Raw genomic sequence first — 144,179 nt, 5'->3', positions numbered from 1 at the left:
CATGTAAAAGTATGAAATTAGGACACTCCCTAACACCATACATAAAAATAAACTCAGAATGGATAAAAGACCTAAATGTAAGGCCAGACACTATAAAACTCTTAGAGGAAAACAAAGGCAGAACACTATGACATATATCACAGCAAGATCCTTTTTGACCCACCTCCTAGAGAAATGGAAATAAAAATAAACAAATGGGACCTAATGAAACTTAAAAACTTGCACAGCAAAGGAAATCATAAACAAGAAGAAAAGACAACCCTCAGAATGGGAGAAAATATTTGCAAGGAAAGCAACTGACAAAGGATTTATCTCCAAAATATACAAGCAGCTCAGGCAGCTCAATATCGAAAAAACAAACAACCCAGTCCAAAAATGGGCAGAAGACCTAAATAGACATTTCTGCAAAGAAGATATACAGATTGCCAACAAACACATGAAAGGATGCTCAACATCACTAATCATTAGAGAAATACAAATCAAAACTACAATGAGGTGTCACCTCCCTCTGGTCAGAATGGCCATCATTAGAAAATCTATGAACAACAAATGCTAGAAAGGTTGTGGAGAAAAGGGAACCCTCTTGCACTGTTGGTGGGAATGTAAATTGATACAGCCACTATGGAGGACAGTATGGAGGCTTCTTAAAAAACTAAAAATAGAATTACCACCTGATCCAGCAATCCCACTACTGGGCATATACCCAGAGAAAACCATAATTCAAAAAGACACATGCACCCCAATGTTCATTGCAGCACTATTTACAATAGCCAAGTCATGGAAATAGCCTAAATGACCATCAACAGATGAATGGATAAAGATGATGTGGTACATATATACAATGGAATATTACTCGGACATAAAAAGTAACGAAATTGGGTCATTTGTAGAGATGTGGATGGAACTAGAGACTGTCATACAGAGTGAAGTAAGTCAGAAAGAGAAAAACAAATATCATATATTAATGCATATATGTGGAATCTAGAAAAAAATGGTACAGATGAACTAGTTTGCAAGGCAGAAATAGAGACACAGATGTAGAGAACAAACGTATGGACACCAAGGGGGGAAAGTGGGTGTGGGGGAGGTGGTGGTGGTGGGTTGAATTGGGAGATTGGGATTGACATATATAAACTAATATGCATAAAACAGATAACTAATTAGAACCTGCTGTATCAAATAAATTAATAAATAAAATTAAATTTTAAAAAAAGCATAAAAGCTCTAAGAAAGCAGATTTTTTAAAATTTTTATTGGAGTATAGTTGATTTACAATGTTCTGTTAGTTTCAGGAGTACAGCAAAGTAAATCAATTATACATATACATATATCCACTCTTTTTTAGATTCTTTTCCCATATAGGCTATTACAGCATATTGAGTAGAGTTCCCTGTGCCATACAGTAGTAAGTTTTTATTAGTAATCTATTTTATATATAGTAGTGTGCATATGTCAATCCCAGTCTCCCAGTTTATCCCCCCGCAACTTACCCCCTGGTAACCATAAATTTGTTTTCTATATCTGTAACTTTGTTTTGTAGATAAGGTCATTTGGACCCTTTTTTTCGATTCCACACATAAATGATATCATATAGATTTTGTTTTATTCACTATTATATCTCTCGATGCATGTCTTGCTATATTTGTTTTTTAAAATATTGTGATTTAATTTAAATTTTTACCAGTTTACTAAAAGCTGGGTGGTTTTCTAGTTACCAGTGTATAGCAATAACGAGATGGTGAAGGTCCCTACTCTAATTAACTCTCAAAATCTTTATCAGTAAAAAGCAGACTATAACAGTGCCTACTTCGTATGGTTACTGAGAGGATTTAATAAATAATACAAGTAAAATATGTAGTAAAATTCCTGTCATATAATAGATGCTTATGAATTTTAGCAATTATTTATTAAAATATAATGCTCCTATTGTGGATACTTCTTGCATTGTACATTGTATAGTTTGAAAAACTACTAAAATAAAGTTTTTTATGTTTAAAGTAAAATGCTCCAACACACAGTGCTAATTTCACTTGCAAACTATATTGCTATTACTGGTATTTACTGCACTTAACCTTTACCTTTCCAAAAGCAACGTTAAGTGTTATTTGCATAAGTTAAAGTCATTACATTTGAATGTGTCCCTGACTATATATATATATGTATTTTTTTAACATCTTTATTGGAGTATAATTGCTTTACAATGGTGTGTTAGTTTCTGCTTTATAACAAAGTGAATCAGCTATACATATACATATATCCTCATATCTCCTCCCTCTTGCATCTCTCTCCCTCCTGACTATATTTTTTAAAATCACTTTTCTATAAATTACATTAGAATAACATTATTGAGGAAAAAGTCGTTTTGAAAGGCTACTGCAATGTTTTTTTCACAAGATAAACTGTTCTTGATTTTTACGTTAGAGATGAATCTTGAGTCAAAGTAAATTCCTCTCACTTATTGGGGTTTTTTTACTTCATCTCCAACTACTGTGGCTAGCTGTCTACTTTGATGAAAGAAGCATGTTGAGTCTCAAGAAACTAATTCTTAAAGAGAATGGGAAAATAAATGTTTAATACATTTATTAATAATTTTTTTCCATTTTCCAAAATTAGTCTCATGATACTTTTTTTTTTTTTTTTTTTTTTTTTTTTGCGGTACGCGGGCCTCTCACTGTTGTGGCCTCTCCCGTTGTGGAGCACAGGCTCCGGACGCGCAGGCTCAGCGGCCATGGCTCACGGGCCCAGCCGCTCCACGGCATGTGGGATCTTCCCGGACCGGGGCACGAACCCGTGTCCCCTGCATCAGCAGGCGGACTCTCAACCACTACACCACCAGGAAAGCCCCTCATGATACTTTATGAAAAATAAAATATAATCTCCTTCCTGTTTTTTTCAAGAATTTCAAGAAAAAACTTTACCACACACTTATTTTGAACTTCAGTTTTCACTTTATGGTTATATCTTTTTACATAAACTTGGTACAAAGTTCTACAAAACGGAACATTCCTAATGCACTTTGAGACAATAAGTTGACCAACACCCTTCTATGCATGGTTTTTGACACTATTTATTACAGTACCAAAAGAAACACTAAACACATTACCACACATTTTAACATTAAAATACAGCTCTCATCTAAATATTGTTTTTTTCTTGATAAGTTTTCTTTTAATTTTTATTGGAATATAGTTGACTTTCAATGTTGTGTTAGTTTCATGCTCACAGCAAAGTGAATCTGTTATACATATACATATATCTACTCTTTTTTAGATTCTTTTCCCATATAGGTAAATATTCTTGCAGAAAACTACAGCTAGAGTCTTTGCAGCTCAGAATCAGATAGTGCTTGGGCTACCTGTTCCTCAAGCTTTGGGTAACTACTATATACAACATAGAAAGTGGGGCACTCGCTGGAGCTGGATTTCCTTCAGGTCTACAATGAGTTTGCCAAACTTAAGGTTAAGAGCACAGTCCTTCACAAGACTGCCCTCAATTCAGATACCAACCACAAGTTCAAGAGTCCCCTGAGCCACCCTCACATCTGATCAGTTGGCTGCAAATTTGGGGGTACCCATGAGCAACCTCAGGTTCAATAATTTACTAGAATGACTCATAGAACTTATAAAGCACTTATGATTAGAATTTTATTATAGCAAAAAGATTAAAATGAGAAGAAAGGGAGAGATACAAAGGTGAGGTCTGATAGAATTCCAAAGGCAAAACTTCTGTTGTCATCAGAGACAGAGTAAATCTCCTGGCATCAACATGCGACAATACTCAAAGAGTACTGCAAACCAGGAAAGCTCACTCAAGCTTAGAGTCCAGAGATTTTAATGGTGTTTTATGATGTAAGCATGATTGATTGAATCATTTCCTACATGACTCAATCCCCAGTTTTCCTACCCTCCCTGGATGTCAAACTGAAATTATTTGGCTCGAAGCCCCAAACTCCGAATCACCCGGGTGGTATTCCTGGCATGCCTAGTCCTGATCCTGAGTCATCTTGGTTGCTTAAACTATCTGGGGGACAACCTTCACTCACCTCATTAGCATAAACTACCAGATGTAGTCCAGGAGTCCATTATGAACACCAAGATAGTCATCACTAGGGAAATTCTAAGAGTTTAGAGGTTACATCCCAGGAACCAGAAACAAAGGCCAGCCAAATTCTTTATTATACATACAAGGTCTCTCCTTTGAACAACATCTAATTATAAATTCCAAACCATGACACTATTAAAAATATAAAAATGATCAAAATCACAGTAGCAAATTAATTTCTGTACTAGAAACCAGAGCTCTCTGCCCATGCTTACTCTACCCAAGCAGTTACAAGTAAAGACCTTGTGCAAGTGAGAACTACATGGCTGCTATGAGACCAGGAGGGACTAAGGGAACCAAGAAAGCACATCAAGGTAAAATTAAATCAAAGGTCAAAAATTTGACCAATTGCCAGCAATAAGAAAGAGTCAGTAAATTCACAGATCAGCATAAATTAGATTAAGCCTCTCTTGGTAGTCCAACAATCTTTTTCAATGTATCCTAAATGTGACCCAGGGTTAAATACTGGGTTGGCCAAAAAGTTCGTCTGTATGATGTTACAAAAACCCAAACAAACTTTTGGGCCAACCCAATAATAAAACTGTGTTTTGGGCTTCCCTGGTGGCACAGTGGTTGAGAGTCTGCCTGCCGACGCAGGGGACACGGGTTCGTGCCCCGGTCCGGGAAGATCCCACATGCCGCGGAGTAGCTGGGCCCATGAGCCAGGGCCACTGAGGCTGTGCGTCCGGAGCCTGTGCTCCACAACAGGAGAGGCCACAGCAGTGAGAGGCCCGTGTACCGCAAAAATAAATAAATAAATAAAATGTGTTTTACATGTATCCAGTTTGGGATAACACATTATCAGGCAAAGGTTTTGGAAGTTTACTTTGAGCGATGCTATACAAAGTGGAGTAATTGTTCTTATTCTGGAGTCCTATACACTATTGTCCTTGCTACACCTGGGAACAATGATCTCTTAGTCAGTTATAATTCAACTCCATTACCAAAGAAAGGAAACGTATTGATTTGAGATGAGAATTTCTCCATCTGCCTTTGGAAAGATATGTTCCCCCACTGCTCCAGACCAGGGTTGGTAGCACATTCTTAGCTCTAGAGAGTATAAAGTTCTCACAAAATCCTTTGTATTACCTGAAACTGGCCTAGATATAACTGATATTCAAAAACTATTAGTATGTGTGCAATATGGAGAATGAAAGCTAAGGAACCTAAATGATATAAAAAAATAAAAGGGTACAATATCCCTAGCCAACTTTTTTTTAAATAGAGAAAACTACTTATGAGGAAAAAAAAATTTTTTAACATCATCGCAGTATTCTGGCATTGGTGGGAAGGGTGTGGTGGAAGAAGAATATATACCAGAACATCTTGTGGATTTTTATCAGTTATTCTTCCTCTCCACTGAGGACAAAATAAGAAGCTATGAGCCTAAGTTGCTGCAAGAGAGATTTAGCTGGGATGTAAACAAGAAATTCTTGACAAGAGAAGCACTGCTAAATATGCAAAAAAATTATAGAGGAAGGTTCAGTTCCCTGTATATGAGATAAAATTTCACATCTGAGATCATGAAAATGTAATCCTCTTGTGTATCAATGCAAACTGGAAAGAAAATTTCATTTCAATGGTCTTATAACTGAACAATTCTATTATTCCATGCTGAAGCAATGATGTAATGATTTGTTTTCATGAATGTCTAGAAAAATTTTGTTTTTAAAAATCATTTATTCATAATATTAATAACTAATGTAACTGCAGTGCTTTATAATTTGTAGTTTTTATAAATGCTTAAATCTGCATTACTATTTGATCAATCAAGGTAAAAGAAAAGTTTTAATAAATAAGCCAGATAGTACCCATTCAAAATATCCTTGTCCTTAATATAATAATAATTATTCCTTGGAGGGAATGGCAAAGATGGTGAAGTAGGAAGACCCTGAGCTCACCTTCTCCCACAGGCGTATCAAATTTACAACTATTTACAAAGCAACTATCAATGAAAATGACCTGAACACTAGCAGGAGAGATTTACCACAAGTAAAGATATAAACAAGAAATCAAAACAAATGGGTAGGAGGAGCAGAGATGTGGTACAGTCAAGACCCAAACCTCCAGGTAGGCAACCCACAAATGAGAGGATAATCATAATTACAGAGGTCTTCTCCAAGGAGCAAGGGGTCTGAGCCTCATATCAAGCTACCCAGTGCAGGGGTCCTGCACGAGGAAGATGAGGCTCCAGAACATCTGGCTTTGAAGGCCAGTGGGGTTTGCATATGGGAGAGCAAGAGGACTGCAGGAAACAGAGATGCTGCTCTTAAAGGGTGCACACAAAATCTCACTCTCTGAGTACCAGCACAGAGGCAGTAATTTGAAAGAAGCCTGGCTCAGACATTTACTGATCTTGAAGAGCCTCCCAGAGAGGCAGAAGGCAAGTGAGATGTCCCCTGGGGACATAAATTTTGGCACTAGCCATTTGTGAAAGCTCATTCAACCACCAGGAAACTGGTGCTAGCTAGCACCATTTTGGAGTCCTCCCTCTAGCTTATTAGTGGGGCTTATCTGGTTATCTGTGGTCCCAGGACCCCATAAGCTAAGCAGCCAGAAGTGCAAGGGCCCAGCTCACCCACTACCAGGCTGGCACCAGCCCCTGATCCAAAGGCCCCCAAAGCCAGAGACTCAGCCCCATTGACCAGTGGATCAGCATCAGCCTTAAGCACCCTGGGAACCACAAGCAACTGTCTCAGGATATGGCCCCACACACCAGCAGTCAGTCTCCTACATAAGGCCACTTTTCCAAGATCAGGAAATGTGACCAACCTACCTAATATATAGAAACAAACACGGAGAATTAAGCAAAATGAGAAAGAGAAATATGTTCCAAACAAGGGAAAAAAAAAACTCAGAAAAAAATCTAGACAAAGTCACGATAAGCAATCTACCTGATAAAGAGTTCAAGATAATGATCATAAAGATGGTCACTGATCTCAGGAGAAGAATGAACACAGTGAGAAGTTTAAAAAATAGTTAGAAAATATAAAAAATAACCAAACAGAGCTGAACAACACAATAACTGAAATTTTAAAAATACACTAGAAAGAATAAAAAGATTAGATGATACAGAGGAATGGATCAATGAACTGTAAGACAAAATCATAGAAATCACTCATGCTGAATAGAAAAAAGAAAAAAAATTGTAAAAAATGATAGTTTAAGACCTCTGGACAACATCAAGAATACTAATATATAGAGGTCCCAGGAAAATAAGAGAGAGATAAAAGGGCAGAGAAATTATTTGAAGAACCAATAGTGGAAAACTTCCCAAACCTGGGAAAGGAAACAAATATTCAGAGAATCCCAAACAAGATGAACCCAAAGAGGTCCATGCCAAGACACATTATAGTTAAAACTGCAAAGATTAAAGATAGAGACTCTTAAGAGCAGCAAGAGAAAAGCAACAAGTTACATATAAGGCAACTCCCATAAGACCATGAGTTGACTTTTCAACAGAAACTATAGTCCAGAGGAAGTGGTACAATATATTCAAAATAATGAAAGGAAAAAAACTACAACCAAGAATGCTCTACCTGACAAGGATATCACTCAGATTTGAAAGAGAGATTAAGAGTTTACAGACAAGCAAAAGTTAAAAGAAGTCAACATCACTAAACAAACCCTAAAAGAAATCTTAAAGTGACTTCTCAAAGCCTAAAAGAAAACATAACAAGTAGAAATATGAAAATTGCAAAATGAAAACTCGCAATGGTAAAGGCAAATATACAGTAAAGGTAGTAGTGTAACCACCTATAAAGCCAGTAGGAAGATTAAAAGACAAAATAGTAAAATCGATATCCACAATAAGTAGTTAAGGGATACACAAAACAGAAAGATGTAAAACGTGATGTCAAAAACATTACATGTGGCTGGGGAAGTAAAAATACAAGATGTTAGAATGGGTTTGAACTTAAGAGATCATGGGCTTCCCTGGTGGTGCAGGGGTTGAGAGTCTGCCTGCCGATGCAGGGGACACGGGTTCGTGCCCCAGTCTGGGAAGATCCCACATGCCGCGGAGCGGCTAGGCGCGTGAGCCATGGCCGCTGAGCCTGCGCGTCCAGAGCCTGTGCTCCGCAACGGGAGAGGCCACAACAGTGAGAGGCCCGCGTACCACAAAAAAAAAAAAAAGAGATCATCAACTTAAAATAATCATGTATACACACAGGGTGTTATATATAAACCTCATAGTAACCACAACCAAAAATCTAAAATAGACACGCTCACACAAAAGAGAAAGAAATCCAAACATAACAGTAAAGATAGTCATCAAATTACAAGGGAAGAAAACAAAAGAAGAAATAAAAGAGAACTACAAAAACAACCAGAAAACAATTAGCAAAATGGCAATAAGTACAAGCCTATCAACATATACTTGAAATGTAAATGACGTGTAAAGGACACAGATGGCTAAATGAATTCAAAACTGGACCCGTATATATCCTGCCTATAGGAGACTCAATTCACATCTAAAGACACACACAAGCAAAAGTGAGGGGATGGAAAAAGATATTGCATATGAATTGAAATGAAAAGAAAGGTGGGTTAGCAATACTTATGTCAGACAAAATATACTTTAAAACAAAGACTGTAACAAGAAACAAAGAAGAATTTTACATAATGTTCAACAGATCATTCGAACAAGAGGATATATCAATTGTAAATATAAATGCACCCAACATAGGAGCACTAAACTAAATACATAAATCAAATATTAACAAATATAAAGAGATAAATTGACAGTAACACAATAATAACAGGGAAATTTAATACCTCACAAACATCAATGGACAGATTATCCAGGCAGAGAATCAATAAGAAACACTAGCCTTAAATGAAACATTATACCAGATGGACTTAACAGAAATATATAGAATATTTCATCCAAAAGCAGCAAAATACACATTCTTTTCAAGTGCACATGGAACATCCTCCAAGACAGATCATATGCTAGGGCACACAACAAGTCTTAATAAATTTAAGACTGAAATCATGCTGAGCATCTTTTCCGACAACAGCTATATGAGAATAGAAATCAACTACAAGAAAAACAACTGCAAAACACACACACGGAAGTTAAACAATATGCTACTAAACAACCAAAGGGTTACTGAAGAAATCAAAGAAGAAATAAGAAAATATACCAGGAGACAAATGAAAACAGAAACACAAAGATCCAAAATTTATGGGATGAAATCAGTTCTAGGAGGGATGTTTACAGCAATGCAATCTTCCCTAAAGAAAAAAAAAAAAAAAAAATCTCAAATAAACATCCTAACCAAACTCCCAAAGGAACTAGAAAAGAAAAAACAAAACCTAAAGCTAGTAGGAGAAAAGAAATCATAAAGATCAGAGCAGAAATAAATGAAATAGAGACTAAAAACAACAGAAAAGATCAATGAAACTAAGAGCTGATTCTTTGATAATATAAACAAAATTGGTAAACCTGTAGCCAGTCTCACAAGGAAAAAAGAGGGAGAGCCCAAATAAATGAAATCAGAAATGAAAGGGAAATCATAATTGACATCATAGAAATACAAAGGATCATAAGAGATCACTATGAACAATTATACAACAATAAAATGGAAAACCTAGAAGAAATGGGCAAATTCCTAAATGTACAATCCCCTAAGACTGTATCAGAAAGAAACAGAATATAAAACAGACTACCAGTAATGAGATTGAATCAATAATTTTAAAAAACTCCCAACAAGCAAAAGTCCAGACAAGACGGCTTCTTGTGTGAATTCTACCTATCATTTAAAGAAGAATTAACACCTATCTTCCTCAAACTATTCCAAAAAATTGAAACAGAAGAAATGCTTCCAAACTCATCTACAAGGCAGCACCACCGTGTTATCAAAGCCAGACAAAGGCCACACACACACACACACACACACACACACACACACACACACACACACGAACTACAGGCCAATATCATGGATGAACACAGATGCAAAAAATTTCAACAATATGTTAGCAAACCAAATTCAGCAATACAGTAAAACAATCACACACCATGATCAAGTGGGATTTATCACAGGGACGCAAAGATGCTTCAGTACCCACAAGTCAATACCCACAGTGTAACAAACCACATTAACAAACTGAATAAAAATCATATAATAATCTCAATAGATGCAGAAAAAACTTTTGACAATATTTAACATCAATTTATGATAAAAACTCTTATGAAAGTGGGTATAGAGGGAACATACCTCAACATAATAAAGACCATAGATGACAAACCTACAGCCAACATCATACTCAATGGTGAAAAGCTGAAAACATTTCCGCTAAGATCAGGAACAAGACAAAGATGCTCACTTTGCCATTTTTATTCAACATAGTATTGGAAGTCCTAACCACAGTGATTATACAAGAAAAAAAATTAAAGAAATCCAAATTGTAAAGGAAGGAGTAAAAGTGACACTGTTTTCAGATTACAAGACACTATGTATACAAAATCCTAAAGATGCTATGAAAAAACTACTAGGACTAATAAATGAATTCAGTAAAGTTGCAAGATACAAAATTAATATACAGATATCTGTTGTATTTATATATACTAACAACAAACCATCAGTAAGAGAAATTAAGAAAACAAACCCATTTACAATTGCATCAAAAAGAATAAAATAGCTAGGAATAAATTTAACCAAGGAGGTAGACATCTGTACTCAGAAAACTCTAAGACACTGATGAAAGAAACTGAAGATGACATGACACAAACAAATGGAAAGATATGCCATGCTTACAGATTGGATGAATTAATATTATTAAAATGACCACACTACCCAAGGCAATCTATAGATTCAATGCAATCTCTATCAAAACACAATTGGAATTTTCCCAAAACTAGAAAAAATTATTCTAAAATTTGTATGGAAACATAAAGGGCCCCAAATAGCCAAAGCAATCTTGAGAAGGAAGAACAAAGCTGAAGTTATTATGCGTCCTGATTCCAAACTATAGTACAAAGTTACAGTCATCAAAACAGTATGGTACTGGCACAAAAAGAGACACATATATCAACGGAACAGAACAGAGAGCCCATACCTATACGGTCAACTAACCTATAACAAAGGATACAAGAATATACAATGGGGAAAAGATAGCTTCTTCAATAAATGGCCTTGGGAAAATTGGACAGCTATGTGTAAAAGGATCAAACTGGACTACTTTTTGACAATATATACAAAAAGAAACTTAAAATGGATTAAAGACTGAAATGTAAGTCTTAAAGCCATAAAACTCATGGAAAAAATATAGGCAGTACACTCTTTGACAACAATCTTATTAGCAAAATGTTTTTGGATCTGTCTCCTCAGGCAAGGGAAACATGAGCAAAAATAAACAAATAGGAGTACATCAAACTAAAAGGCTTTTGCACAGTTAAGGAAATGATCATGAAACAAAAAAGCAGGCTACTGATAGAAGATATCTGCAAACTATATATCCAATAAGGGGTTAATATCCAAAATATGCAAAAGAACTCATACAACATTTTAAAAAATCCCAATTAAAAAATTGGCAGAAGCCCTGCATAGATATTTTTGCAAAGAAGATCTACAGATGGCCAACAGATACATGAAAAGATGTTCAACATCACTAATCATCAGGGAAATGCAAATCAAAACCACAATGAGATCTCACCTCACACCTGTCGGATGGCTATTATCAAAAAGGTAACATTTAACAAGTGTTGGTGAGAATGTGGAGAAAAGGGTGCACTATTTATGGGATTGTAAATTGGTGCAGCCACTATGGGAAACAGAATGGAGATTCCTCAAAAATTTAAAAATGGAACTACAATATGATCCAGCAATTCCACTTCTGAATATGTTTCAAAACAAAAAAACCCATTAATTTGAAAAGATGTATGCACCCGTATGTTCACTGCAGCATTATTTATAGTAGCCAAGATATGGAAGCAATCTATGTATCCACTGATAAATGAATGGATAAAGAAGATGTGGTGTGTGTATATACATATACACACACACACAATGGAATGTACTCAGCCATAAAAAAGAATGAAATCTTGCCTTTTGCGACAGCATGGATAGGCCTAGAGAGTATTATGCTAAGTGAAATAAGTCAGACAGAGAAAGATAAATACTGTATCATTTCACTCACATGTGAAATCTAAAAATGAAACAAATGAATAAACACAACAAAACAGAAACAGACTCATAGAAACAGAGAACAAACTGGTCGTTGCCAGAGGGGTGGGGGTGAGGGTATGAGTGAAAGGTGAAGGGGATTAAGAGATATAAACCTCCAGTTATAAAATAAGTCATGGAGATGTAATGTACAACATAGGTAATATAGTCAATAATAATGTAATAACTTTGTATGGTGACTGATGGTAACCTGATTTATCATTGTGATCATTTTTTTTAAATTGAAGTATAGCTGACTTACAACGCTGTGCCAATCTCTGCTGTAGAGCAAAGTGACTCAGTTTTGCACATATAGACACTCTTTTTTTAAAGTTTTATTTATTTATTTTTGGCTGTGTTGGGTTTTTGTTGCTGTGCACAGGTTTTCTCTAGTTGTGGAGAGCGGGGGCTACTCTTCGTTGTGGTGCACAGGCTTCTCATTGCAGTGGCTTCTCTTGTTGCAGAGCACAGGATCTGGACACTCGGGCTTTAGTAGTTGTGGCACGCAGGCTCAGTAGTTCTGGCTCATGGGCTCTAGAGCAGTGGTCCCCAACCTTTTGGGCACCAGGGACCGGTTTCACAGAAGACAATTTTTCCACGGATGGGGGGTGGGGGGGATAGTTCCAGTGGTAATGCGAGCGACGGTTCAGGCAGTAATGTGAGCGATGGGGAGCGGCAGATGAAGCTTTGCTCGCTTTCCCGCCACTCACGGTTCCTAACAGGCTGAGGACCAGTACCTGTTAGGGGGTTGGGGACCCCTGCTCTAGAGCACAGGCTCAGTAGTTGTGCGTGGGCTTAGTTGCTCCATGGCATGTAGGATCTTCCCGGACCAGGGATCAAACTGGTGACCCCTGCATTGGCAGGCAGATTCTTAACCACTGTGCCACCAGGGAAGTCCCTACACTCTTTTTTTAATATCCTTTTCCATTATGGTTTATCCCAGGAGATTGGATATAGTTCCCTGTGCTGTGATCATTTTGTATGTATGAATATACTGAATCACTATGTTGTACACCAAAAACTAATATTATAAGTAAATTATACTTCAGTTAAAAACAAAATAAAAACTAAACCAAAAAATTATATCATAGAAACTTCTCTGTAACTAGTGAAAGTACTTAAAATGTTAAGCCCATAAATTAATATCTTGGATGTCCTCTGTATTAGTCTGCTCAGGCTGCTATAACAAAATATCATAGACTATGTGGTTTAAACATCAGACATATGCTTTTTACAGTTCTGGAGCCTGGTAAGTCAAGGTCAAGGTACCAGCCAATTTGGTTCCTGGTATGAATTCTCTTCCTGGCTTACAGAAGTCCACCTTCTCCCTGTGTCTTGGCAGAGAGAGTTATCTCTCTCATCATCTTCTTATAAGGTCTCTAATCCCATCATGAGGGACCCACCCTCATGACCTCATCTAACCCTAATTACCTCCCAAAGGCCCTATCTCCAACTATAGTCACATTGCAGCTTAGAGCTTAGACATATGAATTTGGGTGGGGGAGGGACACAATTTAGGCCATAGCCTTCCAAAGTATTTATATGTGGTCTGTGTACAACTTTCATTACTTTTTGGTCTTCTAACACAAAAACTCTTTACTCTTATTTTTTCTGTCTCTATTTAAAGACAACAAAATAATATTTTTAATTGTTTTATTTTTAAGTATAACTCCTTAAGCTTTTTTTAAATGATGTTATTTTTTAGAAAATTTTGATTTACAGCAAAATTGAGCAGAAGATACAGGGATTTCTGGCTTTCCCATATACCCCCACCTGCCCTCTTTTTTTTTGGCTGCTCCGTGTGGCTTGCAGGATCTTAGTTCCCTAACCAGGAATCAAACCCAGGCCCCCGCAGTGGAAGCACAGAGCGCTAATCACTGGACCACCAGGGAATTCCCACCCTTACCCCTCTTATATACAGTCTTTCCCATTATCGACATCTCCCACTATGGTGGTATACTTGTTACAACTGATGAACCTACAATGACATATCATAATCACCCCATGTCCATAACTTACATTACAATTTACTCTTGGTGTTCTACATTCTATGGGTTTAAACAAATATATGGCATGTATCCATCATAATAGTATTATACAGAGTAGTTTCAGGGCTCTGAAAGTCCTCTGCCCTCTGTCTATTCATTCCTGTCTCTCCCCCAGCACAGTGAATGCCAGGTAACTCCTAGCAACCACTGATTTTTTTCTCCTATCTCTGTAGTTTTGTTTATTCCACATGGTTTTGTCATATAGTTGAAATTATACAATATGTAGCCTTTCCGATTGGCTTCTTTCACTTAGAAATATGCAGTTAAGGTTTTTCTATGTCTTTTCATGGCTTGATAGCTCATTTCTTTCTAGAGTTGAATAATATTCCCTTGCCTAAATATACCACAGTTTATTTATCTGTTCACCTACTGAAGGACATCTTGGTTACTTCCAAGTTTTGGAAATTACAGATAAAGCTGCTATAAACATCCATTTGCAGGTTTCTGTATGGATATAAGTTTTCAGCTCCTCTGGGTAAACACCAAGGAGCACAATTGCTGATTCATATGGTAAGTGTATGTTTAGTTTTTTAAGAAACCTACCAAATTTTCTTCCAAAGTGTCTGTACCATTTTGCATTCCCACCAGCAGTGAATGAAAATTTTTGATGCTCCACACTTTCACTAGCATTTGGTGTTGTCAGTGGTCTAGATTTTAGCCATTATCATAGGTATGTAGTGATGTTTCATTGTCTTACTTTGCATTTCCTCATGACATATGATGTAGAGCATCTCTATATGATTATTTGCCATTTGTATATATTCTTTGGTGAGGTGCCTGTTAAGGTCTTTGGTCCATTTCTTCATCTAGTTGTTTGTTTTCTTACTGTTGAGTTTTAAGAGTTCTTAGTGTACTTTGAATAACAGTCCTTTATCAGATCTGTCTTTTGCAAATATTTTCTCTCAGGCTGTGACTTGTCTTCTCATTCTCTTGACAGTATCTTTCACAGAACAGACACTTTTTTATTTTAATGATGTCCAGTTATCAATTCTTTCTTTCATGGATCATGCCTTTGGTGTTGTATGTAAAAAGTCATTACCAAATCCAAAGTTACCTAAATATTTTCCTACAGTATCTTCTAGGATTTTTATAGTTTTGCATTTTACATTTAGGTCTGTGATCCATTTTGAGTTGATTTTTGTGAAGGGTGTAAAGTCTGTATCTAGATTCATCTTTTTGCATGTAGATATTCATCTTAAGCTTTGATATACATTTTACTGAGAACAGTGGGTATTAATAATAATAGCTAACATTTGTTGGTGCTTGCTAATGCTATAGGCATGGTCAGGGTTCTAAGAGCTTTCATGTATTAAACTCATTTAATAGTTGTGACAACCTCTATGAGATAGGTAATATTATTTACATTTTACAGAAGAGAATACTGATTTTCAGGAAACTAAATAGCTTGCTCAAGGACACAGAAGCAGGCAATTGAAGGAACCAGGTTCTAAAGCCAGGCAGCCTGGTTCCAGAGCACACCTTCCTACTCATATACCCATAGCCACACATATCTAAGTTATTACAATATTAGATAATAAATACCTTGCTTTAAGATTATAGATCTAAATTATAATTAGAAAAGGTAAAGACAAGTAAGTACTCTTGTCCAGAGGAAAAGACAATGTTCTTAAGATAGAGAATGTTTCATAACTATGTGTATTACATTTACTGAAATATTTGGATTTTTACTTCTTTGAATCAATGTGTATTACATATGTCTTAAACTGAATCTGAAGAAGTATATTCCTTAGATATCAAATGATAGGCATCTACTCATGTAAATTTACTCTTGCAGGTAAAATAGTGTAATAACAAACATATGTGTTACACAGGCCACACCAGATGTTATAAACCTATGCTCATATAGTTCGTACACAGAGACCATGATAATGCAGTGTTAGCAATCTTCATCTATATACTCTCTGGAGCAGCAATTTTCATTGTTGTAGCAAAACGCCCAATCTATCACTAAGATCTGTCACATTTTCTTTTATGACATTTCTTGAATTTACAGCTAATAATTTCTACCAATTTTCTGTCATTTGAGTCACTGCCACCTGATCTTCATGCTCTGCCCTAAAAGCAGCCCCCAACATTATCATTTAATTTCTTCTTCAGCCGAAAGCTATTTACTATAATGTCCTACAATCTGTCCCAATGTCCCAACACAAGACTTTATTTATAGGTATAAAACAACTTTTTCAACCTCATATTTCCCCATCATAAATGTTGCTGTTTGAATTGCACTAACAAAACAATCCAAAAACTGTTTCTAATTGCACTGATTCCAGACTGCAGAGTTATCTGGGCTGCTCTTGGCAGTAGTGGTGACACCAGATGCTAAAGGGCTAGTATTCAGCAGCTGGACATTTGATGCTATAAGGAAAGTGTGCTGTGTATCAGACTCAGACTTTGATTATCCTGCCATGTGCCACAACACCCAAAAAGGGGAAAAAAATAAACAAAACTCAATAATCATCTTGGAATCAACCATAGTCTGAATGTATACACTTTAAATAAAATTAAATGTAGATTCACAAATAGAAAAGACTGTTCTCAAGACTTTTTTTTCAAGTAGTATACATATAAAGCAGAAATTTATAAAACTAAAATTTAGGTAGGTTGAAGCATAAGAAATTGCTTTTTTAGTAAGTCAAAAATGGCCAAAAATTGGCAATTTTATATGATTTTGCTTATCAGGTTGTAAAATATAATAACACTAATTTTTATTGAGAATAATAAGGAACATCGTTATGCAAACAGATGACAAAAATAGCAAGACAGCACTTAATGTCTCACCATCTATCTCATTTGTCTGAATAAAATGTCACGCATTACCTTAATTTTCATCCACTGCTTACATCTCACGCTCTCCAGAAGACTGTCACACAGCAGATTAAAAAGTGGCTATATAAATCACAACTTCTGCTACCTAATACCATGGTTTCCAAACACTATGCTGACAAATGATGAGAGTATTAATGAACTCTTCAGTTCAATAATCCAATATTCCACCAGTAGTTAGCAAAAGTAGTGTGAAATAAAACACACTCTGAAATAAATGCCAATGTTAAAAATACTGTTTCAAAGTCTATAAACTTATTACATGCTATTACAAAGTGCCAACAGTTTTCTGTTCCCGGTACTTTCGTTTTACTTTAAATCAATTGGAATTACTACATTAAATCTATGTCTTTGAAAGCTCAGCATGCGAAAAAGAAGGCAGATTAAACACTGTATGGTCAGCAACCTCGTATAGTGTAATTATTTTTTTCTTATCATTCTAAGCTCTTTACTCAAACCCACATGTATTTAAGGAACACACTATTTTCAAAGCACTGCATGCGTGCTGTGAAGAAAACAAAAATTAAAAAACTTCTTCCCTCAAAGAGTTTACATTCTAATTTTACAGACAAGATATGGACACTTATGTGGTGTTTTTAAATATATTTACTTTCAAAGACATGTTAAGATAGCAAAATAAAAGAGGTGTCACAAGGTAGTACATGATTGTCAGATGTATGTAGTATAAATGGTAATTAATGTTAGAAATCAAAAGAGGGAAATATCTTTTCAGACACAGTCCAGAAAAGATTTGCAGCTGAAGTGGGATTTGTGCTTCCTTTAAAGAATCACTGGTGTTGAGAAGAGGGAAAGGGGAGAGAGATGACTTTCATTCTGGATGCCTTGGGCTTGGGCTGGGTGGTATCAGAAATCAAAGTACACAGAAGTAACCATTCCAAACTAGTTTCTAACAACACATCACCACTACTTTTAAGTTCACTAATGCTTCTTGTCACATTTTAGTTGCTTAGAAACCATATTACTCATTTTTGCCATTAACGTGCTTATCAACTTATTTATCACAAATTCTTTAACATCTTCTCAAAATTCCAATTGGTAGCATTTGAGGTTCGCCAGAAAAAAAATACACTCCAGTAAATTGATAGCAGCTGCGTGGCATGGCTCGAAAACTAATATTTGTGGGCAAGAAAGCTCTGTGTTATTCAATCCAATATTTCAAAATGGAGTATGTGAGAAGACTCTCTAAATTTGGAATACCTTACATTTCCAGTTCTACCAAAAATTATTATATAAACATGTTCTAAGTTTTACCTATTCTGAATTCATAAAGAACTATAAGGAAAACAAAACTGAATGAAAAGAAACTAAGACACTCTCCCCATTTTTTGTATATTCACTTGCTGCCTCCAACCACAGCTAGTGACCCTACATTAAGGGATAAATTCTGCCAGAATATAGGAGGAATTTAAACTGACTTCCTTCTTGGACTTTGGAATGATACTTAATGCTTAACTGCCTTCCACTCATAATGATTTTAGGTCAATTTATCAGAAATCAATATACCTGAAATTCAATTTTCCAAGGGAACAATATGCCAAGTGATCAATTTCCCTCCTTTGCCAAAATTACAGTAAACTTCCTTTTCTTCACCAAGTAAAGTTTTGTGGCATTCATACTGATGCACAGCCTTTACACAGATTTTTAATTTATGAGAAGATGATAACATCTAAGAATTGTTTAACTGACCTTTGCCCTGGTTTTCTGCTGCTGTTGTTATTGCTCCTGAAGCTTAAAAAGCTGGATACAAAGACGAAGCATGGAGCAACCTTCAAGATGGTGGAGGAGTAAGATGTGGAGATCACCTTCCTCCCCACAAATAATCAAATATACATCTACATGTGGAACAACTCCTACAGAACACCTACTGAACGCTGGCATAAGACCTCAGACATCCCAAAAGGCAAGAAACTCCCCACCCACCCAGCCGTGTGGCTGACAGGGTCTTGGTGCTCCAACCGGGTGTCAGGCCTGAGGCTCTGAGGTGGGAGAGCCGAGTTCAGGACATTGGTCCACCAGAGACCTCCCGGCCCCCGTAATATCAATCAGTGACAGCACTCCCAGAGATCTCCATCTCAACGCTAAGACCCAGCTCCAATGAACAACCAGCAAGCTCCAGTGCTGGACACCCCATGCCAAACAACAGGCAAGACAGGAACACAAGCCCACCCATTAGCAGAGAGGCTGACTGAAATCATACTAAGTTCCCAGACACCCCAAAACACACAACCAGACACAGTCCTGCCAACCAGAAAGAAAATATGCAGCCTCATCCACCAGAACACAGGCACCACTCCCTGCCACCAGAAAGCCTACACAACCCACTGAACCAACATTACCCACTGGGGGCAGACACCAAAAACAACGGGAACCACAAACCTGCAGCCTGCAAAAAGGAGACACCACACACAATAAGTTAAGCAAAACGAGAAGACAGAGAAATATGCAGCAGATGAAGGAGCAAGGTAAAAACCCACCAGACCAAACAAATGAAGAGGAAATAGGCAGTCTACCTGAAAAAGAATTCAGAGGAATGATAGTAAAGATGATCCAAAATCTTGGAAGTAGAATGGAGAAAATACAAGAAACGTTTAACAAGGGCCTAGAAGAACTAAAGAGCAAACAAACAATGATGAACAACACAATAAACGAAATAAAAACTTCTCTAGAAAGAATCAATAGCAGCATAACTGAGACAGAAGAACAGATAAGTGACCCGGAAGATAAAATAGTGGAAACAACTACCGCAGAGAACAATAAAGAAAAAAGAATGAAAAGAATTGAGGACAGTCTCAGACCTCTGGGAAAACGTTAAATGCACCAACATTTGCATTATAGGGGTCCCAGAAGAAGAAGAGAAAAAAAAAAGGGTTTGAGAAAACATTTGAAGAAATTATAGCTGAAAACTTCCCTAATATGGGAAAGGAAATAGTCAATCAAGTCCAGGAAGCCCAGAGTCCCATACAAGATAAACAGAAGGAGAAACATGCCAAGACACATATTAATCAAACTATCAAAAATTACATACAAAGACAAAATACGAAAAGCAGAAGGGGAAAAGCAACACATAACATACAAGGGAATCCCATAAGGTTAACAGCTGATCTTTCAGCAGAAACTCTGCAAGCCAGAGTGTGTGGCAGGACATATTGAAAGGGCTGAAAGGGAAAAAATCTACAACCAAGATTACTCTAACCAGCAAGGATCTCATTCAGATTCGACGGAAATTAAAACCTTTACAGACAAGCAAAAGCTGAGAGAGTTCAGCACCACCAAGCCAGCTTTACAACAAATGCTAAAGGAACTTCTGTAAGCAGGAAACACAAGAGAAGGAAAAGACCTACAAAAATAATCCAAAACAATTAAGGAACTGGTAATAGGAACATACATATCTATAATTACCTTAAATGTAAATGGATTAAATGCTCCAACCAAAAGACATAGACTGGCTGAATGGATACAAAAACAAGACCCGTAAATATGCTATCTACAAGAGACCCACTTCAGACCTAGGGACACATACAGACTGAAAGTGAGGGGATGGAAAAAGATATTCCATGCAAATGGAAATCAAAAGAAAGCTGGAGTAGCAATTCTCCATCAGACAAAATAGACTTTAAAGACTATTACAACAGACAAAGAAGGACACTACATAATTGTCAAGGGATCAATCCAAGAAGAAGATATAACAATTGTAAATATTTATGCACCCAAAATAGGAGCATCTCAGTACATAAGGCAAATGCTAACAGCCGTAAAAGGGGAAATCGACAGCAACACAATCATAGCAGGGGACTTTAACACTTCACTCTCAGCAATGGACAGATCATCCAAAATGAAAATAAATAAGGAAACACTAGCTTAAATGACACATTAAACAAGATGGACTTAATCAATATTTATAGGATATTCCATCCAAAAACAGCAGAATACACTTTCGTCTCAAGAGCTCATAGAACATTTTCCAGGATAGATCATATCTTGGGTCACAAATCAAGCCTTGGTAAATTTAAGAAAATTGAAATCATATCAAGTATCTCTTCCGAACACAACGCCGTAAGACTAGATATCAATTACAGGGAAAAATAAACTGTAAAAAACACAAACACATGGAGGCTAAACAATACACTACTAAATAACCAAGAGATCACGGAAGAAATCAAAGAGGAAATCAAAAAATACCTAGAAACAAATGACAATGAAAACACGATGACCAAAACCTACTGGATGCCTCAAAAGCCGTTCTAAGAGGGAATTTTATAGCAATATGATCCTACCTCAAGAAACAAGAAAAACCTCAAACAACCTAACCTTACACCTAAAGCATTAGAGAAAGAAAAACCAAAAAAACCGAAAGTTAGCAGAAGGACTGAAGTCATAAAGATCAGATCAGAAATAAATGAAAAAGAAATGAAGGAAATGATAGCAAAGATCAATAAAACTAAAAGCTGGTTCTTTGAGAAGAAAAACAAAATTGATAAACCATTAGCAAGACTCATCAGGAAAAAAAGGAAGAAGACTCAAATCAATACTAGAAATGAAAAAGGAGAAGTAACAACTGACACTGCAGAAATACAAAGGATCATGAGAGATTACTACAAGCAACTCTATGCCAATAAAATGGACAACCTGGAAGAAATGGACAAATTCTTAGAAAAGCACAACCTTCCCAGACTGAACCAAGAAGAAACAGAAAATATAAACAGACCAGTCACAAGCACTGAAATTGAAACTGTGATTTTAAATCGTCGGACAAACAGAAGCCCAGGACCAGATGGCTTCACTTGTGAATTCTATTAAACATTTAGAGAAGAGCTAACACCTATCCTTATCAAACTCTTCCAAAATATAGCAGCGGGAGGAACACTCCCAAACTCACTCTACGAGGCCACCATCACCTGACACCAAAACCAGACAAAGATGTCACAAAAAAAAGAAAACTACAGGCCAATATTACTGATAAACATAGATGCAAAAATCCTCAACAAAATACTAGCAAACAGAATCCAATAGCACATTAAAAGAATCACACACCATGATCAGGCGAGTTTTATCCCAGGAATGCAAGGATTCTTCAAATATATGCAAATCAATCATTGTCATTAACCATATTAACAAATTTAAGGATAAAAACCATATGATCATCTCAATAGATGCAGAATAAAGCTTTGAACAAAATTCAACACCCATTTATTATAAATACCCTCCAGAAAGCAGGCATAGAGGGAACTTACCTTAACATAATAAAGGCCATATATGACAAACCCACAGCAAACATCATTCTCAATGGTGAAAAACTGAAAGCATTTCCTCTAAGATCAGGAACAAGACATGGATGTCCATCTCGCCACTATTATTCAACATAATTTTGCAAGTCATAGCCATGGCAATCAGAGAAGAAAAAGAAATAAAAGGAATCCAAATTGGAAAAGAAGAAGTAAAACTGTCACTGTTTGCAGATGACATGATACCATACACAGATAATCCTAAAGATGCCACCAGAGGACTACTAGAGCTAATCAATGAATTTGGTAATGTAGCAGGATACAAAATTAATACACAGAAATCGCTTATATTCCTCTACACTAACAACAAAAGATCAGAAAGAGAAATTAAGGAAACATTGCCATTTACCACTGCAACAAAAAGAATAAAATACCTAGGAATAAACCTACCTAAGGAGACAAAACACCTGTATGCAGGAAACTATAAGACACTGATGAAAGAAATTAAAGATGACACAAACAGATGGAGAGATACACCATGTTCTTGGATTGGAAGAATCAACATTGGGAAAATGACTATACTACCCAAAGCAATCTACAGATTCAGTGTAATCCCTATCAAACTACCAATGGCATTTTTCACAGAACTAGAACAAAAAATTTCACAATTTGTATGGAAACACCAAAGACTCCGAATAGCCAAAGCAATCTTGAGAAAGAAAAATGGAGCTGGAGGGATCAGGCTCCCTGACTTCAGACTACACTACAAAGCTGCACTAATCAAGACAGTATGGTACTGGCACAAAAACAGAAATATAGATCAATGGAACAGGATAAAAAGCCCAGAGATAAACCCACACACATATGGTCACCTTATCTTTAATAAAGGAGGCAAGAATATTTAATGGAGAAGACAGCCTCTTCACTAACTGTCGCTGGGAAAACTGGACAGCTACATGTAAAACAATGAAATTAGAACACTCCCTAAGACCATACACAAAAATAAGCTCAAAATGGATTAAAGACCTAAATGTAAGGCCAGACACTACAAAACTCTTAGAGGAAAACACTCTATGACATAAATCACAGCAAGGTCCTTTTTGATTCACCTCCTAGAGAAATGGAAATAAAAACAAAAATAAACCACTGGGACCTAATGAAACTTAAAAGCTTTTGCACAGCAAAAGAAACCAAAAACAAGAGGAAAAGACAACCCTCAGAATGGGAGAAAATATTTGCAAATGAAGCAACTGACAAAGGATTAATCTCCAAAATATACAAACAGCTCATGCAGCTCAATATCAAAATAACAAACAACCCAATCCAAAAATGGGCAGAGCCCTAAATAGACATTTCTCCAAAGAAGATATACAGATTGCCAACAAACACATGGAAGGATGCTCAACATCACTAATCATTAGAGAAATGCAAATCAAACCTACAATGAGGTATCACCTCACACCAATCAGAATGGCCATCATCAAAATGTCTACAAACAATAAATGCTGGAAAGGGTGTGGAGAAAAGGGAACCCTCTTGCACTGCTGGTGGGAATGTAAATTGACACAGCCAATATGGAGAACAGTATGGAGGTTCCTTAAAAAACTAAAAACAGAACTACCATATGACCCAGCAGTCCCACTACTGGGCATACACCCTGAGAAAAACGTAATTCAAAAAGAGTCATGTACCACAATGTTCACTGCAGCTCTATTTACAATAGCCAGGACATGGAAGCAACCTAAGTGTCCATCGACAGATGAACAGATAAAGAAGATATGGCACATATATACAATGGAATATTACTCAGCCATAAAAAGAAACGAAATTGAGTTCTTTGTAGTGAGGTGCATGGACCTAGAGTCTGTCGTACAGAGTGAAGTAAGTCAGAAAGAGAAAAACAAATAACGTATGCTAACACATGTACATGGAATCTAAAAAAAAAAAAATGGTTCTGAAGAACCTAGCAGCAGGAAAGAAATAAAGACACAGATGTAGAGAATGGACTTGAGGACACGGGGAGGGGGAAGGGTAAGCTGGGACAAAGTGAGAGAGTAGCATGGACATATATACACTACCAAATGTAAAATAGCTAGCTAGTGGGAAGCAGTCGCATAGCACAGGGAGATCAGCTCGGTTCTTTGTGACCACCTAGAAGGGTGGGATAGGGAGGATGGGAGGGAGACACAAGAGGGAGAGGATATGGGGATATATGTATTCATATAGCTGATTCACTCTGTTATACAGCAGAAAGTAACACACCATTATAAAGCAATTATAGTCCAATAAAGATGTTAAAAAAAAAAGAAGCAGCACTTTGTTGGGATGGAAGAAAACATAGTGAGCACAAAGAGCAGCCTGGGATACTGTACTATCTCATAAAAAAAGGCAGTGAAGTGGAAAAGTAGGAGCCAGGAGTTAGAAGGATGGGACAGTGGAAGGAGAAGATACAGGGACCAAGAAAAAAACTTGGAGGGGGAACAGAAAGAAGAGACATCAACAGCGGAAATGGGATTTTAAGGGACAAGGAGAGGAGAGCAGTAGAGAGGAGAAAGGGGAATAAAGAAACTTAGGAGCAAGGAGGGGAAACAGTGAGAGAACAAGAGAAGTTGACAGGCAGAGAGAAGAGATGACATGGTTAAGTAGTGGAGAGGGAGTAGACTGAAAGGCAGAGAGAACACAGACAAAGGCAAAAGTGAAAATTTTGTGTCCAAGTTGCCCAAAACACCTTAATAATCCATCATATAAGTTACTGCAGATATTGTGTATATTTAGAAGAAAAAGGGTTTTTGTAAGTTAACATTGGTAAATTCCTCGTGTTTGTCATTCAGCAAAACATAGTAATTGATCATTGGGCAAAAATGCTGGATTTTATGAAAACATCCCTGGGAATTTACTTCAGAAACGAATACATTTCATTACAAACTTTGAATATCATGTGCTTTGAATGCCAGTGTGAGCTTCCATTCATCACCACAGAGCTTGTGTTATCTCCTCTTAGTTTTATCCCACCATGGCCCATCTATTTCGTAAGACATGGCCACAGCAATAATACTGGATATTAAAAAGACCATTATAGATCTTAGCTGGCTACTACAGGAATCCTCCCAGTCCTTACTCTATCTTCTTTACAGTGCTGTCAAATTTCTACTTTAAAAGTGTTAACATCTAAGAGTTTTCAAAGCAATATGTAAGTTAGGTGATCAGGACATTGTCTTTTTTTTTTTTTTTTTTTTAATTCTGATGAGGAACTTGATGTTCAAAGAAGATCACTGAGTTGTTCAAGGTCATAAGGTAAGACTTCCAAAATCTGGAACCTTAAGCCAAGTCTTCCTGTGGAAAAGCTAACACTTTTTTTCATAACATCCCAATGCACTGTCCCCAAATACTTTTAGAATCAACAACTCCTATAACAGATCTTTAAAAATAATATCATTTTTAAGTGGGAAAATACAATAGCTAGAATGTATGTCATTATTTGAATCAATAAGATTGTTTCAGAAGGTACTCCTCTCACATTCTCTTCCTCAACACAGATGTCTTTAAGTCACTCTTATAAATCTAGTAACTAGGTTTTCAACTCAGAATACTCAAGTGCATGGTACTGAAATACGAAAAAAAATTGAAATAAAGAATTGATTCAGTTACACTTTCCTTCAAAAGCAGAACTCTTTTATGGTGTGAATTAGGTAACCATCATGTTATAAGAAATGGATAAGCTAAAAGTTACCATTAGGATAATGGTTTAAAGAAACACACTGGGGATTCCCTGGTGGTGCAGTGGTTGAGAGTCTGCCTGCCGATGCAGGGGACACAGGTTCGTGCCCCGGTCCGGGAAGATCCCACATGCCGCGGGGCGGCTGGGCCCGTGAACCATGGCCGCTGAGCCTGCGCATCCGGAGCCTGTGCTCCACAACGGGAGAGGCCATAACAGTGAGAGGCCCGCGTACCGCAAAAAAAAAAAAAAAAATACATTGACTTGGGTGGGCATAGGTGCCCTATTACTAAATTCTGATATCCTTTGGCTTATTTAGAACAAAGCTTTATCTTTACAGACATCCAAAATCAGTCCTGATTCCGCTAAAAACTGCAATGTCTAAGATTCTACCCTCCTTGTTAGCTAATAAGTTAGCCTGTCACAGTTTCATGAATGCTAGTAGAACAAATCAGATTCCCAGATGAGACAGAAAGGACAGTTTTTTACTCACAATGATAGCAGTAGCTGCAGTATCAGCATTTTTGTGCTGGTTCCCCAAGTCCAATTACTACAGGGTGACATGAAGAGGTTCAGATGACATAAGCACACACTACGGGTTGCTTTACAAGAAAGGAAACCCAAGAGAACCAGAATCTTTTATGATGGGCAGTAATTATGCTTGCCCTGGGCTCCAGAAAGAGACATTTTTATTGTACTAAATATTAAGCATGGCTGCACTTTGCCCTGAGAGACACTAGCTCTATCTTCCAAGGTATTAGACACACATCCTTGAAACAAAAGTCCAGAACAAAGAGCAATCAGAGTCTCACTGGCAAAATGTGCAGAAACACTAGAGACCCATGAGAATTCTCTCTCAACAGGATGGTCCACATCTGCTTCAAGCTGTCTGTTATATTATTCTGAAACTTGTTTTATGAGTTGAGATATTTAATTAATAATCTAGCTATGTTCCTTAATTGCAAATCATTTTACGTGGAATGTAGTTTCTGTTATTGCCTCCATATGATTTCACTGGAGAGAAAAGTCAAACTGCCATAATAATTATTAATTGAATCTACCTGCTATAACTATTCCCCCTTGCAACCAGAAACTCTCCTAAAAGTTCAAACCTAACTCAGGCTCTAGGGCCAAATCTGTCCCATTTCAGATCTCAAGCGTTTCTGCATCAATTCAACCTTGCTTGTTCCCTGGGATACCTGCCTTGAAAACTGCACCAGCGGATCTGTTCTCTTAAGCTGAGATCTTGTTTTGGTCCTCCAGATCCTTGAAGAACCTAAATCCCGGACCAGTTTCAAGCCAGCATCTGGCCCATGCCCCAGCTGTGAGACCCTTGTCACTGACTAGTTGCTAACATTGTCATCACGTTTCTCCTGCTGCCATCCACTCTGGTCCTGTGCCCCACCCTTTTATTTGGGTACTAACTAAATTCTTTCGCATGAATTTATTGCTATCAATTATCTATCTTAACAACCACCTTACTATTATCACCTACCTCCTTTTCATTTATTCAACAAATACTTCCTGAAGACTATCAAGTTTGTGGATCTGGTCCAGGTTGTGAGTTTGCAATGGAATCTCCACCCCAAATACTATATATGGTTTTGATTACCTGACTAGTACTGTCTGTTGGCTACTCCTAGGAAGATTTCTCAAACTTTTGCTCTAAACAATGTGTAAGTTCCAGGCTCCAAAAATCCATTCTGAGAACCATCTTTGTATGTGCAAGACCTTGCCTTAAATTCCTTGTATCTGCCATAATTTTCTGTTTGAAAGATTTTGTTCTTAAGTTTTTAATAGTACTATATGTTACTCTCAGTCAGTATAATTATTTTCTCATAAAATACTAAATTGGAGAGATATTGTGATATCATCTGCCATAGTCTGTTCAGTTCACACTTATTTTAAGGTGTTGTCACCTATACGACCTAGTATTTTCACCTGTACAATCCAATATTTTCTTTCAGATGTTAAAGTCTTTGAGTATTTTGAAGTTTGTTAATGATAGATTAAGCTAACATTGAGGCATCATTCATTCTTGGAAGGTTTCTACAAACGGAACTTTACATATTCCCAGCACCATGGTCTCCTCTTGTCTGCAAAACAGTACTATACAGTTATCTAATTTAAGAGCTTTTATTGAAAGGTCTTTGAAATAGCTTCCCTTATCAGGTTATATATGTACATATTTAAATATGTATCTCTGCGTGTGTGTTCCCTCTGATGTGGGTTATGGTTCGCTGCTAAAGAAGAGCTTGCTAATTTCTAATCATCTTTAAAGCAAAAATAAATGTTATACTTTAAAATAATCACAGTTTGTAGAAATTTTGAGCCTCAAATAGAACAAAATGCTAATGGACTATAAACACACTAATTTATAATAAATAGCATAATATGCACTAATACAGTCAATATATACCTAACATGCTATGGATAACATATACTCTCATATAATAGGGTACCTGACCCACAAAGGTTAATGATTATGAAGCTAAAATCCTCAGCACATGAACCACAAATCAAAACAATTCAGTTTGGGCTTCCCTGGTGGCGCAGTAGTTGACTCCGCCTGCCAATGCAGAGGACACGGGTTCGAGCCCTGGTCCAGGAAGATCCCACATGCTGTGAAGCAACTAAGCCCGTGAGCCACAACTACTGAGAGTGTGCCCTAGAGCCCACGAGCCACAACTACTGAGCCCACATGTCACAACTACTGAAGCCCGCAGGCCTAGAGCCCATGCTCCGCAACAAAAAAGTCACTGCAATTAGAAGCCCGTGCACCGCAATGACGAGTAGCCCCTGCTTGCCACAACTAGAGAAAGCCTGCGTGCAGCAACGATGACCCAACACAGCCAAAAAAATAAATAAAAATTTAAAAAAACATTCAGTTTACTGGACTTGGCAAGGGTCACAATAATCTCATGGTATCAATTCAATTCTGCCAGAAAAGCACAAAGCCAAATAATCAGGAAACAAGATCCTAATGTCAATTAGTCCTTTTTTCTGTCAAATGGAATCATCTCTCAATCTTAAATTCTGACCCGTTTAAAAGGTATTGTCCAGGGCTTCTCTGGTGGCGCAGTGGTTGAGAGTACGCCTGCCGATGCAGGGGACACGGGTTCGTGCCCCGGTCCGGGAAGGTCCCACATGCCGCGGAGCAGCTGGGCCCGAGAGGCCACAACAGTGAGAGGCCCGCATACCGCAAAAAAAAAAAAAAAAAAAAAAGTTATTATCCAAAGTTTATTTCTAAGAAGCTACAAACCCTTATGCTGGATGGTCATGCAAAGGAAACACTGTCTGTCCTGAATTATGCCGTTTCACATCCACAGGAAACCCTTTTCTGATTTTGTTACCCTTGGACTTTTCCGACAGAAGCAACAACAATTTATACATAAAAATGACTACTCATTCTTTCAATGATTTTTTTCCTCTTTCATGAATTTCAGTTTACTTACCTCAAATCTTTTGAGAAATATTGAAGTATGAATAGATGAAAAGATGAACACATGCTGAGAATAGGTAGATAATAGGATAGGTACATACACATATAATATACACATACGTATCAATACATACATACACAAGTGACCCAAAACTGTTTACTGAAAAATTTGTCCTTCCTCATTTATCTGTCAGGCTACTTCTATCATATATCAAGGATCCATACGTGTGGGGTTTTTTTTCTGCATTCTCTATGATGCTCTGTTGGTCTATGTATCTACCTCTGTCTTATTTACTGCAATTTATCATAAAAAATGACATCTTGTGGGAAAAGTACTTTCACCATTTACATCTTCATGTATGTCTTCACCATTCTTGGCCCTTTGTTGCTATGTGCATCTTAAAATCTATATTCCAAGTTCTACTGAAAACAAAACAGAACAAAACACCCTACTGAGATTTTCACCGGAATTATATTCAAGCTCCAAATTACCATTGTTTTAAAATCCATGTTCATGGTATACAGCTCTACACAGGTCTTTCTAACGTCTCTGTTATGTTTTATAGTTTCTACATTGTTGGCCCTGCATACCATTTTATAAATTTGTTTTTAGATATATGATAGTTTTTATGGTATTAGAATGACATATTTTTATTTTATTTTTTATTTCTTACTGGCATATAGAAATCAAATTGATTTTTTAATAATTTACTTTAAATCCAAAATTTTGTTAAACACATTGATTACAATAATTTGTTTGTGGAGCCTCTGATTTTCTATTTAAATAATCTTCACTACAAATAATGTCAGTTTTGTTTCTTCTTTTCTAATCTTTTTTTTTCTTTCTCTATTTAACTGGCTACCACTTCAAATACAATGTTGTCTAGATGTGGTAAGAGATGAACCAATCTTACAGAAAGAGCTCAACATTTTCAACATTAAGTATATTATTTATTGTAAATTCACTGTAGATACCAAATATCTGCTCTAGTTTGCTTACTTTTATCAAATACATTTTCTGCAACTATTGATAGGACTATAATCCAATAACATTGGGAATTTCATTAATTGATTGTCTAAAGTTAAACTAAGATAAAAATCCTGGAAGAAATCCAACTCTTATCATATATTACCCTTTTTTTTAAAGATTGAGATTCTTTTTGCTAATATTTTGTTTATAAGTTTTTCATCTATGTTCACAAATGAGACTGGCCTTTAATACTGTCCTTATCAGATTTGGGTATCAAGTTATACTAGTCTTGTTATACAAGTTAGGGAGTATTCCCAATTTTTTTTGTCATCTTAAATGACAGAAGTCACTAGTAAAACCAGTTAGGCCTAGAAACTCACAAGAAATGCCAATTTTGTGAGAAATTTTTGATCACTTATTCTATTTCTTTAATGGCTTAGACTGTCCAGGTTTCTCTTTCTTCCTGAATAATTTTTGATAAATTATATTTTTCTAAGGATTTTTTATTTCATATACATTTTCAAGTTTATTGATATGTTACCAATAATATCCAGTCATTTACCTTCTTGATTTCTTCAACACCTCTAATGTTGTACTTTTCTCACAACTGATGCTGACAATTTGTTTCTTGTCTTTTTCCTCTGCTTACTCACACCAGAGGTTTGTCCATTTTATTGGTCTTATAAAAAGACTTTTGATGTCACCATTCTCTCTGTGACTTCTGCCTTACGTTAACATATTCTCCTTTCCACTATTTGAGAACCTAGATCAGCTACATATAAAATTATCATTATATCTTTTTTTTAGTCTAAATCAGTTTAAGGCAGGTTTCTCTCACTTGCAACTGAATAGGTCTTGATCCAATTGTGCACATTTCTATAATGTGAATATGTGCACAACTGCACATAGTAAATATGTGCCATTCATAATGATAAATGTAAAAGCATTAAAATGCACTGACATAGTGCTTTACAGTTTACAAAAATGCTTTGACATACATTAAATTTCAAGCAATTCTTACAGAAACTTAATAAAGTAATTGTTATAACACATTTTACAATTATAATAATTGAGGTCTGAGCATTTTCCAAGGCCTCATTACTACTAAGTGACAATAGAAACTTGAATTCCTGGCTTTAAAAGGTATATTATTTCCAAAACAATAGAGGCCCTTATACTATTAAGCATATTTTCACTTTATATTTTATTGCTTTACTTGTATTTTTTTTCATAATATTAACTGTCTTCAATGAACTACTGTAAGCTTATTTTAGCAAAAATTCTTCAGCAACATAGGGCCCAGTACTTTCTAATTCTAACTGTTCAGATTGTTTCCATAAATTCTGTTCATGTAGTTTCCTTCCATGATGTGAAAACATTCATTTTATTGCAATCAAATTGTTATAATATTCCTTTAGGAACCTCCCAAATATTAGCTCCAAATCCTAATATTTCTTCAAGCAGTGGAACCCCTTAAGTATGACTAGATTTTAGTGTTTGGGGCAAACAGTTTCATATGTTTTCTATACAGCTGTCTTTAAAATATTTTTGAATACGTGGTTAATTTCTGAATGCACATTACCATTATTTCAAGTACCCTACCTTCCCTTGTCAATGCACATAAATGCATGTGTTGTCTGAGAAACGATCATCATCATCACCATCATTTATTCTAAAGAGAAAAACTGAGAACTTTTCGTTTTAGATGTGCACAATTTTCAAAGCCTTCAACATATGACAGATGTTGAATATGTCCCTGCAGAGTGAAGGTAGCTTAATAACACCAAGGATCTCATGAGAAGGTCAACTCTTGGTTCCACCCAGCAGGTTGTTATCACTTCCCTTTATGAAAGGACAGGTAATGTTACTTTCAAGTTTACCAACATATTATAAATGTTTTTCTCAATTACCCCCTTTGTTTGTTTCACTGGTTCTCTGCTTATCATTGCTAAACAAAATGCCTGGATTCGGGGCTTCCCTGGTGGCGCAGTGTTAAGAATCCACCTGCCAATGCTGGGGACACGGGTTTGACCCCTGGTCCAGGAAGATCCCACATGCCGTGGAGCAGCTAGGCCTGTGCACCACAACTACTGAGCCTGTGCTCTAGCGCCTGCAAGCCACAACTACTGAGCCCACACGCCACAACTACTGAAGCCCGCAAGCCTAGAGCCTGTGCTCTGCAACGTGAAGCCATTGCAATGAGAAGCCCGCGCACCGCAACAAAGAGTAGCCCCCACTCACCACAACTAGAGACTCGCCACAACTAGAGAAAGCCCATGTGCAGCAACGAAGACCCAAGGCAGGCAAAAATAAAATAAATAAAATAAAATTTTTTTTAATGCCTGGATTCCAGCAGAGGGGATCTTTGAGACCTACTTAACCATTGCCCCTGATGTTAAGGAAAGGACCCGCAAAGGGTGAACTGCTTGGCATCCACACAAGAGTCAAACTGTCGATTGGCATCATTCAAAGGTTTTAGGGATTAATTGGGCAGAGGATCAGAATGGGAGACTAATATTCTGGCTCTGCCTTCATCAGGTCTTCTCAGTCTGGCTTCATTATTCCAAAATAAAGTAGAAAAGCTGTTCTTATTAAAAATAAATGAAGTATATCATTGGAGTATTCTATATGGGTATAAAGAGATAGTGAAGTGCAACAAAGGAGGAGTATTAAGAGATCAGGCCTTCTGTGTCAGAAGAACATGTCTTGGAGCATCACTTGGTCGTAGTCTGCAAGGAAAACCAAGGAAACAACACTAGATGGGTCAATAAGAAGAGACGTTACAATAAAGAGAAAGTACAGCACTTCAGAAGAGTTATAGATTGGCTAGAAGCAACCCCACACCCCTGCTACCATTAATTCCCCTGCCCCCACCAAGAAATGCACCGCAAAATCTACACATGCACTTTCCAGGTTTATTTAACCAAGAATACTGAAATCTATGGACACACAATAAACACAACTTAGTACTGTTTGCCTTACCCTCTTCAAGTGCACTTCTACTAAAACTGAGAAAACAGACACATTTTTGGCTATGTTCCCTGTTTTTACACCACCTTCAAGAAGGAAACTATATTTATAGTCATTGTACTTCTGTTTAAAAGAATATTTTCAATATCAGGCTCTCCTGGATATGAACCAAATTCAGCATCAAGAAGGCCATATTGCCCTGGAATGGAGAAAGCAGAGGAATGCTTGATCATTATTTCTGCCTCCAACTCTCCAGGTACAGAGAAAGTACCTTTTTCTGATGTCCCATCAGTTGGCAGAAGGCAGTTTCAAAAGGGAGAGAAAAGCAAACAGTATCAAATGTATCAGAGAGGATGAATACTGAAAAGAGATCATTGAGTTTGCAGCAAAGAAAATACAGGTGATTTTACTGGTGCAATTTAATGGAGGGTGAGCACTGAGTATATCAAAGATGCAGCAGTAAAGGCCTGGACTAAAACTTCCGCTTCCAGTCTTGCCTAACTCCAATCCATTCATTATCCAACTATCACAAGAATGATCTTGCTAAGTCTGATCACTTTATTTTCCAACTAAAATCTTTCAATGGCTTCCTATTTACTAAATGGCATAGTGTACCTGTTTATAGTGTAGCTATTCATCCTTCACTCCAACTTACCTCTCAAGGATAAATTCCTATTTAAAACATTACTTGAACTAACAGATAGAATTGAAAATCCTCTTTTTTGTTCTCCACTATACCCAGGACACACTTCTCTTGCATCACTGACAACATTCAATCTCATTTATCTGTTTTCATGATTATCTTTCTAAACAGACTTTGAGCCTGTTGAGGGTAAACACAATGTCTAGCACATTGTAGATACTCAATACTTAATTGTTGAATGAATGAGAGAGAAACAGAGGGAGAGATAGAAAATAATGATGGGTGGATTAAATTTATAAAAAAGAATACCTTTGCCTTCAAAGGCAAACAGGAGGGAAAGAGAGGAAGACAGGTTATGAGGCAATCAGAAACAAACTAAAGCAATGATGTAATAGGAAACTGACTAAATGAAAAAAGAATCAAATATCAACTCCATGGAAAACTAAAATTTATACAGGAAAGGAATACTGTATAGAGAATACAATGAACTTAGAGCTGATCTGAGCAACTGTAGAGCTCTGCGCTTGTCTGCAGGGATACCTGGAGTCATAATACTGACCGTTGGCCTGAATGGGAATAAAATGTACTACCTAGGGATTTATAATGTGCAGTCTGAATTCCAAAATTTACCTAGAGGCACCCAATAACAAGTTGTCTACGTTATTTATTGAGAACGTAGAATGACGGTTTGCATCTGGTTTAACCAGTTATATAGCCTTATTTTAGCTATTGACCGAAAGTTTATAAAAGACTCCTCAGGAAACTTGTGCTTGGCTGCCCTGAGACAAAGGTATCTCACACATATCTTGGTGAGTCATAATCCAAAGACAAAGCACATGCTGCAAAACAGAAAGGACCATGGGGGCTGTGCCTAGAAATCTCATACCTCTCTGATGTTTACCTATGTTTTCATTCTCCTGCTATACTTATGCCTTCACCTTTATTGAAGTCACATATGAATATACCCTGTGGAGTCCTTTCAGCTCTCCAACGTTCTGTAATTGATGCAATGGTACATTGAATGGAGTATTTAAGTGACCCCTGACTCAATAATTTATATAACGGCTAAGACTTTGGGGAAAAGAAAAATGAGGAAAGAGAGCTGTGAAACTTTGACAAAGGCTGACTTCCGGGCCACTTCTGGTTTGAGATCATGCAAATGCTGTGACCACTGATGGAAGGAAAAGCATATCAGTAGAACTTGGGGGTTGTAGATACTAAACCAAGGGAAACAGTTACATGAATTAAGAAGGAAATTCAGGTAGACGGGAAGTCAGCCAAGAATTTTGTGATTTTTGGCTACTTTGAAAAAGTGAAGGAAGCAGAAACAACTAAGACTGCCAAATGCACCAAATTATTGCTTGTGACCTGAAAGAGAAGAGACAGCAAGCCAAAAGGGAATCATGTAAATATTTCTTTTGATTATAATGTGCCTCAGTCTAAATGAGAATCACTAAAAAAGACTATACGGGTTGCAAGGGGAGGAAATGAAAGACAAACAAATTACAGAAAGTTATTTGTGGAGTGATACAGACACTTCCTGGGAAGGTTATGCTAAAATGGATTTTACATATTCAGATCCAAGGAGCTATTTCCTTGTATTAGGTACTGCTGACTGGAAGAGTATGTTTGGTCTTATTCAGGATCCTGAAATAGTTGCAACTTTTACAGAAATGTGGCTGGAGGGTCAAACTCCAAATCTGTAGAGCTGGAAAAAATGTAAGGTACATGACATATACCAATAGAGGGGAAATTAGATACTAAATGAAATACTCTTAGATACCAAATGAAATAATTCTTCTGAAGCTTCTGAAATGTTGGAAATATCAGCAATTTTGGATTGGTTATATGATGATCCTAAAGTATCCCTTAATTTTATACCTTTGGCTCGAGCGGTGATTGATGTTGTGGACTTAAAAAATTATTCACAACCTAAAAGTTGAGAGTTATGTTTTATTTGGCGGGAATTTTTAGGACTTCAAGCTCAGAAGGCAGCATCTCAAGTAACCCTGAGAGAACTGCTCCGAGGAAGCAAGGAGGGGAGTCAGGATATATAGGAGTTTTGCAACAAAGGGCAGGTAGTAGGAACATCAAAAGATTACTGTTAATTAAAACCAGACATCCCAAGTTAAGGAATTTTTAGCACTTTTCTATGTATGGGAAGATGCAAGAGTCTAGGCTCACTGAAATCATTCCTTTGACATGCACCTCAGATACGGGGCCAGTATCCTGTGTTTTCACATCCTGAGTTTCCTCAGGGCTCACCATAGGAAGTGGCTGCAGTCTGATGGCTGCTAGATGGCGGGTATTCTTTCCTTCCTGAGTTTCCTGAGGCTCACTGGCTCACGTTGGAGGGCTGCAATCACTGATGGGTGCAGCATCCTTTGTTTACTGATATGACAGGAAATTTTCCATTTCTCAATGTCATGATTAAAGGGCTCCCAAATACTTAGGTTCCTTATGTTACTATAATAACAGATGAGTTGGATTATGTAAGAGAAGCTGCCATTGACCTCTTGGCTCATTTCTTATAAGTAGGATTGAACAATGGAAAGGATTAGGATTATTCAGAAGAAAGGAAAAATAATAAAATGGATGAAAAAAAGCTCAAGACATTTAAGCTGAGTAGAAGTGTTCACAGGGTATGGAAAAGGAGGAGACAGATGGAGTAACTATGAAAATTTTAATGGATCACTTATGAGATTATGTGATCTGGTTGCTTTACCAACTCCTCCATTTATCCCAGCCTTGATGAATTTTATAAATCTAATAATGACATAAAAAGAGGATCTACAGTTTCTTCCAAAGCAGTTCAGTTTAAAACAGTGAGAGTTTAGAAAGATTACTCTGAATGACAAGATGGCCAGAGACTGTTAGTACAATGTCCCAGCAAGGAAACAAAGGCCATTTTCGTTGGCATACAAGAAAACCATCCAGGGTGGTAAAGAAATTTTATTGAAATTTCTAGACACTGGTGTAAATTTATACAACCTGCTAATGAAAGGGTAAAGGGCAATATAATTAAGTTAGTGGGATAAGGTAAAATATTCAAAAATAAAAGTGTGGTTCATAGTAGGAATGTATGAATGAAAGGTATGAAGGGCTATTGCATCACCCCTACCAGAATGTATTTACCAGAAAGGATATAATGTATGAATGAGGAACTCTTGCCTTATCCAAGCCACTGGGAACAAGGATATCATAAAAATCTGCTCTTCATTATCTTTTAATTGGGTGTGTTAGATGGGGGACTTTGGAACTACCTAAACCCACTCAAGGGCTTAATATAAAACAAGAGAACACCTGGGAAGAGGTGGGGGAAAAGAAAGAAGCATCAAGAAATTTTATTATACATATGGTAGATGCAAGTGAATTAGTGTCTACACATTCCTTGTTTAATAGTCCAGTATAGCATGTGAGAAAAGCTGATGGATCCTGGAGGTTAACTCTAGACTCCAGACGACTTAATAAAGAGGAGCCTTCGATAGCATCAGCCATTCCTGATACGGTGTTAACAATTCAACATGTGCCACAAGCTAAGGGTAGTTGGTATTCTGTGATCAATCTGACTAATGCTTCCTTTTAGATTCCTATTTTGAAAGAAAGTCAAAATCAAATTTGTATTCATGTGAAACAGACTCCAATACACATTTACTGTGCACCTATGGGGATATTTAAATTATCCTGCTTGTTGCCACAACCTAGTGAGAAAAGATGTTGATTTAATTCAATCGAAAAGTACTCTTATTCATTAAGTCAATAATATAATGTTGATATCTAAATCTAAAAATCAAGCTAAGCATGAATTCCAAATGCTGGTTAATTATATAACCACCAGGGAGTAGCTAATTAACCCAGCTAAAATACAGGGTCCAGCATAAATGATAAAATTCTGAGTAATTATATGGGCCAGACCTACTAGCAGCATTCCTCAACCAATCACAATGAGTTATTGTCTCTCTAGCTCCAAAACTGAAACAAGAGCCATAAAGATTGCTTGGTTTCTGAAGAAATCACATATCACATCTATAAATTTTATTGGCTTCTATTCACACAATAATAACAGAAAAGGCTGAATTTGAATAATGCTTTAAACAGCGTCAGGCTCTCTCTTGAAGCTTCAAATGGCCATTGACCCACTCTAACTGGATGCTCAAATGACAGTAGAAATATAAGCAACTAGAAAACTCAAGCTGGCTAAAGCCTTTGGCAAAAACCCATGACTGTCACCCAGCAGTCATGGAATTTGGACTAGAATACTACCTAAGGCTGCCTCCTGAGTAGCATGGTTCACAGATTGTAGCTCAAGGGTAGAGAGCCAAAACTCAGTCTGGAAGTCAGCTGCATTACAACTAGCTGATCATTTCATTTTGACTGAAAAAAGACAAATACAATTCCACTCAATGGGCAGAATTAAAAGGGGTATTCCTTGGGGAGCTATACAATAAAAGTAACATAGTATAGGATTCATACTAAATTTTAGGCAAAACCCAATAGATTGGCAATTTAGTCCAGGAAGTAGGTTTTGGATGGCTAGAAGATAAGAGAAACCTCAGTGTGGGAGTCTTTGTTATGAAAAATTTTATGCACTTCTAAAGGAAACAGATGAAAGTAGGCTAAGTTGATTCCCTTTTTTTAAAAAAATCTCCTGAATTCAAAAGGGTACTGGAACTAACAAGTAGATACCCCATTTTCTCTTTGAAAGTAGTTTCTCAGGTACACAAAATCAGTTGTCGTGGAGACATTCAATCAGTGAACAAAAAATAGATGTATCCTACTATGAGCTTAGAAGCTCACAAAGTGATTAAAATTTTTTTCTGTTTTTTAATAGTAGCATTAGAAACTAAAAATGACTATGGGCTGCTGCCTATTGAGAGGATCCAGGCCAGCCCATAGCTGGCAAATGGATTACATTATTCATGACTCCAGGTATATACTGATGAGTTTTGACCAGGACAGATATTCATTCTAGATGTGGATATACATACCAGGTCATTGAAGCAAATGCCTCTAACACTGTTAGAGGTCTAGAGAAAAAATATGTGATTTCAGTTTGCCACCCCCACCCCACATATGTTACTAATGAAGGACACATTTACTGCCAGTGCAGTATAATAGTGGGCTAAGAGGCATAACTTACAATGAACTTATCATATAGTTTACCATGTACAAATTAGTGAACTGAATGGTAATCAGAAGGTACATTAAAATGTGTGCTCACTAGAGGGACAGCATCAGCAAAATGATAGAACAGAAAGCCGCAAGTCCTCCCTTTCCTCCATGGACACATTGATTCAACAATACGTGGACCAATTCCCTTTGTGAGAAATCCAGAGACCAGTTGAGAGAGTCCTACACCCGAGGCAAGCACAAACTCAATCACAATGAAGCCAGCAGAAAAATTTGCAGAATCCTCTTGCCATAATCCCCCTCACCTGGCATGGCACTACATGATCAGGAGGGAACCACTTAGCTCCCAGTTTCTCCCTGGAGAGAGAAGGACAGGATTGCACCATACATCCAACATTCTGACTTTTCTGGTAGCTGCCTAAGAGACTGGTTCTTGTCTTGCCTAAATGGGAGTGCTAACTGGAAAGGGCCTCAGGTTGGGAACCACTAGAATAAAGGTGATGGTTTGGACTAGTGCACATTTATTGGTCATAGGCCCTCCCACTGGCTCAGTGTAGAACAGTGCAGCAGGTGAAAATGCCCAAATCCCAACTTCTCCCTGGGAAGGGAAAGAGTTGGAGTATCCATCAAACATTTCAGCTATTCGGGGCACTGCTCAAAAGACTAATTTCTTTATCACCTCTCTTGGAACACTGATAGAACCTAGCATACTCTAGATGCCTGATGGCAACTGCGAACAAGTGAAAGGTTACAATTTGGACTACTATGCACTCACCACTAGAGCCCAGTCCCCAGTTCAGCAGGACATAATTGGGGAAACTCACAGCTCCCAACTTCTCTTTATGGAGAGAAAGAAAAGACTGAAACATACATCTAACATTCAGACTTTAGGGGGGGCGCTGCCCAAGGGAATGGTTTCAGTCTCACCTGTCACAAAGTACTGACAAGCCCCGGCATATTCTAGACACCTGGATGCTGGGGGAAAAAAAAAAAAGTTGAGCAATGTGCTGCTGCTCCAGCAGACAGACACCAGAGGTAGCAAGAGATTATGAACTCCTGAAAAAAGAAACTGTTAATTTCTCTGATTAGGCTAGAGGAGATACACATACAGAAAAGGTTTAAGAAGCCCCCAGAGTCTCTAGCTGGGTTTATTGGTAAATATCTTCCTCTGTATGATGTCAATCCATAAAGTTGGGAGAGTTGGCTTATATTTCAAATATATAGATGCCAATACAAAGTGTCAAGGAACACACAAAAAACAAGGAAACAAAGCCCAAAGAAACAAAAAATAAATCTCCAGATACCAATCCTAACAAACAGAAGTATAAGAATTACCTGAAAAAGAATTTAAAATAACCATTATAAAAATGTCAATGAGCTCAGGAAAATGATGTATAAACAAAATAGTATTTCATCAATGAGATAGAAAATATAAAAATAAAATAAAACCCAGAAATGTTGGAGCTGAAAAATACAATAACTGAACTGAAAAATTCACTAGAGGGATTCAACAGCAGACTTGATCAAGCAGAAGACTGAATGAAGTCAAAAACAGGTCATTTGAAATTATTCAGTCAGAGAAGCACCAATATGAAAGAATGAAAAAGAATGAAGAAAGCTTAAAGGTTTTATGGGATATCAATAAATGGATAAGTATACCCATTATGGAAGTTCCAGAGAGAGAAAAGGGACAGAAAGCTTATTTCAAGAAAAAATGGTTGAAAACTTCCCGTATTTGGGGAGGGAAATAGACATCTAGATTCAAGAAACCCAAAAGTTTCTAATTATGATAAATCTAAAGAAATCCACACCAAGACATGTTATAATCAAAGTATCAAAATTAAAAGACAAAGAGAATTCTGAAAGTAGCAAGAGAATAGCAACTTGTCACATACAAAGGAACCCCCATAAGACTATCTGAGGATTTCTCAGCAAAAACCTTGAACACTGGAAGGGAGTGGAATGGTATATTCCAAGGGCTGAAAGAAAAAACACTACCAACCAGGAATATTATATCTGGTAAAACTGGCTTACAAAAATGAGGGGGAAATAATAACTTTCACAGATAAACAAAAGCTGAGGGAGTATATCACTATTAGACCTGTCTGACAAGAAATGCTAAAGTGATCCCTCAAGTTGAAATGAAAGGACACTAAACACAACATGAAAGCATACAAAGGTAAAAATCTCATTGGCAAAGGTGAATATACAGACCAATACAGAATACTGTAATATAGTAATGGTAAGGCATAAATAACTGTTAATTCTGGTACAGAACTTAAATATCTATCAACAGATCAGTGGATGTGATAGTTAACTTTATGTGTCAACTTGACTAGACTAAGGGATACCCACATATCTGGTTAAATATTATATCTGGATGTGTCTCTAAGGGTTTTTCTGAAAGAGATTAGTATTTGAATTGGTGGACTAAGTAAAGCAGATTGCCCTTGCCACTGTGAATGGGCGTCATCCAATCCAATGAGACACTGCATAGACCAAAAAGGCAGAGGAAGGTCGGATTTCCTCTCTCTGTCTGACTGAGCTAAAACATCAGTCCTGTCCTGCCCTTAGACTGGGACTTACACCATTAGAGCTCCTGGTTCTCAGGACCTTCAAACTCAGACTGGAATTATACCACTGGCTTTTCTGGGTCTCCAGCTTGCACACAGCAGACTGTGGGACTTCTCAACCTCCATAAGAAGATAAATAAAATGTCATATATACATACAATGGAATGTAATTTGGCCATAAAAAAAAAACCCTATCACATGCAACAAAATGGATGAGCCTTGAGAACATTATACCAAGTCAAATAAGCCAGTCACATAAATAAATACTGCCTGATTCCATTTATGTGAGGTATATTAAATACTTAAACTCATAGAAACAGAAAGTAAATTGGTGGTTGCCAGGGGCTGAGAGAAGGGGAAAATGAGAACTTGTTCCTCAATGGGTATAAAGTTGCAGTTATGTAAGATGAAAACATTTTAGAGATCTGCTCTACAACACTGTTGTCATAGTTAAAAATACTGTACTGTATACTTAAAATTTTGTTAAGAGAACAGAGCTCCTGTTGTGTGTGTGTGTGTATGTGTGTTTACCACAATTCAGAAAAAAAGCATGTGCTTACAAGTACTTGCTTACTGATTTGGGGAGGGGTAAGACACTGAAGAAATGACTTACAAGATCAAATGAATGTTTGTTGATACACATGAAAGTAGAATCACTACTCAATAGATTGTTGAAATATTATCACTACTAATAGATAGGGAAGAAGAAATAGGGAAGGCATTAGAACTTAGTTAAACATCTTACTTATTTCTAAAAATTTTTCTTTTTCTTTGCTTGATCTTGTAGTGCCAAGACCTAAATTATGTTTCCAAGTTCCAAAGTAAGGATTACTTACTAAACATCACACAGTTACAGTATCTCTAAATATTACTGTTGGAATTCCTAAAGGAATGATGGAATAAGTTGTTTTTCTCCTCTCATGTCTAAGCTGGGATTAACAATTAATACCTCTTTCCTACCTAGTAGACAAGACAGTCCTGTAAGTTTTTACTTACCCAACACTACTCCACATGACTGGGAATGGATGAAGGGGAAAACACTGACCAGACTCATGCTGCTGGCCAGCTATAAGGAAGTCTTCTTGCTGAACCTGATAATACTACCCTAGGAAGAAGATCTGGTTAAAAATTAATGATAAATGGAAATAAGAGGAAATGATTATTGAAAGAAAGTTAGCCTATAAATGGATAATAGAAAAAAGAAAGGCTAAATTTATATTGGTAACTTGTGAGTGGGTAAAAATAAAAGAATATTAACTCTTAACTATATTTACAGATTTCCCTAAGAGTGAAGTGATTCTCCTGTAGATACCTCTTCCTCTGTTTCAAGCTAAAGCTCCCCTGCTTATGGCACCTTGTAGGTGAAGACTTGAAATTCCCATTTTTCAGAATACATCTAAAGAGAATAGACCCCTTTTTAAAGGTAACATGCTGGAAATTTTGCGTCCCAAATGTAATCACCCCAGATTCTCAAACGATATATAGTGACGTGCAGAATTTATTCCAGCAATGGGAGCAATAGGGACAGTAGCTAGATCCAGTCTTCAGAGACAATATTGATATCTTGAGAGTTACATCAGCAGTACTGTCTTCATGAGATCGGTTCGGTGGAATGTAAATCAAGCCCTTCTATAGATTCTGTGAGCTACAGAGTATTCTTTAATAAAATCTTTTTTGCTTAAATTTTTCAGAGTTGTTTTTATCACTTGAATTGAAAATTTTGAGTATTACTAAATTACATATTTAAAAGTAGGGGGCTGCTTAACAATGGGCCTAAAATGTGGAACTGGATAAATACTATATGCAGGGCAGCACTAGGCTGGCACCTTACCATCCAGTCAAGGATAATGGTGACTCTTACTGTGCAACCATGAAACATTTGACTATTTCCTGTACCTTAAGATGCAGGTCCCAATGATGCAATGAAAATAGGAAAAATAGTAAGAAAAATTGGGGATGTTAGGGCACATTTGTTACTTCATACATTTTTCAGCAAAGTCAGTATAGCACAAGAAAGCACCAGTCTGAGGGTCACTACTCTAGAAGTAGAAAGAGAAGGAAATAACCGATTTGCTCAGAGAGAAAATATCTGCCTTGGCCTACACATTGAATTGACTGAGAGACCCAAAATTTAGAGAATAGCAAGGTTAGATAATTGAAGCAGAGATAAGGAAGAGGACACATAGCAGAAGAAAAAACTTAGAGGACTCTTACACATTCTCCACTGGGCTAAGAAACCGTAAAGCCAAGATCAGGTTCAGAGCGTAGCCTCTCCAAGCAAGGAAAGTGACTAAATATCATAGCAAACTACTGTACATGCACCAATGCAGGCAAGATCTGGGCCATTTACTACTTAACATCCCATGAAAAATATCCAAAGTAATGATGGAATGTCTTAGCCCTAAAACACTTTCATTTTACTACTTGACTTCTTTAAGAATCAAACTTACTTGCTCTTTGCCCAGGGTTTTGAAAAGTCTAGTGTATTAAGAAAGTCGGATAACTACCAAAATTAAAGCTGAAGGAAGTGTACAGCACAGTCATTAGGAGCTCAGTCTAAGGGGCCAGACCCAGATTTAAAGGCATGTATGACCCTGGGACACTTATTTCTCTCTTCTCTCTAAACTTCAGTTTCCCAATCTTTACATTAGGGCCTGTTTCTTGGAGTTTATAAGAGAATTAAATAAAATGAAGCATATAAACTTCAAAGCATATTCCCAGGCACACAGCAAGCAACAGATCATTATTATTATGAATTCTATTATAAAACATTTATATGGAACATGGATCCCAAATGAAGATTAATAGATATAGTCAAAACTGTCCTTTGGAATTTTTAAAGAAATTTTCTTAATTAAAAGATTATATATGGTAATTCTTCTGAGCTATGGCTAATAAGAGAAGATTCACAGTAACACTCTGGTAAGTTAATATTAAAGTTTTCATTATATAAATAACATATGAACTTTAGATATATAAGAGCAACAAAGATAATCAGGGATATCAGGTAATAGGAAATACTTAGGGGAAAATATCCTACGGAAGATGGCAAAATAAAACTGGACTGAGAATCTCCTCTCAAAACTTAACAAAGTTCATTATTCATTTAAAAATGAGGGACTCAACAAAGGCACCAGCAACAATAAAACACCAAACAAGACAAAGTTCAGGACACAGACTTTGATTCTGATATAATTCAGTCTATTCTTAACCTTGTTCCCATCATGCCAGTCCAAAATTTTCACCAAGGAAAGAAAGAATGTAAATGAATAAAATCCTCAGAATCCTTATAAACACAATCTCCAGGCCCTTCCTAATCTCCACTGGGGGGAGGGGGGAGGAAGGCAGATTAGAGAGGAGGTTTCACTCTGGGAAAAAGTTGAGAAAAGCCATCAAATGCGGGTGTTCCTCTCTATCACCACCTGTTCTCAGCAGAGCAAGATAAACAATTAGAGATCCTCATTTTGATATCTCCATTTGATAGTCTCCAGAAAAGCAAATAAGGAGGAAATATGGCCATGACCACACTAGCACCAATAAATTGTGACTTAAAAAAACTGAATGGAATAAAGAAAACAAACTTGCTGAGGGAACCAAGAAGCTAAAAGATAAACAGTGAGTCAATGGAATTCTATAAAACAATGAAAACTCCAGCTACAACCAACGATATAAAGGAATCTCCTAAATGTAATACTGAGCTAAAGAAGAAAATTCATTTAGAACACAAACAATTTAATTCCATGTTTTTCAGGAATGCAGAAATAATTTATCATCTACAAACATTTAAACATTTTATTTTCAAGCATAAAAATGTATGTTTATTTGCTTATATTTGGATGTATGTTCATGGATTTTTTTTCCTCCAGTATAGTTCTACAGATTAGTTCCCCTTCAATTTTTTCATCTTTGATAATTTCCAATGAGAAACAAAAACTTCAAAACAACTGTGAAGCAAACTGAGTGCAGAATCCTAAAGGAACCTATTAAGTTGTTTTCATTCTTCTACTGCTGCCTCAGTCACACCAGATTTCATAGCAATATTTTTTTCAGGAATTTGCCTTCATCAAAATTTGCAAAAGCATTCAAATTACGTTTTATAGAAACATCTCCCTTCCTTATACATCATATCAACTGAATTTTTTAAATGTTTAATAAATAATGTAATCATAACTTCCACAACTGGCAAAAACATGTTTGGGAAGAAACACAACTTAGTCTTGACAAGCTCACAACCCAGTTAGTGAAAACAGAATACATGGGCCACGGGTGACCAGCCACAGGTGATAGGTATCAGTTGGTATGTTTTACAGATGGTATATGGAGTATCAGATGATTAGACAGGTTATTTGAGTGGAAGTCAGCTAAGTAAGTGACATAAAAGTAAAACTGAGACTACCTAATGTCAAAGAAAAGCAGAGGAAAATGACAGAAAGATAAATGCAATTACAGAAAAGATTATTGACTTGGGGGGGAGGAGGGATTAGCCTGAGGAACAGACAACGATGATTCAACAAAACTTATTTAGCCTTCCTGAAATACTGAACTCATATGGAGCAGGAATAGTATTTAAATATATAATAAAATTTTGTTTCATTAAGTAAAGGAAAACCTGAATCTGCTAATAGAAAGGCACAGCATATTACAGGAAAAATTAATACAGTATAAATTATTAATCTTTTTTCTTAAATCCTGAATTATACTGAATTTTCAAGATTAGAAATATTTCTTGAGACACTGAGGTAGGCAAAACAAAAATGAGTTACTTAAACGAGTAAAAAATTAAGCTGGCCCCAGAATACTCCAAACAATGTGCAATGCCAAAAAACAACAGAGCAACAATGTTTACAAGTTTCTGAGGTAAATAAAACATAAACCAAGAATTTTAGACCTCACTAAGTTGTTCTTCTAGAATACAGGCATTCCCAAACATGAAGGAATTCAGGAAATATAGCACTGAATGCATATGAACATACAACTGAAACTAAACCAATTGATCAAATTACATTTCAAAACTGTATAAATGACATAAAATTTGATAATATGATAACACAATGTCTCTAATAATCTTTAATTTAAAAGAAAATCTTTTAGGAACTAATAATTTCTGTGATGAAGAACAAGCTTAGCAATTCCTATAGCTTACCAATTTTATTTTCTTCTGCTAAATTCAGTAAAATTAAAATTAATGAATTTTATTGTTAAACAGCATGTATCCCATTATCTCATTTTTATAAAACTTTATTTGTCTAGCCTTCTTTCATTATAATGCACACAAATAAATATGAAATTATAATTAGTTAATGTTAACCATTATTTCTGAGTGGTGAAATTTGGGAAAATTTTCTCTAAGTTTGAACTTTTTGTAATGGATTTAATGCCTTTGTAATGTATTTTATAAAGACAGTTAACATCATTATTCTAAAAGAAAAGTTAGACTACACAGGAAATTATAAGTTCAATAAAGATAAAACTTGCCTAACTGTCTTTACCTTTGCTCTAGTAAAACCCTTCCTTTTCAGTATTACTCAGCTGATCAAAATCCTACACCTGACTACACAGCAAACACACCATTAATTTTTTTAAATAAGTTAATAAAAACGCAGAATGCTATGCTAACGGTCAACCCTGTAGAAGACCTTTAGAAAGAAATTTCCCTCATTAATCCCTTGTCAAGCAAAAGTACTAATTGACTTTAGAAGAAAATTTGGTGGAGGAAGAAAGGAAATGGTTTAAAAGGACTCAAAGCTTTGCTCTCTCACAAATCACATAAGTAATTATTATTCTGTATAACAGACTTAATAACTATAATGTGCTCTGTTTAGGACACTATTGTATTTCTCAGGTGGGTGCAGGTTTTTCTAGTATATTTGAGGTGGTAAGGCACACTGGGAGCCTTCCAGTTCCAAAGCATCATGTTAATGCAATATATTAACAATTGATCCTGTATTTGGAATGTTAAAAATGAAATTTATTCTTAAAAATTAAATGGTCCATTTTATAGGTGAAAAACAAAACCATTTTAAGTTAGAAAAAAACTTCAAAATGTCAACACTGTTAAAACAAAAGTTACAGTGGTTTCAAGTTTGAGAAAAGAAGAAAGCTTTTTTATGAAGGGCAAATATTTCTTGCCTTTGCCACATGAAGAAGGCTTTCTTTTTAATGATCTGTTTATTTCTGGTGTTGAGCTAAATTTAAACTGTTTTATTTGTGAATATAGTTGAAAAGTGGTAAATCCTTAAAATTAGTTACCTAGGGAAGTTAGGTGACCTCCAATAGAAAAAAAAAAAATCATTCCAAGGGAAAATACCTGTCCAAATCTCAGGTCTTTATAGGCACCTGTAAATCCAGTTAACACTCTAGTTAACATTCTAATTATGACTTTAAATCCAGTTAAATGTCTAAATCCATGGTAACATGTAATACTGTTTTTTAGAAGACCCACATAAAGTTATTTCAATGCATTGGAAAAAAAACTTCAATAATGTAGTTTAATAACTGCTTTCTTTAGTTTTCAATCCTTCTCTTTTTTAAAAATGAAATATGCAGCACAATATGTCCCTATATTCTTTTGTTTCGAATGGGACCATCTCTTTTCTGTTTTCATCAGCATATGAACCCGTTATTCCTCCTAAAGAGGTCAGATAAAACGGGAAGGGTAAAAAGCTGTTGCTGTTGTTGCTGTAAAGCATGTCAATACTGCTCTAATTCAAAGTTGCCAGGGCTGTGTATCAACAAGCAGCACCACTGAAATCCACTAGTTCGTATCCACAAACAACTGATAGTGATTAACCTAAATAAATTGGTGTTTTGAATTATCATATCTTATTATTGTATTAATGTTTGTTATCTATTTGAGTAAAATAAGTTTAAAAAACTACTTTGAGTTAGTCCTTTCTCATCAAAGAATCAGTTACAGGTTTCTCCAGCCATCCAAAAGTAGAGTGTTCCTATGAAAACTTTCATAAGCCAAAATAGCATAAAGGAAAGAGGCAATTGACTTAGGACACATCTGGCTAACAGATGCACAAAATAAATTAAGATAAAGCAAAGATGCTCACAGACATATGGCATCTTGATGCTGCGATGCTGAGTGTAGTTCCAGGGGAAGGAGCTTGGGGGCGCTACTCTTGCTGCTCCAGGTTCCCGTTGCCTCTGCAACAGCTCCACTGCAAAATAAGGGCTGTTTTCAACTTTTGCCTTTTTCTTGTAAAAGCAAAAATCCTCTCCAGATTTCTTTATGTTAGCAAAAACAGCTACTAACATAGGTCTTTCATAAAAACAAAGTGGTATAAAGCCAACTTTTGAAAAACGGGGAAATGTTTGTATTTGTATTGCTGAACATTTAGATTGTTTCCATTTTTACTAATGTAAGCAATGATTATTTCCTTAAAATAAATTCCTAAGATTTAAAATACTCATTATTAAGATATGCACATTTTTAAGATTTATGATATGTAGAACCAAAGTGTCCTCTACAGAGTTCTGATTTCACTGACCCTAGATAATGCTGGATAGTTTATCATTTTTCATCTTTTTGGCATTTATACTTAAACTTGCCTCTTCATTTGTGGTTTTAGTTCCCATGCTCTACTTTCTAGCAACAAGAACTAAAACAGATAGCTATCAGTAATTATGGAGTCAGTTTCTATGCCTTGCTGCATCAGATTGGTGTTATAAGTCAGAAAAAAGATTGAGAGCAGCAAAGCGACTGTTGGGAAGTGATTTAAGTAGATTCAGAATGTAAGAAATACAAGAATCAGCATGACTTAGATGTAGGCAAGTGTTTTAAGAAATTGGTAACGGGGAGATATCTTCTTGGTAGCTTCCATAGATTAGGGTAAGAAAGAAATATAATTGTTTCTCAGGTGTTTCTAAGTTTTAAATGATCATTATTTTCATTTTCAAGAGATTTTAGTAAATATTTATGTTGTTCTAAAATTGTTTTTAGAATGATTCAATGCTGTTTCTTTGAATCTTCCTCCAAGCCATGACTGAGCAACTGGGCATTTCGGCTTCGGGAATTGAGAACCTAAAAGGGAGGAAATATTTTCCCTTCTTCCCTTTCAGGTTCTGGTCTAATAATTAAGTTGATGTAAAACAGATTAACAGAAGAAAGTCAAACAAAAGGTTAATAACATCCCTCTGTATACATGGAAGAGACCCAGGAAAACTGAGTAACTCTCCTAAATGGCTGAAGTCATCACCTTAAATACCATCTTGGGTAAAGACACAAGAAGATGTTGGGGTTGGAGAGTCAGATATAGGAGGTTACCAGGAAAACCACAGTAAACAAGAAAAGGTTGTTATTCGAATTCAAGGTTTAAGTCAATTGATAACAGTTTATAGAGGTTTATATATTCTCCTCTTCCTGGTATAGAGAGGGAGACACTACAAATGGAGATTTCTCAGATTAATGTAAATATTTCTTAGAAAAGGGTAACTTCTACTCAGTTTTCAGAGCTTCTGTCATGTCTGCTGCTTTTTAAAAATAACTAGTTTAAAATAATCAATATGCCAAAAAGACATCTTTTGGGGTGGTATATTTTGCTCCCCTTTTATTTTTATTTGTTGTTTGTTCAAACCTGAGTTTCATATAAGAAAGAAAAGGATATGTAGCAGAGATCACAATCAGTGTTTTTCACAACAAATGTTGTATGGTGGATTTTAATTTGTCAATTTTTTTTTTTTTTTTTGGTCGCTCCTTGAGGCATGCGGGAATCTTAGTTCCCCCACCAGGGATCAAACCTGTGCCCCTGCAGTGGAAGTGCTGCGTCTTAACCACTGGACCATCAGGGAAGTCCCTACTCCCCTTTTAGAATGTTGTATCAATTGTTAATTTATAAGTCTAAAATACCATAATGTTAATTAGATACATTTTTAAACCATTTGTGACATTCTTTTCATTAGAGTCTTTAACAGGACTTTTTGTTATGTTAAGATCTTCCAGGGCTTCCCTGGTGGCCCAGTGGTTGAGAGTCTGCCTACCGATGCAGGGGACGCAGGTTCGTGCCCTGGTCCGGGAAGATCCCACATGCTGCGGAGCGGCTGGACCCGTGAGCCATGGCCGCTGAGCCTGCGCGTCCAGAGCCTGTGCTCCGCGACGGGAGAGGCCGCAACAGTGAGAGGCCCCCGTACCGCAAAAAAAAAAAAAAAAAAAAAAAAAAGATCTTCCAGAAAAACCCGAACGAACTTTTGGCCAACCCAATATATAATATTTCATTATATTAAATATTATTATAAAATAAAAAATATATTGGGAGTTTTGTCAAAATATGAACATCTTAGTCTATCATAAATGTTGGGGAAGGAAAAAAGTTTTCCTCTACCCTTCTATGTTCTGCTGGCTGATTTAAGAATTAAATTGACATGAAACATATTCACAGGAGAAAATCAAATTTAATTACACACATATGGGGACCCCCTAAGAAAAATGAGACCCTTGGACAAGCTAAGCAATTGAAGTGTATATGTCATCTAAGAGAAGAAGAGTGGAGTAGAGGTTTGGGATTTCAAAGGGGAAGATAGGGAAAAAAAATATTTGGAAAACAAATGCTTGCTATGCTATGCAGACAATAGGACACTGAGAGGACTTTGATCAAACAGGCCTTGCTAAATTTCCCTCAGTCTACCACACCTAGCTTATATTCTCTGTAGTTAGCTCTGATGATAGCTCTCTTCCTGGGATAGGCCCCCTATCTAAATTCTTTAAGGCAGTTAAGGGGAGGAGGTAAAAGCTTTTCCTTAGCCTTTTGTTCCTTAAAAACAACCAGGATAAAATAACCCTCATGCTAAAGCGAAACATTTTCAGGTGGCAAATTTTGCTCCCCTATATAAATAATGTTTTTGCCAATATATGTTCTATTTTTTTCTCTATATGGAATTACTGTACAGGTTTTTGCTTTTGTATTTTTAATCATGACACATTGTATATTAAATAACTCATCCTGATACCTAAAAAAAAGCTTATTCACATTATAGAGGTAAATGTTTCTATTGCGTTTAACTATGATTTACATATTTCGAAATAAATAAAAAGAAAGGAAAAAGAAGTTCCAGATGTGAGAAAAGTATAACATCAACTTTTTATATCAGGAATGAATTAAAAATATATCTTTAACTAACTTCCTGTGCTTCTTTAACTTTTGAATATTTATTCTACACTTATATAGTGTCAGACTTTGTACTAGGAACTGGAGTTACAGCAATAATAAAAACAGGTACACTGCCTTCCTGAACACAATTAGAAGAGGGAGAGAAACATTAATCAAATAAACAAATGAAAGGTAGAGTTATATTTTTGATTAGTGGTACAAGCTGTGATACACAATCTTATGAAGATTTATAATAATGATATTTGACCTGGAAATAAATTTTTTTATTTGATAAGAAACTGTTTTTTGTCTGAAGCTATAACCTAACCATGTTTTTAAACATATTTGTTTCCCATAGCAACCATCTTTGAAATGATGTGGGCCATGTTACATTTTAGAAACTTAACCTAAGTGCAAATGTAGCATGGAGAACTTGGAAGGAGAAACTGAATTACCATCCCCAAAGTTTAACCAAAAATATTCACATGTAAAGGTGAGCACGATCAAAAGAGAAAATTTTCCATTGAAATGATAATGCAATGAACTTTATAAAGCAAAAGCAACAGAATTCATATATATGAAAGAGAAGACACTCAAATGTTAAAAAAATAGACAAAGTAAGAAAATTTCATGCAATAAAAACTATTCTTTTTAAACTCTTTGGGGAATTTAAAATCTATCAAGTACTTACAAATTCACTAGTATAAACATAATGTAATTTTAAAACATGAAACTATCTTAAATTTCATGAACAGATTTTAAAACTTTATATCTCTTTGAGATTTGATTGTTAATTAGAGTTAAATGTAAGTGTCTAAAATGTAAATGATACTTTAAGTAACTTTAAAAGGAGACTAAAGAAAGAAAATTATAAGCATGTCCTTTTAAACCTTCTTTCCTCAAAGTCATTTGTAAACTGGCTAAAATGAATTAGATCTCCTTACCAACCAAAAACATAATTTCTTTTCTCTTACCCCTTCCTGCCTATACTAGAACGAAGAAAGCTAAGCTGCTGCAACAAGACCCAAAAATACGTAGACTAAGGAGCAAAGTTTCTTATTTCTCCTTCAAATACCATTCCAGGTTCACAGGCAGTTGCTCCACTCTCAGCAGTCATTCACAACCCAGGTTACAGGTCTTGTTTGTCTGGCATCCCCTAGGGTGTTGTCCTCATCTGCATTGTCAAAGCTGATGTAGGGGGAGTGGAAATAATTTTCCCTCTACCCTTCTAGGTTCTTGGATGAGATTCACTTGTAAAAAAGACAAATTTATAGGAGAAAAACAAACAGAAGTTTAATAACATGTATACTTCCTGTTTACATAGAAGATACCTCAGAAAACTGAGTAACTCTCCTAAATGGCCCAAGCCACCACCTTACATACCATCTCCAGCTAAAGATAAAAGATGTTGAGGGAGGGGGAGTCGGTTATGAGAGATTATCATGCAAAGCACAGTAAACAAGGGTATGGCTGTTATGCAGATTTAAGTCCATTTAAGTCCACTCCATTGATAAATTTCTAGACATTTAATCTTCCTCTTCTTCCTGGTACAGACAGGGAGACACCCTTACAAATGGAGATTTCCCTTATAAACATAATTTCTCTTGCAGAAGGGTAACTTCTACTGGTTTTTAGAGATTTTCGTGTGTCTGCAGTTTCTTAAAAACAACTGGCTCAAGACAAACCTTATGCCAAAGAGTCATATTTCAGGGTGGAAAATTCTGCTACCCTTTACTGGGTTTCAGGTACATCCTTATTTAGCTCACAAGAAGTCAAATGTGGTTGTGTACTTCCAATGTTCTAAGGCTTATACCCAGAAGTAATGCAGGTCACATCTGTTCCCATTCCATTGGCAAGAACACTGTCATATAAGGACATTATAAGAAGGCTGGGCTGGGAAGTGTAGCCTTCAGCTGGTGGGCACATGCCTTACTATAACTTTATTTCCTACCAAAGAAAGGGAAAGCAGATTTTGGTGCTGTCGGGAAGGGAGAAATTTTCCTTTCCCCTTCCCTTCTGGTTCTTTTGGCTGGTTGAGTAATTCCAATGACATAAACTAGATTAACAGGAGATAAACTAGATTAACAGGAGAAAACCAAATTTAATTTTGTATATACAGGAACACCACATACATGAGAGGATCAAGACCCCACACACATGAGAGGTTCAAAGACAGAAAGGTAAAATGTATATGCCATCATGAGCTAAGAAAGGAGATAAGGGCCTGGGGCTTCCAAGGAGAGGAGGGTCATTCACAAGATGGTAAGAAGAGTAGATGTTTGGTAATTAGATGTTTAATTAGATGTTTGCCCTGCCATATAGATGGGCCACTTAGATAAAATTTATCCATGGTAATAACTCTTTTCTGGGAAAAATCCCCAATTTAAATTCATCTAGGTAGTTAAGAGATAGGCAGTGGTTTCTCTTGAATCCACAGTGTCTCCATTGCCTTTAGCCCAAAATAATTCACATGCCAAAGTAGCACATAGAGGTCTGTTCTGAACCCCCACCCACAGTGCACATTTAGCAGTTTCACCCATAAAGCTGACGTGTATTGAATTTAATTATGCTTAAAATTTTCTAGGGACTTCCCTGGTGGTGCAGTGGTTAAGAATCGCCTGCCAATGCAGAGGACATGGGTTTGAGCCCTGGCCCCGGAAGACCCCACATGCTGCAGGGCAACTAAGCCCATGTGCCAAAACTACTGAGCCTGCGCTCTAGTGTCCGTGTGCCACAACTACTGAAGCCTGCGAGCCTAGAGCCTGTGCTCCACAACAAGAGAAGCCACCTCAATGAGAAGCCCGCGCATCACAACGGAGAGTAGTAGCCCCCGCTCGCAGCAACTAGAGAAAGATTGCAAGCAGCAACAAAGACCCAATGCAGCCAAAAATAATATTAAAAAATAAAAAATTTTATTTTTTTTAAAATTTCTATATCATCAGATTTTTTATTAAAAAAAAATTTGCCACTCACCATCTTGTTTTGTCACCTAAAAGATTCATTCTGTCTACAAATACTTACTGAGCAACTACTTCATATTGGTGCAGTACTAGAAGTGTAAGATACAAAGAAGTATACGTCAGAGTCCTAGACTTCCAGAAATCTGCCATCTAATTGAGATTGTTATATGTCAACTACTATGGCAGGTGATTTAAACAAGTTTGTCTTTTAATAGTAGTGAAAATTCTTAGAACAATTCTGTGCCTGCTTTATAAACATCAGAAAAACCTGGGGTTGTAAAAGTTAAGTAAAACAAATCTAAATGCCAGAATCCACAGACCTTTCTTTTCCAAAGCCAGTATTTGCTATACATATTGGAGCTGACCTAACACAATCAAATTGTCATATCAAACACACACAAACTAGAAATCTTCTGCAGTATCAATTTTTACTGAATTTCAAGAATCCAAGCAGTGAGAGGCTTATACATAGCAAATGAAAACAGACAGCTACAGGTTTACATCAAAATCTGCAGAGTCACCCACAAATCAGTAGGTTTGTTTACTATAAACAATCTTAGACAATTATATACATCCTAATAAAGCATTCTACAGATAAGGGCTTCCAGCTACAAATACCATGTGTTTGTTTGCCAGGAGGTGTCATTAGCATATTTATAAGGAGATTAGTCCAGATCACCTGCCTTCTTTCTTTCTAATAGTGACACAGACACACACCCTCAACCGAACCCAGCAAGAGAATGGATTATAGATTTGCTGTGTTAACCATTTCATTCCCATCAAGAATTCTAGTTTCTTCCCTCCAAATTTCCTGTGTCCCAATTTATATTCATGGTTAAATTAACTTAGCTGCAGAGCTATGAACTTCCACACAAATATGAATGTTTCCAAAAACTGTTTTACTAAATAAAAATTATAAGTTTGCACAAATAGATGGCACGGGTAATTTATAAGCTAATTATCCATCCCCACCAAATTAAAAAAAAATTTTTCTCAATAGAGAGATAGAGTGAAAGGAGGGAGAAAAAGTGGTAACATGATATTCTTCTCAGAGTAGATCCAGAAGCTTGAAAACAAAAGTCAAGCTCTCCCAAAATTCTACTGTAGCAATGAGTCTAAGCAAAGCTATTCACAATTGCAATCTGAAGAGACCCAGGATAGGAAGGTAAAGAAAAGACTACTGAGAAAATGACAATGGTAAAAGAGAAAGATATAGGAAATTTTAAATAACTTTTTTAAAGTACATCTAGATTCAATCAGATGGGGTCTCCAGACTCTCAAAGAAATCACTTTTCTTCATTGGCCATTATGGAGAGTTTAAGAAACTACAGAGAATTAAGATGTTCTGAACTCAGACTGCAGGAAGTCTACAGCTTCATTTCATCTAACTTTGAGAGTCACTGCTGCTATATTCCAGAAAATTAATTTTCCACCTAGTGGTTTTCTTTGGTTTTCCTATAATGGAACATTTAAAAATCTACAGATCTAAGAATTTAAAGAGCTGTAGGCAGTGTTCAGTCAACTAGCTATAACACAAGATACCCTAAAATTAAGGGCAGAGAAATTGCGATTACTGAAGCTGTGAGGATAAAGAACCCCTTTTTTTTTCTTTTTTCTTTTTTATTGAAGTATAATTGATTTACAATGTTGTGTTAGTTTCTGGTGTACAGCAACGTGATTCAGATATAAATATATACATATTCTTTTGCTTATTCTTTGCCATTATGGTTTATCACAGGATACTGAATATAGTTCCCTACGCTATATAATAGGACCTTGTTATTTATCTATTTTATATATAGTAGTTTGTATCTGCTCCTAATTTATCCTCCCCCCCTTTCTCCTTTGGTAACCATAAGTTTGTTTTCTGTATCTGCGAGACTGTTTCTGTTTTGTAAATAAGTTCATTTATATCACCTTTTCGATTCCACATATCAGAGATATCGTATGGTATTTGTCTTCGTTCTTCTAGCTTACTTAGTATGATAATCTCTAGGTCCATCCATGTTGCTGCAAATGGCATTACTTCATTCTTTTTTATGGTTGAGTAATATGTATATGGTGAGTGTGTGTATACACACACACACACACACACACACACACACATATATACACATATATATATACCACATCTTCTTTATCCATTCATCTGTCAATGGACGTTTAGGTTGCTTCCATGTCTTGGCTATTGTAAATAGTGCTGCTATGAACACTGGGGTACATGTATCTTTTCTACTTAGTTTTCTTTGGCTATATGCCCAGGAGTGGGATTGCTGGATCATATGGTAACTCTATTTTTAGTTTTTTGAGGAACCTCCATACTGTTTTCCATACTGGTTGCACCAATTTACATTACCACCAACAGTGCAGGAGTGTTCCCTTTTTCCAAACCCTCTCCAGCGCTCATTATGTGTAGACTTTTAAAAATGGCCATTCTGACAGATGTGAGGTGGTACCTTGTTGTAGTTTTGATTTTTATTCCTCTAATAATTAGTGGTATTGAGCATCATTTCATATGCTTATTGGCCATCTGTATGTCTGGAGAAATGTCTATTTAGGTCTTCTGCCCATTTTTTGATTGGGTTGTTTAGTTTTTGTGTTATTGAGTTGTACGTGCTGTTTGTATATTATGGAAATTAAGCTCTTGTCGGTCACATCATTTGCAAATATTTTCTTCCATTCCGTAGGTTGTCTTTTCATTTCTTTTTTATGGTGTGCTTTGCTGTGCAAAAGCTTTTAAGTTTGATTAGGTCCCATTTGTTTATTTTTGATTTTCTTTTGCCTTGGGAGATTGACTAAAAAAACATAGTTACAATTTATGTCAGAGAATGTTTTGCCTATGTTCTCTTCTAGGAGTTTTATGGTGTCATGTCTTATATTTAAGTCTTTGTGCAATTTTCAGTTTATTTTTGTGTATGGCATGACAGATTGTTCTAACTTCATTGATTTACATGCAGCTGTCCAGCTTTCCCAACACCACTTGCTATAAAGACTGTCATTTCTCCACTGTATATTCTTGCCTCTTTGTAGAAGATTAATTGACTGTAGGTGTGTGGGTTTATTTCTGAGCTCTCTATTCTGTTCCATTGATCCATATGCCTTTTTTGTGCCAATACCATGCTGTTTTGATTAGTGTAGCTTTGTGGTATTGTCTAAGTCTGGGAGGGTTATGCATCCAGCTTTGTTCTTTTTCCTCAGGATTGTTTTGGCAGTTCTGGGTCTTTTTTTGTTCCATATAAATTTTAGGGTTATTTGTTCTAGTTCTGTGAAAAATGTCATGGGTAATTTGATAGACATCACATTAAATCTATAGATTTCTTTGGGTAGTATGGCTATTTTAACCATATTAATTCTCCCAATCCAAGAGCATGGGATATCCTTCCATTTCTTTAAATCATCTTCAATTTGCTTTATCAATGTTTTATAGTTTTCAATGTATAAGTCTGTCACCTCCTTGGTCAGGTTTATTCCTAAGCATTTTTTTTAATGTGATTTTAAGAGGGATTGTTTTTTTACTTTCCCTTTGTGATATTTAATTGTTAGTGTAAAGAAATGCAACAGATTTCTGTATATGTTAATCCTGTATCCTGCTACCTTACTGAATTCATGTATCAGTTCTAGTAGTTTTTTGTCAGGAGTCATTCTGGTTTTCTATATAAAGTATCATGTCATCTGCATATAATGACAATTTTACCTCTTCCCTTCTGATTTGGATACCTTTTATTTCCTTTTCTTGTCTGACTACTGTGGCTAGGATTTCCAATACTATGTTGAATAGAAGTGGTGAGACTGGGCATCCTTGTCTTGTTCCAGATTTAACAGGAAGACTCTCAGCTTTTCACCATTGACTATCATGTTGGCTGTGAGTCTGTCATAAGTAAATTGCTTTTATTATGTTGAGATATGTTCCTTCTATTCCCATTTTAAGAGTTTTTATCATGAATGGAGGTTGAATTTTGTTAAATGTTGTTCTGCATCTATTGAGATGATCATGTGGTTTTTGTCTTTTCTTTTTGGATGAGGTATATCACATTGATTGATTTGCATACGCTGAACCATCCTTATGACACTGGGATGAATCCAACTTGATCGTGGTGTATGATCTCTTTTATGTGTTCTTGGATTCAGTTTGCTAATATTTTGTTGAGAATCTTTTCATCTATATTCATGAAAGAAACTGGCCTGTAACTTTCCTTTTCTGGTAGTGTCTTTGTCTGGTTTTGATATCAGGGTGATAGTGGCTTCATAGAATGACTTTGGGAGTGTTCTCTCCTCTTCAATCTTTTGGAAGAATTTGAGAAGCATTGGTAAAAGTTCTTTGCATGTTTGGTAGAATTCCCCAGTGAAGCCACTCAGTCCTGGACTCTTGTTTGCATGGAGCTTTTTTTATTACAGATTCTATTTTACCTCTATTGACCAGTCTGCTCAAACTATCTATTTCTTCTGGATTCAGTTTTGGTGGGCTGTATGTTTCTAGAAACTTGTCCATTTCTTCTAGGTTATCCAATTTGTTGGCATATAATTATTCATAATATTTTTATGTCTTTTTCTTTGTTGCATTTTTTTTTGTATTTCTCTGGTATTAGTTATCATTTCTCCTATTTCATTTTTTATTTTGCTTATTTGGGTCCTCTCTCTTCTCTTCTTGGTGACCCTGGCCAGAGATTTGTCGATTTTGGTTACCCTTTAAAAGAACCAGCTCTTGGTTTTATTGGGTTTTTTTCTATTTTTTTAATCTCTTTTATTTATTAGCTCTCTGATCTTTATTACTTCCATCTTTCTGCTAACTTTTTTCTTAACTCTTTTAGATGATAGATTAGGTTGTTTGAGATTTTTCTGTTTTTTTGAGGAAGGTTTATATCACTATGAACTTCCCTCTACGGACTGTTTTTGCTGCATCCCAATATAGGAGCAGGAAATACATAAAACAAATACTAACAGACATAAAGGGAGAAACTGACAGAAATACAATAATAGTAGGAGAATTTAACACCCCACTGACATCAAGGGACAGACCTTCCAGACAGAAAATCAATAGGGCAACAGAGATCCTAAATGACACAATAGAACATTCAGGCTTAATTGGTATTTTTAGGACAATACATCAAAACAAACAGAATACACACTCTTTGCAAGTGCACATAGATCATTCTTTAGGATAGACCACGTACTAGTACACAAAACAAGCCTCAATACATTTAAGAGGATAGTCATTATTTCAGGCATCTTTTCTGACCACAAGGGCATGAAGCTAGAAATCATCGACAGGAAAAGAAATGAGATAAAAATGGATTGGCTCAAGATGGCAGACTAGAGGGACGGGCGATCACTCCCTCTTACGAAAGCACTAGAATCACAACTAACTGCTGAACAATCATTGACAGGAAAACACTGGAAATCACCAAAAAAGACACCCCACATCCAAAGACAAAGAAGAAGACACAATGAGACGGTCGGAGGGGCATAATCACAATAAAATGAAACCCCATAACTGCTGGGTACCGGGTGACGCACAAACTGGAGAACACTTGTACCACAGAAGTTCACCCACTGCAGTGAAGGTTCTGAGCCCCATGTCAGGCTTCCCAACCTGGGGGTCTGGCAACAGAAGGAGTAATTCCTAGAGAATCAGACTTTGAAGCCTACTGGGATTTGATTGCAGGACTTCGATATGACTGGGGAAAACAGACTCCACTCTTGGAGGGCACACACAAAGTAGCATCGGGACACAGGGCAAGGAGCAGTGACCCCACAGGAGACTGAACCAGACCTACCTGCTAGTGTCGGAGGGTCTCCTGCAGAGGTGGGGGGTGGCTGTGGCTCACTGTGAGGAAAAGGACACTGGCAGCAGAAGTTCTGGGAGGTGCTCCTTGTCGTGACCCCTCCCAGGGTCTGACATTAGCCCACCAAAGAGCTGGGTAGGCTCCAGTGTTGGGCCACTTCAGGCCAAACAACCAACAGGGAGGGAATCCAGCCCCATCTATCAGCAGAAAAGTGGATTAAAGCTTTACTGAGCTCTGCCCACCAAACCACCACCCAGCTCTACCCACCACCTGTCCCTCCCATCACGAAATTTGCAAAGCTGCTTAGATAGCCTCATCCACCAGAGGGCAGATAGCAGAAGCAAGAAGAGCTACAATCCTGCAGCCTGTGGAACAAAAAGCACATTCACAGAAAGACAGACAAGATGAAAAGGCAGAGGGCTATGTACCAGATGAAGGAACAAAATAAAACCCCAGAAAAACAACTAAGCAAAAGTGAGATAGGCAACCTTCCAGAAAAAGAATTCAGAAAACCGATAGTATAGATGATCCAGGGCCTATGAAAAAGAATGGAGGCAAAAGATCAAGAAGATGCAAGAGAGCTTGGAGTTGGGAAGATGGCGGAAGAGTAAGACGCGGAGATCGCCTTCCTCCCCACGGATACACCAGAAATACATCTACACGTGGAACAACTCCTACAGAACACCTACTGAAGGCTGGCAGAAGACCTCAGACCTCCCAAAAGGCAAGAAACTCCCCACATACCTGGGTAGGGCAAAAGAAAAAAAGAAAAAACAGAGACAAAAGAATAAGGACGGAACCTGCACCAGTGGGAGGGAGCTGTGAAGGAGGAAAAGTTTCCACACACTAGGAAGCCCCTCCGCGGGCGGAGACTGCGGGAGGCGGAGGGGGGAGCTTCGGTACCGCGGAGGAGAGCACAGCAACACGGTGCGGAGGGCAAGGCGGGGAGATTCCCGCACAGAGGATCGGTGCCGACCGGCACTCACCAGCCCGAGAGGCTTGTCTGCTCACCCGCCGGGGCGGGCGGGGCTGCGAGCTGGGGCTCGGGTTTCGGTTTTGGACTGAGCGCAGTGAGAGGACTGAGGTTGGCGGCTTGAACATAGCCTGAAGGGGTTAGTGCACCACAACTAGCCGGGAGGGAGTTGGGAGAAAAGCCTGCACCTGCCGAAGAGGCAAGAGACTTTTTCTTCCCTCTTTGTTTCCTGGTGCGCGAGGAGAGGGGTTTAAGAGCGCTGCTTAAAGGAACTCCAGAGACGGGCGCGAGCCGCGGCTAAAAGCGCGAACCCCAGAGACGGGCGCGAGCCGCGGCTAAAAGCACGAACCCCAGAGACGGGCGCGAGCCGCGGCTGAAAGCGCGGACCCAGAGACGGGCGTGAGCCGCGGCTGAAAGCGCGGACCCCAGACACGGGCGGGAGACGCTGGGGCTGCTGCTGCCGCCACCAAGGGGCCTGTGTGCGAGCACAGGTCACTCTCCACACCCCTCTTCCGCGGAGCCTGTGCAGCCCGCCACTGCCAGGTTCCCGGGAACCAGGGACAACTTCCCCGGGAGAACGCACGGCGGACCTCAGGCTGGTGCAACGTCACGCCGGCCTCTGCCGCAACGTCACGCCGCCTCTGACGCCGCAGGCCCGCCCCGCACGCAGTGCCCCTCCTTCCGCCCCCCACCCCCGGCCTGAGTGAGCCAGAGCCCCCGAATCAGCGGCTCCTTTAACCCTGTCCTGTCTGAGCAAAAAACAGACGCCCTCCAGCGACCTACACGCAGAGGCAGGGCCAAATCCAAAGCTGAGCTCCTGTGAGCTGTGAGAACAAAGAAGAGAAAGGGAAATCTCTCCCAGCAGCCTCAGAAGCAGCGGATTAAAGCTCCACAATCAACTTGATATACCCTGCATCTATGGAATACCTGAATACACAAGGAATGATCCCAAATTGAAGAGGTGGAATTTAGGAGCGAGATCTATGATTTTTTTCCCTTTTCCTCTTTTTGTGAATGTGTACGTGTATGCTTCTGTGTGAGATCTTGTCTGTATACTCTTGCTTCCACCATTTGTCCTAGGGCTCTATCCGTCCATGGTTTTTAAAAAAAATTTTTTTTTCTCAATAATTAATTTTATTTGTAATAACTTTATTATACTTTACCTTCGTTCTTTCTTTCTTTCTTTCCTTCCTTCCCTCCTTTAGACAACGAATCACCCCAAATTGAGGAGGTGGTCTCTGAGAGCAAGATTTATGATTTTTCCCCCTTTACCTCTTTTTGTGAAGGTGTATGTGTATGCTTCTGTGTAAGATTTTCTCTGTATAGCTTTGCTTCCAACATTTGTCCTAAGGTTCTATCCGTCCCTTTTTTTTTTTCTAAATATTTTTTAATTCAATAACTATATTATATTTTATTTTTACTATATCTTCTTTCTTTCTTTTTTCCTTCTTTCCCTCCTTCCTTCCTTCCTTCCTCCCTCCCTCCCTCCCTCCTGTCTTTCCTTCTTTGCTTCTTTCTTCCTTCCTTCCTTTCCTCCTTTCCTTCTTTCTTTCCTCATACTTCTACTAATTCTCTCTACTTTTTCTCCCTTTTATTCTGAGCCGTGTGGATGAAAGGCTCTTGGTGCTCCAGCCAAGAGTCAGGGCTCTGCCTCTGAGGTAGGAGAGCCAACTTCAGGACACTGGTCAACAAGAGACCTCCCAGCTCCACATAATATTAAACGGCGGAAATCTCCCAGTGACCTCCATCTTAACACCAGCACCCAGCTTCACTCAACGACCAGCAATCCACAGTGCTAGACAACCTATGCCAACAACTAGCAAAACAGGAACACAACCCCACCCATTAGCAGAGAGGCTGCCTAAAATCATAATAAGGCCACAGACACCCCAAAACACACCACCAGACGTGAACCTGCCCACTAAAGAGACAAGATCCAGCCTCATCCACCACAACACAGGCACTAGTCCCCTCCACCAGGAAGCCTACACAACCCACTGAAACAACCTTAGCCACTGGAGACAGACATCAAAAACAACGGGAACTACGAACGTGCAGCCTGCAAAAAGGAGACCCCAAACACAGTAAGATAAGCAAAATGAGAAGACAGAAAAACACACAGCAGATGAAGGAGCAAGATAAAAATGCACCAGACCTAACAAATGAAGAGGAAATAGGCAGTCTACCTGAAAAAGAATTCAGAATAATGATAGTAAGGATGATCCGAAATCTTGGAAGTAGAATGGACAAAATGCAAGAAACAATTAACAAGGACCTAGAAGAAATAAAGATGAAACAAGCAACGATGAACAACACAATAAATGAAATTAAAAATACTCTAGATGGGATCAATAACAGAATAACTGAGGCAGAAGAACGGATAAGTGACCTGGAAGATAAAATAGTGGAAATAACTACTGCAGAGCAGAATAAAGAAAAAAGAATGAAAAGAACTGAGGACAGTCTCAGAGACCTCTGGGACAACATTAAACGCACCAACATTCGAATTATAGGGGTTCCAGAAGAAGAAGAGAAAAAGAAAGGGACTGAGAAAATATTTGAAGAGATTATAGTTGAAAACTTCCCTAATATGGGAAAGGAAATAGTTAATCAAGTCCAGGAAGCACAGAGAGTTCCATACAGGATAAATACAAGGAGAAATACGCCAAGACACATATTAATCAAACTGTCAAAAATTAAATACAAAGAAAGCATATTAAAAGCAGCAAGGGAAAAACAACAAATAACACACAAGGGAATCCCCATAAGGTTAACAGCTGATCTCTCAGCAGAAACCCTACAAGCCAGAAGGGAGTGGCAGGACATACTGAAAGTGATGAAGGAGAAAAACCTGCAACCAAGACTACTCTACCCAGCAAGGATCTCATTCAGATTGATGGAGAAATTAAAACCTTTACAGACAAGCAAAAGCTGAGAGAGTTCAGCACCACCAAACCAGCTTTACAACAAATGCTAAAGGAACTTCTCTAGACAAGGAACACAAGAGAAGGAAAAGACCTACAATAACGAACCCAAAACAATATAGAAAATGGGAATAGGAACATACATATCGATAATTACCTTAAATGTAAATGGACTAAATGCTCCCACCAAAAGACACAGATTGGCTGAATGGATACAAAAACAAGACCCTTATATATGCTGTCTACAAGAGACCCACTTCAGACCTAGAGACACATACAGACTGAAAATAAAGGGATGGAAAAAGATATTCCATGCAAATGGAAACCAAAAGAAAGCTGGAGTAGCAATTCTCATATCAGACAAAATAGACTTTAAAATAAGGACTATTACAAGAGACAAAGAAGGACACTACATAATGATCAAGGGATCGATCCAAGAAGAAGATATAACAATTGTAAATATTTATGCACCCAACATAGGAGCACTTCAATACATAAGGCAAATACTAACAGCCATAAAAGGGGAGATCGACAGTAACACATTCATAGTAGGGGACTTTAACACCCCACTTTCACCCATGGACAGATCATCCAAAATGAAAATAAATAAGGAAACACAAGCTTTAAATGAGACATTAAACAAGATGGACTTAATTGATATTTATAGGACACTCCATCCAAAAACAACAGAATACACATTTTTCTCAAGTGCTCATGGAACATTCTCCAGGATAGATCATATCTTGGGTCACAAATCAAGCCTTGGTAAATTTAAGAAAATTGAAATTGTATCAAGTATCTTTTCTGACCACAACGCCATGAGACTAGATATCAATTACAGGAAAAGATCTGTAAAAAATACAAACACATGGAGGCTAAACAATACACTACTTAATAATGAAGTGATCACTGAAGAAATCAAAGAGGAAATAAAATAATACCTAGAAACAAATGACAATGGAGACACGACGACCCAAAACCTATGGGATGCAGCAAAAGCAGTTCTAAGGGGGAAGTTTATAGCAATACAAGCCCACCTTAAGAAGCAGGAAACATCTCGAATAAACAACCTAACCTTGCACCTCAAGCAATTAGAGAAAGAAGAACAAAAACACCCCAAAGCTAGCAGAAGGAAAGAAATCATAAAAATCAGATCAGAAATAAATGAAAAAGAAATGAAGGAAACGATAGCAAAGATCAATAAAACTAAAAGCTGGTTCTTTGAGAAGATAAACAAAATAGATAAACCACTAGCCAGACTCATCAAGAAAAAAAGGGAGAAGACTCAAATCAATAGAATTAGAAATGAAAAAGGAGAAGTAACAACTGACACTGCAGAAATAAAAAAAATCATGAGAGATTACTACAAGCAACTCTATGCCAATAAAATGGACAATCTGGAAGAAATGGACAAATTCTTAGAAATGCACAAACTGCCAAGACTGAATCAGGAAGAAATAGAAAATATGAACAGACCAATCACACGCACTGAAATTGAAACTGTGATTAAAAATCTTCCAACAAACAAAAGCCCAGGACCAGATGGCTTCACAGGTGAATTCTATCAAACGTTTAGAGAAGAGCTAACACCTATCCTTCTCAAACTCTTCCAAAATATAGCAGAGGGAGGAACACTCCCAAATTCCTTCTACGAGGCCACCATCACCTTGATACCAAACCAGACAAGGATGTCACAAAGAAAGAAAACTACAGGCCAATATCACTGATGAACATAGATGCAAAAATCCTCAACAAAATACTAGCAAACAGAATCCAACAGCACATTAAAAGGATCATACACCATGATCAAGTGGGGTTTATTCCAGGAATGCAAGGATTCTTCAATATACGCAAATCTATCAATGTGATAAACCATATTAACAAACTGAAGGAGAAAAACCATATGATCATCTCAATAGATGCAGAGAAAGCTTTCGACAAAATTCAACACCCATTTATGATAAAAACCCTGCAGAAAGTAGGCATAGAGGGAACTTTCCTCAACATAATAAAGGCCATATATGACAAGCCCACAGCAAACATCATCCTCAATGGTGAAAAACTGAAAGCATTCTCACTAAGATCAGGAACAAGACAAGGTTGCCCACTCTCACCACTCTTATTCAACATAGTTTTGGAAGTTTTAGCCACAGCAATCAGAGAAGAAAAGGAAATAAAAGGAATCCAAATCGGAAAAGAAGAAGTAAAGCTGTCACTGTTTGCAGATGACATGATACTATACATAGAGAATCCTAAAGATACTACCAGAAAACTACTAGAGCTAATCAATGAATTTGGTAAAGTAGCAGGATACAAAGTTAATGCACAGAAATCTCTGGCATTCCTATATACTAATGATGAAAAATCTGAAAGTGAAATCAAGAAAACACTCCCATTTACCATTGCAACAAAAAGAATAAAATATCTAGGAATAAACCTACCTAAGGAGACGAAAGACCTGTATGCAGAAAATTATAAGACACTGATGAAAGAAATTAAAGATGATACAAATAGATGGAGAGATATACCATGTTCTTGGATGGGAAGAATCAACATTGTGAAAATGACTCTACTACCCAAAGCAATCTACAGATTCAATGCAATCCCTATCAAACTACCACTGGCATTTTTCACAGAACTAGAACAAAAAATTTCGCAATTTGTATGGAAACACAAAAGACCCCGAATAGCCAAAGCAATCTTGAGAACAAGAAAAGGAGCTGGAGGAATCAGGCTCCCTGACTTCAGACTATACTACAAAGCTACAGTAATCAAGACAGTATGGTACTGGCACAAAAACAGAAAGATAGATCAATGGAACAGGATAGAAAGCCCAGAGTTAAACCCACGCACATATGGACACCTTATCTTTGATAAAGGTGGCAGGAATGTACAGTGGAGAAAGGACAGCCTCTTCAATAAATGGTGCTGGGAAAACTGGACAGGTACATGTAAAAGTATGAGATTAGATCACTCCCTAACACCATACACAAAAATAAGCTCAAAATGGATTAAAGACCTAAATGTAAGGCCAGAAACTATCAAACTCTTAGAGGAAAACATAGGCAGAACACTCTATGACATAAATCACAGCAAGATCCTTTCTGACCCACCTCCTAGAGTAATGGAAATAAAAACAAAAATAAACAAATGGGACCTAATGAAACTTCAAAGCTTTTGCACAGCAAAGGAAACCATAATCAAGACCAAAAGACAACCCTCAGAATGGGAGAAAATATTTGCAAATGAAGCAAATGACAAAGGATTAATCTCCAAAATTTACAAGCAGCTCATGCAGCTCAATAACAAAAAAACAAACAACCCAATCCAAAAATGGGCAGAAGACCTAAATAGACATTTCTCCAAAGAAGATATACAGAATGCCAACAAACACATGAAAGAATGCTCAACATCATTAATCATTAGAGAAATGCAAATCAAAACTACAATGAGATATCATCTCACACCAGTCAGAATGGCCATCATCAAAAAATCTAGAAACAATAAATGCTGGAGAGGGTGTGGAGAAAAGGGAACACTCTTGCACTGCTGGTGGGAATGTGAATTGGTTCAGCCACTATGGAGAACAGTATGGAGGTTCCTTAAAAAACTACAAATAGAATTACCATATGACCCAGCAATCCCACTACTGGGCATATACCCTGAGAAAACCAAAATTCAAAAAGAGTCATGTACCAAAATGTTCATTGCAGCTCTATTTACAATAGCCCGGAGATGGAAACAACCTAAGCGCCCATCATCGGATGAATGGATAAAGAAAATGTGGCACATATATACAATGGAATATTACTCAGCCTTAAAAAGAAATGAAATTGAGCTATTTGTAATGAGATGGATAGACCTAGAGTCTGTCATACAGAGTGAAGTAAGTCAGAAAGAAAAAGACAAATACCGTATGCTAACACATATATATGGAATTTAAGGGGAAAAAAAATGTCATGAAGAACCTAGGGGTAAGACAGGAATAAAGACGCAGACCTACTGGAGAACGGACTTGAGGATATGGGGAGGGGGAGGGGTGAGCTTTGACAGGGCGAGAGAGAGTCATGGACATATACACACTAACAAACGTAGTAAGGTAGATAGCTAGGGGGAAGCAGCCGCAAAGCACAGGGATATTAGCTCGGTGCTTTGTGACAGCCTGGAGGGGTGGGATAGGGAGAGTGGGAGGGAGGGAGACGCAAGAGGGAAGACATATGGGAACATATGTATATGTATAACTGATTCACTTTGTTATAAAGCAGAAACTAACACACCATTGTAAAGCAATTATACCCCAATAAAGATGTTTAAAAAAAAAAAAAAAAAAAAACAAGTAGCTTGATCTGGAACCCAGGATTGCTTTGAAAGTAATTCTGACATATGTGTTCTGACATAATTTTATCTGATTAAACCTAATACTATTAATTTTAATATAAAAATAAAGGTAATAATTATTATAGGCCCACCATGTACTTCTTATGATCTCTGACTTTAAGTCAAGCTTCAAAGTAAATATTAATAATGAGGGCTTACACATAAGCAAACAGGTTTGAATAGTTTAAGTAATTTGCCCAAAATAATAAAACTATGACACAGCAAAGCTAGGTTGTAAACTAAGGAATGTCTTCGTTCCAAATTTTGCAATCTCTTCTATTAAATCATAATAACAGGTTAAATTATTAATGTTTGATTTTCTGAGGTATAAGTATAAATTAGATAATCATTAGGTATAAAAGACTATTAATAAATGGCACTGTTGCAAAACTTTTTTACTTATCAGTGTCGGGAAAAGAAAATCACACTCTATTCAGTCAATATGGTTTGTACTCTAGGGGATTAGGGGCCATTTCTGTCTGGTTCAAAATTGTATCTGCAATGTAAAACACAGTGCTTAGTACCTAAGAGGTGCTGAGTATTTTTTTGAATAAATGAATGAATATTGGTGGGTTTTATTTAACACTAAAGTTAATTTTGCTATATTAGAAATTAATTCCTCTGTGACCTGCCTTATATTATTGTGATATTTTAGGAACTTAGTAAACAAAGCAGAAAATAAATTGTTCAATAAGGAAACAAACTCTTTTATGTGGAGGGCGGCAGGGTTTTCGTTTGCTTTGAAAGTATTAAAACTCTATCTATATCTATAAAAAAAAAAAAAAAAGAAGATGCAAGAAATGTTTAACAAAGACCTAGAAGAATTAAGGAACAAACAAACAGAGATGAACAGTATAATAACTGAAATGAAAAATACACTAGAAGGAATCAATAGCAGAATAACTGAGGCAGAAGAACGGATAAGTGACCTGGAAGACAGAATGGTGGAATTCACTGCTGTGGAACAGGATAAAGAAAAAAGGATGAAGAGAAATGAAGACAGCCTAAGAGACCTCTGGGACAACATTAAACACAACATTCGCATTATAGGGGTCCCAGAAGAAGAAGAGAGAAAGGACAAGAGAAAATATTTGAAGAGATTATAGTCAAAAACTTCCCTAACATGGGAAAGGAAATAGCCACCCAAGCCCAGGAAGCACAGAGACTCCCATACAGGATAAACCGAAGGAGAAACATGCCGAGCCGCATAGTAATCAAATTGTCAAATATTAAAGACAAAGAAAAATTACTGAAAGCAGCAAGGGAAAAATGACGAATAATATACAAGGGAACTCCCATAAGGTTAACAGCTGATTTCTCAGCAGAAACTCTGTAAGCCAGAAGCGAGTGGCATGACATATTTAAAGTGATGAAAGGGAAGAAACTACAACCAAGATTACTCTACCCAGCAAGAATCTCATTCAGATTCCATGGTGAAATCAAAAGCTTTACAGACAAGCAAAAGCTAAGAGAATTCAGCACCATCAAATCAGATCTACAACAAATACTAAAGGAACTTCTCTAAGTGGGAAACACAATAGAAGAAAAGGACCTACAAAAACAAACCCAAAACAATTAAAAAAGGGTAATGGGAACATACATATCAATAAATACCTTAAACATAAATGCATTAAATGCTCCAACCAAAAGACACAGACTCAATGAATGGATACAAAAACAAAACCTGTATATAGGCTGTCTACAAGAGACCCACTTCAGACCCAGAGACATACAGACTGAAAGTGAGGGGACTAAAAGAGATATTCCACGAAAATGGAAATCAAAAGAAAGCTGGAATAGCAATACTCATATCAGATAAAATAGACTTTAAAATAATGAATGTTACAAGAGACAAGGAAGGACACTACATAATGATCAAGGGATCAATCCAAGTAAAAGATAAAACAATTATAAATATATATGCTCCAACATAGGAGCACCTCAGTACATAAGGCAACTGCTAACAGCTATAAAAGAGGAAATCAACAGTAAAACAATAATAGAGGGGGATTTAACACCTCACTTACACCAATGGACAGATCATCCAAACAGAAAATTAATAAGGAAACACAAGCATTAAATGACACAATTAGACCAGATAGATTTAATTGATACTTATATGACTCTCCATCCAAAAACAGCAGATTAAACTTTCTTCTCAAGTGCACACGGAACATTCTCCAGGACAGATCACATCTTGGGTCACAAATCAAGCCTCAGTAAATTTAAGAAAACTGAAATCATATCAAGCATCTTTTCTGACCACAATGCTATGAGATTAGAAATCAATTATAGGGAAAAAAACGTAAAAAACACAAACACATGGAGGCTAAACAACACGTTACTAAGTAAACAAGAGGTCACTGAAGAAAACAAAGAGGAAACCAAAAAATACCTAGAGAAAATGACAACGAAAACACGATGATCCAAAACCTATGGGATGCAGCAAAAGCAATTCTAAGAGGGAAGTTTATAGCAATACAAGCCTACCTCAAGAAACAAGAAAAATCTCAAATAAACAATCTAACCTTACACCTAAAGGAACTAGAGAAAGAAGAACAAACAAAACCCCAAAGTTAGTAGACGGAAAGAAATCATAAAGATCAGAGCAGAAATAAATGAAATAGAAACAAAGAAATCAATAGCAAAGATCAATAAAACTAAAAGCTGTTTCTTTGAGAAGGTAAGTAAAATTGATAAAACATTAGCCAGACTCATCAAGAAAAAGATGGAGAGGACCCAAATCAATAAAATTAGAAATGAAAAAGAGTAGTTACAACAGACACTGCAGAAATACTAAGCATCCTAAGAGACTACTATAAGCAACTCTATGCCAATAAAATGGACAACCTGGAAAAAATGGACAAATTCTTAGAAAGGTATAACCTTCCAAGACTGAACCAGGAAGACATAGAAAATATGAACAGACCGATCACACGCACTGAAATTGAAACTGTGATTTTAAATCTTCCAACAAATAAAAATCCAGGACCAGATGGCTTCACAGGTGAATTCTATCAAACATTTAGACAAGAGTTAACACCCATCCTTCTCAAACTCTTCAAAAACACTGCAGAAGAAGGAACACTCCCAAACTCATTCTACAACGCCACCATCACCCTGATACCAAAACCAGACAAAGATACTACAAAAAAAGAAAATTAGAGACCAATATCACTGATGAATATAGATGCAAAAATCCTCAACAAAATGCTAGCAAACAGAATCCAACAACACATTAAAAGGATCATACACCATGATCAAGTGGGATTTATCCCAGGGACGCAAGGATTCTTCAATATATGCAAATCAATCCATGTGATACACCATATTAACAAACTGAAGAATAAAAACCATATGATCATCTCAACAGATGCAGAAAAAGCTTCTGACAAAATTCAACACTGATTTATGATAAAAACTCTCCAGAAAGTGGGCACAGAGGTAACCAACCTCAACATAATAAAGGCCATATACAACAAACCCACAGCAAACATCATTCTCAATGGTGAAAAACTGAAAGCATTTCCTCTAAGATCAGCAACAAGACAAGGATGTCCACTCTCGCCACTATCATTCAACATAATTTTGGAAGTCCTAGCCATGGCAGTCAGAGAAGAAAAAGAAATAAAAGGAATACAAATTGGAAAACAAGAAGTAAAACTGTCACTGTTTGCAGATGACATGATACTATACATAGAGAATCCTAAATATGACACCAGAAAACTACTAGAGCTAATCAGAGAATTTGGTAAAGTTGCAGGATACAAAATTAATGCACAGAAATCTCTTGCATTCCTATACACTAATGATGAAAAACCTGAAAGAGAAATTAAGGAAACACTCCCATTTACCACTGCAACATAAAGAATAAAATACCTAGGAGTAACCTACCTAAGGAGACCCAAGACCTGTATGCAGAAAATTATAAGACACTGATGAAAGAAATTAAAGATGGTACAACCAGATAGAGAGATATACCATGTTCTTGGATTGGAAGAATCAATATTGTGAAAATGACTATACTACCCAAAGCAACCTACAGATTCAATGCAATCCCTATCAAATTACCAATGGCATTTTTTTACAGAACTAGAACAAAAAATCTTAAAATTTCTATGGAGACACAAAAGACCCCGAATAGCCAAAGCAGTCTTGAGGGAAAAAAATGGAGCTGGAGGAATCAGACTCCCTGACTTCAGACTATACTACAATGCTACAGTAATCAAGACAATATGGTACTGGCACAGAAACAGAAATATAGATCAATGGAACAGGATAGAAAGCCCAGAGATAAACCCATGCACCTATGGACAACTAATCTATCACAGAGGAGGTAAGGATATACAATGGAGAAAAGACAGTCTCTTCAATAAGTGGTGCTGGAAAAACTGGACAGCTACATGTAAAAGAATGAAATTAGAGCACTCCCTAACACCATTCACAAAAATAAACTCAAAATGCATTAGAAACCTAAATGTAAGACTGGACACTGTAAAACTCTTAGAGGAAAACATAGGATGAACACTCTTTGACATAAATCACAGCAAGATCTTTTATGGTCCACCTCCTAGAGTAATGGAAATAAAAACAAAAATAAACAAATGGGACCTAATGAAACTTAAAAGCTTTGGCAAGGCAAAGGAAACTAAAAACAAGACGAAAAGACAAACCTGAGAATGGGAGAAAATATTTGCAAACGAATCAGCGGACAAAGGATTAATCTCCAAAATATATAAACAGCTCATGCGGTTTAATATTAGAAAAACAAACAACCCAATCAAAAAATGGGCAGAAGACCGAAATAGACATTTATCCAAAGAAGACATACAAATGGTCAAGAAGCACATGAAAACCTGCTCAACTTCACTAATTATTACAGAAATGCCAATCAAAACTACAATGAGGTATAAACTCACACCAGTCAGAATGGGCATCATCAGAAAATCTACAAACAACAAATGCTGGAGAGGGTGTGGAGAAAAGGGAACCCTCTTGCACTACTGGTGGGAATGTAAACTGATACAGCCACTATGGAGAACAGTATGGAGGTTCCTTAAAAAACCAAAGATACAATTACCATATGAGCCAGCAATCCCACTACTTGGCATATACACAGAGAAAACCATAATTCAAAAAGACACATGCACCCCAATGTTCATTGCAGCACTATTTACAGTAGCCATGTCATTGAAACAACCTAAATGCCCATCGACAGACAAATGGATAAAGAAGATGTGGTACATATACACAATGGAATATTACTCAGCCATAAAAAGGAATGAAACTGGGTCATTTGTAGAGACGTGGATGGATCCAGAGACTGTTGTACAGAGTGAAGTAAGCCAAAAAGAGAAAACAAATATCGTATATTAACGCATATACGTGGAACCTAGAAAAATGGTACAGATGAACCAGTTTGAAGGGCAGAAATAGAGACACAGATGTACAGAACTAACATATGGACACCAAGGGGGAAAGCAGCGTGGGGTTGGGGATGGTGGTGTGATGAATTGGGAGGTCGGGATTGACATGTATATACACTAATATGTATAAAATGGATAACTAATAAGAACCTGCTGTATAAAAAAATAAAATAAATTTCAAAAAAAAATGATTACATGGAGACTAAACAACATGCTACTAAAAAACCAACATGTCAATGGTGAAATCAAAGAGGCAATTACAAAAATACCTTGAGACAAATGACAATGAAAACACAACAGTACAAAATCTAGGGAATGTAGCAGAAGAAACCCTTTTAAAAAGAATATATAAAGAGAAGATCAGTGGGCTAAGAACTAAATCTTGATTAATGCTCACATTTTAAGAATGAGAAGAGTAAGAAAGTCCAACATATATTCACCTTTTTGATTACGTGTGTGTGTGTGTGTGTGTGTGTGTGTGTGTGTGTGTGTATTTAGAAAGGTGATTGCAGAGCTGGGATAGTGAAGCAAAGGATTGTTAGCATGCTCAACAGCATCATGTTTCAAAGAAGTCAAATCAGATATGGACAGAAAGAAAAAAATTAAATGTGATGATTAGTTCATTTTTGAAAACAGGGAGACTTCACTGGAGTAACTGGAAAGAGAAACAAAGCTTCCAGAAGATACAGAGTGAGTGGATGGTCAATAATTATGGCATAGCGGGCTTCCCTGGTGGCACAGTGGTTGAGAGTCTGCCTGCTGATGCAGGGGACATGGGTTAATGCCCCGGTCCGGGAATACCCAACATGCTGCAGAGCGGCTGGGCCCATGAGCCATGGCCACTGAGCCTGCGCGTCCGGAGCCTGTGCTCCGCAACAGGAGATGCCACAACAGTGAGAGGCCCGCGCACCGCAAAAAATAAATAAATAAAATAATAATAATTATGGCATAATATTCCTCAAATTGATCCTTTGAGGAATATTGCAATGAAAGGTCAGAAGTCATTTTTAATTTAGCCTACTAGTATTTTCTGTTGCCTTTAATATCCACCAAATGCTAAATCTATCTTGCTAAATCATATTTCCTCCATTTATTGAAAAACTAATTCTTCTAAAACATCTACGGAATTAAGAATGACAATTTTTCAACAAGCCAAAACAGGTCTCTTGACTCCTATTCTATTAAGTCACACTGGGCCTGTTTTTAGGACCACTTACTCACTTATTGAAAGCACAGAGGAGTTTCACAGATCTTTTAACTTAACCCAACTGTAGTCAAGCTTCAAGTTTCAGTTGAAGAGATTCAGAATCCTTTTTCCCTTGAGAATTACTTTTTTTCAGTTGCAAGGGAGAGGAACATAGTTACTTTAGGTGATAATTTAAAAATCAAATTAACTATACCTAATTCTTATTTCAATCTTAGGCAGAAAACATTTATTTTGAGTGACAAAATCTAGACTAGAGAACTGATATAGTTTAGGGTGCCAGAATTAAACATGGGAACTATGAAGATCAAAGCAATGGATTGAGAAGGTAGTTTGGAGCCAGTGAAAAGAAATGGAAAGCTATAGATTGTTGGAGAAGAGGAGGACAGTTATGGATAGCTATGGATTACCCAAGCCAGAGAGGACAGTCAGTTAACATTATAACAGTAGGAAGACGAAAGAACGTGGCAGTGCTGATAGTCATTACGAAGTAGAAGCATTAGGGCTCAGCAATAAACTGGATAATGAGACAAAAGTAATCTGAGAAGTAGGATTATAGGATATATATGACGGTATTTTGACATAATTGGCTGCCAATGCAAAGAACCAACTTTATGATCAATCTGATGCTTTAATTAAACCATTGTTTGAGGGCTTCCCTGGTGGCACAGTGGTTGAGAGTCTGCCTGCTGATGCAGGGGACATGGGTTCGTGCCCCGGTCTGGGAAGATCCCACATGCTGCGGAGCGGCTAGGCCCGTGAGCCATGGCCGCTGGGCCTGCGTGTCCAGAGCCTGTGCTCCGCAACGGGAGAGGCCACAACAGTGAGAGGCCCATGTACCGCAAAAAAAAAAAAAAAAAATTGTTTGAAAATCAATATAATCAGTGAAAGAAATAAAGTATTATACTTCTATACCAATTCTACCCTCAGAGTTTTTTTTAATTGAAATATAATTGATTTACAATACTATATTAGTATCAGGTGTACTACATACTGATTAGACTATATATTATGAAATGGTCACAGTGATAAGTCTCGTAACTATCTGTCACCAAATAAAGTTATTACACTATTATGGACCATATTCCTTATGCTGTATATTATACCCCATGACTTACTTATTATATAAATGGAGGTATATACCTCTTAATTCCCTTCACCTATTCCACGGCCCCCCACCCCAACCTTCTGGCAACCACCCATTTGTTCTCTATGAGTCTGTTTTTGTTTTATTTGTTGTTTGTTTTGTTTTAGACTCCACATATAAGTGAGCTCATACAGTATTAGTCTTTCTCTTGCCTGTCATTCTCTGAGACTTATTTCACAATGTAATACCCTCTAGGTCCATCCATGTTGTCTCAACGGCAAGATTTTGGTTTTTTAAGGCTGATTAATATACCATTATATGTGTATATCACATCTCCTATATCCATTCATCTGATATTGATGGACTCTTATGTTGCTTCCATATCTTAGCTACTGTAAATAATGTTGCAATGACCATTAAGATGCATATATCTTTTTGAATTAGTCTTTTTCTTTTCTTCAGAAAAATACCCAGAGATGCAACTGCTGGATATGGCAGTTCCATTTTTAATTTTCTGAGGAACTTCCATACTGTTTTCCATACTGTGTGTACCAATTTACATTGCCATCAACAGTGCACAAGAGTTCCCTTTTCTCTACATCCTTGCCAACATGTGTTGTCTTTTTGATGATAGCCATTCTGATAGGTGTGAGGTGGTATCTCAGTGTGGATTTGATATGCATCTCCCTGATGATTAGTGATGTTGAACATCTTTTATTGTGCCTGTTGTTCATCTGTGTATCTTCTTCAGGAATACGTCTATTCAGGCCTTCTGCCCTTTTTTTTTTTTTTTTTTTTTGTGGTATGTGGGTCTCTCACTGTTGTGGCCTCTCCCTTTGCAGGGCACAGGCTCCGGATGCGCAGGCTCAGCGGCCATGGCTCACGGACCCAGCCGGTCCGCGGCATGTGGGATCTTCCCGGACTGGGGCATGAACCCGTGTCCCCTGCATCAGCAGGCGGACTCTCAACCACTGCGCCACCAGGGAAGCCCTGCCCATTTTTTAATCAGGTTGTTTGTTTTTCGATGTTGATTTGTATGAGTTCTTTGTATATTTTGCATATTAACCGCTTATTGGATATATCATTTGCAAATATCTTCTTACATTCAAAAGCCTGCTTTTTCATTTTGTTGATAGTTTCCTTTGCTGTGCAAAAGCTTTTTAGTTTGATGTAGTTCCACTTGTTTATTTTTGCTTTTGTTTCTCTTGCCTGAGACATAACCAAAAAAAAAAAAAAAAGTTGCTAAGATTGATGTTAAAGAGCATACTGCCTATATTTCCTTCTAGAAGTTTTATGATTTCAGAACTTATTTTAAGTCTTTAATCCATTTGGAGATTATTTTTGTATATGGTGTGAGAAAGTAATCCAGTTCAATTCTTTTCCATATAGCTGTCCAGTTTTGCCAATACCATTTATTGAAGAGGTTGTCTTTTCCCCATTGCACATTCTTGCCTCCTTTGTCTTAATTGACCAGATAAGTGTGGGTTTATTTCTGGGCTCTCTATTCTGTTCCACTGATATACGTATCTTTTTTTGTGCCAGTACCATACTGTTTCAATGACTGTAATTTTGTAGTATAGTTTGAAATCAGGGAGCATAATACCTTCAGCTTTGTTGTTCTTTCTCAAGATTGCTTTGGCTATTTGGGGCCATTTATGTTTCCATAAAATTTTAGAGTGATTTGTTCTAGTTATAGGGAAAATGTCAATGGTATTTTGATAGGGATTGCATTGAATCTTTAGATTGCCTTGGGTAGTATGGTGAATTGATGACTAGCTTTAGTGTTGTGTTTGGATTCCTTCCCCTTTTTTTGTGTTTATATCTTTATAAGTTTTTTTTATTTGTGCTTACCATGATTTTAATATGTAACAACATATGTATTTATATATACATATGTGTGTGTATATATATATACACACACAGATATACCTGATTGTTTTAAGTTGATGATCTCTTATGTTCTAATGCATTCTAACAACCCTGCATATTTACTCCCAACTCCACATTAAATGTTGTACATCTTTTTCTTTTGTGTATTCCTTAACTACTTATTGTGTATATCAATGATTTTTCTCCTTCTGTCTTTTAACCCTCCTACTAGCTTTATAGTCCCTTTAATATTTCTTGTAAAGTCAGTTTAGTGGTATTGAACTCTTAGCTTTTGCTTTCCTGTAAAACTCTTTATCTCTCCTTTAAATCTAAATGATAGTCTTGCCAGCTAGAATATTCTTGGCTGTAGATTTTTTCCTTTCACCACTTTCAATATATTGTGCCACTCCATTCTAGTCTGCAGTGTTTCTGCTGATGGTCTTATGGAAGTCGCCTTATACATAATTAGTTGCTTTTCTCTTGCTTCTTTTCAAATTCCCTCTTTATCTTTAATTTTTGCCATTTAATTATAACATGTCTTGGTGCAGATCTCTTTGGGTTCATCTTGTTTGGGATTCTCTGTGCTTCATGGACCTGAACATCAATTTCCTCTTCCAAGTTGGGAAGCTTTCAGATATTATTTCTTCAAATAAGTCTCCTGCCTCTCTCTCTCTCTCTCTCTCTCTCCTACTTCTGGAACCCCTACAGTGAGAATGTCAGGACACTTGATGTTATCCGAAAGGTTTCTTAATCTGCCCTCATTCTTTAAAATTTTTTTTTTCTTTTTTCTCTTCAGTTTGGGTGGCTTCCAATACTCTTTATTCCTGTTCACTGATCTGTTCCTTGTATCATCTAATCTACTATTAATTTCTTCTAGTTTTTTTTCAGTTATTGTATTCTTTAGCTGTGTATGGTTTCTTTATATTTTCTAACTCTTTGTTGAAATTCTCACTGTATTAATCCATTCTTCTCCTGAGATCGCTGAGCATTTTTTAAATTACCTTGAACTCTTTACTTTGTAGATTGCTTATCTCCACTTCACTTAGTTCTTCTTCTGGGATTTTTGTCTTGTTCCTTCACTTGGACCATACTGCTCTATCTTCTCATTTTGCCTAATTCTCTGTCTCTATTTCTATGCATTGGGTAGTTGATTATGTTTCTGACCTTGGAGAAGTTGTCTTATGCAGAAGACATCCTATGGGCCCTACCAGCACCAGAACTATATGCTCTAAGGGTGCCCATAAGGGTGCCCTCTTATGGATTGTGTGGGCCCTTCTGTTGTGGTGTGGCTGTCTATTGTGGGCACACTGATAGGCAGGGCTGGTTCCTGGTCTTGTTGGCTGTCAGGCCCTGCCTCATATGGTGGCTGCCACCTTACTGGTTGGCGGGGCTTGGTCCTGGCATGGCTGGCTGTGGGGCCAAGGGGATCTGGGGCTGATGTAGGCTTGCAGGTGGGCGGGGATTTGGGTCTGGACTTGGTTGGCTGTGGGGCTCAGAAAGGCCCAGGGCTAGTCCTGGCCTGCTGGTGGGTGGGACCTGGTAATGGGTAGCTGGTTGCACAGCTAGGGGGAGCTGCTTTTAGACAGTTTGTATATTTATGCATTTGATTTCAGGGAACTGGGGGCCTTTTGTATATTAATGTATGTATATGTATATACATATATATATAACATAAATACAAAAAATATAATTTTGTATATACATATATAAATGTATATACATATATATTTAGATGTATATTTTTGTATATGTAAATATTTACACATATGTACATTTATCTATGCATTATATTTCACGAATAACATCTCCTTGGCCAAATGAGAATAACAAACTTAACATTTTTCTTGAGTTTCAAATTCCATTAACTGATCACAAATAATGAATTATATTAGTTGAAGATACATACATGATTTCTATATTAGCAATACGATGGTCCAAATATCTTCCCTGACACATAACTTTAGAAGCCTTGTACTAAGATGGTGGTGCCACAAGATAGAAGGAACCAGTATCTGTAAGCCATCAGGTATAGAAGAGCCCCCAAACTGACCCACATTGGATTTGACATGAGCAATCAATAAACATTTGTTGTACTAAGTCAATGAGATTTCAAGGTATGTTACCACAGAAAAGTCTAGCCTAATCCAACTAAAAAAAAATGGATAGGGCTCTGGATAAGCAAAAAGAAAGCATGCACCCTGAAAATTCTCAACCACAGGACTGTCCTCATAAGGGCTTAGGAATCAAATTTATGTTATCGGCATTCAGAGAACAATGCTGAGAAATTCCCACAGAGTGGTCCCTAGCTGATAGAACTTCATGGGTATATCATCAAAATAGGACTAACAAGGTAAATACTGAAAAAACACGCCAAACATGTGCCCTCAAGTCAAAATTATACAACTACAATATATAAGGAAACAAGCCACTATGAAAAAAAGGTCATCTGATAAAAGAGCAAATTACATTCCCAATGCCTTCAGATACTGGAATTATAAAACCTAGAACATAACATAAATATGTTTTGTATTTTTGAAAGAATAAAAGATTGAATCTAAAAATTCAGAAAATAATATAGTCTGAAACAAGCAGACAAATTTTAAAGTGAAACAAATATAAAAAATGAAATTAAAATGCTATGAATATGAAGAAATAGCAAGTTAGACATCTGAAAGATTACTCATAAAAAGAAAAATAGGTGTAAATTTGAGTACATTCAAAATAGAAATGTCTGTTCATCAAAAGATACAATTAAAAATGAAAAGACACCTCAGAATGGGAGAAAATACTTGAAAAGCATTTTTAAATGGCATAAGATTAGAGTCTATCATATATAAAGAATATTACTAAATCAATAAAAGACCAACAACCCACGAGAGGAATGGACAAAATATGTAAACAAATAGTTAAAGAAAAAAATGACAAATAAACATAGGGAAAAATGTTCGACCTTAGAGAAATGTAAATTAAAATCACAGTAAAATACCATTCATATTAAGAATTAAGGAATTTAAGAAATCTAACAATACCTAGAGGAACAATAAGGATTTTTATGCAATTCTTTTTGGGAGTGTAAGTTGATACAACTACACTGGAAAGCAAGTTGGCAATATTTTATAAAGTTAAAAATGCACAAATTCTATGGATCAATAAATCCACTTCTTGGTAACTTCTCTGGAATCTCTAGCACATATGTAAAATATTCAGACCAGCATTTGCACTAAGTCCTTACAAAAATATTTAGAGCAGCATTTTTTTTAAACAACTCATTCCAAGAAGAATAAATGAATAAATTGTGATATCATATCTACATAATAAATACAGCAGTGAAAACTATTTCACTAGACCTACACAATGGACCTCAGAAAAAAAATTCTGGCTGAAAATTGTACATTCAAGAATATTACTTACATTAATGATCATATTTAAATTAGTCAGAATCAGGAGACATAGAGAATTTAACAAAATGAATTGTTAACAGCAACAACCTTATCTCTAGTTAATGAAGTTATTAAAAAGCAAAAAGGGGACTGTTGGAATCACAGAGTAGTAAGTGTAGGAAGTAGCTACGTTCCCTAGGGCTGTGGGAACAAAACTGAAACTCAGACCTTGGAGAAGAGGGCCTAATTAATTGATGCTATTGTTTGCAAATCAAGAAGGACCCCATGAAGCTGGGATCCAAACCCTTACGGTGAGGGGCATCTATGGCTGGTGTCTAGCCTTTGAGGCGGCAGCAACAAGGCTGTTTCTGGGAGTGTCAAAACTGCAAACTGGATTCAGCTGCTGCCTATGGAAGGAACTGCTGCTGTGGCATGAAAAGTAGTTGTCAATCTAAGGGTCACAGGAACAGGGAGCAAACAAGAAGAAAATCCCTATTTTCTCCAACCTTCCAGTCTCCCTCTAGTACCTCTATCGGCACAGCCCAACAGGGAACCAGCTGGTGAAGCAGGAATGTGGTCTGCACAGTCCCCGTCCCAGCATCATACAGCAGAGTGTTAAAAGGATGGGCATGAAGCTGAGAGACAATCGTTGAAAAACTGATACACTATTTAATGTTTAAAACCTGCCAAACAATATTTATATGTAATATATATGTAGTAAATGTATAAAGAAATGCATGGGAACAGAATACACAAAATTCAAAATAGAGACTACCTCTGATGGATATAGAGAGAAATGGGATCTGAAAGGGGTATACAGAGTTCTTCTGTTCTTTTCAAGTTTTATTTTCAGGCTGGATGGTGCATTCCTAAGTATTGATTACCTTATTCTTTAGGCATATTGGATGTCTGAAATATTTCATTAAAAAACCAACCTTTTGTGGAAAGGAAGAAAATTTAAGTATACACACTTAAATCCAAAGTACTGTGAGGCCACCATCTTGTCTCACGGTTAGTGTTTTGTTTACACAGTAAATTCAAGATAAAAGTTCCTACATTTTGATAACCACTGGAACACAGATGCAGATTTAAGTGAGTGTTTTGACCTGGTACTAAATGGCAGGTTTTCAAATCTCCTCTATAATGACACTTGCTCCTGGGAAGAAGGGCAAATTGTCCATGAAGTCCCCATCTGCTTGTCTGAGGAACATCTGTTGTGATGTGGACTCTCCTAGTTTAGGTGGCAGTAATGCACCTACTAGTGAAATTATCCCTCCTTAGTAATAACATCTACTGGCAAGAGAAAGCTTTGAAAAGACATTTGTTTCAGGTTTTTTAAAAATGGAACCTTAAAACACAAATTTAATTTTTTTATTCAATGTTTGTAACTTTTATCTGACATTATACAGATTTATTTTGACAACCTATTTAGTTGTTGACAAGTCTATTTTGCTTTCTTGTTAGTGTATTTTAAAGATTTATGCTGAACATATTTTGTATAAATCTCATAATGATACAAAAACAAACATGAGGAAAACTGAATGCATCTTCAAAATATGTTTACTTTCATAAGGCTGCTTGGAACATGAGCACTAATAAAATTTTTTTAAATGCTTTTATTGGAAATCAATTCAGACTTGTGGAACAAAAATTGCTTGAGTAACTGTATTCAATATATTCCACTTACTGACCAAGCCATGGGAAAGAGATACCTCCCAACATCCATCAGTTACCAAAATAGGGTACTTCCCAAATATCTCAGTTCCATCCACTTCTCTCCATTCCCACTGCCAATAACTTAATAAAATCTCTCCATCTTCTCTGTCTTTGAGTACCACCCCAGCCTCACCACCGACAGTGTCTGATACATAATGGATTCTTTAAAATACAAGTTTGAATAAATGAATGAATAAATTCTGAATGTCTCATATTGTTAATGTCAAAAGTGTTGAGGTACAGGACCAAGACAGAAAAGTGGGTAGAGGTGCATGGGAAAAGCAGGAAAGGAGTATGAGGTATATGAAATGGTGATGGGAATGTTCTCATGTTATATTATTTTTAGAAAGTCTTCTATATTTTCATAGTGTAGAAATAAGGGGTTTTTTTTAATATACCCCAAAATTAAGTTTTCAAAAAGTATTTTCAAATTGTAAAAGTGGCTGAGATCCCAAATCCTAAGTGGAACTTTTTAGGAAAGTAGTAAAAAATATAAATACGCTTTTCAATTTACCTAATCAAGTTACCAAACCAAAGCTCTTATGGGAAATTTTTTCTGACTTTCTATTTATTTTATTTATTCATTTTTGCCTTCTGTTTATGTAATATCATGTCAGTCAAATAGCAGATATTTAATAAATGTTGCAATTCAAATGTCATTTGCTAACATTTACTCAAGATACTGATCAGATGTTTTTGTTCAAAAAAATCTTTATCACCTTTCACCAGACAGCCTTCCTTCAACTAAACAGTATTTGATTCAGCAATCTTGCTTGTATTCTAAGTATTTAGTGGAATACAATGATTTAAGAACTTGATAATTGATATAAGTAATGATTGTTCATCACCAGCAAATCTGCATTATAAAAACCTTTTTTGGTGACATTGGATAGTGCTTTTACATTTATTACTTCATCTCAAATCAAGACTAGAGACCACCTAATCATCATAAAACTTAGACTGAGGTTAACACTTATTCAATATTTTTTCTTAAAATTATTTAACTAACTAAGGTACCTTAACTAAGGTACACCTATGGATTTTTGTTAGATTAACACAGTATTTTGTCACACAACCCAATTACTGATTACATATTATCGATTTTCTAAACAGTTCCAGGACAGTTTTTTAGACTTGTAGAATACACTTAGCAAAAATGTACTGTCATTCTTCATTAGACTCTCCTATGTCTTGAAAGTACTACTGCTAGTGGATCTTTCAACAATGGAAGGAGACAACAATAAAATCACAATCTATGATACGAAATTATTACTGGGTCCACTGTAGACACTCACTTGAATCCCAGATCTGCCACTTAGTAGCTATGAAAACCTGAATAAAGCACTTAACTTGGCTTTTCTCCATGAGAATAACAACATCTGGTCTACTTATCTTAGAAGTATAGATAAGATGATTTATATGAAATCTGAGCAAAATGTAATGCACTGTTTGAGTTTAATTAACGTTTGGTATCTTATGTAAAGATTTTTTTTAAAGGATTAAATCAACAAAGTAGAAAGGTACTTTGTACTGGACATCATCAGTAGTTCCAAAATGGATCTCGCCGGCTCCCAGCCCAATACTCGGCATACGTTCAATGAATATCTGTGTAACTAATTAGTTAATTAACTGAACAGAAGAATTTAAAGTGATTATATATTAGTAACAACGAAAAATCTAAGACTGGAACAACACTGGGAGAGAAGAGGGCACCTTGTGGAGTATGCTTAGATTCCAGGAAACCCTTCTTTAACTATATCAATGACTATAGAATAGCAAAGCATGGAAAATGTGAAAGCACTCATAATGAGATGTACTACGTGGTACTACTACTCCTCACTGTGGGTGAGGAATTCAGGACTGAAGTATTCCAGGCTCTTTAACAAGAGCAGAACCACCTATAAGAGAGTGTAGTTGGCATTCAGGCTGACTGCCTGACTCACTGTCAGCCCCTCTTCTCACAGGGGTGGGTCTCTAATGCATCTATTATGAGACCACGTGTATAGCTTCAGATAATTGACCAGGGATGATCACCAGACCCCAAGCTAACCAAATTCTCTCTCCCAGGAATTGGTAGTTTTTACTAACAGTCATAGAAACTAGGTGTCAATGGAGCAAGACCATATTAATATCAGTGTAGCAAAGGGAAGATCCACAAATGCTGCTTCAGAGATCCCCAGTTCCTCCCTGGTTATTCAAATCTTCTTAGGCCACTGTAAGATAAGTCAGCACCCACCTAATAAATTGCCCTTTATGCTTAAGCTAAGGGAGTTTCCAAAAGAAAGATTCTTTAAGTACAGTACGTAAGATATTCTCTGTTATATGATGCAACCTGCTACCTACACTGAGCCAAGTTCAGTTGGTGACCCTGGGGAGAACCACAACTCCATGCAGAAGGGGTCCTCGAGGTACAATTTTTGTTTGGACCACTGATAAAACACTGAAGAGACAGAGGAATTAAAACCTAGGAGGGAAATAATATGCTTCAATGTCATTACATAGAATTTAAAATTTTTTATTTTTAAGGGAAATTTCTCATTTTTAATGAAGAAAGTAGGCTTACATTTAAAAAGGGGGAAATGTAAATAAGGATTTAACAATGCATTTCTTTAACTCAGGACATTCAGTCCATAAATATTTCTTGGACGTTTAATGTGTGGGCAAGGCAGTAGGCTACTGAAACTTCAAATTTCCTCCCATTTTATAAAGTTATAAAAAATTTTTCTCTCATGAGACTTTTAAACATAGAGGATAATCTAAACCCAAAAGTATTCTAATTAGTAGTTCAGAAGAATGACAATCCCTTGTTTTAATTATTTAAAGACCTTATAATCATGAAATCATACACTGAAAACCACAGACACACACACACAGCAGGCAAGCCATGTTTATTCATCACCAAATGATTTATATGGATTAATCCCGTAACAGAAGTCAGGAAATTGAAAATCTTAGCTAAATTTAAGCACAATCCTCCAGAGGTATGCACTGCTAGAGGCAGAAATAACATTTTTCAACAGTTTCTGAAAACAGGGTTAGTAGCTAATATTATTAATATTATAAAGCAGCCCTCTGAGACTTAGCATAGACAAATCATTGATTTTTACATTTAACTTTCTTGGGACTTCTGTTGTCACTTCAAGGTGTCTTCATGTAATCCACTCATACCAGAGAATGTTTTCAAGGATATTGTAAATAATTAACCTTCTCACAGTGGAGTTCAAGTGTCTCTCTGTGATAAAGCACTTGAACACCTAAAAAGCATAATTACAGGCATACCCTTGAGAGTTGGGATATATCGAGTTTTCAAAATGAGGGTGGATATTAAAACTGATATAGCAGCAATTAGTTATCATGAATTTTCTCCATTACCCAGCCTTTTGGATTGTGTCAGTGAAATATAATTCTCCTTAAAGGAGTTCACACAATTTCTGATGGCCACTCTCGATCCTCAATCTTGAATTTATTATAGTATTTCAAAGGCAAAGCCATCAAAATTGATTTGGTTTCCCTTTTTCTTTTCTCCCACTGTTGAATCAGTTATATGTTAACATAAAGTCACATCTAAGTAACCTTTCTTGTAGATAAATTATTTGGGGAGAGGAAATAATGCATCAATTAATAATAAAAAGAATCCTTGCAGAAAAAGGAATCATTTAACTAGGTGACTTATAAATGTATGTAGGTTTAACAAGTCTTAAAAATGATGGTTTTAAATGTATGAAATAAACAATTTTGAGAATTATGCCAAATACCAAACAGGTCCATAAAGATGCCCTTTATTCAAAAAACCATTCTGACTTTGATCTAACATGTACTTTCACCACCAATATCTTAATAGATGTAACTTTTGTATACATATTAAATACATGTGCATATTTATAACAAAAATAAACAACAAATAACAAAATAAATATTTTTATATTCTTATCAACAAATAAATTCATCTAGTAATCAGAATATTTTTAAATCCTACATGGTCTAGGCCTCTACTATCACTTCAACCTCATCTACCTTGTGACACCAATTATCTCTGTTCAGCTCCTTTTTCCCAGTTCTGGCTTCCTTGTTGTGCTCCAGAGACTTTGCTCATTCTTTCCCCTCTTCTTGGTATGTTTTAGCCAACAGAGTCACATAGCTTATTCTCTTACTTCCTTTAAATCCCTGTTTCAAGTTCATCATTTTCTCTAAAAATACCATTTTACACATGCACGCCCATGCACACACTTCTGTAGTCTATTTTCTGTATCCCACCTTTGTTGCTTGTTTTTATAGCACATCATTCCCCTGATATGTTTGTATCTCTATTTTATCTCTTCTACCCAAAGGAAGAATATTTGATTAGGGAGAAATTTTATTTTATTAATTGTTGTATTCCCAATGCTGATGTAGTGCCTGGCACTCAGCAGCTGTTAAATAATAATTTTTGGATAAATAAATAAATGAATAAATGACTGAAATCAATTTTTTAAATCAAACACAAATATTGTTTTTCATGCTTGGTGCTTCAGCATTAAAATTCTGATTGTTTTGTCATAAAACTTCAACCCACCTATTTCTTTTCTACAATAGTTTTTATTCTTATAACTTTAATAAGGTAATAAATAAATACGAAATTCTGGAAAACACCACACCCACAGTAAACTAATTTAAATATCAATGCATTGATGAAAACAACAAGAAAACAAATTGAAAACTATTTCATAGACTATAGTTGCTTCCCCCAGTGACCACTCCCCTCCAAAACCATAACAGAGAAGAAGGAAAAAAGGAAAGAGGAAGGAAGGAAGGGAGGGAGGGAAAGAGGAAGGAAAGAAAACTACATGAACTTTTTAAACTAGGCATGTCACATTAAGGTTAACATTTTTTTGATCCCTTGTTGTATCTATTGTCTCTAGTTTGCATCATTTAATCTTAGATTCTTTATGTAGAAGCACTCAAAAGGCAATTCACTGAATATGTAGTCTTTCAGTATGTGATCATTATAAATAAAGGCAGTAATGACTAGTTATAGGAAATCCAACCACTTTGCAATGACTGAACACAATAATAAATTCCTCCCCTGGAATGCAATCTTGCATAAAAAATATTACTCTTCAACATGCACAAAATATAGTTTAATTTCTACTAGTTCTCTTAGTCATTTGATTTTTACTCATATGTTCCAATACTCCCAATGGAGAGCACATGTCACTCCCATGTGTGACAAAATGAAATCTAACTGAGACCCATTCTCTAAATCACATTCTTTGCAAACTGTACTTTCCTAATAGTCTGTTGAATAACAAAACTTTAGCACCTGATGTTACATTATATGACAAAGCTTTAGGACCTTAGTTTATCTTCCAAGGGACATCTGAGACTCTGTAGTGGTAGGTACAATAGGAAGGGACTGATGCAGGATGGTATAACCAAAACTGATAATCAAAAAATAGACATACTATGTGGTATCTAGATAGCCAATAAGGCAACAGTGGTATTACAGGAAAACATTATGTGTGTTTGGACCCAAATCACTAAATATCCCAATATGGTTTATTATTTCCAGGAAATAAGGCACATGATTTAATAGAGTGGGCAAGTGGACAATTGTCAGTTGTGATAAGGACTATGAAAAAGAAAGAAAAAACAAGTTGCTGAGAAAATAATTAAAGTGAAAATAGGAGTTGAGGACCTATTTCAGACAGAGTGGTCAGGGATAGCCTCTCTGAAAAGGTACCATGTAGCACGAGACCAGAAGGATTAAATGGAGTCAGTTATGAGATGCAGGGGAAAGAGTGGTCCATGCAGAGAAAAATATGGGCAAAATCCCCGAGCCTGGGAAGAACCTGGCATATCTAAAAAGTAAAAGCAGCCCAGAATATAAGGAACACAGTGAGCAAGAGGGAGAGAGGGCAAGCCAGCTAGATATTTGTCATACAGTGTTATTCTGAATTCAACAGAACACCATGAGCTGTTATAAGCAGCAGAAGGCCATAAACAGATTTATAGTTTTAATAGTGTCACTCTGGCTGCTGTATGGAGAACAGATTGAAGAGGACCAAGAGTAGATGAAGGGAGGCTTCTGCATTAGTCCCATGGAGAGGAGGTGTTGGTCTGGATGAACGGATGTTACCAAAGATTAAGAAAGATGGCTACTACATTGGAGATACATCTGGAAGGAAGAATTGATAGGCTGAATTGGTAGACTGGATGTGTGGTATGAGAGAGAGAGAGAGAGAAATCAAGGATGGCACTCATATTTTTTTAAAGTAAGGCATTCAGCCACTTTGACAAGCCAGAAGAACCTAGAAAGGTAAAAGAAAATTTATTCCTCCCACACAGCTGGTGAAAAGAATGGGATGCTACTTTACTGCCTGGACACTACACTGCCCCAAAGCTGCTGCAGTTAAGAGATCCTGGGACCATGACAAAAGGTGGCAGAAGCTGTGTGGCTGACAAGGTCTTGGTGCTCCAGCCTAGTGTCAGGCATGAGCCTCTGAGGTGGGACAGCCGACTTCAGGGCATTGGACCACCAGAGACCTCCCAGCCCCATGTAATACCAACCAATGAGAGATCTCCCAGAGATCTCCATCTCAACGCTAAGACCCAGCTCCACCCAATGGCCAGCAAGCTCCAGTGCTGGATGCCCCGTGCCAAGCAGGACAGGAACACAACCCCAGCCATTAGCAGAGAGGCTGATAAAATCACACTAAGTTCACAGAAACTCCAAAACACACCACGGGACACGGCCCTGCCCACCAGAAAGACAAGATCCAGCCACACCCACCAGAAAACAGGCACCACTCCGATCCACCAGGAAGTCTACACAAGCCACTGAGTTTACAACCTCACCCACTGGGGGCAGACACCAAAAACAATGGGAACAATGAAACTGCAGCCTGCAAAAAGGAGACCCCAAACACGGTAAGTTAAACAAAATGAGAAGACAGAGAAATATGCAGCAGACGAAGAAGCAAGGTAAAAACCCACCAAAACAAACAAATGAAGAGGAAATAGGTGGTCTACCTGAAAAAGAATTCAGAGGAATGATAGTAAAGATGATGCAAAATCTTGGAAACAGAATGGAGAAAATACAAGAAACGTTTAACAAGGACCAAGACGAATTTAAGAGCAAACAAACAATGATGAACAACACAATAAATGAAACTAAAAATTCTCTAGAAGGAATCAATAGCAGAATAACTGAGGTAGAAGAACGGATAAGTGACCTGGAAGATAAAATAGTGGAAATAACTACCGCAGAGCAGAATAAAGAAAAAAGAATGAAAAGAATTGAGGACAGTCTCAGAGACCACTGGGACAACATTAAATGCACCAACATTCGAATTATAGGGGTCCCAGAAGAAGAAGAGAAAAAGAAAGGGTCTAAAAAAATACTTGGAGAGATTATAGTTGAAAACTTCCCTAACATGGGAAAGGAAATAATCAATCAAGCCCAGGAAGCTCAGAGACTCCCATACAGGATAAAAAGAAGGAGAAACATGCTAAGACACATTAATCAAATTATCAAAAATTAAATACAAAGAAAAAATATTAAAAGCAGAAAGGGGAAAGCAACAAATAACATACAAGGGAATCCCATAAGGTTAACAGCTGATCTTTCAGCAGAAACTCTGCAAGCCAGAGGGAGCGGCTGGACATATCTAAAGTGATGAAAGGGAAAAGCCTACCAAGATTACTCTACCCAGCAAGGATCTTATTCAGATTCAAAAGAGAATTAAAACCTTTACAGACAAGCAAAAGTTAAGAGATTTCAGCACCAACAAACCAGCTTTACAACAAATGCTAAAGGAACTTCTGTAGGCAGGAAACACAAGAGAAGGAAAAGACCTACAAAAACAAACCCAAAACAATTAAGAAAATGGTAATAGAAATATACATATCGATAATTACCTTAAATGAAAATGGATTAAATGCTCCAATCAAAAGACAAAGACTGGCTGAATGGATAAAGAAACAAGACCCGTATATATGCTGTCTACAAGAGACTAACTTCAGACCTAGGGACACACACAGACTGAAAGTGAGGGGATGGAAAAAGATATTCCATGAAAATGGAAATCAAAAGAAAGCTGGAGTAGCAATTCTCACATCAGACAAAATAGACTTTAACATAAAAACTACTATAAGAGACAAAGAAGGACACAACATAATGAACAAGGGATCGATCCAAGAAGAAGATATAACAATTGTAAATATATATGCACCCAACAGAGGAGCACCTCAATACATAAGGCAAATGCTAACAGCCATAAAAGAGGAAATCGACAGTAACACAATCATAGCAGGGGACTTTAACACCCCACTTTCACCAATGGACAGATCATCCAAAATGAAAATAAATAAGGAAACAAAAGCTTTAAATGACATATTAAACAAGATGGACTTAATCAATATTTATAGGACATTCCATCCAAAAACAAGAACACACTTTCTTCTCAAGTGCTCATGGAACATTCTCCAGGAGAGATCATATCTCGGGTCACAAATCAAGCCTTGGTAAATTCAAGAAAACTGAAATTGTATCAAGTATCTTTTCCGCCCAGAACTCTATGAGACTAGACATCAATTACAGGAAGAAAACTGTAAAAAATACAAACACATGGAGGCTAAACAATATGCTGCTAAATAACCAAGAGATCACTGAAGAAATCAAAGAGGAAATCAAAAATTACCTAGAAACAAATGACAATGAAAACACGATGACCAAAAACCTACGGGATGCAGCAAAAGCAGTTCTAAGAGGGAGGGTTATAGCAATACAATCCTATCTCAAGAAACACGAAACATCTCAAATAAACAACCTAAACTTATACCTAAAGCAATTAGAGAAAGGAGAACAAAAAAAAAAAGAAAGTTAGCATAAGGAAAGAAATCATAAAGATCAGACCAGAAATAAATGAAAAACAAATGAAGGAAATGATAGCAAAGATCAATAAAACTAAAAGCTGGTTCTTTGAGAAGAAAAACAAAATTGATAAATTATTAGCCAGACTCATCAAGAAAAAAGGGAGAAGACTCAAATCAACAGAAATAGAAATGAAAAAGGAGAAGTAACAACTGACACTGCAGAAATACAAAGGATCATGAGAGATTACTACAAGCAACTCTATACCAAGAAAATGGACAACCTGGAAGAAATGGACAAATTCTTAGAAAAGCACGACCTTCCGAGACTGAACCAGAAAGAAAGAGAAAATATAAACAGACCAATCACAAGCACTGAAATTGAAACTGTGGTTTAAAATCTTCCAACAAACAAAAGCCCAGGACCAGATGGCTTCACAGGCGAATTCTAACAAACATTTGAGAAAAGCTAACACTTATCCTTCTCAAACTCTTCCAAAATATAGCAGAGGGAGGAACACTCCCAAACTCATTCTACAAGGCCACCATCACCCTGATACCAAAACCAGACAAAGATGTCACACAAAAAGAAAACTACAGGCCAATATCACTGATGAACATAGATGCAAAAATCCTCAACAAAAACTAGCAAAGAGAATGCAGTAGCACATTAAAAGGGTCATACACCATGATCAAGTGGGGTTTATCCCAGGAAAGCAAGGATTCTTCAATATACGCAAATCAGTCAATGTGAAACACCATATTAACAAATAGAAGGAGAAAAGCCATATGATGCTCTCAGTAGATGTAGAAAAAGCTTTGGACAAAATTCAACACCCATTTATCATAAAAAACTCTCCAGAAAGTAGGCTTAGAGGGAACCTACCTCAACATAATAGAGGCCATATATGACAAACCACAGCCAACATCGTTCTCAATGGTGAAAACTTGAAACCATTTCCTCTAAGGTCAGGATCAAGACAAGGTTGCCAACTCTCTCTGTTGTTATTCAACATAATTTTGGAAGTTTCAGCCACAGCAATCAGAGAAGAAAAAGAAATAAAAGGAATCCAAATTGGAAGAGAAGAAGTAAAACTGTCACTGTTTGCAGATGACATGATACTATACATAGAGAATCCTAAAGATGCTACCAGAAAACTACTAGAGCTAATCAATGAATCTGGTTAAGTAGCAGGATACAAAATTAATGCACAGAAATCTCTTGCATTCCTATACACTAATGATGAAAAATCTGAAAGAGAAATTAAGGGAACACTCCCATTACCACTGCAACAAAAAGACTAAAATACGTAGGAATAAACCTACCTAAGGAGACAAAAGGCCTGTATGCAGAAAACTATAAGACACTGATTAAAGAAATTAAAGATGATGCAAACAGATGGAGAGATATACCATGTTCTTGGATTGGAAGAATGAACCTTGTGAAAATGACTATACTACCCAAAGCAATCTACAGATTCAATGCAATCCCTATCAAACTACCAATAGCATTTGTCACAGAACTAGAAAAAAAAAATTCACAATTTGTATGGAAACACAAAAGACCCCGAATAGCCAAAGCAATTTTGAGAAAGAAAAATGGAGCTAGAGGAATCAGGCTCCCTGACATCACACTATACTACAAAGCTACAGTAATCAAGACAGTGTGGTACTGGCACAAAAACAGAAATATAGATCAATGGAACAGGACAGAAAGCCCAGAGATGAACCCACGCACATATGGTCACTTTATCTTTGATAAAGGAGGCAAGAATATACAATGGAGAAAAGACAGCCTCTTCAATAAACTGGTGCTGGGAAAACTGGACAGCTACATGTAAAAGAATGAAATTAGAACACTCCCTAACACCATACACAAAGATAAACTCAAAATGGATTAAAGACCTAAATGTAAGGTCAGACACTCTAAAACTCTTAGAGGAAAACATAGGCAGAACACTGTATGACATGCATCACAGCAAGATCCTTTTGACCCACCTCCTAGAGAAATGGAAATAAAAACAAAAATAAACAAATGGGACCTAATGAAACTTAAAAGCTTTTGCACAGCAAAGGAAACCATAAACAAGACGAAAAAACAACCCTCAGAATGGGAGAAAATATTTCCAAATGAAGCAACTGACAAAGGATTAATCTCCAAAATATACAAGCAGCTCATGCAGCTCAATATCAAAAAAACAAACAACCCAATCCAAAAATGGGCAGAAGACCTAAATAGACATTTCTCCCAAGAAGATATACATATTGCCAACAGACACATGACAGGATGCTCAACATCACTAATCATTAGAGAAATGCAAATCAAAACTACAATGAGGCATCACCTCACACCAGTCAGAATGGCCATCATCAAAAAATCTACAAACAATAAATGCTGGAGAGGGCATGAAGAAGAAGGAACCCTCTTGCACTGTTGGTGGGAATGTAAATTGATACAGCCACTGTGGAGAACAGTCTGGAGGTTCCTTAAAAAACTAAAAGTAGAACTACCATACGACCCAGCGGTCCCACTACTGGGCATATACCCTGAGAAAACCATCATTCAAAAAGTGTCATGTACCACAATGTTCATTGCAGCACTATTTACAATAGCCAGGACATGGAAGCAACCAAAGTGTCCATCGACAGATGAATGGATAAAGAAGATATGGCACATATATACAATGGAATATTATTCAGCCATAAAAAGAAATGAAATTGAGTTATTTGTAGTGAGGTAGATGGACCTAGAGTCTGTCATACAGAGTGACGTACATCAGAAAGAGAAAAACAAATATCATATGCTAACACATATATATGGAATCCAAAAAAAAAAAAAAATTGGTTCTGAAGAACCTAAGGGCAGGACAGGAATAAAGACGCAGACGTAGAGAATGGACTTGAGGACATGGGGAGGGGGAAGTGTAAGCTGGGACGAAGTGAGAGAGTAGCACTGAAATATATACACTACCAAATATAAAATAGATAGCTAGTGGGAAGCAGCTGCATCACACAGGGAGATCAGCTTGGTGCTTTGTAACCACCTAGAGGTGTGGGATAGGGAAGGTGGGAGGGATACGCAAGAGGGAGGGTATGTGGGGATATATGTGTATATATATAGCTGATTCACTTTGTTATACAGGAGAAGCTAACACAACATTGTAAAGCAATTACACTCCAATAAAGATGTTAAAAAAAAAAAAAAAGGATGGCACATTTCAGCCTTGGGCAACTGAGAGGATGATGGGAGTACCTTATTAAAAGGAGAAAAACTGTTAAGATGGGGAGTGTGTAAAAAGATAAGAATATACTTAGTGGGAAAAAATAATCAAGTCTTCAAAAGATGTTATGTTTGAGAATTGGTGAAAGCTCCAAGCATGGCTGCTGGTAGATAGTGTGATAGGACAATCAGTAGCTCAGAGAAGAGGCTACGGCTGGGAGTCAAAATCTGTTTGATCCTATCTTCGCACACACATTGGACACATCTGCAAAAGGGTAGGGAGGCTATGTATTAGCACTTGCGGGTGACATATTTTGCAAGTGAAGTGATATGCTGGTAATTCCAGCCACTTCCTCTGTCTCTCTCTATTCAGTAGAACTAAAGCAGTAAATGTGAAGCCCATCTGAAATGGCAAAGACCTGAAGCTGTACCAATCTCTCTTTCTCTCTCTCTCTCCCAATTTCCCTCTAGCCCACCTCCATCTGTTTCATTTCTTTCTATATACAGTTCAGAATTAAAATCTGAAAACTGGTTTTTGGGGAATTTTCAAGTGAGTGGGCTTTACCCACCTATAGCTTTTTTGATACGAAGCTATGAAACCTAACTTGTTTTAGGAAAACCATGGCCACAGATCAGCTTACTATAGAGTTCTCTATGCTGTGGTTGAAGACCCAAGCCCAGCCAACAATAATGTGGTATTTTCTACCTATATGACATTTTTTGTTGTGATGTACCCTTCTAGGGAAGGGTGACTGTGGTCTAGGGTAAGTTTTAGATACCTAAATGCCACAATGTCATCATTATTTATGAGAAAGCTCAATTTCTTCATTTAGTCTCAGATTGTACCTGTCAGATGGTTGCCTCCTTTGCTAATTGACTTGGAGAATTTAATAAGTAAGACACTCACTATATATAATCTATGTCCTTTTAGACTGTACTCTTAGTGAATATGAATACTCTGCTGATTCCATTTAACTTGTTACAGATCCGGGCACCTGCTTCTGGGCTGCAGCACATCTCAGCTGTGGAGTTTTTTAAATGCTTTGGCAATTGAAGTGCATCTTCACTACTGAATGGCATCCCTCATCTATAAAACCATTTACAAACTTTACTGATCAAGCTGTACATTTCTGAGTTGGAATTTAATCTACAGAGCCTTCTGCAAAACGAGCTGAATCCTTTACTAATCATGGGCAATGGAAGAATTTATTTGGTTTGCAGCAATTTGTATTATTTGCTTATTATACCCCTTGGTTCCTGCTGCAGACTGCTGTGCAGTGTTACTGGAACTGGGAAATCACTCTCCACATCATCCTACTCCCAAGGTGACAGCATTTTGGTTGTGGATGAAATGTCTTCTTAATGTGAGAATCTCACCATTCACGCATGCACGTATCCTCTCTCTGTGCCCACATGATGCCTCACAGTGAGTCCTGCCTGGACCTCTTCATAAACTTCTATGAAGTTATGATGTTCCAAAACATTAAACCAAAAGCAACGTTACTCCATTTGGCCACAGACGCTATATGACTCCCTTCAGCCTTACACAACAAACACTGTTTGAGCTCCCTGTAAACCCCTAATTCAATTAAAATTGTTCCTGTGATACATCCCACCACTCTTACTCTGGAAACAGAGCAGTAGATTAAACGGTATGTAGAATTATTTTAATCAACCCTAGATATCATTTTATGATTTCTCCTCCAAAAAATGGTTTTATTCCAACTACATATAGTAAATCGATGACTCAAAACTCCATAAATAAAGATATTCAAACACAAATTTTTATTCCTGGTTAGCAAACCTAGATAGACTGCACAGATAATTATAATGTAGTCAGAGCACTGTTTTAAGAAATAAACTGCCCCTCCATAATACTCTAACAATTACATTGTTTCATAGGAAGAAAGAGTAAACACTTCTAGAAAATGATTGTATTCACATCCATTCGTACCTGAACCAACATCTAGACTTGCCAGGTAAGATCAGTATACTTGCTTCACGTTTGCATCACAGAACAGCAAGAAGGCTTTTGACTGGGTAAGATGATACCTAGAGTTTAATCCTGTATATCAGAAGATAAAGCACTCAACTGTCCAAGAGATTACAAAATTTATGTTTTAGTACCGTGTAGACATTAACCATATAGACGTTAGACCAGATAAGAGAATATGTACAGTCTTGAGAACAAAAATATAAGACTGAGTCACTCATTTTTTTGTTGAAGATTTTTTTCAAGAAAGCACATAAAAATGACTAAGGTTGCCTACAGTATGCAGACAAAAAGATATATAGCCCAGGAATAAAGTCAGGAAATATGTTCTATATTAACTGATTCACTCCTCAATCCATAAATTGTATGCAAGATAGTTTAAATAATTCCTTCATGACAGAATTTGTTAAAAATAAAATACATATAAATCTTCACCTTTTTTTCTTAAAACAAATCTCCACATTTGTTCAGGGGAGATCAGTACCAGCAATAATTGCCCCATTGATGGCTCTTTCATATACATGTTCTGAGTTTGTCTACTGGGAAATAAATGTTCTAGAAATCAAGTTAAGTTATAAGAACTATAGAATATCACACTTGGATTCTTTAATATTTTGAAGTCTGCAGCATCTAACAGACTATAGGCAAATCTATTTCAAAAAATAGCTTTTGAAGGTTTTGCTAAATATATCTTTCCTTTTGCCCCAATTCCACTTCCATCCTGGGCAGATTTCTCTGTGTTAAAAGGACTCCCTATTGATTTTGAAAGCTGCTTCTTGGGGAGTCTTGCTAGGAGTATTCCAAGAATCTAGTAGATGTCAAGAAGAGAGTTTTAATTTCAAGACTATGATTCAAACTATTTATATTTAATCCTTTCTATCAAATACATTGTGGGGAATGAGATATTTCAGAAAAATTTTGAATAATATTAGAAAAGATGTAGCAGTGCCTTTTATTATTTAGTTGTTTTCTAGGTAATTTGTACAATGTATACCCTAGTGGAGACATGCTCACAAAATCTCCTACCCTACTGTTAGATTTCTGCCAAATACAATGGGGCAGGAGACAGCTCAAATGGAACTGGGCAAGCAAAGAAGTAAAAGCTGAAGCAAAACTATTCCAAGATATATGAACTTACAATTGAGCTCTTGCTGGGGAGTAACTTGCTCGTTTGCCTTGAAGTAATACAACTCTTCGTGAAATATAAGTAACATGCCTGTCTCTGGTACATGTAAGGGTTGTACATGAAACAAGCTAGATTTTACATGAAATTACATGTACATGAAATTACTCTCGATTTTACCTAGAAATGATCCCTAAATTTGGTAGGGTAAGCACTCACCCATAATTCCTTGGGGACTACCAAAGATGATACATTGCACTGAATTCAGGGCCTACTCCTTGATTTCTATCCTATCTACAAACAAGAAAGAAGAAAAGGAGAGTAGCCTATGACAGTGCATGGATTATTCAGGCAAACTTATGCTGCTAAGATTGTAACAAGTTATTATTTATTAATTCAGATTGGAAAAGGGTTAAAAAGTGGAGCCCTGTGTGAGAAGAAATACAATGCTTTCTTAGGATGCTTTTGTGTAAGAAGGTTACCCCACCACCACCACCGCCACCAAAAAAAAAAAAATGCAGATCTGCTGCTTTCTTTGAAGACAATGTCTTGCAATGGGAGACCTTGCAATAGCAATGGGATTAGCAAAGGAACTTACACATCCATGCTGGCAAATAACTAAAACTCTTGTGCCATAATGTACTAATAGTCATGTCAGCATTAGGTGAAGTCCTAATCTTAATGTCAACTGAGCCCCACAGCATGGCTCAGAAGGAGTGTTCAGAATGAGAATGCAACAGCCCATCTGTGTGAAAACACCTGGCAAAGGTGAGGAAAGCAAGGGCAGACACTGTTTAAATAATTCACAGAGTAGAGAAAAAGATAAATATCAATATATTCAAGATATGTCTGTGATAATCAAGCCAAAGTAAACTCTAAACTCTAATCCCCAGCCTTTACATATTTCATGGGAGACTGGAAGGGGGCCTGTAGGAAAGGAAAACAGGGAGGCTGCCCCAAAACAAAATATTGCCTATATAATCTGAGTTTGAGATCCATGCATATCAAATAGGGCCTCCAAATGCCAACCTGCCAACATCTCCAAGTAATATAAAGCCAACTATCTATTGTCTCTTGGATCCTATTCACTGAGTTAAAGCCAGTAATCTCAAAAGTTCTGTCCTGTGATGCACTGGACAGTGGTTGGATCTGTCCCAGGCTTCTTTCTGATCCTGTTTCCTAACAAAGACAGTCTTGCCAACAGCCCTCTAACAAGGAGATTCGAGCCTTTGAAAATGGGTTACTCAAGTTACTGCACTGCAGCTACTTAGATAGACACTCTCTCTTAGATAGACACACAGCTTTTCTGACACTCTCTTCAAAAGGATGCCCCATGCAACCAAAGTGTGTTCTAGAAAGCACCAATTCAACCATCCCAAGAGGAGGATGCCTGGTCCATGAGGTTCTCTTTCCCTGGACCCGAGATGAGAGAAAAAAGATAAGGGAAAATTGAAGCCATATCCTTTGTCATCCACTGCACTTTGACCTTTTTAAAAGTATCTAATGCTGAGTGCTTGATTCGGTCAAATCATCCAGCACAGTTAAGGAATATTTTTAAAGGCTGTGCCTAACCCTCCGGCTGAGAGTTCATCTACAACACCTCCCCAGATGTCCTCAGCCCTGGTTCCTGCCGGATGTCACCATGACCCTCCAGGAGGACCACCTGGCCCAACCACGTTTAGGTAAGCCCAGAAGGGAGATTTCAATCTTCACAGGATGAAGGCTCATTGGGCTGCATCTCTGCCTTTACGACCGACCATGGCTGGATAGATCCTCGTGTGTTCCCGTGCTCTGCCACTTGGGTTGACTTCAGCAATGCTACCTGTCTCCCAAATCCCCTGAGGGCACCCTGCCTCAGACCTCACCACACGCGTCTCCTGCCTCCCGGCCTGGGGATTCCTTCCCACTTCTGGGCCGAAACTGGGCACCCAGTGCGTGCCCACGCATGTGCACAGGTTCACTCACCTAAGCCTGAGGGTCTACAAGCTGCAGGAAGATGAGACTGCCCGGGGCGGCCTGCAAGCCGTGACTCTTGCCACGAACCCTGCTGCTGCCGGAAGAGGGCGGGAAAGGCCGCCGGAAGAGGGCGGGAAAGGCCGCCCCAAGATGGCGGACACAAGGGCGCCAGCGTGCCGCGGGCCCTGAGGCGATCGTGAGGAGGGCGTCGGCGAGGCCCCAGAGCCCCTGCCAAGGAGTGTTGCGTGAGCTGGAGTAGGAAGAGGCGGAGGCGGCTTGACAATCGACTATCGGCTGCTCTCTCACTCGCCTGGGTCCGCCCCGAGGCAGTCAGCCCGCCCGCCCGCTTGCTCTGCCCGGCCCTGCACCTGCGCTGCCGCCTAAACTTAAAAGAAAAAAAAAATAAAAGTTGGATAATACAACCTAGAAGAGCTGGTGAGTGAAGACCCCATTGTGCAAATAGATCCATGAGAGACAGGAGATGAGAAAGTCTAGAGGATAAGAAGCTGAATTCTTTTCTCCTCTCCCGCCACAGTAGACTATTCCAGGGTGCAGTCGTTCCAGTGCCTCCCAGAAGATGTCCTTTTGTATCCAGCAACAGTTGAAATTGGCTGTGAACCTGAGATCAGCTGGGTAGCGGACCCACTTGTCCACGCTCTCCCTCCTTCCACAACTTGCCTTCTTGCGCCTCCCTCGGGCCCCCCTGGGATTGCACCCGCGGTAGGGAGAGTGCTAGTAGGTAACTTTTGCCTCAGGCTCTCCTTTCCAGGAAACTTGGCTTAATACTGGACTGTAATGAGATTTGTATATGTTGAGTTTGAGGCTCCTGTAGGACATCCAAGTGAAAATATCCAGCAAATAAATAGATACAGGAATCTAAAGGGGTATATGGACTGAGGATGAGGCATTTTACAGTGGGAAGTATTGTAGTATGCATGATTTGATTCCTTTGACGCATTATTTTAAATTAGAAATTGACAGATGTGCTATATTTTTCATCGAGTGTCTACTATATGCTAGCGTGAATCCTGCAATCAAGGATCTTACAGTATGGAGCCATTCAGAAAGTGTCATGTTGTATGAAGGTTTTTCATCTGGGATCCATGAACTTGGATGAAAAAGGAAAAACCAACAATCTTATTTTCACTAACCCCTAACTGATGTGTCAATTATAGATAGAGAAAACAAACCACAGTAGTATTAACGGTACTTGTTATATTGTCAGCAATAGAAATCACAGTTATTTTCCTATCACATTGTAGTTGTCACAGGTAACTCATACAACCCTCACTATTGTTAAATTATGGCCTGTTAAATTATTAGACCTACTGGGAAACATAGTCTATAGTCAATACATAGTCAATGTGTTGTTATATCACAAAATGTTTCTAACATTTTCATAACTAGTCAATATATTAGTTTCTTTTTATTCCTAGAAATTTTTATAAGTTTAAAAACATTATTCTGAGAAGGGGGTGCATAGTGTATTATTAGAACGTTTGGGATGCCAGAAAAAGTACTGCAAACCGAATTGTTCAAACAGCAGAAATTTCTTGCTTCATAGTTCTGGAGGCCAGAAATCTAAGATCAAGGTCTCGCCAGATTGGTTTCATCTGAGTGCTGTAAAGAAAAATCTGTTACATGCCTCTCCCCTAGCTTCGTGTGGTTTGCTGTCCATCTTTGGTGTTCTTTCGCTTGTAGAAGCATCACCCCAATCTCTGCCTTCATCTTCACATGGCATTCTCCCTGTGTGTGTCTGTCACCAAATTTCCCCTTTTTATAAGGATACCAGTCATATTGGATTATGCTTAACCCTAATGACATCATTTTAACTTATTTCTGGAAAGACTCTATCTGCAACAAGGTCACATTCTGAGGTACAGGGGGTTGGGCCTTCCACATGTCTTTTGCTGGGGGGTGGGGCACAAATCAGTCCATGATAATAGGCTGCAACAGACTGCCAGAGCAGCCCCAGTAATGAGAGGATAAGAATGCTACCATGGAAGAATATTCAACATAAAAAATATTTTAATACATTCTAAAAACTGTGGTTATTTTATAATATTGCTTTTCTTATGCATATTTTTTCACATATGTGTATCTATATATGTCTGTGTATATATATGAAAAAGGCTGGAAAACCTTTTACCATACATAAAAAATGTATCTGGTTTTCTTTCCGTGTTAAAATTGAGGGGATATAGGTAGGTTTACTTTCTCCTTTGTACTCCTGAAATTTTCAAATGTTCTTTATCTTAACATTTCAAGTGGTCTGTATCTCTAAAAATAGGGTTACATAATAAATATACCTTTAAAGATTATAAAGATAAAAGTATCTCCGCTTTTTTGAGCCTTAATTAAACCCTAAAATTCTACTTTTAATTGTCCCAACTTTAATGCACTCTACCCCATGTATTTAATAAATCAATAACTTTTTTCTTCATAGTTTTCCAAAATGTAGGTTTTGTTAAATATGTGTGTGTGTATATGCACACACCAATGTGGCTATAATTACCAACGAGCCGTCTCATAAGTAAAACAGTACATGTATATGATTTTCAATAGGATTGAATATGTAAGTATTTATTTTATATACATGTATTCAGAAATAAATCTCAAGTACGATCAGTGAAGTCATTCTATGCAGTGAAAAAAGTGTGAAAGAAATGAGAAAACAGTAGTGATGAATGAGGCAAGTGCCTTCAGGACATTTGAAGAGCAGCAGGAGGAAAGCAATTGGCTGGGTTGTGTGAATAGTTATCCAAGTCACCAATTCATTTTTTTTTTCAGAAACCTAACTACTGCAGAAACAAAGTAAAAGTCAAAAACCAGGTCAGTTCAACCAGAAATAAGTAAAACATAAAATTTTAACAGTCACTTGGATAATCTAATCCTCCTTGGCATTTTCCCCTTGAAAAACTTCAGAGCATTGTCACAATTCTCTACTTCTCTTTGGCTATAGTTACCCAATATCAGTGTACAAGGAAGGACATTAGGTAGCATATAAGATGTTATATAGTGCCAGGAAATGTTTTATTTATTTCTGCCTTTTTTTTTTTTCTGCCTTTTGATATCCCAAACTCTATTTTGCCCAAGCAATCAGAATAACAAATTACGGTTAGAAAATAATTGTTTTAGGTAGAAGAATATCAGGAATTGAAATAGAAAAGGATGGAAATGTGGGGATTATACAGAGCAGTACAATAAGGTCTATAAGAGCGACTCCAGCATGGATTGTCTCTGATGCAGCCATTTGGCAAAGCCCTGGTCTTGGCAAACTGGGCTGGAATTAACCTTTAGGGTGTTTGAAATGATGAGACATTCTGCTCTTCTTCCAGTCCTTTAGGCACAGAGACATGCAAGTACAAAGTTGATCTCTTGGGCTTTGTAGTCAGACTTTCTGGAATTAAAACTAAGCCTCTGATCTGAAGCACTTGCTTGACATTGGTTAAATTATGTACCCTTCCTGTGCCTCAGTTTCTTCCTCTGTAAAACTGTCACAACAGTAACTACCACTTGGAATTATTATGCACATTTAATTAGGAAACACATGGAAAATAATAAGCCCATAAACAATTTCAACTACGAATATTATTACCATTGATTTTTTAACTCTAATCACATCCACACAGAAATTATTTTCACAGGGATTTTCACAATAGTTCAAGTAGCTTAGATTCATCAAGAAACCACTAGGAAATCAAAATGACAACGTCATATGTCTACCATTACTCATGGATTTAATCCAATTCCTTTTGCCCCTCTACACTTTAATTGTTGGCATGAAGGCACTTATTAACACTTCTGAAGCATGTTGGTATTGCATAGTGATCCCCGTCTGTCTTTTGCTGACTCAGATCCCTCGCTTGTCTTTTCTTGCCCTTTGTTCTGTCTTTCTCTCAAAGACATCAAGAAAAAAAAAGGAATCTGGTTTCTGGTTCAGGCTTCAGCTTCTGAAGCCTTGATTTGTGGTAGGAATAGAAGCAGCATTTTAACCTCCAATGACACTTCATTTCAGAAAGCTGCTTGAAAGCAACTCAAGGGATCGATATAGGAAGTAGTCTCAAGTATTGCTATGTTATTGGTCAGACAACAGGAGTTGCCTGTTTGTAGCAAGAAAGCTGAAACAACCAGCTGGTTAAAATAATAGATCACAAGAGTAAACTCCATGAAATAGAATTTTAACAGGAATATTCTATAGTTTACCAAATCCGTATTTTGGCTTATGGGTTTTTAAGGCATTATAATACAGAAAGGAAATGTGAAAATACCATCTGCACAGCCACTATTTTGGGAAATTCAATAATGCAATGTAGAAAAAATTGACATACTGGCACATAAGCAAAAGTAAATCAAACTAGATTTAAATAAGCAAAATAATGAGCCAAATTCAAGATTCAAATCCATTTAAAAATTTTTTTTATTTTCCATCAGGAGGAAAAATCAAACATGGAATATACACTTTTAGTGTCATTCAATAATATTATTTATAAGACTTACGATACTATGTTTTGCTTCTGTTATTCCACTGTTTTTCCCTGTCTCCTCAGTCCCAAGCACAAATGGTGCATTTAAGACATTGGCATGAGACCACAACTCTCATTGACTTTAATGAGACTTCTGAGGTAACAATAAAAATTCAGTAAGATTATACTATACGTGAAACCACTTTATGAGGATGAAATTAATAAAATCATAATATTGACAAATGTTCAGTAGGCAGGTGGAATTTGTTAATTGCATTATGTATGTATTCTACCTTGGGTGGGCTTCTTCTAAAAATCCTGGGGAAAATTACGTATACAAGTACAGAAGACAATAAAGTTATCTTATGAGCTGTTGACAAATTTGTGACTCTTTAAGCTTAAACATAATCTGGCCTTGCCTGCTGTAGATATTAGTTGGTCTCTTGCTGTTCTTTTTGTCTCATAAGCTAATGGGTAAAATTCTCCATTTTTTGTACATTTATAAGCTACTTTTGCAGGAGCTTGTAAAAGTTCAAATTGAACAGTAATTTTATATCTTCATATATACAAATTATTAGTGGAACTGGCAATAAAATTTTGCTGAGAACAGCATTATGCGTCATGTTCTAAGCTTGCTTGCTGGCATAGTATCACATGTAATATCATAAAACAGTTCGTTCTAGTCAGCCTCAACTGGAGCTACTGTGACAACATTTTGCAGGTGATGAGACTTAATTGCATGGAAATGTCATTTCTCAAAGATCCTAGAAACAAAGAACAAAATCTGGATTCAAAAAGAAATCTCATGTTAACAAGGTTACCAGGAATCAGCCTTGGATCAGGAGATTAGATGAACTCTGAGACATCCTGTATTTGATTTGATGAAATTACAAATATAACTTTAAATTCTTAAATGAAAAATAAAAGATAAAGCAGACAATCCTCTTAACTGATTAACCTTCTAATAAGCAATTTTATTTTTAAAATACAGATTAAATATTTACTAAAATAGTAAAAATCTAACTATAGCTACACAGAAGTTACATAAGGTTTCAACAAAGTACATAGGAATTTTTGCAGCATGTTGACTCTCAAAAAGAAAATGACTGTATAAGCTTGCAAGAGTGAAATTTATTTTTAGTGGTCCAGCTTTCAATATGTAAGGGGTAACCTACTCTACAGTGACATGCCAGTTATGCTTCATCAAACTGCTTATATATCATTTCATGAGGATGTAATCCACTGGGACTGAAGTAGTCCAGTGTAATCAGTTATAATAAGATGGATCAGTACAAGTTGTAAAAATATCAAATCCTCCAAGCAATAGATCAAGACCGATAAAGTTTTGCATGTTGAAGATCTCTGGGTGCTGGTAGGTAGCTTATAATTACAGGGCTTTTACGGTTTGGTTGCAACCAATTTTTCTATAAAGAAGTCAGCACAATAAATATTTTCTTTAAGCCCTATCCATGAAACAGTCACTATCTTTAGTAAAAAAGCAATCAAATGTTTTCCTTTTTCAGAACTCTTCTTACTTGCTAAATTACAAGTTGATGATTTCTCTGTTTTTCTGGCCCAGTATAAGTCTTGCAACTTTTCTAAAAACCAAATAGCAGAAACCCTCCCACCACCACCACACACACATACCACATACACCAAAAACAAACAGACAAACCTACAACCTTGGAGTGGAGAAGTGAAGGGACAGGGCTAGGTAAGACTGGATTAGGGAAAAGGTTGTATACATGAAACTCCTCTTCACAGTCTTCAGTGCATCTTTGACCAGCAGGGACTGGAAATGAAAGAGAACCATTCCCTTCCCTTTCCATTCCCCTCCACTACAAAGCTGGTAGTTCAAGCGTGAAGAAGAGAAGATAAGCTCAGGCCTGGGGAGAGACAGCTACCCTGCCCACATTCTCACTCTTTTCTCTCCCCCTTTCCATTTTAGTTGTGTACAAACCACAAGAAAACTTCACCTTGAGGAAAAAAAAAAATGTGGATAAAGCATTTAAAAACAGTTTATAATAAACTAACTTTTGAAAATAGAAAGTAATAAAAACTCATAGCCTCTCTCCCCCATCTCACACTTGCCTGCACCCTGCACCTTCGCTCTCTGCGCCCAAAGCGCTTGCTCGAGCACTCTCTCTGTCTATCCCTTCCTCCCTCCCTCATCCTCTTCCTCCTTCTCCTCTTTCTCCTATTCCTGCCCCTCCTCTCTTCTCCTCTTCTCTTTCCTCTCCCTCTTTTCCTCCCTCTCTCTCCTTTTCTCCTTCCATTCTTTTTCTTCCCTTTCTAGTATAGCTTTACTCTCAGGTCTCCTCTTTCTCTCATTAGCATAATCTATACCAATTAAATGATGAAATGAGAATGTCAAGGGAATTCATATTCTATAGACTAATAATAACTAACATTTATTGAGTGTTTCATATGACTAAGCACATAGCAAGCATATGCATTCTTTATGTTATTTACTTGAATCCTCAAAATAATCTACAGAGGTGGATTCTATTATTTTCCCCATTTTTTAGATTAGGAAAATGAGGGTAAGAAGTAAGCAACTTGTCAAAAGTCACAATCTGTTTAAGTGAAAATCAAATTTCAATATTTTTGTCCACTATATAAATAAAGCTCAGAGAAATATCAGAAAATTGGGAAAACACTTAGAATAGATCGTATATAAAAATCACTTTGGAAGATCTCAGAGAAGCCCTTCAAAATAGCAGGCTGAAATCTTCCAGAGAGAGTCTACCTGGGGCTTAAAATGCTGGCATAATTGCCATTCAGATGGGACAGGCAAACCGTGATTGAAAATATGACCCACAAATCTGATGTCTCTCACACACACACGCACACACACACATTCACAGCATCATATGTAGATTTGCGAGCATTGATTTCTGACGAAGCTGCTTCTTATAGGGGCAACTCCAAATAAGTGTGTCCTGGTAGTAGAAAATTACATATTTAATGATGGTTAATAACTCTCCACATGGCAGCCTAGGATATGTTATATATAAATAACCCACCTAAACAATTATTCTATCAATTATTTGGGCTGCAGAATTTTGGCTACAGGGCATTCCACAAACTCAAGGAGCATACTCTGGGGGTACTTTGTCATTGCCAGAGATTTGACAGCCCACTGAGCAAGGCCAAAACTTTTCACTAACAAGAACCTGTCATAATCAAACATGCCAACTCATTCATGGAAGAATAGAGTATGTTGTAGGTGGCTAAGAATTTATAGTTGGGAAACAAATCCAAAAAATCATAGAAGTTATCAGATATAGACTGCAGCCTCCAGAGTCTATTCAGTACTAACCACAGCAGAAACATGGTTGCTCAATTATTACATAGTGTGTTTGGAAAGAATGTGTTCTGCAATTAGGCAGATGTCAATTCAGATATCAGCTCTGCCAGCAGTCATTTAGCCACCCCACCTCCACCTCCTGCAGCCTTAGTTTTTAACTTATTTTAATTTTTTAAGTAATAATAACACTTGTATGTTTTTTGTAAGGATTTGATATGTACATAAATAATCTATCTGGGCTATATAGACTTTTGATAAGTAACAACTGCTAGTATTAATATCTTTTTAAATTGGCTAGCACCTAGTTATGTGTTGAACGGAATGTTTTCATATCGACACAGCATCATCGATTTATATTCAAATTGCTGTTTCCTAAAACCAAACCCAACCTACACCCAAAGTGTCTGCCCACTTCATTCCCATATTGTACTACTGTGCATGTTTTGGGAATGTGATTGCACCACTTTGATGAATCAACTTCTTGAACTGGGTCTAGAAGCTAAATCCAAAATCTACAACTTTATTATTCTTTGTAGTCAAATGACCCTATTTACCTTTGTTTTTATATCTCCAATTCTGCATTCCTTCCAACAATTTCTTTAGAGGTTATATCCTCAAAGAAAAGTTCACAAGAGTGATTTATAAGAGCAAGAGGTTATTTAACAAGAGTTGCATTTTGTAAATGCTGAGGGATGTGATTGGTGTCTGAATGCATTAAAATGAAACAAAATTATGTTCACATTATGTGTGAAAACATTGCTGTTTTTATTTTCCTATAGTGTGAATCAGTGTATAGACTAATTCTTTCACATAATTACATTCACAGCTCCTTTACCTTCAGCCATGCCTACAACTTGAGAAAGCATTTGGCAGGTCAGTATAAAATGTCTTTTGAGGGACTTCCCTGGTGGCACAGTGCTTAAGAATCCTCCTGCCAATGCAGGGGACACGGGTTTGATCCCTGGTCCAGGAAGATCCCACATGCTGCGGAGCAACTAAGCCCCCCCTGTGCCACAACCACTGAGCCCATGTGCCACAACTACTGAAGCCTGCGCGCCTAGAGTCTGTGCTCCACAACAAGAGAAGCCACCGCAAAGAGAAGCCCACACACTGCAATGAAGAGTAGCCTTCACTCGCCGCAACTAGAGAAAGCCCGTGCGCAGCAACGAAGACCCGACACAGCCAAAAATAAATTTAAAAAACAATGTCTTTTGAGCACTATGGTGGAAGGTCAGAGATGATATGTGGGCCTATGGACATTGGGAACCATCTGAATTCAGCCTGGTAAGAAAGCAGATGCCTGGGCAATTTTACATGATAAACACTAGGAAGATTTTTAGACAATAGATCCTTGATTGCCAAGCTACTGAAGATGGTTATTTCATCTCTAGAACATAATTGGTCTGTTGGCATTACACCCACATTATTCGAAGGGATGAAAATAAAATTATAAACTGCTGTGTACAGCCTGAAATGGCCACCTTTAAGTTTAATCTTTCCCTTAATGTTGTAGAGTTCATAAAATATGCATTAATTCCAGTTTTTTTATAGCTTTTATCAATTCATCTTCTTAAAATGATAGACAAAACCTAATAGAAGAGATTCCTCACACTGCACTTCCAGACCATGATATATCTTGTAATTTTGCAGGGTTTTTTTTTTTTTAGTTTCTTAAGCAATATTTATTAGATAAAGCACCCGAAGCAATAAATAGCTTCTCCAATGTCGAAACCAAAAGAAAAACTGGGATCATTTTGGTAAGCCACTTTGTTCATTATAAGCAGATTAGACTTTCACTGACAAAATATTACTATTGTAATATTTTTTAAAGATTTAAACTTATGAAAATTTTACTTTTTGAAACAATTGCTCCTAATTTTCATTTGCCTTCACATCATATTTCTTTAACTCAAGGTAAAACAATATAATTTTTAAAGTCTACATTGAGGAATAAAAAACACCCAGAAATTTTGCTGATACTTACTGTATTTATCAAACTTCCCATTCACCACCACCTATCAAGATTCTGAATTTTTCAACAGCAATTAAATAACAAAAAATAAACTCAATAGACCAATTATAACCTCCTGAAAATTGGAAACAAACTAAATGTTGTCAAAAATAGATGATAGGTTGGGCTTCCCTGGTGGTGCAGTGGTTGAGAGTCCACCTGCCGGTGCAGTGGTTGAGAGTCCGCCTGCTGATGCAGGGGACACGGGTTCGTGCCCCGGTCCAGGAGGACCCCACATGCCGCGGAGCAGCTGGGCCCGTGAGCCATGGCCGCTGAGCCTGCGCATACGGAGCCTGTGCTCCGCAACGGGAGAGGCCACAACAGTGAGAGGCCCGCAAATAAACCATTCAGAAAAGAAATAAAGTTCAGTAATTCAATCATAGCTTGACAGAATAATTAATGACTTGGGCTAACGTTTTCAGTACATTGCTAAGAGAAAAAATTAGGGTACAAAGGAGTATAACAATATGAATTTAACTTTACTAAAAGTATAAATAAGTTTATGTATACAATATCTAGAAAGAAATAGAGCAAAATAATTACATTTTTTTCTATCTGTGATAGAATTCTGGGTGACATATTTTCTGCTATATAACTTTCAATATTTTTCAAATTTTTCCATTGAATTTGTACTACATGCATGAATCAGAAAAAAAAACATTAACTATTTTTAAATTAATGAGGAAGACTTAGGCACTTACCAGTTGAGAATAGTGTCCTAGTGAAATCTGTATTAACTCCCAATGATGATAATAATTAATTAATTAATAATTTATTCTAAACTAAATATCAAAGTGAAATTTTTACTCTGTTTAACAAAAAGAAACAAATTGTCCAATAAGTATATGTTGAACAGCTACTCAATACACAGCTGTTATATAATATTACCAGTATGGCATGTAAAAGAAGTAGAACTGATTAATGATCAGAGAAGTTAAGATGTAGGCCATCTGAAATACAGGGGCCAGATTTAAGTACAATCAGGGGAAACATTAGAAAAATGGACTAAAGTAGGAACAGTAGTGGAGGAACTATCATGGTAGATTTGAAAGCACAAACTTGATGTTAGACTTTAATGCAAGGCTGGTTTATGTATTAGGTGCAGTTGGCACCATGCCAAGGCCCACAATGTTTTAATTTCTTTTCAGATGCAAAGAAGATATAACTCCTAGGTCAAAAAACTAAATTTATGCCAACACAATTGTAAAATATAATCTTAAATATTTCTATGGAGCGAGGAGCCCACAAAAGCAAAAACCCCTACAGGTCCCATGAATGTCATGTTGCTGCCCTGGTTCAATGCTAAAGAATAGTATTTAGGAAAACAATTCCAATATACAGAAAACAGAGATGAGAAAGTGCCTAAGCCCAGAAAGACTATATATGAATGTTATAGCAAATTGTGAATAAAATGAGGGACCAGAGATAGACAACAGCTGTAAATGATGAGAACAGTATAAGAAGTAGAGAATCTTGTCATAGACAAGAGATTTGACAAGTCTTTGTAACATTAGATGTGAGTTTGATGGCAATACAGCTATGTGGATTCGTGGTTGATCAAGCTACAGAGTGAGTTCTCTGAGGTGGTGCCACAGGTGCGGTCTTTTAAGTGTCCCTGTTACATCTGGATGAAGCGATGCTTTTCGAATTTTCACATTGCACAAAGCTGGGACAAATTACTATGCTGATTGAAATAACTAAGTTAATTTTTTTTTCAAAGAGTTGAAGATTGAAAACAGTGAAATTAAACAATTATGAATGTAACGTTCACTAAATGAATTGCAAAGGTACACGATGAGGAAATGTGGATTCAGGAGTTCATATGAAGGAAAGGAAGGGTAAGTGGTTGACTCCAAGACCAAAATGAATGTGCCACTGCTACTAAAACAAGCAAACTAGTGCAATCTCAGACTTGCAATTTTGTTGAAATATAATCTCCAGATCAAGGAAAATTAGTGTTCAATTTGCATGCATTATATTTAGAAAGAGGCTAATATAATGTGATAAAGGCACAAGAAGTAACCTGGTTGACAAATGGTCTGTAAACCACAATGTCACATGAATTATTTGAGGATGTTTGGCCTGAAGAAGGGGAATGTGTGTATTTATGTGTGTATTGGTGTGTGTGGGGGGGTGGAATAACAGCTGACTCTAAACGCTTGATAATGAATTTACCATGTAAAACTAGGTTTTGAATAATGTATGAAAACAATTAAGACCAAAGGTTAAACACTGCAGAGGAAATGATTTTCACTAAAATATGAGTGAAAGAATTTCTAACAATTAGAGTTGTCCAATAATAAAATAAAATTCCTGGAAAAGTAGTGATTTATTTTGTACTAGAAATAGTCAAGTGCAAGTTGAAAGATCATCTATCAACAATGCTGTGGAAGTGATTCTTGTAGTGGATATGTAGTTAAACAGGATGATCTCTAATATTGTCTCAAAGTAAAATAGTTTTTTGAGGAGAAACAAATGCAAAAGACCCAGTGAAGAAGAAAATGGCAAGGGTGTGTGAGTGACTAGATGTGAGAAGGCAACGTAGATAAATGAGAATCAGCATGTATGCTGTACACCACACATCGTAGGCTAAAACAGAAGAAATTCTAACCTGTGATTTCACCATCACACATCGTGTCTATCCTTATCCATTGCAGTCCACCCAGCTCAGCCCTTTGTAGAGCTCAGCCCAATGCAGTGCCACCAAGGAATCAACATAGGCTCTCTATTAATGAGTTCATTCCTCTGCCTTCACCTCTCCACACCCATTTCTTTCAGAGACTGTCAGAAGCATCAAGAGCACATCCAGAGTACCATCAACAGATAAAATTCATAAGCAATCAACTCTTCAAAGTCAAGTCTCTCAGTCCAAGACAGGGAAGAGCAGAATATACTGAAAGAAAATCTGTGAGAAATATTATTGTGAATTATGGTGAGTATTATTAAGCAATTCCCTTTATGATCGTCAGACTAAATGTATGTTGTCCAGAAAAAAATATTCCTGATATAGAAACAACTGGAGAAAGCTAGGGTTTTTATTTATATCTCATTTAGAAAAATGTGGATTAAGTATAAATGATGATAGAAAGAAGTCAAAAGACAACAAAACAAAATGAAAAGCAGCTTGCGACTTTTCAACCATGAAGTGTAAGCCTGAATGATCAAGTTTTAATCGCTCCTGTGCAGTTCATATTAGCATTTTATTATGCAAAGCTGTAGGTTTGATTTTACAGTGAAAATAAAATTTTTTTCTTTAAACATATTTCCTTTCCTGTAAAGTAAGGGGTTTGAGCAGCATTAACTCTATAGCCCATTTCAGTTCTAAAAGTCAACAATTAATAGATGATATTTACTATAACCTCAAAAGTGGCTATATTTTTGAGAGATCTTGTTCACATTACTCTCAAACCACTTTCGACACTCATCAGCCAGCAAAAGTTGAAACAACGGAAGCTATTTCCCTACTACCATCAGTAGGCAAGCTTTAAAGAAAAATGATAGAAGCAAACAGTCTCAATTATTAGAAGCATGGTTTTCATATCAGGAAGTTGTGGGTACAGAATAAAATGTTGATGAACCTAGAAAAGCTCTCTCATCCACTCACATCACATAATTCCTCATGGAATTAATTTCTTGTAGGAATCAAAAAGGAGCTTTTAAGTCTGATTTGCGTGATTTCCTGGCTGCCTTTCTGGGGAACCAGAAGCATTATCATGGACCCTCATGGCGGTTAAGAAGGTAAAGTGATAATTATTCTTGTTAAGTTTCACATTGCAATAGGATATCCTCCTAAAAATATAGAATTAAAAAATAAGACTTAAAATTGGATTCTGTTATTCACAATTATGCGTCCCTTTTGACTATTTTAGCATACAAAGCATCCCTATTCAGTTATGTAAACTTTCTACACTAGCTGAAGCAACATTATGGTGGAAAACCTAATGGTGAAGTACATGACTGGACTTTTGGCTCAAGGACATAGTTTATTATAGTGAGCTCAAAGAATGGAAGATAAGAGCACAGCCTGTGCAAGTATCTAAAAATACCCCATATGATACAAAATTTTCAAAACAGAAAAAGACACAGTTAAAGATGGTTGCAGAGATTCTCTGAAGTCTCCAAAGTACATTTCAACAATAGCAAGTCACATGTCTCTGAGAAAACCTGATTAACAGTGAGCAAAACAGCCCCATCACTACCTTCACAGGCTTAAATGATGATCTGTTGACATTATTGTGTAACAGATGAATAAGAGATTGAAGAAGATAATTTTAGATTAATTAGGATATTAAAATAGAAAGAATCTATTGCAGAGTAGATCAACAAATGTTAGCTCCTGTGGAAAAATACCATCCCTAAGAATTATCCTTGAATATTTATATAGGAGACAAGTAATATTTGTGGAAATGGTATAATTCTGAAAAAACAAAAATTCAAGCAGAATACTCCTCTGTAGTTTAAGTTCTAAGCTTATCTGCTTCTGTGATATTTGATATACTCTAAATTTCTGAATCCCAATCCCTGCTTCCAAAGAACCCTAGAGTGATCAGAAGTAAAAACCTTCCCACTGTTAAGATGAACAGTGGCAAACACTGAAAAAAGAAATTATGTTTGGGATGTTTAAATTGTCACACTAGTCGTCCCTCACCAAATGGTGGTTCTCAAACTTTAGTAAGCGTAAGAATCACCCAGAAAGCTTGTTTAAAATAGTGATATCCCTGCTAACCCCCATTCCTTCAGGAGGGCCTGGAAATGTGCATTTTAGCAATTATCTGGAATTTGGAAGCACATTCATTCTCAGGCTACACTTGGAGAAACTATGTCCTAAAATGTGTGGCTGCTTCTCAATGAACTTCATCTATTAAAGGAGGGACAGAGTATCTTAGTGTCAATGAGCTTGTCTAAATGGATTTTGAATGCAATGGCATGCTAGTTCTGCATTGGACAGATTTTCATAATTGAGGGGCTTGAGTGGGGACCTGATAAAACTATTCTGAATGTGATTGATGCCCCAGCTGAAAAAGCTGAACTGTACTCACTAATGTGCTACGCTCTGGGAGGTTCTTTATGCTGGAGGCTGGGACTGTTGCCCAGGCACTGTGCCTGTAATGAAGATAGACATGGGTCTTTAATGATTTCCACCCCCTACCCCAAACGTTGAAAAATGGTTAGCATTGAGTATTTTTATACATAGCAAGAGTAAGACAGACTGAGTCAGAAATTTCTATTCCCATGTATCCCAGTGACAATATTCTAATATAATTTCTTCTCTAATGTTCTATTAAAATGATTGATGTCAAATTAAACCTTTGGAATGGTGGCTGATTATGTGAAAGTGTGACAGTTGGCCAGTTTGCATTCTGACTGACTTAATGACAATCCCATACCATTCAGTATTATGTGTGTACATTTACCCCAATTTGCATACCTAAAAAATGTTCTTTAATGAATAAACTGGCTTATGACAGCTGTTGCTTGACTACCTTTTTCTAAATCTTATTTATAAATAAGGCTTAGCTATCCAGTAACCAAAAGGTTGTCATCCATTACCCTGCTGAATTTTAACTGATCCAAGTTAGTATTTCTTCTTAAAAGAAGGATCTTCTTTTGGGAAATCATTCATTATGTGTATTCACTATCTATATATTGGTCAGGCTTTTAAAACCATGTCTTCCAGAAAGGAGACAAAGGAAAATCAAAGAGGTAAATCTAATATGCTAAATTTTACAGAGGAAAAACATCATTATATACAAACCTGATGCATTTCATAACCTGAGTGGCATTCCTTAGACCTACCAGTACACTGGCAAGCTCCAGAAACCGGCTGATCCAGGCTATCAGAATACCAAAACACCTGAATGCTGTGTCTAAAATTAGACTTGAAATTCTCCCTGGATGTCACTTTCCTTTATTATAAACACATTTTTTCTTATTATCAAAGCTGCCTTAAACAAGTAAAGAGTGCCACCTAGTGGCAGTGTGTCATATGCCTAAGTGAAGTCTGTTTTCCTTTTTTTAAAAAAGAGATATACTTTACCATTGTTAATTGTGCTCACACCCTTAAGAGAAATAGGCTTGTATGCATGATTTAAAACATGTGCTTCAAGTGTCCAAGTCATATTTCAGGAGAAAAGCATATTTTTCTGGGTTGATGAGCAAATCGGGTATGATAAATTTTTTAAACATGAAAATTCTATCTGCAGTTATTGGTATTTGTAAAAAAAAGAAAAGAAAAAAATGTTAATAAGAATCCAGTTTCCAAAACTTATTGGCTATATAGTGACTATTGGTATGGAAATCTGCATAATTTCCAGAAGAAAATTTTCTTGTTATACAAAAATATTATCATTTCTGTCCAGAAATTTCAAGTATATTAGATTGAAGATACAGGGGCAAGGCTTTTTGTATGAGAATAAAATCTATGGATATTCCCTTAAATCTACTGTAGGTATTTGTTCTGCCTCTGTGTTCACTTAGTCCTTCATTAAATCCTGAAGGCTACCATGCCAAGAACAGTGTCTAGAAGAAAATGAGGACAGTCTCTGTCCTGATGATGTTCATAGCAAGCTGGGGCTCCTGGTTCTGACTGGAACTCTCTTGAAAACTTCAAGCACACTAAATTAAGACAATTTTATTTTACAAAGATGCATTTTATATATTGTGAGCATTTTCTAAAGCTTTTAGAATGATTTTGCATTTATAATTTCACTTAGAATCACAGTGACTTTGACTGTGTACAATAGCTGTGATAACTGTTAATTATTTTTCTTATATATGGCTCAGGATGTGGTTAAATGATTTACCTAAGATGTCATTGGAAGGTTGTGGCAGGATTAAAATTAAAACCTCCCAACTTCCTAAACTGTGCCCTTTCTAGGAGGCCACCACTCTTTATAATGAATACATTAAAATTAGCATGATATTTCAAGAAGGTCATCGTCATAGGAGGTTCTACAATAATTACAATGATGCTGACACTGCTTAAAATATTTTGGGAACTCTTGTTTAGAATTTCCCTTAGAGGGGACACAAGAAAACCAGTCTCACTCAACTCAACATAGATTTATTCAATATCTGTCACTTGCCTGGCACTACACTGAATGATATAGAGTTATAGAAATGATACAACTGGCAAGAAATGTACAACTTAACAGGCACAATAAAAAATGTAGTACTGGTGCTTTTTCTTCCTAATACTAATAGGCTGCATGGCCCTTGTATAGACATAACACATACTATAATTTATTGAATCTAAGGTGTTGTTAAACACTTTATTTTATGTCCCAGTAAGAAAGAAAACACTGCACTGACAATTGACAAGTTGCTTTCCCATGATTTAAAAATTTTATTTTACATTTAGAGAAAGATCTCTTTTAGTCTTATTTTGACATTGATTTTCTTTAATATATCACTCTGTTGCATAAATAGGAAAATATAAGCAAAAGAAAAAAAGGGCAATATAAGCAAAATAAATTGGTTAAGGTAATGACAACCACCTGGTGGTTAGTAATTGTAAAATCTCAGTGATTATTATATACACTCCAATTTAAGAGATGTGTTAAAATATGTGTGTGTCGGGGGAAGGTGCATTTTAGAATCACTGAGGTGCATATTTCCTGCTGTTTCTAAACTGGTTATTGTATAATGAAGATAGGACAAATCATGGAGGAAAGAATGGTACAATGGTTTAATTCATTTTCTTTTGTCTTTGGGTGCTATCAGTAATTGCCACAGTGGTTAAGAGAATGTGTTATAGGGTCAGAGTTCTGAGGTCAATTATTGGCTCTACGTCTTATAAGCTATGTGACCTTTAGGCAGGTTAGTAAACCCTTCTGTGTTTCAGAACCCCCATCTGTAAAAATGGTAACAATTATAAACTACTACTTAGGTAATACTAAATGAAATAACATATTTAACACACTTAGCATATAGCCAACAATACTATTATATTTGAATATGGCTAAGCTCTGGGAATTCTTCTAAATACAATAATGATGCTATGCTATTAAGATCAGGAATAGCTTTAAAAAAGCCTGTTTTCTCCCCTCTCCAGTGATGGACTATGCAGTATCACTCTTTCAGCTAACCTTATTATAGGCCTTGGACCCCACCTTGACCAAGGCAGAAAAAGAATTAAGTGCTCTAGCTTAAAAGCCATTCTAGAGTAGCTACCAATTTGTCAAGTAGAAAAAATAAACCTGAAAGAGAGATTCAGTTTCTGAATTCATCCCTTTACTTCAGATATTCAAATATTAAGAAGACTATACAAAAGGAAGTTTATTCATAATATAGTCATACAATCAGAATCACAGTATTTCAAAATAAGCTGAACTTAAATGCTATGAAGTGTAACTACCGCACCCAGGAGAGGTACACACTGAAAAGAAATAATAAAAAGATCTGAAAGACTGCCTTTTCAGATAAAGTGGCCACAGAATCATGACTCTCAATAATAATGAATGCAACAGAAAACACAAGCAAGAAAAGGGATTCCAAATCAGCTGGTTACAGTGAGCCTTTGGGTGACTCATGGCTTAGCTGCTGCCTTGGCTTCCCCAGGATACCTCTGTGACAGGTGGAACCAAGCCAAGCCCATAAATCAGACATAGCCTCCAGGCTGGGACTTGTTCATAGAACATAAAGACAAACTTCAGAGACAACTTGTATCTTGTGACCCTCCCTGATGCTGATGAGTCCAGATATCCTAGTTTCTACGTCACTTTCTGAATAGGAAAGGAAGCTTTAATTTGGGAATATTCCCCCATTATAGATGCCTGGCCACCATCATTACCATATATTTTTCACTTTTTAATTAAAAACATATATAATTGCAAACAGTCAATAATGCTTACAAATGGAATAAAAACCTTAGTACTTCTGAAAATATGTTTCTCAACTGGGACCGCTGCCTAGTCATTTCCATTTAAAAAGAGAGGAGGAGAGGGGGAAACTTAATCCTATGGGTGAGTGAGTAAAATGGACAAATAAATATTTGGAAAGGTGTACAGTATATATTTCCATTTCACCATAGGGAGTAGATTTGTCTGTTTCATTATTCATAAGCCAGAGTTTTAGTTTAGTTGTCTTGCTTGCTAAATATCAAGAATGTTCTAAGCCCCCAGGCAATAGACTTGGGTAAGCGATGGCTGAATTTCATTCACTGCATTATGGAAAAATAAAACTTTTAAATTATAAAACATGCAAATAACAGTGTTCAGTTTTCCTTTTTTGAGGAGCATTGTAACTACTACTTTGAGATCAGGAACTAGTCAGCCTTTGTTTATTATCAAAAATCATGTGGCAAATTAATACAACATGAATTTTATGTTAGCAAAAATTGTTTTATTTATGTCTGTGTTCCCAAAGGTGAAAATTACTCAATTGTTGCTCTAGTGTAAACCTAGATTTTGTAATAAGGTCAAAAATAATAATGAAGCAATTTTTAAGTTACTAGTGCTCACAACACAAAGATCACAGTTCTTTAAAATATAAAATACAAAATCAGGTACAAAAATAATTGTTTCTTAGTCTCTCCCTCAAGTAGTATATTTTAAACACCTTCTTAAACTTAGTCATAATGAGGACTGCTATATGGACAAGTTAAACAGATTAAGTTCCTGGCCTATTCACAGTTTTAAGTAGAAGACTTTCATCTAAAATTGTAAGTGAAGAACTGAAAACTCTTTATTAAGACTACCAGTTAATCTATGTCATCCTGATCTGGTATATTTACAAAAGAAAATTCCATATATGAAATACTACATTCCAGCCCTTCAAAGGACTTGGCAATAGTCATTGACATAGCATAAAAACATTCAAAATAGAAGAGGAATATTCCCCATGGAATGCCACCCATAATGTCCTAATCATGATATGCAGAAGGTTTTGAAGCCTCCAAGATGATGGGAGAGGGAAGGCAGTGGTGAGAGAGAATTACCTGTGAAATATGTAGAAGTCATTGAGGGTAAAGTCTGTCAGGTACACTTTAGGCTGTTCCCAGGGCATTTCCCCCTCTCTGTTGTTCTGTTGAAGATGGAGATGAGCTAATTAGCTCTAATAGAAGAAATCTCATCGAAAAATACTTTTCTCATGAGCTCTGACAGAGGCCTGAAATTCACAAAATGCTAACTCCTTTATATCAAAAGATAAACTATTTTATTATATCAGCCTTTAGCATTTTGGTTTAAATTTGTTGATTAGATTTACCAGTAACTTGATAGGACTCTAACATACTAGGATAAAGGTATTTTATGAACAAAACTTTGATGACAAGGAGAAAGTCTGGAAAGATATAAAGAACTTTCAGAAATACCATTGAGGGATTTCCCTGGTGGTCCAGTGGTTAAGAGTCTACGCTCTCACTGTAGGGGGCACAGGTTCGATCCCTGGCCAGGTACTAAGATCCCACATGCGGCTTGGCACGGGAAAAAAAAAGAAAAAAAGGAAGAAAGAAAGAAGGAAGGAAGGAAGAAAGAGAGAGAGAGAGAGAGAGAGGAAGGAAGGAAGGAAGAAATACTGTTGAAGAAAAATACCAGTGTCACATGAGGTATCACCTCACAACAGTCAGAATGGCCATCATCAAAAAATCTACAAACAATAAATGCTGGAGAGGGTGTGGAGAAAAGGGAACCTTCTGGCACTGTTGGTGGGGATGTAAATTGATACAGTCACTATGGAGAACAGTATGGAGGTTCCTTAAAAAACAAAATAGAACTACCATACGACCCAGCAATCCCACTACTGGGCATATACCCTGAGAAAACCATAATTCAAAAAGAGTCATGTACCACAATGTTCACTGCAGCTCTATTTACAATAGCCAGGACATGGAAGCAACCTAAGTGTCCATAGACAGATGAATGGATAAAGAAGATGTGGCACATATATACAATGGAATATTATTCAGCCATAAAAAGAAATGAAATTGAATTATTTGTAGTGAAGTGGATGGACCTAGAGTCTGTCATACAGAGTGAAGTAAGTCAGGAAGATAAAAACAAATACCGTATGCTAACACATATATATGGAATCTAAAAAAATTTAAAAATTGGTTTTGAAGAACCTAGGGGTAGGAAGGGAATAAAGACACAGACATAGAGAATGGACTTGAGGACACGAGGAGGGGGAAAGGTAAGCTGGGACGAAGTGAGAGAGTGGCATGGACATATATACACTACCAAATGTAAAACCAATAGCTAGTGGGAAGCAGCTGCATAGCACAGGGAGATCAGCTCAGTGCTTTGTGACCACCTAGAGGGGTGGGATATCGAGGGTGGGAGGGAGGGAGGCACAAGAGGGAAGAGATATGGAGATATATGTATATGTATAGCTGATTCACTTAGTTATAAAGCAGAAACTAACACACCATTGTAAAGCAATTATACTCCAATAAAGATGTTAAAAAAAGAAAAATACCAGTGTCTGAGAAAGGGTGGGAACTGGGGTATGGCCTTTGAGAAGGCTGAAGACTGTACTGAGCACCTAGAAGGAGTGCTAAGAGAAATAAAAGGACGACTCAAAATCAAAACTGGATGGAGAGGCACCAAAGATCAATTATACCTACTTCCCAGTATTCCCTAAGATTGATCTTAACCATTAATAGACTAGATGCCAATCATTCTTGATGATTCTCAATTAACTCTTGAAAACAAAAACAACTATATATTAGGGGGCTGGATAGATAGTATATACTAGGATAATAGTTAGGAAAAAACTCATTAGAGCCTAAGTTTTTACAGTTAAAATTTGTTGTTTGTTTTAGTATTAAAAGCTGGTTAAAGGAACAGGGAGGTTAAGACTCTAGATAACAAAATAACCACCAATGGAACTCTGATTAGTTCAAGTAGACAAGGTAACCAAACAGTAGACCACTGTCAATCATCTAGTGAAGACCAAAAAATGAGTTGCTCCTGACCATTCCTCAGTTCTTCCTCTCACCTCTCCCTTAGGAGGCAACAGAACTGTCCACCAAAAAGAGTTTCCAAGTCAAAATAAAGAACTAAATAAAAAACTCTTTACACTGAGCTTTTGAGAAGAGGTTGAGATAAGATAGGAACAAGAGGGACAAAAGGGTGAAGAGTTCTTGGAGTTATATATGGAGAAACAAGAGCAAAAACTCCCGTGTGATGCAATCCTTTTTAATTGCTTTCTAATGTCTGGACATTGATCTTCTTTGATCTGTGCTAAACCCAGGTGGAAAATAAAACTTGCCTACATTAATTCTATCACCTTTAATCCCTAATTGTCATTTAACCTTAGGAAGCTATAACTACTAAAAAAAAAAGAGCAGAGAAATCAGAAGATACATGGTTTTATTGTTTTGCATTTTATATAATGTATGCCAAAATGTACAACTACATCAGAAATGAAAAAAAAAAAAAGCTAAAGCCACTTTGTGTAACACTAGACTGAGCAGACTGATTATAAATAATTTTAATTTGTTTATTCAAATACAAGTTCTTAGAATCAAAACTGAGCTCCTTTCCAGTATGAATCACTCTCCTCAGTTTCAGAAGAGAGATTCTGTGTTCAGGGAAGGAACTGGGGCTTCTTAAATTCCACACAACTATGTAGTTTTTTAGCATAAGGCTGGTTTTCAGAAGAGATTACTGTGGTAAAATGGATTTACTAGAGCTTCTTAAGTTCTACCCCTGATGAACAGTTTTTCAGTAAGGAGCTGCAAGACTTCATTTGACTTATAAAAGTAACGTATCAATGCCAACTTACTTACTCCTCAGTGAATTTGAACGACTTGACCACTTCATCCACATTCTGAAATTTTCGGAAATGAAGTGAAAATAATTCAACGGACAGCCCTAGATAGAGCTCAGAAATGACCTTCCACACAGTTCTCGCTACCTCAAGCAGTCCACAAAATAAATTTACGGGTTGAGTGAAAGCGATGTAATTGTTAGTGTTAAATACTAGGATCATCCTGTGAGGAAATCATTATGATATGTGGGTAACAGTAAGATATGACATTTTCTTGAACAACATCATCTGAATACTTCATTGGAGACTTTTTAAAGAGGCTTTTTTCTCTCTCTTTTTCTGTGAATAACTTCTTTTTTTAAAAAATAAATTTATTTATTTATTTTTGGCTGCGTTGGGTCTTCGTTGCTGTGCATGGGCTTTTCTCTAGTTGCAGCGAGTGGGGGCTAATCTTTGTCCCAGTGTGCAGGCTTCTCATTGCAGTGGCTTCTCTTGTTGTCGAGCATGGACTCTAAGTACGCAGGCTTCAGTAGTTGTGGCTCACAGGCTCAGTAGTTGTGGCTCGCGGGCTCTAGAGCGCAGGCTCAGTTGTTGTGGCGCACGGGTTTAGTTGCTCTGCGGCATGTGGGATCTTCCCAGACCAGAGCTCGAACCCGTGTCCCCTGCATTGGCATGTGGATTCTTAACCACTGTGCCACCAGGGAAGGCCCGAATGAATAACTTCTAAATGGAAAAATATCAATCTGTTTTTGTGCTGGTCATTTTTATTTTCTTTGAATCGTGGAAATAAAATGAGAGACCAATTAAGCCAAAAGAACATGTAAAGTTGTGGAAAGTTATGACATTTATTTTAAAAAAAAAAAACCTATATCAAAACTCCTAATCTGCCTTTCCACTTCTTTTCTAAGAGAGTCAAAAGCAAATTGTGAAAGAATGTTCACTGGTCCTTCACGTACTTGTTCCTTCAAAGGAAACCTCGTAAAAAATAATTCCCTGTTATCTAAATCTTGGGTGCGTGGGGCTGTCAGGCCTGTTTTTTCTCCCCTCTCCCCAAGCCCAACTGCTTTCACCACTATCTGCATTTCTTTCTTCAACCTTACAAAATTTTGGGAAAGACTTTTTTTCAGAATTTCCCAGATTTTTCCTGAGAAAACCCCTTAAGAAAAAAATATTGAACTTTTCACCTTGTTTCCAATTACATTTAATCTGGTGTTTATGAATTTGTTTTTTTCCAACCATTCAGTAATAATCTTATACTGTCCCTCCTTGGACAGCTCAAGGTTAGGAGCTATATTCTATTAATCTCTAGAAAATTGGCTTACAGATGTGCAATTTTCGTGTAGGGTAAAAATAGAAGTTTGTGCACCATTCCATCTTTACATCTTCTGTTTCACTTCCATGTTATCCACCAGGCTCTTTTATACTCTATAGCTTGTCCTCTAGAAATGTGCTGGAAATATGCCCACACATGTGACAGTCCCTCATGTATCTGAAACATTAGCCACCTCGCTTATTTCAAATTGCAGAAAAGTTTTAAATACTGCTTTTCAGATACTTTGAGTAGAAAATACAACTTTATAATAGCTTATCTCTCTTCTGTATACACTTTGAAATAACTAGTAAGGTCAAAATTCCTAAACCCGTTCTCAAGAATTTTAAACCATCCACAATTTTTGGTGTGAAGGGGTACCCTATAACCAAAGTTTCTGATGTTTGAAAACTCCCCAAAGAAAAAAGTCGAGTTTTTTGTTGACAAACAGCACTTCTCTTAAGTAAAGAACAGGATCTGTAGCTCCTTATTTCTGGGGTATTTTTTATATTAGGAAATGGGAGCAAACCAATGGGACAATTTTTTAAGGAAATAGAATTAACCACATCACTTAATTGCTTCATTTCACAGAACTCAACACTGGGAAAAGAGATGTCCCTTAAAAATTCCACTTGTGCCCTTCTTCAGTAGTTCCTATAGAAAAGGATAACTGAAGCTTTGAGACTTTAATTTGCTTTACTCTCTCCTTAACTAATCATATGAAAGTGGAAAATTACTTTCAGTATTTTGTTGAAAGAAATAAAAAAGATATCCATTTTTAACACCCTTCAGAGTTAGATTAGTCCACTGAAAAACTTTCAAGCCTTTATACTCTATATCATACTTTTACTATGGCATCATTCTCTATTAAGTGGAATTTGGTATAAAGGTCATCTTGTATCCTTTCCATTGTCGGATAACAAAGGAACATGAGTAGACAATTCTTCCACAAGCCATTCTACATCCCTGTTCTCAGGAGTAGATTTCTAGAAAGCCTGTAATGCAATATCAATTTTTAAATCTTTTTACCTACGGAAAATGTTATTCATTTTCATCTTCAAATATTTAAAAAAGGTAAGTGCTTAAGACAGTGGAGAATAAAGAAAATCTCTCTAAACAGGAGATGTTGTACAGTAGACTTCAGTTGATTTTGTATCCCATTAAACATCTGCCCCTCCCTATGATAATACCAACTTATTTTTGCTTTGAGGGAACCATCTCTGTGCCCACTATTAATCTATGTAGTATGTTTATGTGTGCTTGTGGGGAGGGGTTGATAGATAGATAGTTAGACAGATAGACAGATATAATGATTTTAATTTTGTTATAGTAAGTTTGAGTTGAGTTTCCTGGTAGATTCATGGCTGGGGAGAAGAGAGAAAGAAAACATTAGAAGTGGGGACTTTTCAACAAGTTTATAACATTACAGCTATTTAGACAATAACAAAAATGCATTAGAAAGAGAAGCATGGAAGGAAGCTTATGAGACTACCTTGGAAAGTAGTCTAACTGAAAATATTTTTACAAACTCTGAAACCAACCAATAAATGGCACATGCTCCAATCTCAATCTGTAGACATAAAACTTAACTATAACCTCACATCCATTAAGACAGCTACCATCAAAAAGACAGAAAATAACAAATGTTGACAAGGATATAGAGAAATTGCAACACTTGTACTCTGTTGGTGGGAATATAAAGTGGTTCAGCCCCTATGGAAAACAGCATGGCAGCCCCTCAAAATTAAAAATAGAATTATCATATGATCCAGCAATCCCACTTCTGGGTATTTATCCCAGAGAATTACAAGAGATCACAAAGAGATGTTTGTACATTCTTGTTTATAACAGCATTATTCACAATAGCCAAAAGGTGGAGGTAACCCAACTGTCCATCAGTGGATAAATGTATAAACAAAAGGTGGTATATACACACAATGGAATATTATTCAGCCTTAAAAAGGAAGGAAATTCTAACGCATATTACAACATGGATGAGCCTTGAGAACATTATACTAAGCAAAATAAGCAAGTCAGAAAAAAATAAATATTGTTTGACTCCACTTATATGGGGCACCAGAGAAATCAAATTTGTGGAGCCAGAAAGTAGAATGGTGGTTGCCAGGGGCTGGGGGAAGTAGGGAATAGGAGTTTTTTAATGGGTATAGAGTTTCAGTTCTGCAAGTTGAAAAAAGTTTTGGAGATTGGTTGCACAAAAATGTGAATGTAGTTCTCATTACTACTAAACTGTATACTTAAAAAAGGTTAAGATAATACAGTTCATGTTCTGTATATTTTACCACAATTTTTTTTTAAATTTTAAGGAGAAAAAAAATAGGGAGTTATATAAACTCTAAAAGACTGCCTCAATATGTGTAAGAATTAGTTAGAAATCAGAGATGTATGTTAGGTACAGTTTTTCATTCTTTTTAAGGGAAAAGGCATACACACACACATATACATACATACCTATATACACATATGTAGATATATATACATATATAAAGGTATATATAAAGTAAAACACATGTAAGCATATATATGTGTGTGTAAGAAAATATATATATATTTTTCAAGGTATAACTATTGTTTTCATCATTGAACAACCACCTATACATACACATGTGATTCTCAGACTCAACAGAAAGGTGGTAATTCTCCAAAACACCTAAAAGAGTTGTGATTCTTAAGAAGACAGTACTAAAATAGGCATAAAAATTAATCTTAAGATCTTATTTTTTGAGAAAAAAAACTTGACTGTACGTCTGTTCTTTTGTCATTCACAGCCAAAAGATTATTATATCAGTTTTATTAGCCTTTTTAAAAAATCAACTTATGTTTGGTTCTTATTCTATTAATTTCTGCTCCTATCTTTATTATTTTCTTCTACTTTCTTTAGTTATCCTTGCTGGGTTTTTTCCCCTAATTTCTTGAGCTGTTTGCTTGTCTTATAGGTTTTCAGACTGTATTCTTTTTATGATATATATTCATGGCTATAAATTTCTCTCTAACACATCTTTACCAGAATCCTACATATTTGATAATTAGCACGCACAAATTGTTTGATTCAAAATACTTTCTAATTTCTTTTGAAATCTTCTTTAATCTATGTTTTATATATAAACACATATTGTTAACTTACAAAACACTTGTGGCTTCTCTGGTTGTCTGTTTGTTATAAACTTCTATCATAAAAGCATCATTGTCCAAAAACACAAACTGTATGATTCTTGTCATTTGAAATGTGTTGAACTTTATCCTTAGGGTTTCACCCTTTAGGTCCCAGTAAAGGGTGTGTGTGGGTGGGTATTTGTGTGTGTGTGTTTATGGAGAGACAATCAGAAACTGTACTTAGGAATGGTCCTCAACTCATGAAGCTAAAACAAGCTAACCTTTAATCAAACCCAGTTTCAAAGATGCTTCTGAGACAGGCTGGGACCTGAGACCTGGAACCCTTTGCTGCAGTGATTGCATCTGGACAAATATCTCCTCGAGCAACAAAATACAAAGAAACTACAAGGGACTAAAAATAGCATGCATGTGCAGTTGGGGCAAATTATGGACAACAAGATACAAAAAGATAAAACCCAACTGCCACTTCTGAAGAGCCAAGAGCAAAAACAGGGTACCAGGAGCAAAAGCAGGGTACTGCACATGCCCCCTACACATACCCCTACCAAAGGGGTGGGCAGACCACCCCTCCAGGGTGACCCCCTGGACCCGCCCCTACTCTCACCCCATATAAGGAAACAGCTCACCCCGACTCGGGGAGTAAGCAAGGGAACCTGTTACTTGTTTTCACTCCCTCCTGCTGCAGCAGGAGCCCCAATAAAGGCTTGCCTGAATTTCTTCTCCGGTTTCCTATCAGTTTCTGTTGATTAGGGAAGGCCAAGAACCCTGGTCGGTAACACTTCCAAGAGAATAACAAACATCCTTTGAGCAAAAGCTGTTTCAAGTGCTGCTCTTGCTTCTCTGAATCCTCATTTTTTCTGGTATTTTGGTTCAGAAACTTCTCCACGTATTAGCTATTTGATGCTTTTAAGGAAAATTTTTATCTATTTTATTCAGCATTTTAATTTTTTAATTAATTTTCTTGAGAGGCAAGGTTGGTCAAAATTACCAAGCCTGCTGTTACTGGAATTAGATGCCCAAGAACATTAACTTTTCTACCAAACATTTGAAAAACATTCAACCTCATTTCTTGAGTGATTATAAAAGAGATGTTTGACTTTAAGATGCCTATTCTTCCTCCATTTCATAATTCTAGAGGGCTGTCAATCATTATACTTGGTCCTTCTTGACCACAAGACTAGTAACATGAGCCAAGCTAGTATGACATCTCCCATCCACACAGTTGTGAACTGGAAACTTGAACCAGGTGGAGCCAATCACAGTCCCTCCATGAGATCTGATGTTATGAACTCTGAAAGGGAAAGGGGCTCTATTTCCATGGGATCACAGGCCATAAATATGCATATTTTGTTAAGACTGTCAGCAGCCACCTTCCTCACATACAGAAGAACCCTGCCTCAATGAAGTCAGTACCCAGAACAAACCAGAGAGAAGAAATCAGAAAGAAGGAATGTCTAGTCCCCATGATGTCTTAGACATTGATCCTTGGACTTCCCAGTTACTTAAGCAAAAAAATAATTTTTTGTTAAACCTAATCAACAATCTAATTGTCTAATTGGGTTTAGTCTCTTTTCAAAATGAAAGAATCTTGACTAATCCAATGTTAATGGCTGATAAAACCCACTGCACAACTGTTTGTTTTTCCACAGCATTTAAGGACCAAGATATACAACCAGTTTCCTGAGGATACTATTTCTACTGCCAGCCTCTGTGAGCCACGAAGGGACATGAGCTATCACTTCCTAGAATAGACTAGTTTCAGTGCTATTCCCTAGAAGTCTTTGTTTTTGTTTGTTTGGTGGGTTGGTTTTTCCCAAGCACTCTGTAATTTAAGTAGGCTTCTTCTACAGAAAGGAAACAAGACTCTAAGTCAGGTTTTCACTATAAAATGATTGTAGTTATGTAGGTTTAGCTACCTAGAATGTAAATTGCATGCTTTCCCTCCAATTTCCATTCAATTATAATAACGTCTTCATAAAAATAAAGCAATTTCAAGCTGATCACAAATAATTTCCTAGCATTCAGATAACATTATACTTAAAAGAACGATACACAAAGTGTTTTAGTTAGGTTCCCAACAGGAAACAGATGGGGCACTCAAGATAATTCAGGGAGAGTTTAATTACAAAGAGACTATTCATAAAGGTGTTGACAGAGTAAGAGGAGCCACAAAGGATGGTTCTGTAACCTAGGTTTATTAACTTCAAAGGGACAGGAGAGGGAGCAGTTACTGTAAAAGAGGAGAGACTCGTGTAGGGGAGGCTGCCTTGAAAGAAGCAAGTTGCCTTCAGTTTGACTAATGAAAACAGCCAAAGTCACCCTTACATGGAAGGAGCCAGGGAAGTAAATACCTTGACCTCCTTCATATACCTCTGATCCTTTGCCAAGACTCCCTATTGATTAAACCCAACCAGAAACCAGGGAGCAAGAAAGTCTGTTTCTATAATCCATATAGACTGGTCTCCTGCAGACAGTGAATAGGATGGAAAAAGGAGTAAAGAGATATAAACATGAGTATAACTTAAAGCCTTTCTTACTAATCCTCATTATCATCCTCATCATCAAAGTGATTTAGCATCTCACCCTCATATTTTTTCTTAGTTTGAAATATTTGTCTATAATGTATTATAAGTTAGATGACAAATAAGTTTCTGTATTCAAGAGACTCCTAAATACAGTGGGTCTAAAAAGTAGGTATTTTTGTCTCTCACACACCTTCCAAGGTGAATGGCCAGCTTGGTAGGGCGGTTGCATTCCATTCAGTTATCAAGGGTCCATGTTCTTTTACCTTGTGGCTCTACCATACCCTCGGGCAAAGTCATCCTGGGGTCAAGCAGGGTCTTGAGCATGTCCATGTTCCAGCTCACAGGACATGAAAAGGGGATAAACTCGGAGCAAGTGAGTGAGGGCAAAGTTGCACACGTCACTTCCCCTCACGTTCCCTGGCAAGGGAATTTGTCATATGGCATTTGCAGCAAAGGAGGCCGGGTAAGGTTGTGTGTGACCATGTGCCCAGGAAGAAGAAAGAAATAGATTTTGTAAGGGGACAACTAGCAGTATGCCAGAAGGTATTAAAATCTTCACAGCTTTTTCTAGTTTTAAGAGTTTATATAATAATGGGTCTTGTAATAGATTCATTCTCAAAACTCTTTCTTACCTCATCTTTTTCTAGCTAAAATCTACCTTTGTTAGCATATTTAAATATGACCTCATAAGATTATTTTTCAATGACAGAGAATGATTTCTCAGTTTGAGTTCCTCACCCAAACCATTCAATTTTCAAACACATGAAATAGGACTCCTTACAATTGTATCCTTAAAACTTTCTAATCACATACAAATCCAGAATGTCCTATTCCAAAGTATATGCCACATCCTCTCAGTTTGCTACTTGTACTGAAAACATGATGAGAGTTATGGTGGGAATAGGCACAGGACACGAGCTTCAGCCACATATGATTTGTGACTTGTACCTACAACTCCCCAGTGCTGCCTGTAATCGTGAAACTCTTAGAGATTTTTTTTTAACATGTGTGTAATACCTGAAAGATTTCTCAAATTTTAATTTCTATTCTTCAGGAAGATATTCTATATGCCCTGACTGACACATTCCTGAATCACTTTCCTTTTTAAAACAAAGCTAAGAAGAAGGGAAAACATCACCCCAGTAAAATCCCTAACAATGTCACCTGTTCTAGATATGTCTAAAGAGGCTTTGCATTCCTTTGTATATCTAAGAAAGAACAATCTAACCTGAAGATTAATTCACATTTTCTAAATTATAAAAATATCACTCTTTAGCATAATTTTAGAATTCTTTCAAAAATTTTTAATTAAAATGTGTTAATTAAATCATTAAAACATGGTTGTTGGTATAAATTAAATTGGTCTTTTTCCATTTGTGTAAATTGAATTTCAAATACAATCAAGAAAGTAAATATAGCAGCCATCTTCTAACTTGAAAGACACAGATATCTTAATGCAAGTTAGTGTGGTTATCAGTACTTCACCTACTATCTAAAGTCTCTTCTTTAATTATAAGTCTTTAACATTTCACATTTTCTATCAAGATTCAAAAGTTCACATTTTTAACAGTTTGCACTTATTTTTGAGGCCACTGCTTTTATGCAGGTGTCATATGTGGGTTTAGCAGATTTTCAATACTTTGATGTTTACATAGATGTCTAGAGTAACCCTGAGGTCACTTTGAATCTCATCTTCCTTCCTCTATTGGAATTTATTTCCAGTTCAGTTATTCTCTAACTATATCATATGTTTTAAATAACCTTATTGTATAATTCAGTCACTGGGTTGTTTTTATTTCTATTACCATTATCTATGATAAAGCTTTTCTTTCTACTCATGGGCAAAGATGCTGGGCATTAAGGTCACTGTCATTGATATTGTCTAACCTAAATACTTACACATGAAGTATTGCCAAATTCAAACTCAATTTTAGAAATAAAACATAACTGAATAAATAACAACTTCATCTAGGGCAAACCCAGAAATACATTTTGGTAAACTATGTTCAATCTTTTCAAAATTCAAAGATCTGCCCTCTGACACTCTAGAAGTGGCTGAACATTGATATTGAAGTTATTTTTAAATGTACTCCCCCAATAAATTATAATATTATCCTACATTTAAAATGTTAGGAAACCATAAAGCCATTGCAGTTTTTTTTAACTTAATCATAAATTCTTAGGAATAAGAATGTTTGAGAGGTCATTTAACCGCCATGTACACCCACTTCTGCTACCTTCGGAGACAGACAACTGCATCAAACTATTCTAACCAGATGGAAAACTAAATCTCAGAAGAAACAAATTCCATAATCCACAACTCACTGTCAGGAAATTTTCCTTTCCGTTTAAACTACAAAACTCAGGCTACAGATTAAGTCTGTTTCCTCCAGTTCTATTCCTGGTAGAGGACAAAAACAGATGGACACAATCCGTCATGTAGTTGAAAACAATAATTAGGTTACTTCTCTTTCTCCAGCCTAAAAAAAGAAAAAAAATTATTTTGGTGCTTTACATGTATTTTACTTCCTGATCATATTCAAAAGAGTACATATACAAACTATTTCAGTAATAATATAAGTAGGGGCCTTCTGTGCAAAACCAAGTGGTAGTCATAGTTGGCTTTTAAATGTCTTTTCTTCCAGCTATCAATGACCTCATGTTTCCTCCCACTCTGTCCCTGTCTGCAGTACGTTGAGATCATTGCAGATGAATATGAGATAGGGCAGTTAATGAGAGGGACAAGGGCTTGGTCAGACCCAACTGAGCCCAGAGCTTAAGGCATCTACATTTTGGCCTGGGAGCTTACGGCATCTGCAGTGAAGCTATGGGCAAGCAGCATATTGAGATACCAAATAAAGGAGATGTGCATCCCTATTTAGGAATCTAAGCGGATAATGGGAGAATCTAAGCAGCAAAGAATGCAAATGAACAATAATGGAAACTGCAGGCAGGCTCTCAGCATCTGCCTCAGGCAAGATGTTTTTCATTTCAGAAAAGCTATAAGACTAGACTGATCACTGGAAGACAAACTTAAATTGGGACTAGAGTAGAGAGCCAGCCTTAGACCTGGGCCACTGGAGAAAGTGTTAGGAAAGTGGGAGAACATGTTCCCTACCTGCTGGGTCAGTAAAAGGAAAGGTGACAGAGGACACAAGGGGTGAGGGCAGAGGTCAGTAGCAGAGAGCTCACATTTATTTGGTCCACAGACATTCACTGACTTGATAAAGTTGAATTGATAAAAACTTGCTCTGTAAGCTCTAAAACACATTTATGCAAAACTTAACAGACCTATAAACCTTAAAGATTTTTATTCATTTATTTAGAGGTTTTTGAGAATCTACTATAAGCATCGACCATGTGGTTTGGTTCTAGAAGATAACAGTGAGCAAACAGGAAAAAAAATTCCTGCCCTATGGTGGGAGAGAAAATAAAGAAGATAGTAAGTAGAACATAATAGTATGGTGATAAGTGCTATGATGAAAAGACACAAAAGATTGTCATTTTTAATAGCTCACAAACACCTATTGTACTTAAGTGACAAGAATAAAGTTCCTTTGAATTCATTATAGTCATGAATTGAATGAGGAGAAACCTGGGGGTGCCTTTCCAAAGCTCCTAAAATCCCAGCACACAGCAGTCACTTACCCCTTTTGCCTGTTGTTCTTGAATCTAATTTCTCTGTCTACCTGGTTGGATAGCAATGATGACTGGAGTAGATCACAATGATGCATTATATAATAAATTTAAGGTTTTGAAACAATAAATACTATTTTAAAAGCTGCATGTTGTATTGCTAGACTATTATTCATTTAGATGGAACATCATTAGCTAAAATGTCTCCGGTAGCATGCTACAGAATTTTATCTTTACCTCTTTCCTATTCAATATTTTTATCAACAGCCTGGATGAAGGCATGGAAAGGATGTTATCAAATTTGCAAATAACACTAAGCTGAAAGGCAGAGCTAATGTGTTGGACGACACAATTAAGATTCGAAATGATCTTGACAAGGCAGAACACTGAGATGAAACCCATAAAATAAAATTAACAGATATACTATGAATAAAAAACAAACTAATGAACAAACTCCCTGCATCATGTGTACGAGATGGGAGAGATCAGGCTTGATAGCATTTTTATTAAGGGGAAAAAAACCTAGAAGCTTTAGTTGAACATTAGTCAACAATTTGATACAGCTGCAAAAAAAAAAAAAGTCTTAGGTGGTATAATAGAATAATAGCCAAATCAGGATAGATAATATCTATGTGGAGAAGAATATTCATGCCTGGGTGTCACATTTTAGAGCAATATTAGAGACTTCCCTGGTGGCACAGTGGTTAAGAATCCACCTGCCAGTGCAGGGGACATGGGTTCGATTCCTGGTCCGAGAAGATCCCACATGCCTTGGAGCAACTAAGCCTGTGTGCCACAACTACTGAGCCTGCACTCTAGAGCCCACAAGCCACAACTACTGAGCCCACACGCCATAACTACTGAAGGCTGTGCACCCTAGAGCCCATGCTCTGCAACAAGAGAAGCCACCACAATGAGAAGCCCGTGCACCACAACAAAGAGTAGCCCCCGCTCCCCACAACTAGAGAAAGCTTGCACGTAGCAATGAAGACCCAACGCAGCCAAAAATAAATAAAAATTTTTTGGAAAAAGAGCAGTATTAAAATTTTTTAAGTATTCATGGAAGGGTGACAAATAGGAAATGCACTCCTCATATCATATAAGGAATAGTTGACAAATTGCTTTCTGTAGGAAAGAGAGCTTACAGTAAACTAATACATATTTTCAAATATTTTAGAGGGCTATTACTCATAAGAATACTTCATCATTTTAAAACATATTAACTATGTGACCTCAGAAAAGATCTTTGGCCTGCTGTGCCTCAATTTTTTAATCTCTAAGAATATCAATTCTGTAAGGTTATTATAAGGAGTAGCAAGGATTCATGTAAGGTATATAGTACCTTACCTGGAACGCTGCCTGCACTCCATAAAGGGTGAGTATTTTTATTCTGTGTTGCTCTAAGGGTAGACTAGAGTGAATGGATGCAGCCAGCAGAGCCATGCCACACACAAAAAAGGCGCCTAAAAGAGTTAGCTCCCTTCCACGAATTTTCCATGCAGATGTTAAATGACTATCAGGGAATTTGAGAAACGATTCCTACATTAGGTGAAAGTTGTATTAGATAGTTTCTAAATTCCTTTCACTGAATAATTTTTAAGTTCCCTTCCAGTGCTAAGATTTTGTAATCATCTCTGATTTCTCTCCATGCCCCTAATGGATGTGTTTCTGACTAATAAAACTAAAAATATACAGAAAAAGTTATAACAAGTAGAATTCATTTTGTTTTACTTTGTGTCCTACACTAAGCGGCAGCTACATTTATTATCCTCTTTTCACAAATGAGGAAACTAAGGCAGAGTCCAGTAATGTAGTTCAGAAGTTCACACAGCTCAACAGTGGCAGAGCCATAAGTGGAACCCAAGCTATCTGGATTCAGTCACTTAGGCTAATTTTGACTCAACCGCCAGACTTTCTTTCTATAGCCATTGCATCATGTGGACCCCAGTAGGTTTCATGATGCCCTGGGATTTCTTCAGTCATCTCCAAACTGTTGCACAAACACATTTAACTTTAAAAGTAAAGTAAATTTTAAATGACAAGGTACTGCTGGTGAATCAAATGAAAAATTTGCTCTGCATTATTAGAAAATGATGTGTTCCATTAGAATGTATTTTGTAAACGAATAAATCCCATTTCTTAAGTGCTCAAACTTCTTCTATTTCAACCGTTTTGGATGGCGCTCTTCCAGAGATGAACTGCCTACTTCCTGTTATAATTTATTCTAATTTACAGAACACGAGTTAACTTGTACTTATTACTCAAAATCATCATATCATTAATATTGGTTATTGTTAATCATCATATCATTAATATTGGTTATTGTTTTATGACATTAGTCATTAATGTTCTCAGGATATATTGATAAATGGACTATGTCAAAGTAAAAAGAACTCAGGGAGGGCCTAAGGCACTCTCCAAGAGTAATTCTTTGAATTATAGAGTCTGGTGTTTGTGACTGTGTTCCAGGCTGTTCAGAAACACTGCTTGTTTTCTTCCTTGTTCCAGGTTGTTTCAAAGGGGTGTAGTTGCAAGATGAAAGACTCCTCATTATGTAAGATGGTGGTGCTTACTCAAAGCAAATTTCAGTGCCTATCAGATAATAAAAAGACAAAGTGTGGGAATTGCTGCATGGTGAGAGGGCAGGAAAAATTAACTGAACAATGTGGTTTCTGAAGCCACAGGATATTTTGTCTACTGAAGGGGTGCATTGCTGAGAGGAAGTATAGGGAATTGAGAGGAACAAGTGAGAAAGCTTAAAAGTTCAAGGAAGTAAAATTCTATAACAACACCTTAAAACTAAAATCATGTTTTCTGTTTATTTGGGTAAATTCTGCTTCCTGATTATCATAATTGGTTTAAGTTTCTAGTTCCTATGTCTGTGTGTGTTTAAGCTTTCAATGCAAGTGTGTTTAAGCTTTCAAATGTTTATAGCTTTTCCTAGCATCCTCTTTCCTGAAATTTAAATAGCTTCATATTCAGTTTTATAATTTTTTTTTTCCCAAGGAAAGCCATAACTTGGGACTTACCTGGAAATTTACTTTTGAAACTAAGGATAATGATCTACAAATATTTCCCTGAGAAAGAGCTTTCACCTAAGCAAATAGATTTTATGTGCTGAGCTAGAATTTGATTGAAATTTGTTAGGTATTTTTTCTGTTTGTTAATCTTTTTGCTTACCTTACCAAGTTTTTTGTTTGTTTGTTTGTTTTTTGCTGTACGTGGGCCTCTCACTGTTGTGGCCTCTCTCATTGCGGAACACAGGCTCCGGATGCGCAGGCTCAGCGGCCATGACTCACGGGCCCAGCCGCTCCGCGGCATGTGGGATCTTCCCGGACCGGGACACGAACCCGTGTCCCCTGCATCGGCAGGCGGACTCTCAACCACTGCGCCACCAGGGAAGCCCCTTACCAAGTATTTGGCTAGAAACCTAACTACCGAACTGTACCTAAAGAATAGAAATAATAAAATTCATAGAAAAATAGGTATACTTTATAACTGCTGGATTTATCAATGTGCAAGAGCCCCCCAAATAATTATTAATTCAATAAGCGTTTGTTGACATCAGCTCCAGTTAAGTGCTCTGCTCAGTGCTGAGCATACAAAGGAGTTTAGTGGTGAGAGAGTTTATATCCTACAATGTAGTAAGTGTCCAGGTGATAGGAACCCAAAGAGAGAGAGCTAATCTAGACTGAGAGAGTAAGGGAGGGTTTAGTGATAGGAATTAAGCACAAAAATGGAGTGGAATTAAGGTAGGAAGTACAAGCCAGTTAAGGAAGGTAATGAGCTAAAGCAGAGGTAAGAAAGTATGAAGTATGTAGGAAAACTCAAGGATGGTCTGTACGCACTCTCTCCAATTGTTCTTCTCTCTTTCTCTTTTGAATCCCCTCTAAACAGCCTTCCATTTCTCATTTCCTTGAAATAGCCTTTATCAATATCACCAATGACCTCCATCTCACTAAATCCATTTGGAATAGTTTTCTATTGCTGCAGTAATGAATTACCACAAACTTAGTGGCTTAAAACAACACAAATTTATTATCTGACAGCCCTGTAGGTTAGAAGTCAGGCATGGGTCTCATTGAGCTAAAACCATGATGCTGTTAGGTCCTTGAGAATTTTACACCAGCAGAAACTCGGTAAGTTTGGACTAAAAGAGACAGAAAGTACAAAATGCAAGAAGACTGTCAGATCTCCAGAACTCTTCAGGCAAGAAACAGACTGATAAAGCTACCCAGCTGTAAACATGCGCTACCTTTTATGAAAAAGGAAGGATGACTCCAAGGGTAAAATGTTAAACCCAGAGGGCAGAATGAAAAGCCACGAGGGATTTTTTAATTGCTTGGGACCTATGTGTTTTATATTCTTTTATAAGGTGGTCAGTCAAGTGTGACCACAAGAGGAGAGAGAGGAGAAGGAAAAAAACAAAGTTTATTATACTCTCAGGTCCCAGAGACACAGTTGCTGTACTCCAGGAGGGGGGTGACACAGGAGGGAGCACCAAAGAGCAAGTTCATCCAAGCAGGTGGGGAGCCAAGAGAGAACAAGGGCCTGTGGGCAAGTGCCTTTATTGGGTCCCAGGGTGAAGTAGGCAAGAGAAGGCATGAGGGGATCTCATTAGTGCATTTGAATATCATGAGGTCACTGTCAGGGGAGGGCAATAAGGGGAACTTGTGGCAGGGGCCAGCCTTACCATGCTGGTGCACCTGGTCACCTGGGCAGAATGCTCAGGACCTGACTGTGGGCATATTAGGGCAACAGGATAATATGAATGTTTAAAGGTTATAATACCCTACAACTCCTTTTTTTCTTCTATTTTCTCCTCTCTTGAATCAAACATCTATAGCTATGGTATCCTATTTCTCTCCCACCATTGTATTTTGGAAGTAAATAATTTGTTTCCTGAGTTTCCTGTTCACAGAGAGAAATTGTGCCCCAGATGGATTCTGCACAGAGCCTTACTCTTAACTGATTTAGATGATGTAGCTGATGAGACTAGGAACTTTTAAGCAATGATATTTTGGACTTGATGCTTTGAAGACTTTGGATGAATATATTTTGGATGTGGAACAGACATGAGTCTTTGGGAGCCAGAAGGTGGGCTGTAATAGGCAGAATAATGGCCCACCAAATATATCTTAATAGGCAATTAAGTCTGTAGGTGAAATTTGGGTTACCAATCAGCTGACTTTAAGATAAGGAGATTATCCTGAATTACTATGGTGATTCCAATATAATCACATGGATCTTTAAATGGGAAAGAGGGAGACAGAAGGGTCAGAACCAGAGAGATGGCATTGTAAGAAAGGCTTGACTAGACATTGCCAGCTTTGAAGATGAAAGGGGGTTATAAACCAAGCAACGTGAGCAGATTTTGGAAGCTGGAAAGGACAAGAAAATGGATTCTCCCCTAGAGCCTCCAGAAAGGAACACAGCCCTGTGGACAGCCTAATTTTATCCCAGTGAAATTTTACCCTACTTTCTGACTTCTGACCTCCAGAAATGTAAGATAATAAATTTGCATTGTTTTAAGCCACTAAATTTGTGGTTATTTGTTACAGCAGCAATGGGAAACTAATACACAAGGAAAGACTGAGAAACTATAACAGACCAGAGAAGACTAAACACAATCTGATGTCCCAGTTGAATCCTGAAACTGAAAAAGGACACTAATAGAAAGTTGAAATTCAAATAAAGTCTAGAGTTTAGTTAACAGCGTCATACCGGTGTGAATTCCTTGGTTTTGACAAATGTACCATGGTTATGTAAGATGTTAAAATTAGGGGAAGCTGAGTGAAGAGTATTTGGAACTCTCTGTACTATCTTTACAACTTTTTTCTAAATCTAAGTTTATTCTAAAATAAAGAGTTTATTTAAGAAAAAAAGTTTAGCTCAGAATGAAAGGAGTGAGTTTGGATTGTTAACTCAAGCAGATGCTAGACTCAAGAATAATTTTTGTATCATTGCATGTTCTTTTCAAAAGGCTTAATCTTGAAAACAGTTTTCCCAAGCAATTTATATGACATTTTCTTGATAGGATGGGTAGTTTGGGACCAGCTCTTTAATAACCAAATCATTAGTTATTCCTTTGAATTTATTAAGCATCAAACTACTAACCACCCCTAGTGTTAAACAGATTATTTTATAGTAAATTATGAGATGCTAAAATTTATTAAGAATAACAATAACTTTCCACTACAAGAATGCTTACTGTGTGGCACCCTGCCAAAGTAATTTCACTTCATAGCAACAGTATAAGGTAGGTATTATCATTATCCAATTTTAAAAGTAAAGAAACTGAGGCTTAGAGAATTTAATTAGCTTGCCCAGGGTCAAGCAGGTAGTTCAGAACAGAGATGGGATCTGGTGAAGTCATCCAACTCTGGAGCACAATCCAGGCTTTGCCCTCTCACTATGCCTTCACCCTTCCCCTCCCCCTCATCCTATCCTACACACACTCTATCTTGGTAACTCAATAGAATTCATTACCTTCCCTCCTTATCCACTATCGTACTAACACAGAGAAAGAAAAATATAAGCTATACACAATACACGGTAATTATATTGAAACATGCTTTTCTTTTTTAAACAATAAATTTCACGGCATCTCTACTTTTTGAAAATCACCTGGGAGAAATGGCTTTTATTTCTGAGTATATATGTGTTATGTTCCTTCATTCTGCTCATATGCAAACTATTGACATTATAATCTGGCTCATGTCCAGTAAAGCACATGCTATATAGTGAAGGACACATTTACTACAGATTAAATTTCAGTTTCCCTTTAACTTTGGGTTCTAAAACTGAAAGCAGATTTTCCAGAACAGGGACTTCCCATTTTATTTCTGTAATGCCTTTGTGTTTGATAGGAAAAGCACATATATAGGTGTCATTTCTCTCATGAAAATGAAAGGTATTGTGAGCAGGTGCACTTTTAAAATTTCATTTTACCTCCTAAGATGTAATTTTAGCTATATTACTGTGGAATTAGGATAGAATATCTTGAGTAATTCTGTTCAAGTTGTGTCAAAAATCTTACTCATCTGATCAGCAAAATAGGTAAAGGACAAATTCTAAGGACATGATCAGGGAGAATAAAGTCTAGTAGAAGTAGATACAAAGGAGAGGCAGGAGCCTGTCTTCATGAAAAAGCAGCAGCCTCATGAGCTGTGACTCAGAATCCTGGCTCTGCCTGAGATACTCTGGCAAATGTCAACCAAAGAAAATATTTCTTTGAACTGAAATTATATTCACACATTGCCTTAGAGTAAACTGAAATTTTACTGAATTACTGAAAATCAGTAATTACTATATTTGGGGGGGGGTTCAAGAAAACTTAAGGCTCAGCCACGATTAACAGCCTATTCCTACAAGAATTTGCAAAAAAGGAATAAAAAAATCTAACCCTTGAAACCAACTCAAGCTCCAGTTTTCCTCCCAAATAGCCAAAATGAAAGGGAGGGATTAAATGAGGGAGGGAGGACTCTAACATTAACTTGAACCAGTTTGGAGCTCATATTATAGTAGGCACTTATGCTATTTTATTTAATCCTCATAACAATATCTTGCAGTGCAGGCTTTAGAAGTTATACATTATGGAGACACAACAGAGACTGTAAAAGCATAATTTAGCCAAGATCTCGCGGGGAAGTATGAACCGGGTCTCCTATCACTGAGTCTACAGCTCTCTCCAAGGCAACAAAAACACAAGTAGCAGTTATTGTGGTGTGGTCTGGGATACACAAGGAAACTATCCAAAAAATTATTACCTGTAAAAAGTGGCATGATTTTTCCCAAATCATTCTTTGTCACTCCTTATATCTTTCGAATTAGCTTTGTCTATTAAGTTTATATTTTAAATGCAAATAGTTCAGTAGTATGCCCATCATACACTATTAAGTGAAAAAAATTAAGTTGCCAAGAAATATAGAACAGACCTAAAGAGATTATACTGAAAAAAGGGAAAAATCTCAATGCCCCCAAATATGAGTACAATTAAATAAATTATAGAGAGATCCAGTCATTAGAATAATGACATCTACTAACAAAAGACTAGGTTAAGCTCTAATGTGAAGTAGAAAAGAGCAAGATGCAAGTACTATGTAAAGTCTGATTACATCTATATCAAAATGCAAAGAAAATAAAAAGCTAAGAAGTATAAACGTGATACATTAAGGTGAAAGAATTACGAGTAATTATTCTCTCGTTTTTGTTATTGCTCATATTTTCTCTAACAGTTAGTTTGTATAATTTCTTAATGAGAAGTCGGTAAGCTTTTAGAAGCAATAGACACAGTCATATAAACTCGAGCCATACAATAGTCTCTTCCTCGAAGGCCAGAAACTTTTGTTCTCCAATTTATTTCCCACAGTGCACAGTTCCTTATACCAAGTAGATAACCAATATATTTTTTTTATCAAATATATTTTTTTAAACAGTAGGCAAACAAGAAAGATCCCCCTCTGCTTGGAAAGCATTTCCTACATAGGTTCACTAATTAGTGATTTATTTGTGTTAATGAGTTCCTCTTTTAAAATGCAAATGCATCAAATAGCTAAATTAGCAAAAACCATGAACAGAGAACACACAAGAGGAAACACAAACGGCTAATAAACATTCAATGAAAAGTTCAACCTCATTAATAATCAAAGATATGAACATTAAAATGATATCAGTTTTCCTCATGAAACTTGCAAAATTTTTCATGTAATTTTCAATGCCAAGTGGGGTATAAATAAGAATAAAAATATATGCCTCTCATAAATTGTAGGACTGAAAATTCGGTACTTACTTTCTTGAAAGCAAGGTAGCAAAATATTCCTAACTTTTGATGCAAGAATTCCATTTCTAGGACTCCAGTTTAAAGAAAAAATCATGTATATATGTGAAAAAGTTTTATTCGTGGATGTTCAATGCAGCATCATAATCCCCAAACAATTGAAACAATCTAACTATTCATGATAAAGAAAAAGAAAACTAAAGTTTTGTAAATCAAATCAGTAAAATACTATTTAGTCTTTAAAACCAACTTTTCAAAAAATATTTGGTATGGAAAAATTCTCATGATATAATATTAATTGGGGAGAAGTAGTATATACATCTTACCTTATATCATGACCTCACTTTTAAAATATTTAAGCATAGGCAAAATATTTTAAGAAAATAGTTGTAATGCCCTTCTCTGGATGATGGTATGTAACATGATTTTTGTTGTCTTCATTTTCTTTCATATCAAATCCCTAAGAGGATATTTTTATATATAATCAGCATTTTTTTAATGTATTCCATCTATTCTAGTTGCAATTTATAGATATCCATCCTGAGAAAATAATCCTAAATGAAGTGAAAGTTTCTACACAAAGATGTTTATGCACTGCTTTATTTAAAACAGTAAAATTGGAGGAAAAAAGAACTAGTTGAAGATAGTCTATATAATAGACCACATTGTCTTTTAATATTATGTTTAATTCCTTTTACTTTATGTAAAACATCTTATTTCAGTGTGCTACCATGAAAGATACTAGGACAGATAAGAGAGGACACGGACACACACACACACAAACACACCCCTTCTCCACTACCTTCTCTCTAAGGAGGTAATTTCAGGATTGGAGGATCAAGTGTCCTGTTCTTTGAGTACCAGCAGCAAGATGAGTAAGGCTACCCTCTCCTCTGAGTTGAGGCTTTATAACCACCTCAAAACATAAATGCACATAAATAAGAGACTTTTTAATATTATAGAAAAATATTTTGACACCACAGTTAAATTTTGAAAAGCAAAACAACATTGTGAAATCAACAGTGTAACCTCAGCTGTCTCTGTGCACATAAGACTGGCCCATTGAACAGCCCTGAACTCAGTGGGATACAAAGATGGTGTGGTTTTATTTTTCTCCATTCACTGCCTTCAAGCATGGTCTGTTGAATTTCCTTTTCCCATCCTTTAATGACATCTCGGACAGATCCTATAGCTTCCAGTCATTCTCAAATGTTAAGAATTTCAGTCTAGTCTAATAGAGTTTAAAATCTCAATCTTGCCTTCAGTTCTGTGTTCATCTTGGCCTTTCCCCCAGCAGGAGGGAGCTTGGAATGGAGACAAGGGCTCTCCTTTGCTCTTCCCCTCTTCTTTGCTGATTTGCTTCTAGCACTTCCAGAAATGGGTAGGAAGAGAGATTACAGAAATAGAACAAAGGTGTACTATTAATGCAGCTGCTCTAGCCCCTCACAGCTATAATGCTCCCAAGGGCTTCTGGTACAGGTTCTCAGCAGGCCCTGAGAGAAACGCCCTCACTGAGCA

Source organism: Monodon monoceros, unplaced genomic scaffold, assembly GCF_005190385.1.
Source record: "Monodon monoceros isolate NGI ecotype Baffin Bay Population unplaced genomic scaffold, NGI_Narwhal_1 Super_Scaffold_16, whole genome shotgun sequence".
Lineage (NCBI taxonomy): Eukaryota > Metazoa > Chordata > Mammalia > Artiodactyla > Monodontidae > Monodon > Monodon monoceros.
This window is presented reverse-complemented; position numbering follows the sequence as displayed.